This window comes from Misgurnus anguillicaudatus, chromosome 9 (assembly GCF_027580225.2).
Source record: "Misgurnus anguillicaudatus chromosome 9, ASM2758022v2, whole genome shotgun sequence".
Lineage (NCBI taxonomy): Eukaryota > Metazoa > Chordata > Actinopteri > Cypriniformes > Cobitidae > Misgurnus > Misgurnus anguillicaudatus.
Genome location: NC_073345.2, coordinates 14,557,491 through 14,701,669, shown reverse-complemented (window position 1 = coordinate 14,701,669; position 144,179 = coordinate 14,557,491). Strand labels below are relative to the sequence as shown.

General features: G+C 37.4%; 7 protein-coding genes across 15 annotated transcripts; 4 read left to right on the top strand and 3 right to left on the bottom strand.

Annotated features, from left to right (window-relative positions):
• Positions 1 to 1,587: 1,587 nt before the first annotated feature.
• drd1b (dopamine receptor D1b) lies at positions 1,588 to 4,452 on the bottom strand. The gene has a single exon (XM_055180852.2). It carries the CDS (start codon positions 3,188 to 3,190, stop codon positions 1,850 to 1,852), a length of 1,341 nt encoding a protein of 446 aa, XP_055036827.1. The 5' UTR covers positions 3,191 to 4,452; the 3' UTR covers positions 1,588 to 1,849.
• Positions 4,453 to 27,444: 22,992 nt separating this feature from the next.
• rad50 (RAD50 homolog, double strand break repair protein) lies at positions 27,445 to 52,697 on the top strand. Its single transcript, XM_073871163.1, has 26 exons — positions 27,445 to 27,594; positions 27,862 to 28,016; positions 28,226 to 28,313; positions 28,467 to 28,614; positions 29,177 to 29,362; positions 29,617 to 29,821; positions 29,899 to 30,027; positions 30,520 to 30,685; positions 31,196 to 31,389; positions 32,314 to 32,520; positions 32,827 to 33,009; positions 34,018 to 34,175; positions 35,159 to 35,334; positions 37,698 to 37,935; positions 38,057 to 38,246; positions 39,864 to 39,990; positions 42,283 to 42,476; positions 42,717 to 42,827; positions 42,940 to 43,032; positions 43,106 to 43,219; positions 46,087 to 46,214; positions 46,403 to 46,627; positions 48,353 to 48,438; positions 48,630 to 48,772; positions 51,854 to 51,987; positions 52,263 to 52,697. The coding sequence occupies exons 2-26, from the start codon at positions 27,888 to 27,890 to the stop codon at positions 52,447 to 52,449; spliced, it is 3,939 nt and encodes a 1,312-aa protein (XP_073727264.1). The 5' UTR covers positions 27,445 to 27,594; positions 27,862 to 27,887; the 3' UTR covers positions 52,450 to 52,697.
• Positions 52,698 to 52,839: 142 nt separating this feature from the next.
• il13 (interleukin 13) lies at positions 52,840 to 55,206 on the top strand. The gene is made up of 4 exons (XM_055180391.2): positions 52,840 to 53,555; positions 53,641 to 53,685; positions 54,421 to 54,552; positions 54,634 to 55,206. The coding sequence occupies exons 1-4, from the start codon at positions 53,268 to 53,270 to the stop codon at positions 54,739 to 54,741; spliced, it is 573 nt and encodes a 190-aa protein (XP_055036366.2). The 5' UTR covers positions 52,840 to 53,267; the 3' UTR covers positions 54,742 to 55,206.
• Positions 55,207 to 62,091: 6,885 nt separating this feature from the next.
• Positions 62,092 to 64,639, bottom strand: pou4f3 (POU class 4 homeobox 3). The gene is made up of 2 exons (XM_055180753.2): positions 64,284 to 64,639; positions 62,092 to 64,048 (listed from the first exon to the last, which is right to left on the bottom strand). The coding sequence occupies exons 1-2, from the start codon at positions 64,377 to 64,379 to the stop codon at positions 63,155 to 63,157; spliced, it is 990 nt and encodes a 329-aa protein (XP_055036728.2). The 5' UTR covers positions 64,380 to 64,639; the 3' UTR covers positions 62,092 to 63,154.
• A 6,772-nt stretch (positions 64,640 to 71,411) lies between these two features.
• On the bottom strand, positions 71,412 to 95,195 carry rbm27 (RNA binding motif protein 27). Of its 6 annotated transcripts, none has more exons than XM_073871162.1 (21): positions 94,972 to 95,195; positions 94,231 to 94,349; positions 93,939 to 94,057; positions 93,293 to 93,387; positions 91,218 to 91,414; positions 90,638 to 90,934; positions 88,651 to 88,872; positions 88,202 to 88,372; positions 85,922 to 86,068; positions 85,664 to 85,805; positions 83,128 to 83,229; positions 82,653 to 83,010; positions 82,428 to 82,559; positions 82,153 to 82,278; positions 81,959 to 82,033; positions 77,042 to 77,209; positions 76,771 to 76,875; positions 75,190 to 75,387; positions 75,011 to 75,094; positions 73,473 to 73,604; positions 71,412 to 73,279 (listed from the first exon to the last, which is right to left on the bottom strand). In XM_073871162.1, exons 1-21 carry the CDS (start codon positions 95,028 to 95,030, stop codon positions 73,190 to 73,192), a joined length of 3,138 nt encoding a protein of 1,045 aa, XP_073727263.1. In that variant the 5' UTR covers positions 95,031 to 95,195; the 3' UTR covers positions 71,412 to 73,189. The 6 variants fall into 6 exon arrangements, with proteins under 6 accessions (XP_073727263.1, XP_055036092.2, XP_055036093.2 ...); XM_055180117.2 differs by having other exon boundaries at positions 85,664 to 85,808; positions 94,972 to 95,194; XM_055180118.2 differs by having other exon boundaries at positions 85,664 to 85,808; positions 90,638 to 90,931; positions 94,972 to 95,194.
• A 486-nt stretch (positions 95,196 to 95,681) lies between these two features.
• LOC129423771 (leucine--tRNA ligase, cytoplasmic) lies at positions 95,682 to 132,771 on the top strand. The gene is made up of 32 exons (XM_073871161.1): positions 95,682 to 95,817; positions 96,872 to 96,993; positions 97,070 to 97,157; positions 97,460 to 97,540; positions 97,622 to 97,759; positions 97,861 to 98,022; positions 98,104 to 98,216; positions 98,954 to 99,017; positions 99,110 to 99,177; positions 99,519 to 99,744; positions 100,549 to 100,636; positions 101,073 to 101,149; positions 102,170 to 102,223; positions 103,014 to 103,158; positions 103,325 to 103,398; positions 103,494 to 103,579; positions 103,738 to 103,803; positions 103,900 to 103,982; positions 104,267 to 104,405; positions 105,491 to 105,703; positions 106,111 to 106,168; positions 106,506 to 106,569; positions 106,935 to 107,118; positions 116,167 to 116,257; positions 116,452 to 116,592; positions 120,705 to 120,849; positions 123,998 to 124,104; positions 124,604 to 124,714; positions 129,497 to 129,601; positions 129,700 to 129,795; positions 131,499 to 131,631; positions 131,939 to 132,771. Exons 1-32 carry the CDS (start codon positions 95,812 to 95,814, stop codon positions 132,142 to 132,144), a joined length of 3,534 nt encoding a protein of 1,177 aa, XP_073727262.1. The 5' UTR covers positions 95,682 to 95,811; the 3' UTR covers positions 132,145 to 132,771.
• A 2,247-nt stretch (positions 132,772 to 135,018) lies between these two features.
• plac8l1 (PLAC8 like 1) lies at positions 135,019 to 141,630 on the top strand. 4 transcript variants are annotated; one of them, XM_055180232.2, is made up of 4 exons: positions 135,019 to 135,227; positions 135,827 to 136,010; positions 136,776 to 136,912; positions 140,725 to 141,630. In XM_055180232.2, exons 2-4 carry the CDS (start codon positions 135,833 to 135,835, stop codon positions 140,854 to 140,856), a joined length of 447 nt encoding a protein of 148 aa, XP_055036207.1. In that variant the 5' UTR covers positions 135,019 to 135,227; positions 135,827 to 135,832; the 3' UTR covers positions 140,857 to 141,630. The 4 variants fall into 4 exon arrangements, with proteins under 4 accessions (XP_055036207.1, XP_055036209.1, XP_055036206.1 ...); XM_055180234.2 differs by having other exon boundaries at positions 135,177 to 135,244; XM_055180231.2 differs by lacking the exon at positions 135,019 to 135,227 and adding an exon at positions 135,590 to 135,736.
• The last annotated feature ends 2,549 nt before the right edge of the window (positions 141,631 to 144,179 follow it).

The following is a 144,179-nucleotide window of genomic DNA, read 5'->3' as shown; positions in this document are numbered from 1 at the left end:
AATTCTGATGCTGGACACAGATTTCGTGAGAACGGACACTGGATTTAGTCCAAAATATGTCGTCATTTACTCCCCCTTAAGTTGTTACAAACCTGTATCGGTTTCTTTGTTCTGCTGAATGTTTTGAGCAATGTAACAGTTTTGGAGCACCATTGACTTCCATAGTATTTTTCTTCCCTACTATGGAAGTCAATGTTGCTCCTATTTTCTGCTTTATTACGAATATCTTCAAATACATACAAATACATTTATACAGGTTTGAAACAACTTGAGGGTGAGTAAATGATGCCAGTTTTTTTACTTTTGGGTGAACGATCCACTCCAAAGGGCAAAACCTGACAAATTTTGCTCAGTTTTCAGACAGGGAAAATCTGTTGAAAGCTATGTCTCGAAAAATCCATTGTCATTGATTTACAGTAATTACATTGCTTTGCATTTGGCTTGTCAATTCAGTCAAATCCCAATGTTCGTGGGAAGCTCGCGCTGTATGGTAGGCCCAGGAATTAACTTAGATCAAGGGCGGTTGCATAACTTTACAAAACAGCTCAACAAATGACTCTATTAAAAGTAGGACGACGTACGACACAGAATTCGTCTGGGCAAGAAGCGACTGAGTTATATTGGTTCAATTGCTCCATGGAGTCAATGTACCTAAGGATGTGCATATGTTCCTAATGATCCATATGCTCCCATGACAGCTGACATAACAGTTCAGAGACAGAATTATGCAAGATTGTTTTCAAACTAGATATGCTTTGAAGCGCTAAGATGTACTACAGAGCGCTTCCTGTGGTGTCAACTGCTTTCAAAAGGTCACAATATGTCGGCTGCTTTCTGGGTGGTTAGATGAATGTGTACACTAAAGCTATATTAGCAAAACTCATCCACATAGATTTGGCAAAAGAAACTGAAAGATTTCTTGTTTTCGTTTAAATGCACTTGAAATTGCATTTATAGTGGGTGGAATTAATGAGACTGAAATAGCTACAAATCCAAATCTCCAAATCAGGCATTTTTCAAAGACGTAGGAATTGAACCCTGTCACGGACACTAATACGCTGACAGGCCTCTTACGCATGGGGTTTAAACATTTTGTCCTTTTGAAATGCTTTAAATGGGAAAGAATGACCGGTAAGATTACCACTGGGATTATGGGTCGCCCTGTGCTGTCTTGCATTGTGACAAGTGAAGCGTTGACGAAAAGAGAAAGGGTTGGGGAAAGAAACTTTAAAAAATACAAAAAATCACATCCGAATATCATGCCCACTTCCACAGTTGATAAATCAAATGGCAGAAAATCCATTCCCCCGACTGCAATTTCTTCAACATCACACCAAAGCACATAGAAGACTGAATCAAAAATGGCTCTTTGTCACATTATGGGGTGGCTTGCACATGTACATCATGTTGCTGCAATACAATTATACCAACTACTGTAGCAGCGCAAAGAGATGTGGACTTGGCCAACTCTGATAAACGGTGAAAAATATAAACAGTATGTACATTTTGTTGTCGACAGTACAGTAGATGCACCACATAGCTCTACTTGTGAGCCGTAACAAGATATTTCACTACTGAACAAACAGCTCGAACTATGCATACATGGTTTATTCACATTACTTTCTTGCGACAACTGACCTGTTAACGTCAATAATACAAGCTGCTGCGAACATTTTGCAGATAGTTATCCAGCATAAAGTGCCTTCAATTGGAACATTCTTTGATTTCCACGTTTCATTTAATGTTTTTGGTCCAAAAATGTTTTTAAGGTTCTCAGTGAAGCTTTATTTGGATTCCACGCCGCGGTAATACAGGATTCTTTGCAGCTGTCGTTTGTTGCCAGAAATACTCAGCACGGTGCAGATTTGTGCTGCCCATTTTGTGTTATGGGGTTGATCTTTTCCAGGGAAACATCAGCATCACTATCCAAATTGGCCGACATGGATGGAGACAGTTTCTCGAAGGCCTTAACCCCAGAGTCATCCTCAGGTTTTTGTGTTTCTTCTTCCTGGCAAAGTATACTGTGTGGGATCACATAGCTGCTGTTGTTGCTCTCTTTAGGAATGTGACACTTAGGCTGATAGTGAGAAGCCGACGAAGGAGCCCCGTTGTTGTTAATACTCACAATCTCTATAGCGTTGCTCCCAGGGCAGAGTCTGTGGCAGCCCAGCAGGATGGAGAACGCTTTTCGGAAGTCAGCGTTGAAGGCATAGATGATGGGGTTGAGCGAGGAGTTGGCCCATCCGAACCAGACGAAAACATCGAAGGTGGTGGAACTGATGCACGGGAAGTCTCCGCTCTCATTCGGGTTGCAGAAAGGAACCATGCAGTTCAAGATAAAAAAGGGCAACCAGCAGCACACGAAAACGCCCATGATGACCGACAGGGTTTTGAGAACTTTGGTTTCACGCTTGAAGGACATCTTGAAGGAACTTTCCGAATCCATACTGGCGTTGTTACCCATGCTACTGTGACGGTTTTTGGCACTCTCAGCCGCTCGCTCCAGGGCGGAGATCCGGCGTATCTGCTTCTGAGCGATGCGGTATATTCGGGTGTAGGTGACCAGCATAATAGCCACGGGGATGTAAAAACTGATCAACGAAGAAGAGATGGCATACGTCCGATTAAGGCTGGAGTCGCAGTTGTCTGGGGGAAGCTCGCCGAAGGTGCCGTTCAGCTCCGTGTAGCTGGTCGCCTGGGCTTTATGCCAGTTTAGCTGCACGGGAATGAAGGAGATAAGGATGGACAGCGTCCACGCCACGCTGATCATGATGAACGCCACCCGAGGCGTCATTTTGCGCTCGTAGCGAAACGGGCTTGAAATGGCCCAGTAGCGGTCCACGCTGATGACGCACAGGTTTAAGATGGAAGCGGTGGAGCACATGATGTCAAAGGCCACCCAGACATCGCAGAAAGCGCCAAATGGCCAGGAACCCACAATTTCGGTCGCAGCCTTCCACGGCATCACCAAAATGGCCACCAGCAGGTCTGAGATAGCCAGTGATATAACAAAGAAGTTGGTGACTTTGGACCGCAAGTGGCGAAACTTTGTGACCGCAGCGCAGACCAGCGTGTTGCCCAGCAGGGTGGTCAGGATGAGCAGCGAGAGGAAACAACCGGTTAGAACTCGCTTTGAAGAATTGCGCTGTGATACGCTGCTGTCCAGCACTGTGGAGTAGTTCACATCCATGGCTTTTTCATCGAGTAGAATGAGCAGTCACCCCATAATTCCAGATCAGGTCCAAACCGAGAGTGCACACGATGGAAACTAAGCAGCCTTGTACAGCCGAGCAACTGGTTGATGGTTCATCACTCCGCTGACTGTAGACATCATCGTTCAAAACACATGTCATAATTTCAACACTAAAATCTCTTTGAGAGCCAAAAAACTGATGCGTGAGGTTCCACCTATCTGTTCAATAAACATGATTTGGTTACATGCACACAAAAAATCCAAATGTAAATTTGGTTTAATCTTGTACGCAAACATGGATTAATGTCTTATTAAGTCTGTCTGTTTATTCATTCAGTACCTCGTCAGCAGTTTGTCCCACAGCATACTCTCCCACACAGGTTAATCAAACATGGGCAGGCTCGGTCATTAGCCTTATATATGAGCTTTATCGGTACAGTCTATCGATCAGTTTACCGCCGCGTCGGTCCGATTTGTCCTCGTGAATGACAACAGACGCGCGTCCGACCATACTGTGATGATCCAGAATGAGAGAATGCATGATAACCAACAAGAGATCTTACATTGCTGTTGAAGGCAGATGTGAGAATAACATTTTCTTCAGTCCTCATTCTCCTCAAAATTCACTTAATGACATCAAGCAAAGACTTTAAGACGTCCTGTTGAATTTCGATATATTTACACATAAATATCCAGTAGTCGACTCCACTTATCAGAAGCGGCACGCGCTTTAGACTCACTTAATAGAGAAGAGATTCTTGCGCAATTTGGCGTGCTTCTCCCGTTTCAGCCGTCCCGTGCGCGCAGAATAGACATCTTTCCTCATCTTTAAGTTTTCCTTAAAATTGTCCGTAAGTTATTTTAATACGTCTAAATGGGTGCTGTGATGAAAGACTGTCGTCACCCCGTGCGCATCATGTGAAAGTACAGCACTCACACTCACTCGTCCGTGCGCGCAGCATCACATGTGCATGGAGTGTGGCAATGAAGCGTGCATATTCCAAAGAAATGTCAACTTTGCCATTTTTACAGCTTTGCCACCTAAAAATCGGAATAAAACAAAAACAAAAAGTGCGTCTTCATTTCAATAAGTGCTGTTATTCAATAACTCGTGCGCATCAGCAGTTCACTAAGATGTTTGTTTTTTTCTATGCAGTAGTTTTATTAAGTTCTCTCGCGAGTCGCCACACAAAACACGCTTGCTTTCGGTCGTGTATTGGCTGTTTAAGAGCTCTGACAGGTCTGAAGTACCCTTCATAAAGTGACGGAGGTGGTCGTCTCTAAAGATTTCCTTTACAAGCCTGTCGGTTATTAAAATACAGAAATGAAAGCACGTAGTAAAGACACGTTTACTGTGCATTAGATATTTTGTTGCTTTTGAAGATAAACAGATATGCAACAGGGCTTTATGGCAGATATAAAATGTAATACTGGTTATTTTAAATAAGCAGGTTTTGGATGCAGGTTGCGCGTGGCTCAATGTGGCCATCTACTGGATCAGATTTTTTTTATATGAATTAGTGTCATGTCTAGCATTAACATATATTAACAGCATTGTGTTCTGGTTCCCTGAAATCACCCTGACTGTATTTTAGTATATTTAAACACAGTTAATATGCAAATGCAATACAATATCTCCATTGAATTATCTTATATAAAGGTAACATATTATAGGGGTGGCAATACCATACTTTCATATATAACATGCTATTGGTAGATTACCATATTAATACTATGGTATTTACTATGCAGTTCAATGCATACTGTACTACTACCATCACTGCTTGTTTCTCGTTTTTAACATTTTTAATTTGTTTTTCTTAAAACCCTCTAAAATGCTCTGGTTGTGTGGTGCATCAATGCATCATGACATTTACGTGGTACCCCAAGCACCCGCAAACAGCTTTAAAGTATACAACAACATGATCCGTATCCAGGAGTATTTGAAATTCAAACGAAGAAGAGCAGTGCTTAACAAACACAGGACAGCTAATAAATCTCAAGATGTTAATGATGCTGCAAAAAGATATCCTGGGTCTCTATGGTGTCTGGAATGCAAATCGGGCATGTGGGAGAAATTCAGAAGAGCATATTAAAAAGTATGGAGAGCCTGTACACCCATGTATTAAGTAATGTAGACGTATTGTACTTTTCTAAAGAAAAGTCCTGCGTTTTAGTGGTCAACAGAATACATAATGCTTTGTGAATAATAAAAGTGCCAAAGTCAGGTACAGGTGTGTTTGTGTTACTACTAATAATGATGATGGTGTAACAGGACATGTAGATGTTATGGATGTTATAGCTTTGGACATACAAATAAAATGAATGATGTTAATATTGCTATGCACATGCAGAGTTACAGTAGACGTCATGACTGAAATGTTTTACTAATCTACATTTTCTCAATTCTTTGCATTGAAATAATCTTCAAAACTACTAGTCAGACATGTGGACCAGCGTGTCTATTACACGCTTTAGCGTGATACTGGGTTGCATGTGACATGACAGTTGTAAACATGCTTGTAGGGACCCAGCAAGCAATTTTGTATTGACACAGGCCAGACATCTAAAACAAGGAAAAATCTGGGTGAAATTTAGGCAAAATCAGTGAAAATTTTATATATGTCATGCAACCCTAAAATATAAAAAAATGACATCTTTACTTTTTACAGTATGGTAAATATAACATATACACCAATCTAGATGTTTTGTTTCTTTCAGGAGAACGTTAGGTAATTTCCAGTGCCTTGGACAGCGGTCGTAAACGTCCCACCCAGGTTAATAACTCAAATCCAAGGGCTTACCACAAACCCTTTCATTGAACTTGTCTGACTTTGAGTACATGAAGGTTAAGCTTTCTATCAGTGTCAAGTGAAAGATTTGAGTTCGAGGGATTTTAAGCTAGTTTAGCCTTGGTGAAAGAAAGCTACTGACAATCTAGGAAAAGTATCAGGCTATAGCACAAATTAGTAAGACAATTTCTTTTGACTATACTTTCCAAAGGTAAATTTCCTTGTGAAATGGGATAGCAAAGAGACTTTATCTTGAGGTATTGAGCCATAATCTCCTGAAATGTTTGCATGCTGCTGCTGAAGTGCCGTCTGAGAGCTAATAATATGAAAATCAACTGATAAGACTCCATTAGGTTAGGGGAAAGCTCAGACTTTTTGATTGATATCTCTGCATGCTGTTTCCAGCTGAGCGTTTTTCCAAGAAACGAACAAAAAGGGCAAGGGAAAGACAAACACAGAGCTATTGGTGCGTTCAGTCCATTTCTAGTATATCAGAGGTGCAATTATTTTTGATGGGCAATCTTCGCACTGGCATGAGATGGCTGGGCAGCTGTGACTGCCCCTCTTAACTGTGTAAACCCCAAATATAGACTGATGTGGTCTACTGTTATAACCACATATTATTTCCTATAAAGGTATGTAAACCCTTGGGGGTCCATGAGAGTATACTCTCAAATAAAAGGTAAAAAACTGGGGCGGTTCCCCTTTCAAAAAGTACATATTGGTACCAAGGATTGCATATTAGTACCTCAAGGGTAGAGTGCATATTAGTACCTTAAAGCTACATTATATTACTAAGAGGCCGACATTATTTAAATGTGCGCACACACACAGCTTTTGTAAAGAATGAGAAATTTACACAGGTTTTAACATTATTTATTCATGACTAATAATCTACACGCCACGTGGAAGTTGAAACAAAGAAATAAAATAAGTCATCTGTAACATTGTAACATCTCATTCTAAATAGGCTTATGCAATACACTATAAATATGCCAATAAAATTATTATTTCTTAACGAATTAAATTAAGATAATACATTCTGAATTAAGATGGGAATTTGGCAATAACGAAATTAAGAGAAAGGCTCCGCGGGATTTGCGTCGGCACTTCTCTCCATTACTGCCAACATTAGTCTATATCCTCTGTCTAAATTATGTATTTAAGACTCAATTAATATTTAGTTATACATTGAAAAACCTACTCACCAAGATTAGGCTACATGTTTTTGATGAGGAAAATCATTAAATCCACTGTAAATGAATTCACAGCGGTCCTGCGCTACTGATAGTGCATCCAGCAGCATTGAACTTGACTGCTCATTTACCTCACAAAGCCGGAGCGCAAGCCCGAGCCCGGCCCGAGCCCGTGTACAATGTTAGAATTGAAGCCCGAACCCGCCCGAGCCCGTCGGGTCCCGAAGGGTCCCGTCGGGTTCGGGCAAAGATCTTCAGCTCTAGTGCATATTAGTACCTCAAAGCTACATATATTGGTACTAAAAAGTGCATATTAGTACCTCAAAGCTACATATATTGGTACCAAAGAGTACATATTAGTACCTCATGGGTACATATTGGTACCAAAGAGTGCATATTAGTACTTCAAAGGAACTTATATTGGTACCAAAGAGTGCATATTAGTATCAAGGGTACATATTGGTACCAAAGAGTACATATTAGTACCTCAAAGCTACATACATTGGTACCAAAGAGTGCATATTAGTACCTCAAAGCTACATATATTGGTACCAAAGAGTACATATTAGTACCTCAAGGGTACATATTGGTACCAAAGAGTGCATATTAGTACTTCAAAGGAACTTATATTGGTACCAAAGAGTGCATATTAGTATCAAGGGTACATATTGGTACAAAAGAGTACATATCAGTACCTCAAAGGTATACATATTTGTACCAAAGAGTGCCTATTAGTACCTCAGCTGTACATATTAGTACCAAAGAGTGCCTATCAGTACCGCAAAGCTACATATATTGGTACCAAAGTGTGTGTCTAAGTGTGTGTACATTTTTTATCAACATGTGTGTTCCCTGGGTTCAAACCCATTACCTTTTGCGCTATTAACACAATGCTCTACCACTGAACTTTAAAGGGGCAGAAATGCTGTATGATTATAAGAAACAACCTTGTATTTAATCTGATGGATATTTAGTTGAAATTGAACAATGTAGTGACCAATACATGCCAAAAGATGCAATGGGGAGCCAAAAACAACAGCATAGTTGTTGGACAGTCAATCAACACTCACACTTCAAAACAAAAATGTCTTTATCAGGGGATCTCTCGATTGAATGAGAGTCAGGAGTAGGGAGGATAGTTGACAAACCCTTAAACCGTATGGTGTCGGGCACCTAGGCAATCAATCCAGTGTTCCTCCTTGCTTTGCCCTCTGTTTGTTTTGATCACAGTCAGGGATAGAAGAGCTATAGTGTTTTAGACAAAGTTAAAGTAATCTGCCCGCCATTATATTTGTTAGATCTTTTATTTCTCACAGGAGAGAGCAGGAAATTTAACAAGAGATAAAAGGTAAAGAGAGCATGTTAAATTCATTTTTCTTCAGAGGTCTTATCCTAGTAAATACATTTTCTTACTCACTTTATCTGTATAAAAATATTTTCATATTCATATTCTAAATGAATTTGTAAAAAGTGAATTGTACAAATATATACAAATCTTTCAAAAAACAATAATGAAACTCCACCTCTAAATCCAATGTAACTGGGGCGGATGCAAATAGTAGAAAAACGCACAAATGTGGTTGTATGAATTAATACGAATTAGCAACCTTGTAAAATAGTTACGAGATTGCATTGGGTCGTTGCAGTGGATAAATATACCAAATAATCAAGTGGTTCCTGAATTTTTTTCTGACAATTTTCGCAACGATTTGATCCTAAAGTGATTTATGTGTTTTTCAAAGACATACATAAATGCCTCATTGACAGCTTTGGCCCTTTGCTGTGATAGGTCAACAAGTCCACCATATTGGAACAGGCATATGAGCACATACAAGTTGTGCTTTCTCTGAATAAAACGCAAAATGTACATTTCTCAACGATTTTAATGGTTTATGATTTACATGAAACACAAAAACCTTTCTGTCTATAATTACTTATTCATTGTTATAAATGGACATTAGACATTATTTTGCTTTCATCCAAAAAAGTAACTTGTGTGTATTGGGTAGTCTTAACAGGTCCAATATGGCGGCGACATTGATGTGCGATTCAGCAACCAGGTTGGCCAAAATCTCTTTAGGCAAGTTGCGCCACTAGGCGGCCATGTTTGCAATGCCTTGGGTAGTTATTTTAGTCATGCAAGACTAAAGTCCTATCTACTTGAATAGGAAAAGACAGATATCATGTGGTTAAATCACAATGAAACAACATATTTCCGACCAACAATTAAACCTGACATCAACAGTACTATAACTTTTGATTCTTAAGCTCAAATTGCTTTAAAAACACCTTTATTTGAGGTTGTTTAAGTTACTGTGCTTGCACATAGGTTGGCAAGCGCCTCAGGAGACTTTGTATAGACTGTTTCATCGGACGCACGTGATACACGTCTGGATCCGAACTTTACTTCCGTTTTTTTTAATGGTCTGACTAGTTGCTAAATTGATCTCTTGAACAAATGTCTTGTCGAAAATAACAAATGTTTTGGTTTCCTAGGTAATCTATGTGTTGTTTTTTTGCTTTGTTATATAAATAAACTATGTTTAAAGTACTTTGTGGTTATTTATTATTAGCGGAGTTTACCGGAAAATACGTGCGGACAGCCGCTTGTTTATGTTGTTTCTGCTGAAACCGTATATAAATGCCCTCCCCAAGAGAATCATCAGTTTTTTTATTGATGATTGGTTCTTTCAATTGGAAGGCAGGACTTCTATTGCCAGAGCGGCCATGTTGAACGCTGTCACCCTATTCATAGTAATAGCAGTGCCCAATATGGTTAAATCTAATATTTTTGATTTATTGACTGATGATTGGTTCTTTTAAAGGCTCTCTAAGCGAATCTGCGAGAAGGTAGTTATTGTTGACGTTTGAAACTGTTTTCAAACAGACGGAGCGTAGCTAACTCCTCCCCCTCCCCCTCCCTTCCGTGCTTTCATGAACGCGCCCAACCCCCACCCCCAAATCCTTTTTGTAGTTTATTGGCTGGAATACTTTGTTTTGTTATGTGATGCTAGGTTTGGCCACTTGTTGATATTGCCGTTTGTGAAGCCTGGGCTGTCTACAGAGATCGCGTTTTTTTACAGTTTGATCAGCGGACAGGCAGCAAGCAGATAGTGAGGAGATGTTTCCGGTATGTAACAAAAAATGTTTTATGGTCTAAAACGCTTCAATTCGCTTAGAGCGCCTTTAACTGTAAACAAACTAGCACACTTAAATTATATTTCAAATAGTACAATTTCAAAAAATACATTTCTTTGGCCAAAAATATTTTTATGTGAATGCGTTTTTGTAGAAAGTAAAGCTTAATTGAATATATTTTTGAATTTGAAAATATATTTAGTTTTAACCTTCATCTATTTTAAAATGTATTTTATGGGCAAAAAAAATACATTTCTAATTTTACAACCCATACGGCAAAAATTTTTTAAATATAAAAATATAAGTTTGTATAAAATTTATAGGTATAAAATATAAAACTATAAGTATATGTTTGCAATATAAAATATATTTAATTTTAATCTTTTCAAACCTTTATGTTTACAGGTTTGTAACATACAAAGTTTTTCTTCCAATGTGACGTGAATATACAGTAAATGCCTTAAAATATACAAAATATATATTAATATATATATATATATATATATATATTTAAAAATAAACAAAACATGACCAAATATTTGTGAAAAATACTTTTTTGTAAACATATTTCTAAATATATTTTAGTACATATATTTTTTGGCATTTTTTGTATATTTGAAAAATTCTCTTAAATATATTTTTGCTGTATGGGAAGTTATGCATATTAAAGTGTATTTAAATATATTTAAAGGTCACTTTAATATAAATTTAGATTTCAAGAGATGTTTTGACGTTCACACCTGCAGGTTTGCAGTCAATTGCTCTTATGAAAGTTTAAGAGACGTAATTGGCACCCTAAGACACGCTTTCGTACCATTTTTTTCAACCTCTTTATTTTCACCCGCAGTGGCACTGACACAGTCAAAACATTTAAGCCGTCTTGTCAGCGAGATCGCTAATCATTTTACTTGTTTAATGCAGCTTTCAGCTTCCATCAGGAGCCAAGATCTCACTTATATAGGTTAATATGTGTCAACCAGATGTTTCCTCTTATCAAGATCTCCTCTAAGATGTCTTGAAGTAGTAGTGAAACACAATCCAGGGGATTTTTGAAATACAACGATTTTAATTTCATGTTGCCACCCATTGCTAAGAGCAATAACAAGCTTATGACTTGGAACATCAAGCACCTTAAATCCTCTTTGACATCTCGACACATATCTGACTCTGGGTTTCTGGCGGGTATTAGACGAGTTTCAACGTCGAATGTTAATCCTTTTATTGATAGCTGTCATGTTATGACGGTCTGCCAGGCAGCTCACATCGTTCCTTTGATGGTGGGTATCATTAATATGACTGTGTTTTTTATACATTAATAGTTGGGTTTTTAATAATGGGCTGTTTAAAGAGTGCTGAGATTGTGTAAAAGCTGCAAATCAGTTCATATGAGGGCTTTTTTTCCCTTGTAGCTTCCTTAAATTGGAAAAATAGCAGAGCTCACGCGGCACCTGATGCACTTTTCTCTTGTGGTAATAATTCTCTTGAGTGTGTATTGTTTTAAAGAGGATAGATCCTCGGAGAGAGACATTCATTTTCCCCTCAGTGCCTGCTAACAGACGTTTTCTTTTACCTTGGAAATGCACTGTATTTTATTCTGACATTTTTGACATTACCCAACAATTCTATGTTAGATAAAGGTTATAATCACTAAGCTTTAGAGGACCTTAGCTGGTAATTTACCAAGAGTAGGCCTATATGAAGAGCTTGGATGCAAAACCCTTTAGTGCATCTGACATGTTTTCTTGTAAATGAGCATTTTTTTATCAGACTCTTGATGGATTCTGTCAACAAACTGGTATTTGTAAATGCCCTGAGGCTGGGATTAAGCAGATTTGAGGGGAAAGTATTTGATGAAAGTATAAAATGCGTCGAGAGCGTATCTCATTTTTAATAACGAAGGGTGGCGTTTAGCACTTTTTTCATCTGAGCTCCTCATGTTCAGATTTTGCATACAGGTATTTCTTCCTCACTTCCTGTGAAAATAATTTGATGTATACATACCAATATATACCTCTGGGCTACTAAAATGCACTCTTGACAGCCACTCTGGGTTATTTTCAAAAAAGTTCAAAGTTACCCAATGCTGGGTTGTTTTATCTAACCAAGGGTTGTAATCAGGGTGTGATTTGTGAGAAAGTTCCGTGAGAGCGGTTTTGCAAACATGCCGTTGGTGCATATTTCCACAATTGTGATGCGTATCAATCTAGAATGACGTAAAAGTCACATGAATTCCGATATGACCGTTCAGACTTATGTCTCATTGCGGATGCAAACCACATTTGGATGCAATGATTGGGCGACCATAAAATGTTTGCCCAATCATTGCATCCGGTCCAAATGCAATAATAGGACACCCTACTTGCCTGTCAAAGTATGTATTTGCATATTTGTGCACCCTGCTCACGCAGACAATCTCCCGTCATCAGTAGTGTTGTCAAGTCCACAGTTTTCCCTTTTACATGGTTACAAAGAAAAAGCTAAAAGCAAAGTTCATGTGTTTTGGAGAAGGTGTGGTTTTAGAGTATGCTCTGCTTTTAAACCTATAGCTTGCTAAACTTCTACAAAATCACATATCCTGCCTTTAATTTCTAATATTGTGTTTTGGAGAAGGTGTGGTTTTAGAGTATGCTCTGCTTTTAAACCTATAGCTTGCTAAACTTCTACAAAATCACATATCCTGCCTTTAATTTCTAATATTGTGCTTTAGGATCTTGGAAGTACAGTTTCCATTTCCTAGTGCTTCGACATTTGATTCTTGCTTGGCACATATACAAAGAGACAGATGAGACTGCTGTGTGTCCATTCACACATAACCAGACATCCTTTTGTTTCTAGTCCTTCCTTTGTTGTTTGAGATTGATGCTCACATCACATTATCACTGTCATATACTACAATGCACATTTGAAAAGGTTTTTAATAAATCAGCGGTGTAGTTTACGTGATACGCAGGTATACGCCGTATACCCACTAGGAATTGTAAAGGATTTCCGTATACCCACAAAAAATAGCGTGAGGATGCGTAACAGCATGATTCTGTGACATTTCAAACATTTAGTCATAGTGAAGCACTGACCAGCATGCTACACTTGCTACTTGAAATGCATATACATATAAGGCTATATATGTGGTGTGTTTGACTTCCTGCCGAACTGCACTATCCGATCGGCGTATGAAATCAAATTACTATAGCGGCGCGAAAGTGACTGGGGAGCAGACTGGTGTGTCGCCAAAAGAACCTACAGGCGAGTGACAGCAAAGTACCGCGAGAGCGATTCCAGTTATCACATGGACAAATCTGCTTTGAATCGCTCTCGTGGTACTTTGATATCACCGAGAGGTCTGTTTAGCGCCAAATGAAGTTGAACCTGCAGTTGAAGTGAACGAGTGGAATAGTGCTGAAACATAAAATCCGGAAATTAACAACGCACATGTGAGTAAACAACATTTAAATCATCAGTCCAGTTTATTACTTTATATGTGGAGGTAAGGATCCAAATAAGCCCGTGTTTATGTCCTGATGGTTTTTAGCTGCCTTCAGTTCCTCTTTCATCATGTTTGCTTGTGCTTCACAGTGTTAAAGTTCCCTTATGTTATGTATATGATCTTAAACTTCTGTGAGGAAATTCATATCTGCGTTGATGTTCAGTTCAGACTTGCAAATTAAAGATCATTTTCTTCACTTTGGTTTTTGTGTCTAAAGGGCGATTTATAGTCGTGCGTAGGTCCTACGGCGTAGCTACGGCGTAGCCTGTGCATAGCTCTGCGTAGCCTGACGCGCACCTCAAAAATTTTCAAACAGCGCGTCGGCTCTACGCGGACAGTAAGCGCTGTGATTGGTCCACCAGAACCCCTCCCGTCAGGTAAAAAAACTGCGTCATAGGTATTTCCGTTTGAGACGGTGAAAACAAAGATGAGCCAAGTTGAGGAGTGATTTAACTCAAACTAAAACATAAGTCGCTGTTTATTTACTTCCATCATTGCTGGTCTTCTCAAATTATACACAATAAGTTGCTATTTCTTCTTCGTTTGTGGGTTTACTTGCTTAGCTTCTTCTTCTGTGACGACTTCTGCTGCTACTGTGGTTACACGCGTGATTACTGCCAACCAGCGGTTTCGCGTGTGTTTGCACGTCGACGCGGACGGCGACGCACAAGTATAAATGAAAACCGACGCGGAACCTACGCCGTCGCTGCTACGCCGTAGGACCTACGCACGACTATAAATCGCCCTTAATATTAGGCTACATGATGGTCTTGTAATAATAATTAAGTAAAAGCCTATTTTCATTTTTAGACAACGCTTGTATTACATGCAAAAATAAGCTTTTTATATCAATGACTATGCAAATTATAGTTAATTCATGGTCATCTTAAATGTGTATTAATTAAAAACATTTACACCAATAAATTACACATGGTAATGTTATCAATAGTTGTCAGATAATAGCTATTGAAAGAGTGGATATAATGCATGTGTTAAGCACGGATTAAAGATTGTAAACAGTTTATTTAATTTTAATTAACAAGAGTTAATTAAGAGTAAATAAGAGTAACTTTTGGCCCTGAGTTAGATGTTGATTAACACTGAACCAGTCTAAAACTCAGTCCAGTTTCCCCAGCTGTAAACCCATTGGCTGTTAAAGTCTTTTTTTCTTATTATAAACTAGCATGTTGATAACACATTCAGTTTATGTGTTTATGAGTACACTTTCAGAATGCTCTCAATTATATGAAGATCCATACTCCATCTGTTAGTGTGGTGGTGCTTATGGGGTGTCGTGCTGGGACGAGTGGACATAAGGATGAGAGGGAAAAATCACAGTATAGACCGTTTCAGCAGTAACAACATAAACAAGCAGATGTCAGGGTCCGCACGTAACTTCCGGTAAACTCCGCTAAGAATAAATAACAACAAAGTTCTTTAAACATAGTTCATTTATATAGCAAGCAAAAAACAAATAAACACATAGATTACATAGGAAACCAAAACATTTGTTATTTTCGACGAGGCATTTGTTCAAGAGATCAGTTTAGCAACTAGTCAGACCATTAAAAAAACGAAATCGTGCGTCTGATGAAACCGTCTATACTCATTACAAAAATCTAGACTACACCAATGTTAAAAATTTATAGGTTCGCTCAAGAGGGTTATTCAGTTTCACCTCAATACCCATGACAAGTTTCTTTAACCTTGAAAAAGCCTTGTTAAGCACCTCTATTGATTATATTTTGACATTATTTCGATCCTGGATGGATTTCAAAAGCACGCAGGTGCCAAGAATTGTCTGTTTCCTGTCAGCTTATGGTTCTTTATACAGCAGTAAATGGATCAGACAGGTGTATGTGATTACCTATTTCCATTCGCACACACGCACTGAATGAAGACTGAAAAAGTAATTTTACATTCTGTCTCCCTTTGCTGTTGGCAAAGAAACCCACATTAGCTAATTCATCTCTCTCACTGAAAGAAAAGCAGCTTACTCGGTACGAACACCTGGCAACTGATGCATCTTCAGTTTGTGTTTTATAGTGCATTGATATGTACAGAGCAGTATTTTGTAAAACTCAAAGCATAAATTTATGTGACTTGTCCCACAATGAATAATACTTCATAACTGCAAATTTCTCTAATTGGGCAATAAAATGAGAAAATATAGAAAATTATTTCACAAAATCCAAGCTGAATAACAGACATTTAATCTGGAAAGGCAAGTTATTCAACTAAACAATAGCACAGAACAGCAGGCTGAATAGGTGTCCGTACATGTTAAAGTAACATTAACATTTATTTACACGATACACAATAGCATACAGAACATAACTGGGAGTTTGAATAGGCTAAATTAAAGGAATAGTCTACTCATTTTCAATATTAAAATATGTTATTACCTTAACTAAGAATTGTTGATACATCCCTCTATAATCTGTGTGTGTGTGCATGTAAGCGCTGGAGCGCGCTGCAACGCTTCGATAGCATTTAGCTTAGCCCCATTCATTCAATGGTACCATTTAGAGATAAAGTTAGAAGTGACCAAACACATCAACGTTTTTCCTATTTAAGACGAGTAGTTATACGAGCAAGTTTGGTGGTACAAAATAAAACGTAGCGCTTTTCTAAGCGGATTTAAAAGAGGAACTATATTTTATGGCGTAAAAGCACTTTTGGGAGTGCTTCGACTCGCCTGAAAAGTCTGCTCCCCTTCTCACTCTTATAATGGGAGAGGAAGGGTGTTACTGCGCCGGGTCGAAGTACTCCCAAAAGTGCTATTACGCCATAAAATATAGTTTAGAAAAGCGCTACGTTTCATTTTGTACCACCAAACTTGCTCATATAACTACTCGTCTTAAATAGGAAAAACGTTGATGTGTTTGGTCACTTCTAACTTTATCTCTAAATGGTACCACTGAATGAATGGGGCTAAGCTAAATGCTATCAAAGTGTCGCCTTGCGCCACAGCGCCTACGTGCACGCACACAGATGATAGAGGGATGTATCAACAATTCTTAGTTAAGGTAATAACATATTTTAATATTGAAAATGAGTAAACTATTCCTTTAACACGAGAAGCAAAATCAAGTTCAAAAAGGTCCCGAAGTCATTCCGCATCACTGAATCCATTGAATTACATAAATACAGGAGAAGCATAGAGCAGACTCTCGTGGCTGTAGACGGTAATGGTTTCTCTTGGTTTCATATGAAATCATTTTGATGTATAAGTTGCACCTGACTAGAAGTTTCAGGACCCGCCAAACTACGAAAAATTGCAACTTATAGTCCGGAAAATACAGTAGACATTTGGAGGGTGAAGTAAATGCCGCCACACACATAAAGATAATCGGTCTGAATTTGGCCAAATTTTCCCCCATGTATGATCGTGTTTGTGGTTTCTCAGAAACGGAGGTGCTGAGATCTTAAATCGGAAATATTTAACATGATATGTAACATGGACGTCCATCCCTCACAGCCTCGGTTTATCATCACGTTTGTGATTTCCCAAATTTCTCTCAAATCTGGTAAGATTTAAAAATCTTTTCATGTGGCCCTAGCTTAACATCGGAAACCATGCCAGATTATATCTTGTTATAATTACCCTTTTCATTTTCTCGTTGTCTTTGAACTGTTAAAATGCTGTACAGTGGTCATATTCATGTTGCTTCCCATTGTCCAATTAACTCTGACTCGGGACACGTCTCTGACTTTGACAAAGCTGACAAATGTTCATGCTTCACAAATTAGCGAGCATATGATCACAATTTAATGAAAAGAAAATTAGATATGTCATTTGCTTTGAAGAATAACTTTCAATCAGTTTTCCCGTCTAGTCCGACTTGCTTTCCAATCAAAATAAGCGGCATGAGAAGGCCAAAGCTTTAATACTGAGTGTCCCCAATGACTGTAAGGTCATTTCATTTGTCCTCAGGACGGTGATAATTGTCCGTTATGACCTCTGTACTGCAATTAAACCTCTGTCTGCTGATATCTACACACTGCTATGTAGTTGTCAGTATTGATTACCTGCAACGAAAGAGAGGCCGACTCGCAACAAGTTTTCTGGCAACCCGCAATGAGGAGTCGTGTTCAAAGGCAGATACTTTTTCTGCATATGAAATGTTATTACAATAGCAAAGGGATGATGACGGGTCCATTAGCACGCTAAAGGTGCACGGGGGAAAGCATATTAATCAAACTTCTCTCTACCGTTTCGATGTTTGCTAAATTGGAAAGAGGAAAGGACCTGCATTTCAAATAGCAATCAGACTGCTGTTTCGCTTAAGGCTGTTACTGAGCAAGTGACCTTGATTTCACCAAACGTTTCAACTTTGATGTTTTGACTGACTGACATTTGAGCCAATCCAATTTACGCCGACTCATACTTTGTCAGTTGACCCACGCGTGTCTACTTTTAGGCATATTTCCGTTTTGAAAACTTGGATGTATATTGATTTTATTTTACTTTGCCAGCTAATATCGCTCCACTGGCAGCAGAATCAATCTTGTTTAAAAATGAACATGGTGCTTAATATCTCGCTTCGCAGAGCATTTCCAGAAGATCATTTGTAACTTTATTCTAATTTTTAGACATTTTAAGTGGCACTTTGATTGTTTACCTACATAAGCAGCTGATGTTAACGATTTTACCTTTCAAATAGAAACCACAATAGTCTATAGTAAAAACAACATGTTCGTTTGTGACAGAGGTTGGGTGCTATATGTTCTCTATGCATGGTCAAAAATAAAAGATGATAACAGAAGAACGTATTTCTGACAATTAAACCTGAGAACAAGGGAACCATCAATTTCTTAAAGGGGCCATGGCACAAGACTTTTTTAAGATGTCAAATAAATATTTGGTGTCCCCAGAGCACATATGTGAAGTTTTAGTTCATACCATATAAATAATTTATTATAGCATGTTAAAATTGCCACTTTGTAGGTGTATGCAAAAATGTGCCGTTTTGAGAGTGTCCTTTAAAATGCAAATGAGCTGATGAAATTCAAACACTGATCACAATGATGGTGGTTTGTTGCAATTAAAACTCAATTGTGCTTTTCTCTGCACTAAATGTCAGTGCTGTGGTTGGATAGTGCAGATTAAGGGGTGGTATTATTATAGAAAGAGCTCCTTATGACATCATAAGGAGAGCCAAATTTCAACTACCTATTTTTTCATGTGCTTGTAGAGAATGGTTTACCAAAACCAAGTTACTGGGTTGATCTTTTTCACATTTTCTAGGTTGATAAATGCACTGGGGAACCAATCATAGCACTTAAACATGGAAAAACCGAAAAAGATTTTCATGCCATGGCCCCTTTAAAGGGCCCATATTATGCAAAATCCACAAGGTGTTTGGACATGTATGTTTGGCAGTGTGTGAACACAACAACCGTACAATTAAAAAAAATCCACCCTCTTGTTCTTTTTAATCCACATTAAAGCAAAGCAGTCTCATTAGACATGCTGCTTTGATTCTCGTTAATGTGACATCACACAAACAAAGCCTTGCCCACAGCCACTCACTGACTGGCAAACTTTACCCAAAAGCTTTTCTAAATGTGTTTGTTAGCACCCTTATGCAGCTAAAATAGTATTGTCTCAGACTGTATTCACTGGAGTTAGATCTATTTTTAAACAAAAGCGCTCACTCTGCTGTTAAGGGAGTGAAGAGCTGTAGCTCATTGGCATTTAAAGGTACGCATATAGAAACAGCATTTTTGCTCTTGCCCAAATAGGGGCATTTTGGACATACTATACCAAATGTTATGTGGGGTATTTTGAGCTAAAACTTCACAGACACATTCTAGAGACAACTGAGACTTATATTACATCTTGTAAAAATGGGCATAATATGTGCCCTTTAAACATTACATAAATACACAGTACTGTGCAACAAAATTGAGAATAGATAAAAGCCACTAAAAGGAGAAGGATGCTTTTAGGAACCTTAGTGGTCATCTACAGTCAGGGGCTAAATCTGAACAAGCAATAGGTTGTACAGAATGATGAAGAATAACTGCAAAGAATAAAAGCACAGATCAAGAGTCTTGTACTTTGTTGAGGGGACTTTAGAGAAAACTCTGTATATCAAAACATCTGCGGATTCTAGGAAGATGAAAAGTTGTAAGTTAAAAGCTACGGTAGATTTGAAGTCTCTCACGGGTCATTGAAGCCTCCTCCTCTACCCGCTGGAGTTCTGACCTGTGGGATGATATATAGCCTTTGATCCCTTAGCAAGTATGTAACACCTCATGCAAAACGCTTACAGCCATTGAGGTGAAACGTGAGATTTAGCTTGATTCAAAATCAGAACGTGTTCAGAATAGCAGCATGCTGAATCAGTATGCACAGCATATCTACAATGTTAAACTACGCAGACCCATTTACATTTAGTCATTTAGCAGACGCTTTTGTCCAAAGTGACTTACAAATGAGTTAACAATAGAAGCAATTAGAGCAATACAAGAACAGCACTAGATAAGTGCCCTAGAACTAGTCTCATCAAGTCTAACACAGTATGCATAGCCAAGGGTTTTTTGACAGAGAATGTAAAGATAGAATTAAGATAAGATATTAGAAAGTGAGGTGTTGGTGGAAGATATGTTTTTTCCGATTCTTAAAGACTACAGAGTCAGCAGATCTTGTCTCAACCCGCAGATCATTCAACAGATCTGAAACAGATCCAGAGAAGATACGCGATAGTGATTTTTTCCCTTTTTGGGATGGCACCACAAGCCTTTGATCTTTGGCAGAGCGCAGGGATCTAGAACGTACATAAGTCGTTTACAAAGATGTGAAACTCACCGAGTGGTCAGGGGTGTTCACTGATATGCTCACACAAAAATCGCTGCAAAAGATGCTTTCCAACAATTTTATCGTAGTTTTTGTCCAACTCCATTGACTTGTATTAGATGTGCTGTGAGGTACTGTATTACTCCGCCGCCGGGAACTTTGTTTGTATTTTTGCAATTGGCAAAGGCAAAAGGCATGAGCTGGAGTGTCTATTATTCAAGCTCTCAACTGAAGAATGTACGGGTGTAGGCGTTTGGAAAAATAGGTCCACAAGTTAACAACGAATGATAAAACAGCTGTTGGCAAGCATCTTTTGCAGCGATTTTTGTGTGAGCATATCAGTGAACACCCCTGACCACTCGGCGAGTTTCACGTCTTTGTAAACGAAAGTTTAATGCATTTTAGGAAGGATTGTTCCAGTGCACCTATACAACAGTAATACAACAGAAACGGAAAATTCTCGGGCCAGCATCATATGTCCACATTTCAGTCAAAACCGTTCTATTTCATCATAAACAATCTGAAAACAGGGCTTTAAGTGTAAAATACCAAACTTGTCATTTAAAGGCCATGAGCAAAGCTTTAAATTTGATGCGAGCAGCTATGAGAAACCACCTGACACAGAAAGGAGTGACGTGCGCCCTCCATGACTCATTGAAGACCACTCTTGCCGCAGCATTCTGGATCATCTGTAGGAGTTTCACTTGTTAGATGCTTAAAGCTTTTTTTGTTGTTGTCACATAATTGTTAATACATGTGTTTATTTAAGAAGGTGGCATCCAGTTATCATTATGAATGGTAGTTTGTCTTTACACATGACTTAAATAATGAGTCACAAAAGTGGAAATATAACTTCCAGTTTATCACACCCGAAAGTTCATCTTAAACCCAGTGCATTGTGGGATACAGTTATTAGCAGAGGGCTTCGTTAAATACTGGTAATTTGACTAAATCATAGATTATTCAGGAATTTTATGCATAATATTTGATCATGTCTTTGAAATCAGGGTTCCCACACCTTTATTAACTTCATTTTCAGATCCAATACCCTCAAATTCAAGGACGAAATGTGGCGACACATTTCAGGTGAGAGCAAAGTTACATTGGGTTATCTTTTAAGATACATTATGTTACAGTTCCCTTTCGCGGGAACTCGCGCTGAGTCGCTGCAATGAAACTTTGGGGACGCTTCCAGAGGTAAGTGCGTCTGAATGTGTATAACAAATTCAACCAATAGAGAGGCTTAACGACAAAGACGCAGGAGCCAGGAAGTATATCGCTATCTGAAATATTGCCAAAGACAGCGTTACAGGGACGCAGGAAGTATGGCAAAGGAGACGCAGCGCCTCGTTCCCTTCTCAGAGAACAACAGTTACATACGTAACCCGAGACGTTTTCATTTTTTAAACACAACTATGCAAAAAAGCATTTTGGTATGAATCAACATTCGCATACAGAAGATATAAGCATTTAAAGCGAACAGCATAAACCCATCCAGGTTTATGCTGAAAATTAATACTTACAATAAACTGTCTTTTCAAATACCTAACCCTAGTATTGGCAAATAGGTTCATATCAAACACTAATAAAAAGTGCTTCACTACCTTCCAGCTTAAACTTTGCGATCAGCATTTGAATAACTTACCCATGTAGTATGTCATTTCAAACGTTTGAGCAGTTGTTTCCAAATTGGGGGGCTTGAAATGGTGCCAGGAGACCCCTAGTTTTATGACATTTTATAGAATTTACACATTATCATACATTCTCTGTAATCAAACCTCAGAAAAATTTAGCAGCACTACATTGTATAGTTTAATATGTTTTGTTTAATTCAAATTTTAAGTTTGAGATGTCTTGAATTTTCTTTGGGGGGCATGAAGACATGCAACCCACACAAAGGGGGGCACACTCACACACGAAAAGTTTGAGAACCATTGCATTGGTGAATGCATTATTAAAATGTATTTACTTTCAAAGATTTCAATATTCAAAATCAGGACGAAAATAAATGTTTATGTATTTTGAATATCAGGAGAAATATAACCCTCCATGTGAAAACCCAGCTAAAGTCTTTTTCGTGATGTACTACATGATGTAAAGAGCTTCCTGTTTACATAGGGACGGTTTTCCGGACAGGGATTATACTAGTCCTAGACTAAAATAAATGTAAGATCTGTCCAAACTGAAAACAACTTGCAGTGACATATCTTAAAACACTTTGTTTTGGCTTAAAAATGCATACAAGTAATGTTTTGAAGTCATGTTTGTTAAAACTAGTTATATTTCATAATTAAATTTTGTTCTAGTCCTGGCTTTAGATAATCCCTGTCCAGGAAACCACCATTTCATTTTGATTTTTAATACTGACTAAGGTCATGTGAAAGATTAAAATTAAATTCCTAATCTCATCATTAGATTACAGTACGAGACTTTAGCCTGGAATTCACAGAAATAGTTAACTTGAACCTTACATGTGACATCCACATGAGCAACGCAGCCCAAAAAGATGTCCTGAGATTCCAAATAGTAGTCAATGGTATTCACACTAAACTGTACGAAAATAAAACATCAAGGGGTGGTTTCCTGGACCTTATCCTAGTCCCAGACTAAAATGCATGTTTGAGCTGCTTAAAATTAAACAGGACAAGATGTTTTTAAATTAAACATATTTTGATGACATTGTTTTGTCTTGAGATGTGGTATTTTTTGTAGGGTATGTTAGTAAAAATTTCTTAAATTACATAATATTAATAAGGCCTAGTCCTGACTTAAACTAAACCCTGTCCGGGAAACTGCCCCCAAGAGTTTTCAGGTCCTACTGTAGCTTTATATATAATACTTCGATCGGCCTAACGCCTTCAACCCTGCAGCGAGGGCATGGGAAAAGAAACTGTCTCAGTTGAGGCTTGTTAAAGCAACACCATTGAACTGCCTGCTCTCTCTTGACGTGTAGCATCTGCTAGAAAACCCTGGAGTCTGCACCGATGCACCTGACCTGCTTTTCAATTCACCTCAATACCTTCTTGCCCACATACAGTACCTCACTTCATCCTACGCTTTTGTTTTAAGACCCTGAAAGGAAACTTTGTGTGTGTGTGTGTGTGTGTGGGCTACAGGTTTCTTAGAGTCTGTGTATTTTATTCTGTACATTACACTGCATTCTATTAACAGTATGGTATGTAGCAGTGTCTTATTTTTAACCATTACAACATTACTAAACCACACAAAACAAACATTCTTATAAATACCACAAGGCAATGCAATAAATGCAAAAAAGAAACAATGTACATATATATTTTTCATTGTGTTTTCCAAAATCTGCGGAAAGTTTTTGTGTCAGGTTGTTTGTAAAAAAAAAATGTAACCAATGCATGCAAACTATGAAGCAACATTCAGCAGAGATAGAGCACAGAATTACATTTTAATGCATCTTATATTAAAGCTTTAATCATGCTATATTGACCTCATAATTTAATTATAGCAAACCTCGTTTAATTCAACATTGACTTGTCCAACATTGTGTTATAATGATATGAAAGCCAATTCAAGTTTAAGAAGACACTGCCCTCTACTGTCAACTTTACTAAACGATATCTTTGTACCTGTAAATATAAAGCGTTTTAGCATTACAACACATTGACCAATGAGAATGCTTCCTGAGTCAAGATCAAGAGTCATTATTTATTTTTTGCATTATGAAACAAATGAGATCAACAGTTTACATTGTGGGATAAATGGTTTCATTCAAATTTTAAAAAAAAGTAAGTGAATGTTTGATTTACAAGTTAGTAGTGACAGCTGAACAAGAATTGGAATTGATTTTCAGTCAAATGGAAAGCAAAACAAAATAATATGCAAAAATGTTTGTTCTTTCATAATAAATCAAAAGTCGCTGATGATGCATTTGTACATCCAGTCTTGGAAAAACTCGATACACAGACGAATGAAAGTCGACTGTCGATCAGTCCTCAAATTCCTCAAGGGGACCATGACTTTGTCTTTGAGACAATGATCTTTGATCTTTCAAAATAACACAAAGGAAAAAAAATTATCCAAAACTAAATTCAACCTGAGTCTGAATGTGTATATCAAATTTAACCAATGGTGAGGCTTAACGACAAAGACAGGGTGACGCGGGAGCCAGGAAGTAAATCGCTATCTTAAATATTGCCAAAGACAGCATTACAGGGACGCAGGAAGTATGGCAAGGGAGACGCAGCGTCTCGTTCCCTTCTCAGGGAACAACAGTTACATACGTAACCCGAGACGTTTTCATGTGTCAAACACAACTATGCAAAAAGCATTTTGGTATGAATCAACATTCGCATACAAAAGATATAAGCATTTAAAGCAAACAGTTTAGCAAATGTGCTTAAAAAGTCTAGAATTTTTATGATATTATCCTATTTATGTATGTATATTTTCAAAAACTTCCCAGGGCCTTGAATTTTTTTCCCCAGATTCACAAGGATTTCAAGGACCCGTGCGAACCCTGAAAAGATGAACTCTTGCTCACCGAAATCTGAAGGAGAAATCTGATGTTGTGTCGCAGAAGTCGAAGGGCAGCATCAGCGGCGGCATCTTGATCAGTGACTTCTGCTGAAAGAAGTGTCTTCAAAAGCTCCTGAGCAATGAACTCTTTACATCTGCACATCTGAAAGCAAACACATCTAGTGCTCTTTATGTACAGGGCATCTACCCCTGACCTGTTAACTATAATATAAACTCACCTCTCTGCTTTCAGTACGGACATTTGGTATGTATATCGTGTTCACGTCCTTTAAATGAGACATAAAACACCTATTACTGCAACTTTAGACTGGTCCAGGGTCTAATTGCAACCAATTACTGTTTTATAGATCTATAGTTGACATCTTTGACTTTCTAATGCAGATAGAGTGTTACTTACAAATGTGAGGAGGTGGGCATAACCTGTGAGGTCTCTAAGGTGATAAAGTGCCTCGTGTATGGCATCATCCCCCAAACCTTTCTGCTGCAGTGCTATACAGAGAAACAAAAGACATGGGCTAAGCATTTTCTTATACATTCACATATGCTACAACATGTCATGTTGGAACTATAAAGATCTGAATTAGTAAGCATTGCGCTCTTGTTGTGTATGTCATGATTTCAATACTTCACATACAGTATATCTCAAATTTAACTTGGGTACTAGTTTACATTTATGTTGGCCACCTTTCAGAAACAGCACCACCTAAAGGACAGATATGGTATAACAATGGCAAAGCATATTTCATGTAAATATATATATATATATAATATAATATAGTATGTAGTATATATATATTTATATAGTAAATTTAGAAAGAACACGTTTTACACGTTTTACAGAAAAACGTGTCCAAATTCATCACATTTGCAGTAAAATAATTTGCAAAGACAGTTATGTTTATGTTGCAGCATGCTATTAAACTTTTGTTTTCTTAAAAACTCAAACTACTATAATCATTTTAAAAGTCACTTTGTAAAACGTTTTGGTAAAAAAAATGTTTTTTTTTGTGTAACGTTACGTCACATAAAACAACCACGCGCGTCTTACTCACGTGTGGATTTATATCAATTATGATATCATATGCTTTTAATTTGGACAACTACTTACACACCAGAAACAGCATGAGAGGGAAAGTTGTGCAGATGTGAGCGATTGTGGGTGAAAATACCAACAGCTGCTATCAAGTTCTCTTCCACACGCTTGCAATACCCTACAAAACCCTGTCTTTTTTGCTAAAGTGATCTGCAGCTCTAGTGGCATGATGATCAACACAAGTCTCGCCCAATTTGCTCTGTCTCACGCTCTCCTAAATACATTTTAAAACGTGAAGGAAAGGCATTACCAAAAATGTGCTCATATGATATTCTCACTTTGGTGACGGGGCTTAATCGTTGTAACTGGACACACCGCGAGAGCGGGTTGAAATTAGACTTCTTTGTATGGTTTCTCGAATCGCTCTCGCGGTACAGTACTTTGACGTAATCCACCTGTCGTTTCTTGTGGCGCCGCATGAAGTCGAACATTTTAAACAGTGGGTGGCAGTGTAGTGTTATTTATTAGCAGACGCACCATTAACAGAGCCATTCACCAATTTTAGTATAAAAATAATCTAAAAATGGATTAAGTTACATTACAAACATATGAGATAGAATATAAAAAGCTTTGAATGGGGATCAGCGTCACAACTAAATGTTCACATCTTATAATATCTGTACAGAAAAGTAATATTAATTAATGCAAACAAAGAATACTATAAAAGTTAAACATACAGCCACTTATATAATGTTTTATAAAGTTTGTCACTCATTTAATACAAAGATAATATTACATTTACGTATCACATTACGGTGTCTAATTCACATAACATAAATATTGTGTTATTTGTATACATTATGTATACGTTACATGTATAAATAAAATTTATTCTTAACACAAATATGAAAGTTGTGTAGCGTAAAAAAAATTGTGAAGCGTAACATCATACACAGTAAAACAAGTTGCATAGTTTGTGTATTTAGAAATCACAAAAAAAGTGTAATTTGATTTCATTTTTTGATAACCGTTACGTCACCATCAGAAAGGGCATTTTAATTGTTGAGTCAATTTGTAGATTTATTACAATGCTCGTCGCTAGGATGCTTCCGGTAATGCGTTAAGGTAAAAAAATATATAATCTGTAAATTCTGACCCGTTAAACAAAATAAAACATACTGTCAAAAACGCAATTAACACCACACTGCCTGTTATAAGATTATTAACATCAGAGAAAGTTAATATTAATTGATTTCGTTATTTCAAGAACCAACGTACAGCATGTGCATTGTGGGAAATGTAGTTGCTAGAGATTTGTGACGTTTATTTGAATACGGAAGTGCGTCACTGCGCCGACGCGGGAATCAGACGCATGTGCGTGAGCAGTAAAAACATCTGAACTGCTGTTTATACAGGGAAGTTACAACATTATTTACCCTGTGTGAGTTTATTTTATTCTAATGCTAACTTACTTTATATTTATGTCAGAGTACTTCGCAAAGCCTGGTGAATGCAATTGAATAAAAAGCATACTAGTTTACTGTTTTGATAAATGGAGCAGAAACGTTGTAACTGTTACGCATTTTCCGAACTGTGATTTAACGTTACTGTAAACTTTCCGCAATAAATGGCTGTGTTGTCTTATTAGTGTCAGTGTGTTTAAAATGATGCCAATGTGCACTGTTTCACATTACTATTATGTCATAAGGTCACAAGTCAAAGCACTGGTCCAAAATGTCAAAAATAGAGAAGATGAGTATTCTGGGAGTGAGGAGTTTTGGAGTGGAAGATAAAGACAAACAAGTGATATCATTCTTCAGTCCTCTGACTGTACTGGTGGGACCTAATGGAGCTGGAAAGACGGTTTGTAATGTATTCTGCTATTAGGCCGTAAGTGGGTCATATAATACTGTAATAATTATATAATATATATATATATAATATATAATAAATATATTATATATAATAATTATATATATATTGGTGTAGTAATATATAAATCCACAAACCATAAGAGTATGATCATTTATGATAAGCTCTCTAAAAACCTTCCACTGATATTAATTTTGCAGACCATCATTGAGTGTCTCAAGTACATCACTTCAGGAGACTTTCCTCCAGGAAGTAAAGGAAACACATTTGTCCATGATCCAAAAGATGTCGTAACATTCCGTAAATACTAGTATTTTATTGTATTGATGTGCATTTTGTCTAGTGTACATAAATACTTCTGTAAACATGCTTGATTCATGATGTCTATACAGTTTATGTTTTTAAGGGATGTTAGTGATAGTGTTTGTCTGTTCCAGGATGCCCATGAAACGGACGTGCGAGCTCAGATCAGACTTCAGTTTAGAGATGTTAATGGCGAGCCTATGGCTGTCCAGAGATCAATGCAAAGCACACAGAAGGGCAAGAAAACTGAGTTTAAAACCCTTGAAGGTGTCATTACCAGAATCAAGTAGGTCCACATGAGTCATTTAAAAACTAACATTAAATAAAATTAACTTTAACATGTTGTTAATGTTTTAAATGACACCCCAACTGGAAGGGGTGATATAAATGTTAAAGGGACACTCCACTCTTTTTGAAAATATGCTCATTTTCCAGCTCCCCTAGAGTTAAACATTTGATTCTACCGCTCCGGAATCCATTCAGCCGATCTCCGGGTCTGGCGCTTCCCCCTTTTAGCGCATATTTAAGCACAAATTGTTAAATCTGTTTTGGAATTTGCCCATAGTCTGGCATTTTAACTGTGAGCACACATACCAAGTCCTTTCAGCGGTCAGCATTTGGCTAGATCATTAACATACTCAATTTTCTAGACACAATTCCTTACAGCAACTTTGAGTGGAATATGTTGTCTAAAAAGTTCTCTGGTTCCCCATTATTCGAAGGAAAGGTACAAAAACACCAACAACTAGTATACTGAGCTAATATATAGAATCACATTTTTTTCAGCACAAACAATTATTTTGCATTATTTCATTGATTTCTATGTTGATCTTTGTTAATAACATTAGGCATGGAGATAAAATAAGTGTGAGCTCTAAATGTGCTGAGATTGACCGGGAGATGATCTCATCATTGGGTGTATCGAAAGCTGTTCTCAACCACGTCATCTTCTGTCACCAAGAGGAATCCAACTGGCCTCTGAGTGAAGGCAAAGCCCTCAAGCAGAAGTTTGATGAGATCTTCTCAGCCACAAGGTATTCTCATCTGGAACGCGGGTTCCTTGTACCATTAATGCTTTAGTTATTGATTCACTCTTTGTCCTACAGTTTATTTTGGGATTTAACTTTATGGCATGCAAATGTTTCATTTTTGCGAACCATTAGGGAACCTAAGATACACACTTTCCCTTATATTTATATTAACCTGAATCTTTAATTGTTTCTTTATAAGACCATGAAAATTATATGTGTCAGTCAGCTACCCATCACCACAAATATTTTGCTCGAAGGTACATCAAAGTTTTGGAGACACTTCGGCAGCTGAGGTTAAAGCAGGCAAACACAGTTAAAATGTGTCAGGTGGAGCTCAGGTACCTAAAACAGGATAAAGACAAGGCTCAGGAGATCAAAGAGCTGCTGGCAACTAAAGAAGCTCAGCTAGCTTCCTCCAAAGAGACTGTCCAGCGAATCGAAAGCCAAATCGACCCACTAGAGGTAAAAAGACGCAGACAATAAATTCAAAATTGTTCGTTTCGGAGGTTGGTTAATAATTCGAAATGATATATTTTCAGAACCGGCTCAATGACATAGATGACAGCCTCAGTAAAGTGATGAAGTTGGACAATGACATCAAAGCTCTAGAGAGCAGAAAGAAACAGATGGAGGACGATAACCGTGAACTAGAAGAAAAGATGGAGCAGGTAACCCCAAAAACCTGTTTGGAAGTTATCAGTTATGTAACCATTTCAGTTATTAGTCAAATATACCAGATAACAATCGTCTGACAGCCAGGAAATGTTTTGCAATGAATGCATCTACAGGATGTTTAGCAAGAGATGCTTTTGGGTATTTTGTAGCTAATGACATGTTCTGCTGTTGACAAAACAGAGAGATTGATTGTGTTTGGTTTATGCCTTTACTTAAAGGTTTACTTTGAATTTTGTTGTTTTTTCTTATCATCATCAAAACTCATTTAATAAACTTTTTCATAAAAAGTTATTCTAGACTGCCATACATCCAAAAAAGTTATCTGATTACTTATTAATTTATAGTGAGAAAATTGTATCAGGAAAACAACAGGGCCAAAGACCGAGCCTTGTGGCACACCATACTTATTGCTGGTTAAATAGACAGCTGTTTATTAACTCATGAGTAATTTACTTGGTTGCATATGTACTTGTTTTGTATAACAGGTTTTTCAGGGCTCAGATGAACAGTTACAGGAGATGTATCAGAACCACCAGCATACTGTAAAGGAGAAAGAGCGGAGGCTCACCGAGTGCCAGCGTGAGCTCGAGCGAGCCAGACGAGAATGCGAGAGAACAAACCGAATCAAATCCGACCTGCTCGTTGAGCAAGGTAGTCAGGCATCCTATCCTGTTTAGTTATCATTTGGTGTTAAAGGCTGAGCCCACGATGTTTGAAAGCCAATGTTGATATGTGAAATCACCTAAACAAACACGCCCCTACCCCAATAGAATCTGGACCTTCTGTTGATAGACCCGCCCCACACATACGCAACCCGGAAAGGATGTCGGTTAGTAGACACGCTCCTTACTGCTGATTGGCTATAAGTGCGTTTTGGTAGTCGGCCCGTCTCCTTTTCCAAAGCGTTTTTCAAACATCGTGGACTCCGCCTTTAATTTGCATGTTTATAAACCCTCAAACATGAAATCAATTGCGGTTGCAGTTATTTGGTAATAAGGGAGTCACTGTATTTATGATATTTGTATGTTTTGTATATTTATATCTGTGAGTGTGTTTAGAAAGTTTTAAAGTATGTAGTGATTTCTTTTTTAAGCCAAAGTGAAGCAAAATAAATGTTTATTCTTCATCAGAAGTTTTACTTCACCTTTTTGTTTATTTTAGGTCGCCTGCAGTTGGAGGCAGATAGGCACACACAGAACATAAAAAAGAGGGACACCCAGGTGAAGAATTTGGCATCTGTTCTGGAGTTGGAGGGCTATGATCGGACCCCTCTCAGTGAGAGACAGCTCCAGAGTTTTCACAGACAGGTCAAAGAAAGATTGGACCAGGACACAGATGCCCTCAACCAAAGCATGGTAGATAGCTAATCTCTAGGATGCTGTGCTCACCTCTCTGGATATGTCACAATAGTAACATTTTCACAAAAGATTTGCGCAAACTTGCGAAATTACCCAGTTTCCATTAACGATGTTATGCGACTAAAACGTAATTTTGTTGTATTGCGGTAAGACATAAGATTTGATGTAATGCTTGTTCTTTTTACTCCACATGAATTCGAACACACCTCTTCTGTATTGTCCTCAAACCAAACATACCACAGCATGTATAAAGAATGATCATGTGACTTTTGTGCATGTCAGATGACCTGTAAATGCCATTTCCATTGCAGTTTTGCGATATATTCCTTTTTCAAAAAGCCTAAAAAACACCTTATCCGAGCATAAAAACTTTTTGTTATATATATGTAGGAGTTTATGCTAAATTGTTGACTTACCAATGGCCGCATTCTCAATTTGTGCAATTTGAAGGGTAAAGGAAAAGCATTTTTTTCAATATTATATAATAATGTTTTCAGAAAGATCCAATGCATCTTACTGTAGTTGATTTTAAGCCAAATTCAAAATGGGTGAAAATGTGACGTAATGATGAAAAATAAAGTTCTTAAAACGATTCCGAAGCTGTACTGTTGCATCGTTCTCGTGATACTTTGTACTGAAGCTGTTGTTGCTTTTATCAAGCCACACTGTGGGCTTGCATTATAATGTAACAGTTATAAAACTTTAATTACGCCATCCATAAATATGATTTGTGAATCCTGTCAGAGTGATTCCTATCGACCGTGAAAGTAAAGACTACAACTCCCATCATTCCACACTCTTTTACCACATCATCAAGCTGCTGCAAATATTGTTTCCAAAAATGTAGCAGCAAAAATCACATATTGTGCCTTTGAGTGTTGCCATTGTGTGTTTATTGAACAAATTTTAATTTTCTTTAAGCGTGATATGCAAGAGAAAGAGGTGCAAAAGCAGCAAAACATTGATGATCTTCGCGATAAGAAGACTGGCCTGGAGAGAACTATTGAGCTGAAAAGAGACATGCAGGCGAAGAAGCAGCAGGAACTGAAGAACATGAAGTCTGATCTGCAGAGATTAGAGGGCTCATCTAGTAGACTGCAGGAGCTGGAGACTGAACTTCAGAAAGCGGTCAGACCTGCAGCATTCCTGACTTAATATCAGCTTTAGATGTTTTTCTTTGCATCTCTATAGTGTGCACCTATAAAAAACAGCTGTAAATGTATATATAATGTGAACTTCAATGACACAGTAAACACAGATTGGATCTTAACCAAACTATCTGACTGTGATTCTGTAATAGGCCTGTGCAAAATATAAAACATAAATAGGTTGTATGCCAATGTGATGTAATCTGTTATAATACACCAGTTATGATTTTAAAGGATGCCCTGTGACATCAATAATCTCATTCATTCAAAATGTTTTTGTTTATAGGAGCGTGAGCTTGATAACGCCATGCAGGCGTGTACAGTGGACAGTCTGAAGGCTGAAGTTATTGAACTGCAGAAGGAAAAATCTGGACTGGATCAGGCCCAGCGTAAACTGGACCAGGAGATGGAAGCACTTAACACGCACACCACGGCACGTACACAGATGGACATGCTGAAGAAGGATAAGGTGAGATCATAACCTCGTCAGATTCACCTCTACAGTATGAGTTTACTTCTACTATACTGTGACAGCACTATGCTTGCAGTATATTACTTCAGCACCTAGATGTCAGCACGTCTTTAAATCATTTCTTATCTTGACTTATCTTCGAGGGTGTCACGATTTCGATTTTAAATCGAAATCGATCGAAATTAAGTCATAACCTCGAACTTCGAATTAAAAAATGTAATAGTTGATAACTTGTTTCATTTTCACAGTTTTACTGGCTTTTTGGTTGACCAAAGGTTTAGGTTTTTGTGGGGAAAAAATTAGGTCAAATTAATTAATTAATATGTATAGGTGCTGGGTGTCGACCAATTTGATGATTTGATTTGATTTTTTTTATATGGTTTGTTTTGATTTCAATTCAATCTGGTATTTTTTAGTTATTAATATTTCCTTAAAATGTAATCGAATCGAGGATTTGGAGAATCGTGATACCCCTATGAGGGGATAAAACATGATACACGTGAGATTAAACGAGTATCTGGCAAACGCGAGCGTTGTGAATCCAGTATTTGCTTGCTGTCTGACATCTTGAGATTCTGCTTTCCAGAAACGTGCATTTAGATCTGTCTCGCATCTTTTGCTTAAATATTTAAATTCGCAAGGCCTAAACACGTGCAAATGATAAACCTTTAGATCACTCGGATCATTTACAATAGAGACGTGGAGTTATAAGGTTTTACCAACAGTTTGAGGATCAAGTGGAGATAAAAGGTTTAGTCACAATCTTTTCTTTCACATACTTTACACTGGTTATTGCAAATTGAAAAACCCACAGACAGACCAGTAGTAATAATTGATGCAAATGACTGAAAAATGACAAAATATGGAGATCATTTATAAGCCAGTGGTGTGTAAAAATTGCTTTTGGATTTTTATTTACTATAATTGAAGCCACAATATAACAGTGTTGCATGCTATGCATGTTTAAATGATACTTTTAATGTTAAACTGTTTTCTTGATTGCAGATGGATAAAGAGGAACAGGTGAGAAAGATCAAGTCAAGACACAATGAAGATCTTACGTCTCTGATAGGACACTTTCCAAACAAGAGACAACTGGAGGACTGGATCTACTCAAAATCCAAAGAGATCAACTCTACGAGAGATCGGCTCAGTAAGCTCAAGTGAGTGACACACTTCGTGAAGCCTTTTAACTTTTATATAATAGTAGATTTAATATAATATACTAGAAAATGATGTGCGAATATTCAGTATAAGGGTGTAGTTTCATACGTAAAGCAGAGAGTCTGTTTGAGGAGACATGCACACACAACATTGACCTTTGCACAACCTCCCTCCCACATACTGGAAAAATGCTGTTTTAATAATGCAGAGTTATTGGGGTTCATAAGGAAAGTGTCATCTGGAAGTCAAAGCAACAGTTGACTTTTAGTATATGAGTGATTCAGAGGTCGCGTTAACAGAAAATAATCCTTCTGGGATGACTAATTCTTGTTGTGGGGAGAATTTATACCCGTATTTTACAAACTATAGGATATCGCCCATCCTAATACATAGATCCACTACATATACTAAATGAGGCACGGGTGTAGAGTTACATTTAAGCTGTTTTAAAGCATGTTGCTTAAAGATAAGTTTTAAGTGATAAAATTGTTGACTACAGAGGGACCATAACAATTTATTAAACAACTTCCGAATGCTTGATTCTGATTTTTTTCCTCTTCATTACGCATTTTTGACTTATAGTCCGGAAAATATGGTACATGTTTTTATATACTTAAATAAAGTTTACACCTTTGAGTCTACTCCAGGTATGACATACCTGATTCACTCGGTCCTTTAAAGCCCAACATGTGGTCATTTAAACCTCCTTTTACACTTACAAATACTAAATCCTATTCAAGTACAAAACAAACTGCTGTAAAATGTACTCAGCACTGTTTCTGCACTAAAGTCATGGGTTCAGTTAATCAGGGAATGCATAAAATGTACACATGAACTAAGCAAATATATACAAATTCAAAGTCATTCAAAATACCTACAGGTCATTTGCAATATTAATACTGTAACTTGTTAATGTGGCTGATAAAATGAACATGAAACAGGCTTTAACAGGGTTGAAACTCATTTAATGTTTTGTCTGTAGCAAAGAGCTGGCATCTGGTGAGCAGAAGAAGAGCCACCTCACAGCAGAGATCAAGCGTAAGGAAGAGCAGCTGAGCAACTATGAGGAGAAGCTGTTTAATGTGTGTGGAAGTCAAGACTTTCAGTCAGACCTCAGCAGACTGCAGGATGAGTTAGAGAAATGCAACAAACAGAGAGGTACGTCATCACTGTTACGCCCACATAGAGGCTAAACTGGTGGGTGACCAACACAAAATTTGCAGTTGTAATTATGGTGTTCCTGTAGCTCAATTGTTAGACTGTTGCATTAGCAGTGTAAAGGTCATGGGTTTAATTCCAGGGGGAACGCACATAATTACTTTGGATAAAAGTGTTTGACAGATGCGTAAATGTAGGGCTGGGCAAAAAACAAAAAGATTTTTTTAGATTAATAGTTTTTTAAAATGTGGTCAATTGACAATCGATTCTCAAAGGGAACTAATCGATTTTTTTATTTCATATTTATTTCCGCAAACATTGGACGTAAGATTAACGTTAACGTAATCTTCTCCACTAGATGTCACCCTCTTTTTTGCCTTGCGTGATGTTACCAGGCAAGCCTGTCATTCATTTATTCAGTGCTTAAAATGGCGGTTTCAGGTGCTTTATCGATGTTGATGCCACCTTCACATAAAAAGTCAGAGATATGAAGCATTTTGTATTTTCGCAAGCAAGATGACGATGATGTTGTGAACAAGAACAAAGCTATATGCGTGATTTGTAATGCAGAGGTGAAATGCTATAGTAATATTAAATCTATATTCATTGAGTTGAATTGAGAATCGAGAATAAAAATCTATCCGAGAATCAGAATTGAAAATTGAATCGAGAATCAAATCGATTTGATAGCTTGTGAATCGAAATCGAATCAATCTGGAACATCTGAATCGATACCCAGCCGTACATAAATGCAATGAAAAAAATGAATACGGTTTACAAGGGGTTGACATATACAGAATTTTGTAAATAGTCGCACGGTGAGATAAGGTTGGTCACAGTTAGTCAATTGTTTGTTGCGGTGAATGACAGTTTAGTCCAATTAATGACTAGTAATGACAAAGATTTTGATATGATATTCCATAAGGTATTTTGGTAATGCAATTTATAGCTTTTATATGACATAGAGATAGATTATACCTTTTTAAGTGGGTTGCAAAAAAGAAAGTTTGGGAAGCCCTGGTCTAATGCATGTAAAAATTATGTAAAAAGCTATGACTATGTCATGAAATCAAAAAGTCAATACTACGTCACCTGTTATCAGGCATTCCCAAACTGGGGTTTCCAGATTTTTTCAGGCGTTGACTTTCTGATTTCATATAGGGGGGATTACGGGGGGTTCGTGAGTTTTTAAAAAAGAATGACAATTAATTCATAATAAATAAATAAATAAATAAAGCACAAACAAAATATATATTTTATTTGTTTAATCTGTGTGTCATGTGACCATTAAACAGCACAACAATATAACTGAGAACTCATGCAAAATGGACAGATACGTATTATTACCTGATAAAGGTACAATAGTCAGTAATAATAACTACGGTATGTAAGATACTACTAGTAAAAACTTTAAAATTGATCAAATTTTGTCTGGACAATAATGACAAAAATCATAATTGTCAGTTATTCACCTTGATATTGTAATTGCGGTAATTATTGCTGATTAATAGACTTTACACTAAAGTTTTAAAATGTTTTATAACTTTCTGTGAAACAGCTGCATGGTAAATTTTTAACATTCACTAAACTAAATAATATAATGTAAATAACAAATAATTATAGGAGTTATGTTGTTATTAAAAGAGTTCAAAATTAATAGCGGAAGTACACTTCAACTTATCAATTATAAAATCTCTGATCTCTACTTGGTCCCCAAACATATTGCCGAAATGCACAGAATTTGGCACAAATAGACTGTTATTGAGGCTTTTGGCGATTTATGTAATTGTTTCATCCTTAATATATTTCTATATTATTTTAAATATACCAAGCTGAGATTTCAAATAACAGTCAATGTTAAGCTGCCCACATGGTTGACTTAATGCTGTCATGATAGTTTAACAGGGAAAATCCACTATGATTAGACCTCCGGTTTGGTCTAAAAATAACTGCATGACTAAACTGCACGCACATACTTTTCACTTTTCCGTAGTGATAGCAGCATGATCCTTATTGACGTCTTCTGCCCCCATTTCCAGTAACGTTCATGCCATTTAATTAAATTTTAGTCGTATTGTAGGCTGATTTTAAACAGATATTGGATGGACCTGTCATACCTAAATCAGTTCCTTTGTCATTATGTTTTTGCAACTTTTTATAAAAAGAAACATATTTTGATAACGCAGCAACACAAGCACAAATTAAGACAGTGTTTACATATTGAATGTTAGTTTCAGAAATGTCAACATGCATATTATTAAAATAATGAAATGATTGGAATGAGTAAATACAGCCACATTGTTGTATTAAATCTGTTATTGTAATCTTATAGTAATTGTCTTCCTAATTCTCATCCCTCACAGCCATGCTGGCAGGTGCCACAGCCGTGTACAGTCAGTTTATCAGCCAACTGACGGAGGATGGCGAGCCATGCTGTCCCGTGTGTCAGCGCGTCTTCCCATCAGAGGCCGAGCTCCAGGACGTCATCAACGACATGCAGTCCAAACTGCGCCTCGTCCCGGATAAACTGAAGAACACTGAGCAAGACCTAAAGAGGAAAGAGCGGAAGCGGGATGACATGATGGCTCTTAAGCCCATCAGGTATAAGCCCATGACTTCTTTATAATATCACTCCATCCATTCACCTGTTTGTTCAGCTATCACTCCATATATTACTACCATTTTGTTTATTAAAACGTCATGTTAAACATTTCATTTTCAGACAGTCCATAGTGGAGCTTCAAGAGAAAGAGCTGCCAGAGCTCAGGAACAAACTTCAGAGTTCCAATCGAGACATCGAGAGGCTAAAGGGAGACATAGAGGACCAAGAGACACGGCTGTCCACCCTTATGTCCGAGGAGGACACAGCTAAGGCCTGTCTGCAGGACATCTCCCTCATGGACCGCTACCAGGTCATTATTAACACAGACATTTAAATACAAAATATCACTAATACAACATGCTTGTGTGATCATTTTAAAGCTGCCGTCGGCAAATCTGGAGGATTGAGCAGTTTCTAAATGTTTACAATTTCATGTCCCTCCCCCACTTACTCCGAGCAACCTCCCCTTGAGCTCGTTCTCGTCAGCGCGTGTGCACCAGTATTATTGTGAACGCACTTAGCAAGAATACTTAGATTACTTACATAACACTCCGAAATACAATCAATGGTTGGTAAAGCACAATTACCTGTCGAGAAGAAATGTGGCAAGCTCTGCATCCAGCTTGAACCCTTTAAAATCTCGTAGATTCCTCCACCTTTCAAATGCTGGTCCGATATTGATCCTAGTTTTATTACGGTCACAGTCGCTTTCTATCTTTGTTTCCTTCTTTTGATTTGTTGTTTTCCTGACTCTGGTTGTTAACCGAGTAATCGGAAGTTTGTTAGTGAATGTTCTCTCCGCCATCACGCTGCGTTCAATCCAACACGCTTGTGAACTTCAAGCGGATGCACGTGATATTGTAACGCGTGAGGGGGATCTGTGGCGCGTGCAGGTACTGTGATTGACAGGCAGATTTTGCACAGCCCTGCGCTGATTGGACCAAATGAACTGGGAGCGGTGGATTTTTGCAAAACAAATAACAAGCTCTAGGTGGAGCTAGAAGCGCGGTGTTTATTCTTAAACAGTCTAATTTATGTTGTTCTATCGGAGCATAGTGTTGGTTTCAGTGAATATGATAAAAAAATACGATCAAATAAGTTGCCGACCGCAGCTTTAATGAGACAAATTAAGATCGAAGTATGGTCCACTTTTAAGAAAACGTGAAGGTCTTCGGAAAAAGTGTGCGCGTACTGTGTGAACATCGGCAGGTTTTTTAAACCCTGCGTACTTTGTAAGTGTAGTTCGCATATGCGACTACAGGAGAATGTAGTGTGTAGCCCAGGAGATGCATTGCATGTTGTCATAATACGCATGCGTCGACATACGTGTACACATACGAGTCAAATAAACTATACTTTGGCTCTGCGTTCGACCTTGTGCGTATGTAAAAAAAAGACTATACTCCAGGCTTAAGGCAGAATTACACTAAAGCTAACAATCAAATATGAACAATCTGAACAGAATAAAAAATTGACTTTTTAAGTTGTTTCAAACATGCCTAAGTTACACAGAGAAACATAACAAACAGGTTGCTATGCTTTATGATCCCACATACTCAATTTCCATTGGCAAATGACTTCAGATTTGAGTCACGGACCATCGTACACTGTAAGATTTCCACTGTAGTCGAATTTAAATGCCAAGCGTTTTGTTATCTCAGCTAGTCTGAATCATTTTCTCAGGGTAAAACACTGGTCTTTTTTACTAGTTCTGCAATATTGTTTGCGATAATGATGTGCAAAATCAAATGATCACGGTCAAGAGTAAAATTGTGTGCATGGCATGCATATACATAAATAAATGCATACATACAACATGTATTTTCACTTACTTAAGTGCATAATGTTTAAAGACACCTAATATAGGTTGGGTCAGTAGGTGTTATCCAGAGTGCAATAAAAATCTTTTGGTTTGTGTGTTTCCCAGCTTGACCTGAAGGATGTGGAGAGGAAGATCGCTCAGCATGCAGCCAAACTGCAGGGAGTCGATCTCAGTCGCAGCATGCAGCAGGTCAGCCAGGAGAAACAAGAGACCCAACACCGTCTGGACACCAGTACGTTTACCACCGTAACACTGCTGTAGTCAAATCAACTGCTTATTCCTATAAGCACACATAAGTCACATAACGCACAGTTTCTGCCAATCTCATGTAAATTTTGGGTACCTATAAAGAGCGTAACGATAAATCGTGCGATTTGCTTGCTAAGCTTATCCATGAATTATAGCGAAATGCCACTACATTCAAAAGCCAGAGGGCGCTCTCGTGCAGAAACTCAATATGCACCGCAGAAGAAGTACCATTTGCATAGGCAGCTCTAGGAAATGGCTATAAGCATATTTATATCGCTGCTCTTTTCAATTATTTTCATGATAATAAAGAATATGTATAATGATTATGTTTGACAAGTGTTGCTTTTTTAAATGCATGTTATAAATGACTCAAACTCACAGTGATTTTAGATTGATAAGGACTTCCTACTGATCAAAGAGCCGGAGTACATGAAAGAGCTGTGCATAATATCATCTCCGTGTTTCAGAATCGATACCGTCCAGGCATTATTAGTGTGTATCGTGATTTATTGTCATACCCCCTACTGCTATTGCATCTTTCATTTTGCCAAAGATTCTTTAATCTTGTCAGATTTATAAAAGAAAGATCAGCTATACCGTTTCTTTCCGAAAAGGAGGTGTACAGTGGGCGGAGCAAGTCACAAGCATTAGGGGTGGCACGGTTCATGAAAAAAATCCGAACCGTTCGGTTCGCTTGTCTCGGTTCGGAGCGCGTGTGTGTCGTACGGTTCAACGGTTCATGGCATGCGCAATGTATGTAGCCTCGTGCCCTGTATGTGACCTCAGATAGCGTGTTCCCCTTTCGCGAATAGCGCGAAAGAAGAGGTGACTGGTGTGGAGAGTGAGTGCTGCCGGTCATGTTACGTGTAGAAATGGCAAGAGGGAGAGAAAAAGAAGTCTGCACGCAGTTGGAGGATGCGCCAGTGTCGTATAAGTTTGGTGTGTGGAAACATTTTTTATTTCATGTTACCTATGATGACAGCGGAAATAAAACAATAGATACAGCCACACGCGACAGCCTTCTCTCCGACCATTTATCTAATCTGAGGTAATGAACACTGTTTTACGTCTTTTCGTATTCAGCGCTATTTTTAGCCTTTCGTTGATAAAACGAAAGCGGCTGATTTCCGCGTGGTTTCATTTTGCTAGCGTGTGAAAGTTGCGCGATCTTTTTTCATAAACTGCCCCTTAAAGTAACAGTTAATCAGGACAGAAATGGTCAAAAGTGGACAAAAGAGACGGATTTAAATATTACAGGTGTAAACGTTGTTTCTCTCTCGTTCACATATACTCTCTGCAGTATTTAAGCAGCCTCTCAGTGATAAATCTTAAAGCTACACTGAAGTTGGGATTTTGATAAATGCAAGTTATCTTTGTGTGCTAAAAATGCACACAAAGTTCATGTAGATGGCAATACACATTCTCTTTTTTGCCAAATAAATGAAAAGCATGTTGAAATCATCAATGTCTTCCCTCTCGCTGTGTCAAAATCTCGCCTGGCTTTCCTCAGGGATGTTCCCAATAATGTGCTTAAAGTCAAATTCAGTTTGTGCATGATTACATGATATAACTTATTTTAATACTGTATCCTAAATTATGGATAATTAATACATTAATAAGATAATACATTTCTGGAGTGTTAAAAAAATAACAACAAGAACCGTACCGAACCGAGAACCGTGACCATAGAACCGTGATACGAACCCGAACCGAGGGTTTTGTGAACCGTGCCACCCCTAACAAGCATGCAACATACACAATACATCATTGCATTATCCTTGGATAAATTTTGATGAACTATTGCCAACAAAACACGGACATTTTTTGCATTTTTTTACTTACCGCCTGCAGTTCTGACGTTGATGGGTGTGCACTTCTTCTCACTCTGATTGGCACTTTTCGGTGGTGATGCCCATACAAGGACTTCCACTGTACCTCCACGAGTTGTGACGTCACAGATTTAGTAGTCGAAAGAAACTTAACAAACTTTGTAGGAACCCTGACAAAGATTATTCGGCACAAAAAATACTCAGTCATACCTCTAACTTTGCCTATGTTGTTGATTGTAGGTTTGATTGCAGGGAACAGGAATACTGATAAAAATGTATAGATTAATGTGCAATGCAAGTTGCTTTGCCACATGCATAAATGTAAATGTAATAATATATAAGCACCATAATGATTTCTGAAAAGTTGTAAACATTGGACATCATTATCATTCCATGATTACATATCAATTCAAGCGTTCATCATTTTGCGGCAATGTAATGTTCAGTTTGCAGTAAGATCGACCTAAAGAGGAAACTGATCCAGGACCAGCAGGAGCAGATCCAGGTCTTGAGGAGCAACATGAATGAGATCCGCGGAGAAAAGCTGCAGATCTCCAGTGACATGCAGAAACGTCAGCAGCTGGAAGAGCAGTGTGTTGAGTTTTCCACCGAGATCCAGACACTCCATCGAGACATTCGGGTGAGGGACAACCCTGTCTATGATTATCAAATACCGGTTTAGCTGATGTCAAGAGGCAAATACAAGTGGTAATTTGTTTAACTGTGTTTACTGCCTTTTTGTTTACTCATTTTCGTTCTTCTGTATTATTTACCTTCCTGGAATATTCAAAAATAATGGTGATGATAGGGTTTTACACTAAGTAACAGTTCATGTTGATCATAGTCTTATTGTGGTGTGTTTGGTTTGTGTGTTTATCAGGAGGCAAAGGAGCAGCTGTCTCCACTAGCTGTGACTCTGGAGAAACTCCAGCAGGAAAAACAGGAGCTGGGGGAGCGCAGGAGACAGAAACAAGAGGAAGGACAGGAGAAGGTGTTCAATAAACTTCCTTATATTCATGAGCTTATGCTCAGTGCAATGAAAGACAGGTTTGTTTATCTGCTATATTCATCTGCCAACTAATGTTGTTTAAACTTCCTTTCAGATAAATGCGATCAAGGAGAAAGTTAGAAACCTGGCTCTAATCGAAAGAGAGATCACTCGGTACATTGAAGAGGGCAAAGACGGCTATAAAGAGGTACAGCAACTTTTTCTCTTCTCTTTCTGTATGGTATTTTTGTGTCTGATGTATTTTCCTTTTTCTTACATAGCAAAAAGAAACCGAGCTACAGGAGGTGGAAAAACAGCTACATGAGGCTGAAAAACAACGAGAGAAGATCAATAAGGACATGGGCAACCTTCGGCAAGACATTGACACTCAGAAGGTGCTAACCAAAACTTTCCTGTCTTCTGAATTGATGTGGTTCATGTGGCATAAAATAGTATTTTACATTAAATTTGTGGCACATAGTATAAAAAAACATAATTTCATACTAGTTTATCTTTATAAATGTATTTATTAAATGCTTTATTTAAAGCTGCAGTCCGGCACTTATTTGGGTTTAAAAATAGCCAAAAAAATTTTTTTTTTTGAGAAAATACATGACCACCCAGTGTTCCAAACTATCTGCTTGCCTTAGCTCGATTCAAAACTGTAAGCTTGTAATAAAGATTTTAATTCCAGTGGTACTGGTGGATTTTCGTGGGAAGTTCGAGCACGTCTTTGTGTCATTACGTCACTTCAGCACACATAAAGAAGGAGACCCGGCTAATAGATTATATTGCGTGTGAGAATGATGGAGGTGGATATTTATAGCCTTTCTCACAGCATTTGGTGAACATCTGCAGTGCTTAGTTATATAAAAAGCTGTTTTCAGATGCACAGCGACTGATTGGTTAGCTGCTGTTTTTAGTAATGTTTTAATGCGTGTGTTTCTGTAAACGCATATAAACTGACTGGCATCGCGTCACGTGCAAACAGCAACACAATGTATGGAATCATATTACAGCACACACTTAAAATATCCTGTAGTGCATCCTTACTATTAAGATAACATAATAGCGAATGTAATACACGACACATAGAGAAATACACGCCACACGAGTAACGCATCCTCGTTTGTAAACAATACATACGTGGCCGCGTCTAACTTATGTGACGTCTAATAAGAATATTAAATGACAGCAAATATAAATGAAAATAAATGACTTCAGGAATATTATCTTCCTCCAGTCGATATTCCGTTAATCTGTAAATTTCCCACCGGGATAAAGTATCTAACTAAGATGAACGCTTCTTGACTTTTCCTCATTGCACAACTGAAGATCTTACTCACGTGTGTATATAAAGTTTATCATCCAAATACGCAGTATTTAGTCTTTGAATCAGATAAAAAAATCAGATAATGAAGTTAGTCAGGATGACAGTATCCACAGTGACGCAGAATAATTTTAAAATAAATTGAACTTTTGCTTTTTGTGATTAGCATTTAACTCTTTCGCCACCAGTGTTTTTTAAAAAAGTTGCCAGCCAGCGCTAGCGTTTTTCATGATTTTCACAAAAGTTAAATGCCTTTCAGAAAATGTTCTTCTTTAAATATATAAACATACAATAAACCAAATGAAAGAACAGACCCTCTGCTTTCAAAAAAAAAAAAAAAAACATTTCATCCTACCTTCAGTAGTTCTTTTGTAATCAGCTTTTGAATATGGGTAGGATTCTGCAAAAACACCACATTTTGAGCAAAATGCAGAGATAATTCCATTTTTATGACGGACTTTTCATAGAGATCCCATTCAGAGCGATCTTTAAAACAGACACCGACATGCAGCCGCTTGGCATAGGGCAATACTTCCGGGTTTAAAAAGTTGCGGAAGGGCCTGGTGGATAATAGCGGTATTGCGGAAAGCCGGAAATACTCGTCATTGGCAGGGAAGTGTTTTCTCTTGATTGGCGAGATATCTCGTCAATGGCGGCGAAAGAGTTAACAGCTGTGATTTAATTTAATAATAATTTAAAATGGTGGAGTTTGCATGTTCTCCTTGTGTCAGTGTGGGTTTACTCCAGGTATTCTGGTTTCCTCCCACAGACCAAAAATTTTCAAGTTAGGTGAATTGGAGATACCAAATTGCCCCACCCCCAACTTGTGTATGCCTTAACCAGTTCTCACCATGAATATAGCCAAAGAAGCTGGAATGGTGTAAAGAATAACAGAAAGAAAAAAAGAAAATGGTTGTTGCATCATTTTTTATGGCAATGTACTGTAAAAGAATTTCACAGTATAAATCATGAAAAAAAACAGTTGATTGCTGGCGTCTGTATTGCCAGTATCTTCCTGTAAACTAAAGAAAATACAGGAATATACTGTGTTTAAGTTTACAGTAATAAACCTTATTGTAATTTCACAGTATGAATAATGTAAAAATAAATTGATTGCTGGCATCTGTGCTGCCAGTATCTTACTGTAAAGAAAATACAGAAATATGCTGTATTTATGTTTATAGTATACAGTAGATTGCTGTGCTGCCAGTATATTACCATTATTTTACAGGAAAAAATGATAGTGTATATGTTTTTGAAAGTAGTGTAATTACTTTAAACTTTTATAATTTAATAGAGTTTATAGTGAACAGAGACTTTTTTGAACAAAGTTTAACTTATTTTAAATATGCATTTATGGTTTTCAGAGTAGTGTGTCCAGAATTTTCAGCCAAGTATCGCCCTTTTGGTTTGCCATGCATTTTGCAAGTTACATTGAGTTATAAGGGTGTGACGAGATCTCGTGAACCCAATCTAGTGTCTCGCCTCGTCTAGTAGATTAAGTGTCTCGTCACACCCCTTTGAGTTACATTGAAGTGAAAGTCCGGTAATTGCTTTATGACCTAATGTTGTCATAAAAAATATTTTTTGATATTGTTAGATCATCTTTGTTCCTGTGACTCGGTGATAGAGCATTGTGTTAGCAGGTTGTGGGTTCAATCCCAGGGAACACACATAGTGATTTAATGTATATGTTGTAATGTAAGTAGCTTTGGGTAACAGTACTGTCAAATGCATAAATGTAATGTAATGTAATGTAAATGATATATGCAATTTAATAACTATTTCCCATAGCGTTAGTTAGCTGGGATGATATGTGACTGAACGTCTGATCTGTTATTGCTTACGTGATCTGTCTTACTTAAAATGAAGAACATTTTCACCTGTTTTCCAATATATTTGTGGATACATGATTGCAATTTGTTTTGATAGGTTCAGGAGCGCTGGCTCCAGGATAACCTGACCTTACGGAAGCGCGTGGAAGAGCTAAAGGAGGTGTCCCGGAAACGCGAGGTGTTGCTGAAAGAGATGGGAAACATGCAGGTCTTGCAATTGCGCAAGTACGTGATCACGTATAACTTCTGCTCATATATATAGATAGATGTTTGCCCAAGATAGGAAGTCCTGACACAGTTTCAGAAGTTCAAAAGGTTACAGCATACATTTAGATTTCTCCCTAAAGTCAACTAGATCATGCAGGCCTAAAAGAAGTGTAACGTTAATTTTCGCCTGTATTCTCTGATCTCAGTGAGCGTCGAGAAGTGGAGAGAAAGTTGGAGGATCTCAAAAAGACCCGCAGCGTGGCTCTCGGCCGGCAGAGGGGCTACGAGGACGAGATCATGCGTTTCCGTAAGGAGCTCAGTGAGGATAAGTACTGTCGGGCTGAGGATAGCTACAGAGACAAAATGATTGTCATGAGAACCACAGAGTTGGCCAATAAGGACCTGGATATATACTACAAAGCCCTAGACCAGTAAGTTTGTCATTGGGGGCTTTTCTGTTGTGAATTTTCAGGTAACAGTTGTGTGTGGGTTTGGTTTGATGTGGTTTAGCAGACCGTCAGAAGCAACAAAACATTTTTCGTCTTAACTCGAGGAAATCAAACTCAGACGTCAGGAGGCTGAATCAGTGGATGGTTAGCCAAAATAACCCTTTGTAATCATAGGGACTACACTGAAAATTCAAGAATTAGCATAGCAATGGTTGGGCAATTAAGATTATGGAAGTGTACAAGTTATGGAAGTAGTTTAAGTTTCTCAAATACTTAACACTAGAAATTAAACTTTACAGAAATAAACATTTTTTGTCTGTTTTCCACATAAATTCATCATGCATAATGTAAAAATTATAACCTTGATATTGTTAAAATTGACTGAGTAAGATCATGTCAAAGATTGAAATCAGTGATTAAAATCTTTTCATTAAATTCATTTCATTATTACATTATGAGACTTCAGTCTGGATTTCACAGTGTCACATATTATCTTTATATCATAGTATACACACATTATATCATCAATGCACATTGAGGTGCTTTGCCCTCATTTTAGCTTTTAGGATGCATTTCTCTTTATGCAATTCTTTCTGTTTTGCACGTATTGACCTTAAAATCTAATCAGTATCAATTAATGAAGTCAGCATTAACGATGGTAGTCAAAATGCTGTCGCTCTTTTTTATGAGGGATACACAGAGGAAGTCCTAGGTCATGATGGTTTGTTTAGATCAATATCAATCCTTCACAGAACTGACATCAGCAGGCCTTTATGTGGGTGTCTGAACCGCTCTGCCGTCATGCATGCCTGCAGTGCAATGAAATTTCCTAAATTTTCAAGTGCTCATTAATGTTGATTTTATCATTTTCCATATATAAGTGAGATTAAAATTAATGCTTAATAGTCAGTTTTGGTTTGTTTGTTTAATTTACAGTTTAAATGTATGCTTTTGAAACAGTACATAGCAGTACATCAGTGATACTGTAGGTACAGTAGTAAAGCATGGTCAACTATGTGACCAACACAACCAAACCGAAAGTTTTTAGTGTTTCTGAAGTAACAGAGGATGCAGCTATGCTATTTTTTCAATTGCACAAAAGTTGTGGACAACTCATTTGTGATTGTGATAGATTGTGGAGTAACATAAAAGAATGTTACCCCATAATCTATCACGATCACCATATCTTCACCTTTCCCTCATTTTCTTCATTAGCCAATAATAACCCCAAACCTTCGTAAATGTGTAAAGAATTGTGCTTGCATCACTTAAAGATATCATGTTTTAGTATTTGCAATGCACACTATAGCTGTTCAATCGGGCATCATAAACAGACAGCTGTCCAGCCTGGTTAAGTAGTTTACAGGTAATGAAATATTAACGCGTTACCCATCAAGCTTGGTTCTTCTTGCATGATAGCATCAATGCTGTCTGCGCAGACTGAAGGAGATGTGGCCGTTTGATAGGCCTTACCATACTAAAAAAACATTTCCTCTAATATCATTTCTAATAAATAGTATTTAAAAAAAGCTTATGGTCATGGTTAAAATGAAACTCAATATTTGGCACAGTACAAAGTTTTGTCAAATGCTTAATGTTTTTATTTGACCAAAATTGTACATTTTATAAACTGTATATCTTTTTAAAAGTCCTAGATGTATGTATAGGACTAGAGAAAGTGTGTTATTATGTTCTTTTTTATTACAGAACAATTATGAAGTTTCACAGCATGAAGATGGAGGAGATTAATAAAATCATTAGAGATTTGTGGAGGAGCACATACAGAGGACAAGGTTTATCTTTATAATGTATCTTATGAAGCACAATAATATCTGTATATACTGTACATCTTGTATAAACAGCTCATTTTTTATTCAAAACATTTGTACTAATTTAAACTTTTTTTAAGTCCTACATGATAATATGCAAATGTTTGCTTGATTGTTCAAATCCATTGTTTGTGAATAGACTTTAATATTTTCAGACATCGAGTATGTGGAGATACGCTCAGACGTGGATGAGAACGCCTCTGCCGGTGTAAAAAGAAGGACATATAACTATAGAGTGGTAATGGTGAAAGGAGACGCAGCTTTGGACATGCGGGGACGCTGCAGTGCGGGACAAAAGGTTTTATTATGCATAATTTTTTAAATCAATATAATGACCATATGTTTACTTTCACAGTAACACATAAGGGGCACAAATACGTTGTTTTCGATGTAGATGCGCTGCAAGCACAATTTTTTAGGTGCGCCGGTGTAGCAGCCGATCCTGTTCCCCTCGGAAAGTCTGTTCCCTCTCCAGTTGATAAAGCGTTTCTGGTGACAGCGAATGCGCAGGCATCGCAGATTAGCTGGGTGTTTTTTTATTTATTTTATTTTTTTAGTATGGTATGCATATGCAGTTTGTATAAACTAATATAGCTCACAACAATTAAAAATATAAAATAAATATTAAGAAAAAACAGCTGGGTGTACAGAAAGCGAGAAGGGGAACAGACATTCTGAGGGGAACAGGATCAGCTGCTACACCAGCACGACAGCAAGTTGAAAATAGGCTTGTTTAACTTCATGCTGGGCCGCTAGAACTGACAAGGCGGATGACGTCAAAGTACCGCGAGAGCGAGTCGAAATTAGACTTCTCCATATGATTTCTCGAATCGCGCTCGTGGTACTTTTACGTCATTCGCCTGTCGGTTTTTTCGGCGCTGCATGAAGTCAAACAAGCCTTGAACAGTTTGAGTGCAACGGAAAAGCAAGCATTTGATGCACATCAGAGGCAAAATCCGCTTCTTGTGGGAGGGGCAAGTGCTATGCGGTTGTCTGTTTGCAAGATGGCTGATGTTGATTGTGCATTTATCGAGAGTTACCGGTTTCTATTTGGTCACCTTACTCTAGGGGGAAAATAAACGGCACGGGGCGATAAACGTCATATGACTCAAAAGTGAAATGTGTATTACAACTTACCAGGTTGCCCGATGTCCTCACCGACACTCTTCCAAGCGAGGTCCTTTTTATTCCTGTCTCTATAGAAATAAGAACGGACAATACCAAGCATTTCTTCATGTTGAATAAGTGACTCCGGGCGGGGCTGTCGCCACAGCTGCCAGTATACTCCTGATTGGTTAACGCGGCGCGAAAATCCGCCAAAGTTCAAATTTTTCAACTCTGGCGTCAGCCGCATGAGGTGGAATCGCGTCTACCGCGCCGAACGCCTCATTCGCGCTGTGAGACCTCCAGACGCACGTCAACACATCTTTACATTGACTTAACATTGAAATCACTCACGCTTGACTCTACCGCAGCTGGTGTAAACGCAGCATAACGCTTCCGTCACATGTGAATGTACCGTTATGTATCAACATTGGATCATTTCTTATTAACTTAAGATGGAGGAACAGCTGATCATGATTTTGACACAAATACAAAACAATGCATGGAGACAGATTACTAAATCTGTGGGAAAGGTGGCCAAAGGCAAAATATTGCTTAGCAACGGCACACGCTTAGCGGATTGTAACAGCCACCGCGCATTGGATAGGGGGAAAGCGGTGCGGTTTTAGACGCAAAATGTAAATCTCCCCTTATGCTACGAACACACCAGAAGCGAAGCATTATGTTCTTTGCTCTAGATTACTATCGGGAATTAACTTCACATCATGCATATTTTCCTCCTCAGTTGAATATATTCAACTTATGCGGAAGCGCGTTTAAAGCTGACATAACACAAGACGTTTTTGCCAATCTAATGTTAATCTTGCTTATATATAGAGTAGTATTTCATCATTCATATGTCCAAAGAGTCTTTCATTTAGTCAGATTTATAAAAGAAAAAACAGCCTTTCCGATTTTTGGCGTAAAAGGTCGAACACTTGATGGCGTGCAGTACGCGCAGCTTCGGATACTAGTTTTGGATTTACAGCCGACATAGATGGAAATCAAACTAAAAATTTTTTTTTTTTTTTAAATAACCAGCCTTATATTATAAATATGATCCAGAATCGGATACTTAGTCAGTAATGGACGAACAGGAACAATAGCAGCAACGATTACAGCAGGACGTCTCTATCAGGTAATTAATCCTAGCTTGTTTATCCGCTATTTTAATAAAAAAGCAACATAATCCAGGTTTTAACTGCATTTGCCCGTTTTAAAAGGTGTAAATGTTGTAAATGCAGTACAAAGTGCTGTTGTTGGTGTTGTTTACATTACATGCACGTATGCGTGATTACAATCAAAACATGTGAGATTTTGAATTACTTACGCCTGTGGTTGTGACTCCTAAACGGAGTCTTTTAAAGTTTTGACCGCTCCAATAGTTGTAAAAATTTGGAAAATCCAGCGTCAAACTGAACCTTATTTGTAAAGCAGTCCTCTCCGAAATGCAGCCAGGAAACAAACACTCATTCGCAATTACGTTGCTGTCCGGTAAAGACGAACTGCACACACTGTTGTCTTACGACAGGGAAAGTTAAATAAGGTTTTCTTCTCCTTACATCCAAAAACACACTTCTTTTGTCGAACTATCTTGCTAAAACAAAGTTGTCGCGTGCTGTGCAATGAAACCGGTAACTTCTACTCGACGGAGCAATGCTAATGCGCGTTCTCGCTCTCACTTGACGTGCAGGGCGGGCGGGCGTGCTTTTCTGGGGGTAAAGGCCCATAAAAGGAATATGGGGTCAGTCAGTCGTAATGGATACCCCCATTTGAAAAAAACTTTCCGAAACTTGTAGGAAAAAGGAGGCGTGAGTTTGGCTCAGAAATACTCTGTTACAAGCTCAACAGCTTTTTTGACACTTCGCTTATGTTAAGCATGAGGACTACAACTCTTAAACTGTGTTAATAACTCAGAATGCATGAAATAGCATTAAACCTCCCCTTTAAGGTAAGTAAGTTAGCGCGTGTGTGTGTGTGTGTGTGTGTGTGTTTTTTTTTTTTTGCGGCAATCACGCTGCCCAATTCGAATAATTCGTATCACCTAGTGTCTATTCGCGTTCATGCGTGTACAATGCGCACGGCTGCATGCAGGTATTACCAGGTTTGTCACACGCTGATTAACTCACCTCCACATCCCTATTGAATATTAAACTAAAGTGTGACCAACTTTGTTAAAGTCTCATGAGTAACTGCATAAAGCACAGTTTTAATTTTTTTTAAACCTACGAAACTTTATGTTTGAAAATATGTTTCTGTATTTTTTTCTTCCAAGGTTCTTGCCTCTCTCATAATACGACTGGCTCTGGCTGAGACTTTCTGTCTGAACTGTGGGATCCTGGCACTGGATGAGCCCACCACCAATTTAGACAGAGAGAATATAGAGTCTTTGGCACACGCCCTGGTGGAGTAAGTCTTTGTTTAGTTATTTTATAGGAAAATCTGTCAATTCACATATAAAGAGTCAAAGCACACCACTATGCTTTTAAAACTCAATTGTGCAGTTACTTCAATAATTCATTTGTTTCTGTGTCACATTATTTGTTGTTTGTAATTCATGAGCTTGGATTATGTTGATTTTGGAATCTCTTGTAGAAACCCCTTTAGAGTTGAACTTTGACACCTGAGCACCTACACCATCCAGTGTCAAACCTATACAAATGTACAAAATTTCCTATTCATAGGATAATCAAGAGTCGCTCTCGTCAGCGCAACTTCCAGCTGCTGGTCATCACCCATGATGAAGATTTTGTGGAGCTCTTGGGACGATCCAACTATGTGGAGCATTTCTACAGGATCAAGAAGAACAAGGACCAGTGTTCAGAGATCATAAAGTGCAGCATCTCCACTCTTAACACATACCTGCACTAAAAACCCATTACAAATAAGTAACAATCAGAAAATGGTATGTTTGGCTGTGCCTGATTTATGATCAGTTTTTCAATTTTGGAGTGAAGTCTTAATTAAAGGCATCTCAGATTCGCCCCCGTGATTCCCAGAGCAAAAGTGCAATGAATATTAAAACAAATGCTAGCTAATATTTGCATTCTTGTTGTACAGTTTGTACACGTGTTTGTTCAGCTAAAATTGTGAATAAAAAATAGATTCTGGTTCTGAAACGATTTGGCATGCTAATACTTTACAGTAAGGTGGTATTTGCTAACATTTATTAATCTTTGCTAATGTTAGTTTATGCCAATACAATTGTTCAATTGTGCATTAACTAATGTTATCGGTTACAATAATTTTTTTAATAAATGCTAAAATTACCACAAACTAAGATAAATAACTGCTGTAGTATTGCCTTCAAAACAGTCATCATCTTACAATTACATTTCAAAGGTACTTTCATACTGTTGTTATTAGTCATCAGCCATGCATTTATCCGTGTATCTCAATTTCAGTTTACCAACATGACTTTAGTCAGTTATCCATTTTAGGGTTTAAAAAAACAGTTTGATAACAAAAGCACACGTTTTGCAGCAAAAGCTATCAGTATTGATCATTAAGAGTCTGCAGTAATGAAACTAGTTTGCACAACCAAACACGGTCAGCGCGCAGCCCAGCTATTCAAAATCATTAAAAAATCTTCTTTCTCGATTCCGCTCTTCGACGAAATCAGGGCAATATGACAGACGTGAAGCCACAAGTTATCAACCCCATCTCAACCATCAACCTATGAGTTTGCAATGAGCACTGTTAGTGCTTACCGTGCACAATGGAAATTTCACGAGAGTATATATATGCAGCGTACAGCTGAAGACGAATCATTCACTTTCGGGATTCGAAAAACTAAAGCTAAGGAAACCAATCTCTTGAAGCAGACAGACAAAATGATGACTTCTGTGACTACCACGCTACTGCTGGCTATTGTAGCTATGTGCGTCTCGGCCGCTCCTACAGAAAAGAAGACTTTGTTTAATGAGCTTTTCGATGAATTGAATACCACAATGAAAGAGCTTTCCAAGCATTCCATGGTAAGACTAAACTTTCTCACATGATCGTAGCAATAGCTGATCTGATCACGTATTTATTCCAGTATTCTTTAATCTGTTTTTTTAGGATGACATCTTTGTGAGTGATCTGAAACACCATAAGGATTGTAAGGTGAGCTGCTGCACATGTAAACAGTTGCATATCATTTATATTACTTGAGTTTTGCATATGATCAGAGATTTTTTGTTTAAATTCTGTCTAGACACCCACCTTTAAGTCTCGGCTGTGAAGCTCGTTTTGTTCTGTTTAATAGTCATTGTGAAGCATGTTGTCACAATGGATGCCTGCTTATCATAGGTTATTAAAGGGTGTTTTAACCTAAAATGCAATGATTATGATAAACAGAAATGTTCAGCTTAAGCCATTGTTTTGGCCAACAGAGATTTAATATAACATGACATATGAAAGTATGTTTATAAAAATTACCATTTTTGTACCCATGGACAACATTTAAAAGTCAAACTTGACATTAGTGCAACATATCATTGTTCCCCTTGCTTTAATGCAGTGTGTTCTCAAACTGGGGGGCCCCATTTTTCATTTTATTTTACAAATAAAATTTTGTGTAAATTCTGTGTAATTAAACCTCAAAAATATAATAGCTAGTACCAACAGTACTGCATCATTGTATCATTCAATATGTTTTGTTTAATTCAAATTATAAGTTTGAAATTGTGTTATGTTATGAATTTTCTTTGGGCAGTCGCGAAGGGATGTACCCCACACAGGGTGAGAAAAGTTTGAGGACCACTGCTCAGTATGCCAGCAGTGTTTACCAGTATTTGTTTATCAAAGAGCTATTACACTAATATGATTTAACCCTGTTCTTGTCACTTTTATTATCAGGATGTGTTTTTCTGCCAGGCTGAGGATCAACTGATAAAAAAGGTTTCCGGACGCTCTGGGTCCAAGTTTGAACGTTTCCGCTCAGACAAGAAGCTAATGAGGACTTTGAAAATGATAAATGAAAATAATATGGTAAGTTTAACAGACTAGAATGTTAATTTCTAACCGTACCTTCATCCTACCAGAGATAAATGTCATGTTGCTGTCTTTCAGAAAACGTGTAAACCTGCAGATGACCAGGTCGAAATCCAACTGTCTGAGTTTCTGAAGAATCTGAAACAATGTGTCCAATTGAGAAATGCCAACAAAATCAAGGAATGAAGCTGTGCTGTATTAACTTATGAAGCAGTGTTAATTTATAGGATATTTATATTGTCTATTAAATAAAGACTTACATGGACTTGTTTCTGTGTAACATTAAAATGCATTTGTTGCTGAAGAGAAATAAATAAATATATTTTTCACGATCAAATACTGTTTTATAGTTCATTTTTGATACTTACATTATTTTATGCACTCTGATAATACGTTTCAATAATCTCATAAACACACATTCTACTGGGTTATTTTTAACCCAATGATAGGTAAATATTGGAGAGAAAAGGTGTTGGGTTATTAAAGAGCACCTATTGTCCAGTTCACGTTTTTAAATTTCCTTTGGTGTGTAAGTGTGTATTAGTACATGTTAATGATATGCAAAATGTACAAACCCCAAAGTAAACAATGACGCAAATGACGTAAATCTCTTTTCTTGGACTACAACAAACACACGGATTGTAGGCAACTGTTTACTTCCTGATATTGGTGATTTAAATAATAAAAATAATGCTGGGTTGTTGTTTGGGTAAAACATTTACATTATTTAAATGGACCTATGCTAGGATGTTGTTACCTAACTATGGGATAAAACAGCATAGGTTTTCCAGGAATTCAAAACCACATTCACACAGCACTTTGGTCCCAGAAAATTTCTGAAACTTGTCAGAGAGGCTTCTGTGCCGACTCAAACACATCCCATAAATGTTCTGGGATCACTCCCTTAAAGATGAACTAGTAACATTTCTGTAACATTCACGGAAAGCATTCTGTGTGAACAAGAGGCAGAAACAATGCCGTAAGGGGCGTGCTGTGGTGAGGACGCGTGTCTCATTGCAACAAGAAGTTATGGTTCAGCTATTTGAAAAAAAGGGATTTAAATGCAGATCAACATTCACAACAGTGGCGGCTCGTGACTGCTCATCCGAGGAGGCGCTAATTCAAAATAAGTGTTTGGATTGTCACGTGTGTGGTTCCCTTTTCCAGAGTGTGTTTTCTGTGTGTGGATAGATCCTGTGTGCATCACGTGTTTTGTCAAAATAAGTGCCACACGCGTCGAAACAGTTTATGATAAAAGAGACGCTCACAAAATACACGGTAGACACTCCCTTAACAGTAAACTCTGATTACACATGAGATTATGCGAGTATCTGGCAATCGCGAGCGTCTCTTTTATCATAAACCCTTTGGACACATCTGCAGCAGCCACTTATTTTGACAAGACACATTATGCACATAGGATCACTCGATGTGCAGAACACATATTTTGAAAAGAGGAACCACACACATGACGGCCTACATACTTCACATCGAGCGTCCTCGAAAAAAGAAGTCACCGGCCGCCACTGATTCACATCTAAAGAAATGTTGTCAAACTGGCCTGAAGCAGAGATCAGAGAGCTCGTCACTATCTGCTCTGAAGCGGAGATCATTCACCAGCATGACAAAACAGCGCATCACGCACTCCTTATGATCTTGTCATAAACTAAAATGCATGTGCATGGTTTCTCAAGACAGAAATTACAGATAATTAGCAAACTTCAGATGCTGTGGAAAAAACCTACCACGTGCAGGACTTTAAATACGTAATGGGTCTTTATGGGATATTAACTGTATATGAAGAGTTTCGTTGCAAAACCAGATAACCACCGTTTTTTTAATTGTTCAGAAGTCGCGTTTTTTTTGTTGTACATTCCAATTAATTTCAATGCAACTGCAGTTGGTTTGTTTTGATTCAAAACCTTCATAACTTAAAAAATACAGCTAAGTAGCACCATAAAACAAAATAATAACATGATAACATAATAATAAACACGTTTTGACAAAAATGTTAAAAGATGGATTTATCTCGTTTTGCAACGAAACTCTTCATGTGTGTAAATGCACTCACAGATCTGGACGCATTTTCTGTGTATTTTCCCTAATCTCTGTGTGAAAAGGGCTTAAGTTGCTGTCGTGTTCTTCCAGGTCGTCCATCTGCCAGTTAGCCCTGCTCCTGTTGTCTCTTCTTTTGCATTTGCATTGTCTTACCAATTTTTGCATTGTCTTACCTTAAGTGCATGGGATGTCCACTAATTGTTTTGCACTTAAGTTGTGAATGATCTTCCTCACTGTAGAATGATGCCCTTCAGATTCAAGATAGAAGAAATTGCTATATATCACTTTCCAGATTAAAGGGCAACAATTGCTTCTGTGTGCTGTCTGTTACCATATGGGCCATTATTTAGTGCAGGGGTGGGCATTCCTGGTCCTGGAGGGCCACTGTCCTGCAAAGTTTAGCTCCAACCCTAATCAAACACACCTGAATGTAATTTCCAAGTCATACTTAAGCCTTTGATTAAGATTTTCAGGTGTGTTTGATTAGGGTTGGAGATAAACTTTGCAGGAAAGTGGCCCTCCAGGACCATGCCCACCCCTGATTTAGTGCATTTATTTAATCCAAAAATACACTGCAAAAGCGATCTAAAAATACCCATAATGCACATTGAGGCTCACACTGACTTCTTGTGACTCTTTAAGATGTGGCAGTACTTCTGACTCATTCATTGTTTAAATTTGCTTAGCTGTGTTCATTTACTCTTTCAAGTGTACTATAGGAAATAATTGATGAGGGTATTGTGAGCCTTTCCAAATAAATTCATAGTCTTTTACAGTTTTGTGTGCAATTAACAGGGTTGGTGAACAGACTTTGGACAATAACAGTCAGCATGAATGCTATAATCTGTTAATATGAATGGCAAATTAAAAATTAATATCTCAAAATTTTTCTAAATCCACAAAAAGCGGATATATAAATATTCATAAGTATGTCGATTAAACTGTATATTCTGTTACTGTTTATGGTAGCACTGAAGTGCCCCATAGTGGATGTTCATGATAACATGTCGAGTGATAAAAGCACACCGCATGCATAATGCAGAGGCAGTTCAAGAGCCAAGCGTGCACACATCCCACAATTTAGCAAGCCTTTAGAGGGGTGCGAATGATCAGATACCTGTGTTTATCAGCTACAGGGACAACACTATTACAATTTTATAGTGGCATGCAGCCTAAATCATTTTTGCTTCACTTGTAATCCATGGGGACTTTTTCTATTGACTGGTCCATTTTGATGGGTAATCGTTCTAAAAACGTCAGATAACAGCAGTAAGTTATGATAAAAAGAGGTCTAAGTCCTTTATGCTATGTGTGGCATTGTACAGACTGTGTATATCATAATCTTGTTTTTATCTGCATTAAATTTATTATTGAATAAACTGATTGTTGCAGTTTCTGCACGTCTTTTTTGCATGTCTAATTTTGGTCCCCTGAATGTGGAGACTGTGATGCCAGATGACGCCTTTTTCAATGTACTGAACGTCCAGTATTAACGTTCAATGGACCTCTGTATCAACAAATTACAAATCCTAAACAGGACTCCCATGCACTGCAGTGTGAATAAATTAACTTTTTTACTATTTTCTTTGACACCATTGTTGAGATTCATGCTCTCGTTCTTGATGTTTGTTTTCGAAATGGCACAACAATTTCTTTTAATGTGGAAATTGTCTTAAAATCTGTCAGAATTAAAAACTGCTTTGTGTGCTGGATCTCCTGTAGTATCTCATCATTAACAAAAAAATATACTTTCAGTTGATCAAACAGTGAATTAATAAATCACTCACTACACTGTCAGAAAATAAAGTACATAGTTGTACCTTCAGGGGTACAATGACTTGTCACTGGGGCAGAACCCTCAAGGGTACAGCTTTTGTACTCTTGGCTTAGAAAACAAATTTGTACCCTTGTGATTTGTACCTTAAGAGAACAGTTTTGTACCTGTGATGACAATTTTGCACCTTTATTTAACAGTAAAAATGGACCGGTACAAAAAGAAAGAGGTCCAATAATAAGCCCTATGGGGTATGTTAGTGTAGATTGTACCTTGGGGGACAGAAATTGATTCCTACTGTACCCCAATGTCTAACAATGTAGATGATGATCTTAAGCATCACCGCCACTGTGATTGTAACATTATTGTCTGCTTTTTACCACAAGAGTCATGTTTTAAACACAAAATTGTAGCAACCAGAGGAAAAGCTAAAGAGTCAAGAGCCCAGCTAAAACAGACACTGATCACTATAACGGTGACTTTAAATGAAAAAAATTAAACCTAATAAGTGAATAGTGTTTTCTATAGCAATATTTACAAAACATTTATAAAAATGATGTTTTATAACAGTTTGAAAATAATGAAAACTAGCATTCCTCTAACATTTGCATTCTTTATAAAAATAAAGAAAGATATACCTCTTGCCAGGTTTTTATAGATGTAAAAAATATTGTTTAGGGCAAGATTTTTCATTGGCTCAAGTTATAAAATATAGATGTGAACTATTACCCTAAACTTTTTTTTTTGAATGAAGGAAAACATTTCTTTTGTGAGATTTTTTTGTAGTTGAGACAGTAAAACGTTTAAAATTTTTAAGAATGAACAAATTCAGAAATTGCAAGTTGTGTCAACTTAAGAAAATTTAGTTGACGCAGCAACCAAAAAATCCTTTTTACAGCATCCGATGTTTAAATGTTAAACTGCATAATGACATCCAAGTGGGGTCATGGTTAGATGTCCAAATAGCGGACCTAGTTTACATGTCTGCGTCCATCAGACGTCTAATGTTTAGTGGGTTGTACATTTATAGCATCCGCATGTCATTTTGACCCGATCCCTAAATCCACGCCTAAACCTAAACAACACGCATGTACACAATATGTAGGATACATTAAATGTTGTCTTTTAAGTAGCATTAGTTAAAGACACCAAATTTAAAGTGGGACCAAAGAAACTTGGTTTTAACTTTCTTGTGTTTATTTTTCAAGTTTTTAAATCTCACATTTATAGTCAGCAGCATTTAAAATCTTACAGACAACGTTAATTCCATTATCATGCGTGTTTTTAATAAATTGGTCTTTCTTTTATTAATTTATAGCCGACGTCATTTACTGCAAGTTTCTTAGAAACGGAAGAAAACTATTTACACGGAAATAAAGCCTAAAGCACTGGTACCTTTATGGAAATGCAAATCTATCGTCTTCATTTTATTTCATAGGCTAAAAACTCTTTAAATAGCCCAAACAGAAACGTGACATTGAATCGGACTACAAACAGACAAAGCGCAACCGAAAGTCTGGTGGAGTCGCCCAAAATTGACCTCTAAAGAGAACGGACTCAGGTTTTCCAGTAACAGTATCCCCTTGGATAACCCGTGAGTTATCTCTCTGAGACACCGCAGGCAAATGCCTAAGGTGCTTTGGCGTGTGATGATGATGGGAAACGACTAATAAACGCACACCGGGCGCGCTCTCCGCCGCCGCATTGGCTGCTGTCTCATGTGTTGCTGCTGGCGCTGTATGAATTATTAAAGCGCATGCGTCCTGACTACTATTCTCGTGCGCAGACCCGGCGCAAGAACGAGCGCTAGTGCCGCAAAGGGAGCTTGGGCTCGCCGCATCTCTCTAAAGACATTCCTGCATAGCCTCCATCCTCATTCTGTCACATCTTCTTAACTGTGAAATGAAAGCATATATTCACTCTTTCTCACACACACATGTCGCTTCCAGTACTCAAGACCTGAAAGCCACACTCATATCTTAAACGTTCTTCAATGTTTTACAGATTAATATGAGTCTTAATTTTCTTTGGATATAAAACTCTTTCCAGTACAATTATTAAGGCTATAAAGAATTAAATAAATTGTTCTAAGGCATTAAAAAATGGTATTGATAAAAAGCTTAATGTAGGTTACGCATTCCATCAGGATTTTTCAGTTTGTTTTTTTGCGTTGTTTTTTATACTGTAAATCTACTTCGCAATACAAAATTTAAGACTCAACAGAAATTTTTTTAAATTCAAATGAATATGGTTTAAAAGTGAGTAATAATAAAAATAAATTAAGCCGATAAAATATACAGTCGCAGTTTTAAAAAACCATAGCACATGAGTTGCTGTCTAGGCCTCTACCTTTCAATAGTTTATCAATAATTTAGTCTTCAGCATTGGCCACATGCCCCTGCTCTGTGCTCAACTTAGATTGGTTTACACCATTGTTTGAGGATTATGATGTACAAAAAAGTTAAATTACTGCTCTTAATTATTCATAAAGCTCTTTCTTACATCAAAATTCAACCCCCATCCTCATCACTAGTCTGGTTTACTACAATTTAGGCTACTCTTATTTACTCCTGTTGGCCATTATTATAATTTATTTCTCATTGAAAACACGCAGTTATGTTCCTGAGACCCATTATGTATATTTAGATCTTTGATTGTAAAACGGCTAAAAATTGTCGTACGTTAAACTTCGGAGAAATATTAATGTTGAATATTGTTGAATATTATTATTACGCTGTAATTAATATAATAAAATATATAATTAAAAAAAAGTATGCGAGAATACCACAAAATAGCTACAAAAAGTAAATAATAAATAAACAGCTAAAGTTATTATAAAATAAATTATTTTAAAATAAAACCATAGAGAACAACTGAAAAATAGTTAAAATAATACAATAAAACAGCTTTAAATATTATTGAATTTTTGTTTTAAAACACTTGTTAAATACTCGGAATTATCTTCATACAATATAGGAAATATCAATGTTTTTTTCTTTATGATCGCGTGAACTAATTATATTTGACTAGCCTATATATATAACCAATAACTCTCTATCAATAATTTTCAAAATAACAAAACACTTATAAATTAAAATGACGTCGTCTTTTTGTGCGCCTTGCAGAAACTGAGTAAAAACATGAGCGTGAGCATTATTATCATCATTATGATCTTACCTGAAGAGCTTCTCTTCATCCCCTGAGCCTGTAAGACTAACAACTCTCCCTTCAGCTCTCTGCCTGTTTTATACCAATATACAATTAATATTGCATCGCCATTACTTAATAATTTCAAATCCCTTTGCACAAAGCCGTGGCAGACATTTATTATTCAACGGGGTCTGTTTAAAGAGGTTGTCAACTTAAATTAGAAAAGAGGAAAAAGATGATGGTTTTGATTCTCGCTTGGACTGTCCATTCTTACAGGATCTAAATATTATTGCATACATTATGTTGTGAAGTCTATTTTATTTCATAAATATTTAATCGATTGAGCATTTGGGCTTATTAATAAAACAACACGTCTTAACAATTTAGGATATTAAAATTATTTCTGTCGTCAGAGATAATTTATGTAAAATGGAGAATTTATGCAACGTGCGTAAGTGTATCTGTTGGATTAATTTTCCTTGATCATTGGAATTTCAACTATGACCATTTCTAGACTGTATTTAGTTAATATTAAATTATCATTTTAATTCTGGAGAACCCAAGAACCCTTCTCTTAGCATTATTTAACAATGGCCAAATTTGACCCGTGGGTTCTCCAGGGTTAAACTGAAATCGTAAAAATAGGACGTAGTCAATATAAAGGCGTCAAAATCTGCCCGTTCTGCATTTATAGACCTGAAGTATGTTTGCAAACACATTTACATAAAACTCAAGAAGGCTTTGAAAAAATCAACAGTTTATTAAATAACATTCAAAGTCACACATTTTGTAAAGTGAAGATTACGCGTAGAGTGATTGTAGTGGCTACATTAATGCAAATGAAATAGCAGCATTCTTCATTACACCATCAGTTTTTGCATATTATTATCACCACTAACTGATGATCATTCACGAAAAAAAGAAATTCGTGAGAGTTTGAGAATATGTGATGTCCATCATATATGCATTCACTTACAACAAGACATTCAAAACAATATTACAAACGTTAAAACAACTTTCAAATAACATTTCATGTGATGCCCTATCAACATAAGGTAGACCTTGTGCGTAATTTGTATTGTTATATAAATAATTATTTAAATACCAAAAACACTATTACACACTTTAGAATATAATTTCACGTGTGATAATACTGAAACAAAGTTGTATAAAGTTATAGTAGCCTTTCATTTAATTTAGTGGACATTTTATTCTGAGTTTGGTGATTTAAATTAAAACCTTTAAGAGAGTCATTTGTATTGCTTTAAATATAGGCTATCTATTCATCTTAACTAAAAGAATAGGCAACAATTTACATTACTATGTCCATGATTAATTTAGTAATAATAACAGTGTGTAATCACAATTAGATCGATAAAATAATTACACATTTAGTGCTACATGTTGTTAATTTTACTGCACACTAACATGAACAGTGTATTGTAAATGGCGGCCAAAGTTTGATCAAATTTACTGTGTAAAATCGTTTGCTACACCAAGTGAAGGCCATATGAAAAGAAATTTGAGTCTTTAAAGGCTTATATAGGCTACGTTTTAAAATAAGATATTTTAGATCCCTGTGGTATTCCTAAAAAGTCCATCTTTGCGATCACGACACTAGTGCACCGCTGCATATTTCATTCTTTTCTGTTTTTGCCGCTGATTGCAGAACCAAACCCGAACCACGTTCTTCTTCAGATCCAACTTCTCCGCGATAGCCGCGATTTTCTCCGACGACGGTCGCGGCTGGATGGCGAAATACGCCTCGAGCGATCGTTTCTCCGGAGCGGCGATAGACGTGCGCTTACGCTTCCTCTCGTTGCCGTTAAAAGGATCCGGTTTGCCATTTTTCTCCCTGTATGCCGCTTCAGCCTCCTCCAGCCAGGCTTGGAGGACGGGTTTGAGGGCGATCATGTTGTTATGGGAAAGTGTCAGGGACTCAAACCTGCAGATGGTGCTCTGGCTAAGCGACCCGACGCCCGGTGTCTTAAGGTTCGCGAGGGCCGAACCCACGTCCGCCTGGGTCACTCCGAGCTTTATTCTGCGCTGCTTGAATCTTTCCGCAAATGCCTCCAGTTCTCGGGGATCGGATTCAACGTCGCTGATGCACGCCATGCCGTTATGGACCGACAGGGTGTGAGGGTGGCCCATAGCCATGGCTTGATGCAGGTGACCCATTTGCAGGTGGTGGTGCTGGTGAGCTTGGGCGGTCGGGTCCTGTGGCGCGCCCATGCCGCTGACCGATAAACTAGAGGAAATGTGGTCGAGCAGATCTCCTTCTAAGGTCTGGTGGCTCAGGTGATGGTGATGGTGCGAGGGTAAGTTGCTTGACGGGTGTGATATGGGCACCGTGGGCGACGAGGAGGAGCAGGGCACGCTGCTCATTGTATGGTAGGTGACGTCCGTCTTGAATGGGTGATTCTTGGCGTGAGACGCGATGTCAGCCGCCGCCAAAGCTTCAGCGCGGGCCAGGAGACTCTCATCAAAGCCGCTGAATATATTGCCCTGGAGCTGGAGACGAGAGCGCGCATGTGGAAGTCAGTAGGGAATTGTGTCAACTCCCGGATTAAAGAACATTCCCATGTCAGGAACATTAATATGAAAGCAGCAGCTTTGCTTGGATAGGCATGTGGAAGAGAGAGGGAGAGTGGTAGAGGATAGGAAAGGTTGGGGTGGGAGAGGGAGTGAGGGATGTTGGAGCGACTGTAAAGTTACAGAGTGGTGAACAGTTAAGTGCGAGACGTACCTGCGGGGCAGGTAGGCACACCCGCCGCATGCTCTCGTTGCTCGGGTGTAGCGCATGGTGCATGTTGAAGTGCTGCTTGCCGTTCATGGCCATCATCTTCGTTGCGCACCTGGCAGGTGAGTGGAGCTGACATGAAGGCGAAGCGGCGCACTGGCTCGAAGCTCCTCGTGTCGGCCGTTTCCATTGGCAGCGACGCCTGGTGAACTCACACCCACCTCCACCCAGACACGACACCCTCCCTCCCGCCTTAACCTGATCCTGTGTTCAACTACTTACAAAACTACTATTTACTAGTAGAAAAAAAACTTTACAGTAGCCTATTCGTGTCTATATAAATAACATTAATTACATAATAATAACAGACGTGTATTTGTTCTTAATGATAATAATAAATAATTTATGGGCAAGTAGGCTATTATTTATTATGAATTCAATTGTGAACGTTTATTTTATAAACATAGCTAAATTATATGTAACTGTAAAATATTGTTTGAAGATGTTTAAAAAATTTAATTTAATAACAGAGTAGTTAATATTAGGTAGGTGTTTTTAGATTTCTTGGAAATTAAGGCAATTGCGGTATATATTTTCATACCAATGGCTAAAAGGAACGTATACAAAATATTTGTTTTATTGGCTGTGACTGCTATAAACCATTATTTTAAATTGAGTATTATTTAAATACTCAACAATGGTGAAATTAATTTGCTCATGGTTTGAAAAAAACACATAGACATTTAAACAATAAAAACTTGTTGTTTTTAAGATTTACATTTTAACATATTAGATATTAAGATATACGACTTTAAGATGTACATTTCTTTCATCAGTATGGGAAAGTACTAGCAAAAAATAAAATTATGAGAATTTAACTACCAAAAATAAAACAATCTCCAATTGTATATCATATTTATAATAAAATAATTTTGAAATCAAAATCTAAAGCAAATATGTTGTTGTTCCCCAAAGTGTTTATTGTGCTTATAGCCTATATAACTCTAGGCAAAATATAAATATAGGCCTGGTTTCACAGACAAGACTTTAGTCTGATTAGGTCTTGGTTAAATTAAGATCTTTAAGCATCTTTTACGACCATGCCTTAGAAAAAGACATTACTGGTTTTATCTTGAGACAAACCAATGTTTTAAGATTGACCAGTGCAAGTTATTTTCAGTTCAAACACGTGTCTTAGACTAGGCTTTATAGATTAACCATAATATCCTAAAGGACTGACATTAACTTTTACCTTGGCTGATCTTATTTTATTTTTTGTAGAGTTTGACAGTGTTGTTCTCACCTGTATTTATAAAACGTCACGCATACAACAGAAACTCACAAATCTGTTTTAGGCCTGTACAGTTCACAAGATTTGCCAGAAGAAGAATATAAAAATCATAATATGGCATAATAATAACAATAAGTAAGTAAATAGGTAAATCAACTCTCTTTATGGTATATATTTGTATATGTAGCCTACAGTGATTAAACTATGTATAATATGGGTAAGAACTATTCTGCAAGAACAGAGGAAGTGTAACAAACCTTTTAACTTTTAAAAAAAATCTTTGTATATGTATATACCGAAGCAGTGGTGAAGTAAATAAATAAGTATATAAAGCATTGAATTGATCATCAGTGTGGATATGACTGGGTTAAAGGTAAACACCTGTTATCACTTCATGGCTGGTTGACGTGGTGACCATGCCGGTGACTGCAGAATAGGAAGCCAGGTAGTGCTGTGACACAGATGTACCATCCGATCCCATCCACCTCTCCTGTTCCCCCAGACTCTGAATTATTCATCTGCTATGTGGCTGGCATCCATTACCTCTCTGGCATTTTCTCATTCATTACGCAGATTAACAGCACACACCTTTATAAGTCTTGGCAGAAAAAATAAATAGTCACACTGAGCCAACTATGTCATGATATTCCCCATCTTGTTTATGATACCTTTTATGATAATGTCATGTGACCCTATCCTCTCTCAAGATAAAGTTTCAGTTCATGAATATTTTAACAGCATAACCCAAAAATGCCCCATTCATAGCTCATCGCTTCATCTTGATTTACATGGACACTTTTCCATACTATGGATGTTATGGTGTGAGCAACTGTGCCTTTGAAATTGGTAAATGAGACTATTATTATTATTATTATTATTATTATTATTATAAATTCTTGACCTGTAGGAGTTGAAGGTTTAATCATTTTTTTCTTTCGAGACAATCAAGAGCTTTTTTAGTAGTAAAACAATGCGCATCATCTTTTAATGTTAAATATAATTAATTGTTAAATATAGTTAAACATGTATGTAAAATGTGTGTATAAATTATATATATTCATATACTGATGCATAATGTCTATAACTGATGCATTTTTAGCAGCAACAACATAAGCAAATTACTTTTGTGGACTAAACGCAACTTCCTGTACAACTGCGTTTAGATACAGCGGGGAAAATAAGTATTTGACACATCAGCATTTTTATTTTTTTATCAGTAAGGGGATTTCTAAGTGGGCTATTGACACAAAATTTCCACCAGATGTAGCCATGAAGCCAAATATTAAATTCATACAAAGAAATCATAACATTTAAGTATACAAGTTGAGTCATAATAAATAAAGTGAAATGAGTCTATTCTGGAATGTAGGTTACACCAACAAAGGCCATGGTTTAGGATGATTTCATGTTTACAACCTTTTGAAACAACAGAAATGTCCCCTTTATGTATGCATTTCCCAAAAAATGAAACAAACCGTTGCTTTTGAATTAACATGATGATCAGTCAAAGCCATTGATGAACAACTGCAGATGAACTAAACAAACAAACACATTCTCAGAAGTGAGAAAATCTCAAGGTGATGTTGTTTCTTGGCCCTGACAGCCAAACCGCCAGATTGATGTTGTGTAGCATCATGTCTCACATTGCAAGCATGGAAAGAGAAGTCTCATCGTGACTTCACCAGCCTACTGCTCTGTTCGTCTTAAAAACTCCCATTGTCATCTGAAAACAAATGCATTATTTAAAGTTTGTGATGGTATTTGTGGACTTGTCATTGGTGGGCAACAACATGGCACTGATTTCACATGACATGTTTTATTGATTTGGTTATGGCGAGATATGACAGGACTCTGCTCGTCCACAGGCAATTTAACTCTGTCCCACAGAATGACCCTGCAAGTTGTCGTTGACACACGTGCTCCACGTATTTCCGCATCCCAGGCTGCAAACTCTGCGTCCAGCTCTGAGTGCCTGTAGCAGCAGGGACAGAGATAGAGACACAGAGAAAGAGAGAGAGAGATGGTGGTTGACGTGCTCTCCCGCTGGGCAATCAACACTGCTTGCATTAAATCAAATAGACTCTGAGTGTTTTTCACTTGGCCTCCCAAAGTAAAGGATGGCTGTGCATTATAGATGAGCATTTGAATATGTCAAAGCCACTGAAGCCGAATTGAGTTTTACACTGGGTTGGAAGTTTGGGTTGGATTGGTGTGAGATGTGTCATACTCATCAAAAGGTTTTTAAATGTTTACATTTTTTGTCTGTTGATCAACTAAATCGTACATATGACCGGTAAGCAGGCCCATGCACTTACTGCGCACATATTTTGGTCATGTCCATCTTTACACAAATATTGCTCCCAGATCTTTAAAACATTATCTTAAGTTCTTAAAACTTACTGAATCTCTGGCTTTCACAGCTTTAATTGCTACCCTTTCCCAATCTCTTGACATGCCAAACATAAGTGATTTTGTAGCATTTGTTAAACATAAAGGAATGAACATGGTCAGCAACAATACTAGGTTGCCCAAAAGATGCTCAATTAGTACTGTGCCAAGAAAATATCCCCCCACATCATTACACCACCACCACTGAACCGTTGATACAATGCAGGATGCATCTACGCTTTCATGTTGCCAAGTTCTGAGCCTACCATTTGAATATGGCAGCTGAAATTGAGACTCATCAAATCAGGCAAAGTTTTTCCAATCTTCTATTGTCCAGATTATGGTGAGCCTGTGCAATTCTTTTTCTTAGCTGACAGGTGTGGCACCCGGTGTGGTCTTCTGCTGCTGTAGCCCATATACTTCAAGGTTCAACGTGTTCAGAGATGCTATTCTGCATGCCCTGATTGTAACGAGTGGTTATTTGAGTTATTATCCGAAGAGTTCCAGGTAAGGTGTGGGGTAAAACAGGGATGTGTCCTTGCTCCTACCCTCTTTGGAATTTTCTTCTCTTCCTTACTACGCCGTGCCTTCCCTGATGACTCTGGTATCCTGCTACACACCCGCAGCTCAGGAAAACTGTTCAATCTGGCCAGGCTGCGGGGAAGAGTAAAGTTTGCCATGTTATGTGAGCTGCTTTATGCTAATGAAGCTACATTTGTTGCCCACTCAGAAGCAGATCTACAACTACTCTACTCATCTATTGCCCCTGCATGTCTAGAGTTTGGTTTGCAGATTAGTCTTACAAAAACAGATATCCTTTCCCAACCTGCAACCTTGAACCCTACAGTATACATTAACAACATAGGTGTATCTGTGGTAGACAAATTCATCTACCTGTGTTCCACAGTATCAAACAACAATAACCTTGATGCAGAGCTTGACATGTGCATTGGGAGGGCCTCATCAATGTTTGGAAAATTGAGCAAGCGTGTCTGGCCCAACAAGTACCTCTCATTGCTCCTCAAAGTCCGTGTTTACCATGCATGCGTGTACTTAGTACCTTACTATATGCAAGTGAGACATGGACAACATATAGGAGGCACAAACATCGCCTCAACTCCTTCCATTTTTGCTGCCTTTGCTCCAAACTGGGTGTATGCTGGAAGGACTATGTGCCAAACTCTGTCATACTGTAGAAATCTGGTTCCAGTGACCTGTACACCATCCTTCGTGTACGCCACCTCTGTCAGGCCCCTAAGATTTTGCTCATCGGCAAAACATTGGCCCCTTAGAGCTGGCCCTGCACGGGCAGCCTTCACTTAGCCCCCAGAAAGCATTTACCAGGCCCACACAGGCCCAGCACAGGCAGCCATTACTCCAAAACACCTGCCTCTAATTTTTAGGTAGCCCTAAACAAGTTTATTATCAGTTTTATATGACCTTCATTAGCTTAATCAGGTGTGTTAAATTAGGGCTGCAAAACTCTGCAGAGACGGTCCTCCGGGAGTAAAATTGGACAACCATGTCCTAGTAGCAAATTGGGTTTTACACCCATCAATGGTTCCTGGATAGGCAGTCTAACAGGAAGGAAAATTCCAAAAAATTACAAAATGTCACATTTAAAATTATTCTGATTTTTTGAGAAGTAAACTGTACTCTTCTTGTAACATTTATGAACTATATAAAATGATCTTAATATATTTTGCCCTATATCTAAATGCATTTGAATAGACTGACTTATGCAGTGAAAGAACGCACTCTTGTTGGTGACACAAAACCTGCACGGGCCCAAAGGTCCAAAAGTTGCTCTTGGCCTGAATGGGCTGGCCCACTCGGGCCATCATGGGATTAATGAGGGCAGTCCACTAGTGTGGGCTGCTCACAGAAAGCCAGAGTTGAGCCCAAAGCTGAGGGCTTTACCAAGCCCACACTAGGTCTGTTTACGTTTGGTGTGGGCTGGCCCTAGCCCAATGTACTCACAAAAAGCCAGAATGGGCCCTGCAGTGGCATGTTTGCAGCGTAACTGGCACACAGCAATTAAAAATGGCCGCAGGGTTTCTCAGGAGGCCTACAAATCATTTCTGGAAGAGAGATGCTCAAAACGGGAAGCAGTTCGTTGTACTCGACATGAACGGTCATAGTAGTAGTAGTAGTTGCCTTTTTATCACCTTCAACCATTCTCCTCTGACATCAATAAGGCATTTTCGTCAACTCAACTGCCACTCACTGGATATTTTCTTTTTTCCATTCTCTGTAAAGCATAGAAATGGTTGTGCATGAAATACTCTGCAGGTCAGAAGTTTTTGAAATACCGCCTGGCACCAACAACCACGGCACTTTCAAAGGCACTTGAATCGCCTTTCTTTAGCATTCTGATGCTTGGTTTGAACTTCAGCAAGTCATCTTTACCACGTCTAAATGGATCGAGTTACTACCAATTGATTGGCTGATTAGCAGTTTATGTTAACAAGCAATTGAACGGGCGTACCTAAATAAAGTGGCCTGTAAGTGTATAGGATTGTTCGATTCATGCAGCACTGCAAGAACCATCAGGCGACCGATGTCAAAGTACCCCAAGAGCTATCCGAGAAATCATGGGAAAGTCTAATTTCGAATCACTCTTGCAGTACTTTGATGTCATCTGCCTGTCAGTTTTTGCAGTAACGCATGAAGTCAAACTTTATATCTCTTCCGGCAGTAACCCTTTCCTTCCCCCAATAGGTATATTTTGGCTTTTTTTATCAAGTTTAGCATCTTTTTGCACTTGTTATATTACCATGAACATTGTTGTTTTTGTGTGGTTGTTATTCCGGTGTGTTGCCTACTAGCATTACAGGTATTAGCTGCCAGAAATGTTAACTAAGGTCAGACGTAACATTACATTTTCCAATAAGCTTGCATGTTGTACAGCTGTATATTTTCACATTTTTTGTCTTTTGAGTGTGACATCTCACATGAAGCTTAGACTTGCGTGTAAACGTGCATCACACTTTGTGGAAAATACAGAGATATTTATCGAATATCGACATTCATCCAATTTTTTTAATTTTGCAATTGTATGCTGTTTTTATGGAGAACATTTGAATAAAGTGAGGAAATAATTTATTTCCTATTTCAAAAGTATTTTTAATGAGTGTTAATAAACAGCAGATTCCCTTTGTAACAACACGCACTGCTATAATTTCAGTTTGTTTCTTTTGTAGTGGTTATAATTGAAATTACTTCATGACCACGTGACTATATGAGCCTTAATAGGTCTGAAGTATATATAATTTTTCTTAAGAAGTATAAGAAAAAGAGAATAGATAAAGATCGCTTCTCGGTTGAACAAGGAGTTAAACTTCCAGTCTCCTTAAAAGTGGGAAAAACTATTTCTTCTATAAAGAAATGTGATATTTCAAGTTTAACTGTTATATCTCCAAACACGCACACACGAAGAAAAAACAGGACAACTGTTTCAGAAGGGATTAATTCTTGGAATGGATCATGGATATTTTTTTTTCTCTCTCTCTTGATATTTCTATATTTTTCTTTGCATTTTGTTGCAAACTGTTAGGCCAATTGAACTTAAATCTTTTGTTTTTTTTTCTCTTGATGTTCTTTTAGCTCCTGCCCATTCCATTATCTTTATTAATTAGCAAACATGCGACTGTTAGAAATCCATTTTACAAACAGAGAACTCAAAAATACATACATACATCTTTAAATTTATAAACAGTAAGTCAAAAATCTATTTATGCTAAGTGTATGACATTATACTAATGTGTTGTGTAGTAAAAGGGTTGTAGAAATGATGAAAAATCCATCACATTAGTTTTTCCATGACTCTATCATGTACAAAACCAACACGAATACCAGCCAGACCTTTTATGAGCGACTGAGTTATTGAAAAAGAGAAAATGCCATCTGGAAGGTTTACAAGAACACATTATGTACAAGTGACGTGAAAGTATGGGGCGTACAGATTTATCACCGAATGTTTGGATTCAAACAGCATAAGAACATGCTATTAAATATCACATCGAATGTTTTACTCCGGTCCTTCTTTAAAGGAACTATAAACTTATATCTTAACAGTTTTAGCAAAGTACGTAAATATGGTCATTAAAAAAATATATATGCATACATACATATTATATTTTTATGTTTCAATTAAACCCACTCATACAGATGCCAGCATGCTACAAGATATTTAAGTTTACAGAAATGGACACATTTTTGACCCATTTCTGGCTTCAGAAAAAAGTGGACTGGCAAAACTAAGAATATAAACCGAACCAAATTCTTTAAACTTCAAAAGTAAGTTTCCTTGTCAACCAAAAAACACATTGTTAGGTTTTAGTTGCAAAGAGCCCGTACTAGTTATGAATGTGAACAACAGCAGCTTCATTCATTCCAATGGCTAAAACAAAACAGAAGTCATTTACAAAATTTACATAAAAAAGACAAAAAAAAACAGTCACAGATCTCTTAAAAAGTCAGCTGGACAACCGACAATAAGGCGCAAATGAAGTGTGAATTAATTTAGAAGACATTCAAAACACCTTAGATCATATTTTACCGAAATTATTTTTTACTTTTGGTTTTGAAACATCAGATGTGAAAAATAAATATGAATGGTCAGACATATTGACCACTACGAAGCGTGCCACGTTTATCTTTACCATATTTACACAAAGTGGCACGTAATCTTGAGAAGAAATAATAATTGAGGGTATTTGCCAAAACTTTAGAGGCCAGATACGTGTTTCGACATCTAGACAGCGTATCAGAGATGCTTTTAAGAAATGTCAAGCGAGTGCATCCAATAGTAGAGACTTGCCATTGACGCCAAGTGCAGATGAATTTTCACATCAAATTATATAGTGGACATTATGAACATTATAATATCATGGGCCAAGAGAAAATCATCTAGACATAAAAAAATTACAGTAGTCACAAATGTTGTGAGTTACTGACATCTGGTCATGCACAGTTAAACAGAACGTTTCCTCATTGAAATATTTCGCATTCAATCTCAGCAAAAATGAGAGTTTGATTATATAAACGCAGAGAGACTGCAATCCCTACAGACTTCTCAAATTCCTTTACGGAGACAGCTTCTCCAAATACTGAAAACCGTCTAGAAAAAAAGACCTTTTGTCTTTCCATCACACGTTAATTAGACTATTCAAAAACTAAATAAAAATGAAAGTCCTTTTCCAAAGAAAAGTGTGACGCCATTTCCTATTCCTCATCGTCTCCACGAGCGACTCTCGTAATCGTCGTCTTCATCATCCTCCTCCTCCTCTTCCTCTGGAAGCAGGAAAGGGCTGAGTGGCTCCTGGAAATGTAACAAAAACGATTGATGAAAACTATTCTCTTCCTCTTTAGTCTTCAGCATGTTGCCAATATAACACAAATACATTCCCTGAATCTACAGATAGCAGATTTTAAAATATTAAAGCAAAGATCTCTATAAAGAGCAATATAAATAGTAATGTTTTATATAGTAAGTCATGTTTTCGTGTCATTACATGTAATCCTGAAGTGTTGACATCCTCTTTTGACTCCTCTTCTTCTGGTTCAGTAGACACAGATGGAGTTTTAGGTTTGTACCATGAGATCTGCAGGATTCGACCTTTGAACGTCGCTCCTTGATTTGCAGCCTGGAAAAGATAATTGTTTCAATAACCCATGGATACAAGGTGCCAAAGTATACTTCAAAAAATGTGTTAAAGGTGCCAAAGAATGCATTGAAATAATATGCAAAATTGTTCTCTGATATCTACATAGAAGGTATGTGACTTTATTAAGTGCAAAAATGATCCAAAACTGGTTTTAATGTCCATTTCTCCTAGAATTAAATATTTTAGCATTCCCTTATTTGGAAGGGTCATGAATATTAAATGTTGAGCTCTGCTCTGATTGGTTGCTTTACAGTGCGGCTCAAGTCAGTAGCTCGTATTAAGCCTTTATCAGATGAAGATACAGATTTTGAGGAATAATCAAATATTTAAAGATTGGAAATGGATATTTCTGAGTGGTAAGTTTGTGTAACGCTAGCATATAGCATAAACTAGCATGTAGCGCTAACTCAGCAGTCACAACTTTGTTTTTAGCATTGTAACAATATTGTAACTGAATGTGTTTCCTATGTTTAACGTTGGGGTCATATATTATGACTGTATCGTCACAGTTGATGTTACGATATGTTGAGGTTGGCTGGTCTTTTGCACGCACAAGGTTTACATCAGGAGTAAGGGTGTCACGATTTCGATTTTAAATCGAAATCTATCAAAATTAAGTCACAACCTCGAACTTCAAATTAAAAAATGGAATCGTCGATGCTGCCACGCCCCCATGTCACGTCCGGTCAGCTTGCCAACCCGGAAAAAAAACACGTGTTGAGTGCTGTGAGTCAACCTTCTCTAACTTAGCTAGCTACAGCCAGTCAAAAGATAGCATGACAGATGCAGGAGACACCACGCGAGCTGCTCTTTACATGGGAAACAAAAAACAGCACACGTGCACAGCGTCTGTTTAAGTTTCACAACAACTTCTTATTAATTGCTTAAGAGTTATGAAAACAGCATTTAAACATGACTTATTGGGGTATAGTCTCACAATCTCGTCTGACGGTAATAAAAGCATGTTTTTAAGGTGCAAAGAACTGACAGAAATGTTCATCTGACTGAAAGTTTCGTTTTATCAGGTATGTGCGTGTACCATATTTTTCCACTGGGAGCACGACTAACATGGCAGGGCATCTCCGGGTTTAAGGTCAGATATTATATTTCATAAAAGTCTATAAAAATGGCATAGCACTTTTTGTGCTTTAAAAAAAAAGTAAAAACCGAGAATCGAATCGTGACCTTAGAATCGAAATGTAATCGAATCGAGGATTTGGAGAACCGTGACACCCTTAATAAGGAGGAGAAGGAAACAATTTGTTCATGATTTGTCATTACATGTACAGAGTTCGTATTATTCATCTATGCCTAGGTAAATACAGTTTTACATTTTACAGCACCTTTAAACTTCAGATGAAAATGAATTACAAAAACATTTTTACGTTTTCAGCTTCACTACGGGTTTTGAAGGTCATCACGACGCTAGTAGCATCATGGTCGCGGAGTTCTTCGATCTCACCAAATTTCTAAAAAAACAACAACAAGAAACTAGGTGATAAGTTATACGTTTACTAAGGCCTGTTGTACACCACGTCTGCACTGAATATAAAACAAATCTTACCACAAAATGTGGCATAAGCTCCTCTTTCTCTTCCTGTGTCAAGCCAAAAATGGTGAGGGCTCGAGGTCGGTGATCCACCACCATGTGATTGCCTCCGCCACGTCCCCTCAGGCTCCGCCCTCTGCCCCTTCCTCTGCCTCGAGTTAGGGCTGCCGGTGGCTTGCCGCGCCCAGCTGGTATGAGTCCCAGCCGAGTTGCCTGGATATAGAACATAGTTATATAAATAAAACAACGTTGGTGAATGTGCACTGCAAATAAAGCGATCTGTTGGATCTAGGACTGTAGATCTAGTCGTATAGCTCAGTAGTGATGGTAGAGCAATGAGTTAGTAGCATAAAAGGTCATGGGTTTGATACCAGGGAACACACTTAATGATGCTTTTACACAAGAAAATATTTAACAACCTTGACAGCATATGATTTAAAAAACTTAAAATATGTTTTAATTATAAAATTATTAGTGGAACATTTTATGCACATTTTTATGGTATTATTTGAGCTCAAAGTATTTTGGATCTTAAATGGTTCACACATTAATTTGCTGTGACACTTTGGGGACACCTGCAGAGGTAAGTGCGTCTGAATGTGTATATCAAATTCAACCAATGGTGAGGCTTAACGACAAAGACAGGGTGACGCGGGAGCCAGGAAGTATGTCGCTATCTGAAATATTATCTAAGATGGCATTACAGGGATGCAGGAAGAATGGCAAGAGTGACGCAGCGTCTCGTTCCCTTCTCAGGGAACAACAGTTACATACGTAACCCGAGATGTTTTCATGTGTCAAACACAACTATACAAAAAAGCATTTTGGTATGAATCAACATTCGGATACAGAAGATAGAAGCATTTAAAGTGAAGAGTTTAGCATGTGTGCATAAAAAGACTAGAAATTGAATGATATTATCCTACACTACACAGGGAATAATATGGATTTTTTCCAGAAAACTTGCATAAAATAGATTCAAGGACTTTCAATGATCTGTATCTATGTATGTATATTTTGAAAAACTTTTTTTCCCACCAGATTCACAAACTTTCAAGGATTTCAAGGAGCTGTTGGAACCCTGGCTATATATATCAAGTCTGTATGAGCAAAACATGCAAAATGTATCATGGCCAAAGTGCGACACAAAAGAGTGCCGCCCCAGTTCTGGGATCAGCTTCTGAACTTCTAAATCACTTTTAGAAACACAAAAATCTTTTTAATCTTTATTCTGCCTCCAAAGTGAGATTAAAAAAGCCGCACCACTGTTTCTCTTTTCTGCCTTGACTGAACACAACCTTTCAGCTGATGCATTTCCTTCTTTGCTTTCTCTTCCCTAAATCTCGCTCTCATTTCTTATATAAAGGCTGATCAAAGTTTAATAGAAGGAAAAGCATAAGCGTGATGAGAGGGATGCAAGTGCTTACGGTTTAATGTGAACGAAACACAGAGTAATGACATGCATATTTCACACATACTAGTTTAAGCCCAGAACCAGATGTGATGTCACTCTCTCGTTTCAGGGATGTTAAAACATCTAAAGCCATTGATCTTTCTCTAGATATCTGCATGCGTCAGACATACGAGCGTGCTCACCTCCACCTGCAGCTGACCCAACCTCCTCTTCAGGTCTGTTGTGTCCTCTCCTGACGTTAGCTTCTTATGGAAGTCCAACTCCGCGTCTAACAACTCTTTCTGTGCCTATGTGTAGAGTTTCACGGTTTAATTTACAAACCAATGATGATATGTATGACATAAACCTAGCTCTCAAATAAACACCAGCAGCACATAACCTTATGATAAACACGCTTCAGTTTCACAAAAACATGCATGCGCCGATAATATGATGATGAGTGTGTGGTCTTACATCTGTTTTTGTTTTTTCACGAGTGGTGTTGGCAGTGACGTGCGAGGCCGGGCTGATCTCGTTCTTCACTTGAGAGATCTTGTCCGTCAGCTCTTTGAGAGTCTTCATGATGTTTGCCCTCTCTTCTGGCTTCATCCCTCTGTTCTTCTCCAGACGGTTTATCAGGACCTTCAGACAACAGCTCAGGTTTAGCTTCATATTAACTCTTTCCCCGCCATTGAAGAGTTATCTCGTCAATTAAGAAAAACATTTGCATAAAAAATGTGTTTCTGAAGAATTTTTATGTTAATCTGCAATAACGCAATTATCCACTAGATTGTGCACTTACCTAATTTATGAAAAAAAAAATTATTTACCAATTTTAAAGTCTGTGTATGTTTTGATAATCGTTCTGAATCTGATCTCTAACAAAATTCCTTCCCAAAAATGCAATTATTTCAGCTTTTTGCTAAAAAATTCCCATATTTAAGAGTTTAAAAGCTAAGAAAAAAATATAGATAGGATTAAAAAGTTTCCCCCGTTTTGTTTGTTTGTTTGAAAGCAGAGGGTATGTTCTTTCATTTGACATATTTTTAGAAGAAAATTTCCTGAAAGGAATTTTGTGAAAAATCACAAAAAAATGCTGACAGGCAACTTTTTAAAAATTGGATGTCGCAGAATGAGTAAAACTTTATTTCAAAATCAAATATGGTGGTGCGTCAGAAACATTAAAGCTCATTGGTTCTTGTGTGCCATGAGAGAAAATTTGACCAGTCTTAAGTCGCGCAGGTATAGACTGTTTCAGCAGTAAAAACATAAACAAGCGGCTGCCGTGGTCCGCACGTAACTTCCGGTAAACTCCGCTAGGAATAAATAACAACAGACTTCTTTAAACCTAGTTTATTTATATAACAAGCAAAAAAACAACACGTAGATTACCTAGGAAACCAAAGCATTTGTTATTTTCGATGAGGCATTTGTTCAAGAGATCAGTTTAGCAACTAGTCAGGCCTTAAAAAAAACGAATCCGGAATTAAAGTTCGGATCCAGGGCCCGTATCTCTAAAGATTCTGAGAACCCTCTCAGAGAGCTCCTAACTTAACCTAAAAATTCCTTGCCAGGAGTTTTAGCTTAGAAGTGATTCCAGAAAATTTTCAGTGAACTCTGAGCATGGAATGGATGGAAAATCCTATCTTAGTGAGGAGGTGTGGTTGACCCCGTTGCTACGTGTGACACTATCTTTTGAAGACTGTGATTGGTTGGTTGTCCAAGAAGGAAGAAAAAGAGTAATAATACGATCTATTATTAGCAATCAATTTGAAATTGCAGGTATACTTTTACCTATAATTATTTATAATTATATATATATATATATATATATATATATATATATATATATATATATATATATATATATATATATATATATATATATATATATATATATATATATATATATATATATATAAGGGCTGTGAATCGATTAAAATTTTTTATCTAATTAATTACATACTCTGTCATTAATTAATCTAAATTAATCGCCTACATAATTTTTGCTGTGAAAGTATTAAATATTTCTTTTTAAATAAATCAGTGAATAATCAGCATTAGTGACAATGAAGCTCAAAAACTCTTTTATTATTACAGTATTTTCACTGTTCAAATAATGGCCATAACAATCAACAAAAATAACCTAAAGTAATATGCTAAGGAAATAAAGTGCTTCAGGAAGATTATTTACCAAAAGTTTAACAGTGCAATATCAATTGCAGGGCTTTTTTGTGCAATTGAACATAAACCTTAAATAAAGAACCCGACAGGTGGATGACATCAAAGTACCGCGAGAGCATTTAGGAAGCAGTCTTCTGTTATGATTTCTCGAACTGCTCTCACGGGATTTGGATGTCATCTGCTTCTTGGTTCTTGTGGCGCCACATAAAGTGTACTCACTAGTTTAACAACCCCGTTTTATCAGCCACTGGTTAGATCAACGTAGCAGTCAAAAACGGGACGCGAGTAATCACGTACGAGAGAAATCATTTACCCACAAAATACAGGACACCTATACTGTGCTATATTTGGTTTTCTGATCCCAATCTTCATCATTCCGCTAAGCCAAGTCAATCTCCATTGGTCTTTACACCTTTATCGATCTCCAAAACTTCGGAGCCTTCCAGCATTATAAGTATGTCCATGCTAGCTGAAATAAAGTTTTACCTCATCAGCTACAGCCAGAAAACCCAGAGTGGATCCGGTGCGTAGTGATTACAGAAAGCTTACAGTGGAGAGAGGAACGTGATTTTGCTCCACTCCAGGCTTTGATCACATCCCACTTAAAAAGCTGAATACACGTCGTATTTATGAAAAGTTAATTTAATAATTTTGCAATTGACGGAAATCCGTGTAACGACGGAGAACTTTACTCCATGTGCTTTGTATGATGTGGTACTTTAGAGTGGACGAACTCTATGATATGCAAATTCTTTGCTGCAGACGTTGCATACTTTATTTTTATCATCACTTCCATCAGGCCGTTTTTTTATAAGTAAATGTTCCAGTCAATGATCCAGTCACCGCCAGCGCGTTCTCGTCTACCTCCTTTATTTTACAGTCAAATGGTGGCTAGAATGTATCCAGGTTCAATACGGAATGGATTAATCTGCGTTATTTTTTTTAACGCGTTATTTTTTCTCAGATTAATTAATCGAATTAATGCGTTATTTTCACAGCCCTAATATATATATATATATATATATATATATATATGTGTTATAAACGTACATATATGCTGTTAATGTCATACTTAACGTATTAGATAGGAAATAAACAGCAACACAATGTTTTGTAAGTTTGTGTGATTACTTTGTTTTATAGACGTCTATAACAGACCTAAATCATCTTTGCTGCATAGTTGCATTTTTTTTAGTTACAGAATCTGTTACTGTAGTTAATGTAGTGATTACTTTTATTTCTGGCGCTATATTATATAATTATGTCTCTAATAAGACCGGTCACAAACATGATTCCCTGCACGATCTACTGTGTTGCATTTTAACTTACTGTCATTCATTGTGTGCAACATTTTTTGTCTTCCTCTTCGTGTTTTGTCCACTTTCCCGGTTGCTAAAAAACTCTTAAGCCTCTTAAAAGTCCTCGTCCGTGCTTCTAACAATTTTGACCTTAAGACCTCTTTTAAGGGTTAAGATGCTTTCTGATTACTTTTTCTTTAATTGTAAGAGTAAACGCCCACATTTCTAAGAATTTTCTTAAAATTGTGTCACTAGGAGCTACTTTTTGCATTAAGATTCTTTAGGGATACGGGCCCAGACGTGTATTGCGTCAGCGCACGTGCGTCCGATGAAACCGTCTATATTTGCAACAATAGCCAACAAAACGTGTGGGTCAAAATTTAAAAAATTAAATGCCAAAAATCATTAGGATATTTAAGATAATGTTCCATGAAGGTATTTTGTAAATTTCCTACTCGTAAATATATCAATTTATTTATCAATATTTATATGTGTTGCTTAAGACTTCATTTGGACAACTTTAAAGGCGATTTTCTCAATATTTTTATTTTTAAATAGTTGCATCTCGGCTAAATATTGTCCTATCCTAACGAACCATGCAATTCAATGGAAAGCTTCTTTATTCAACTTTCAGATGATGTATGAATCTTAAAGGATTACTCCATTTTCTTAAAAAAAATCCAGATAATTTACTCACCACCATGTCATCCAAACTGTTGATGTCTTTCTTTGTTCAGTCGAGAAGAAATTATGTTTTTTGAGGAAAACATTCCAGGATTTCTCATTTTAGTGGAATTAAATGGACCCCAACACTTAACACTTAACTCAACACTTAACAGTTTTTTCAGCAGAGTTTCAAAGGACTCTAAACGATCCCAAACGAGGCATGAAATTCTCTTCCTCCTCCAGCTGTGTGACGAGCCAGCGTGACCTCACGTAATTGCGTAGTGACGTCGAAAGGTCATGTGTTACATATATGAAACACACATTTGTGGATAAACTGACTCAAAGACATTAATTATTGTCATTCCACATACAACAACGTCGGAACGGTTCTCTTTCTCCATACTTGTAAATACTGGGGCGGAGTTTCGCATACATCATCCGTGTCCTCTTGACGTGATGATGTATTGCGTGAGGTCGCACTGGCGCATCACAGGACCGGAGATAGAAAAAGAACTTGTTGTTTTAAAGTTTTTTTTTTTTTCGTGTCAAAAATGACAATCAAACGATAGGTTAAGATAAGACCCTTATGCCTCGTTTGAAATCGTTTAGAGTCAAGTGTTGAGTTAAGTGCTACGTGCTGGTGTCCATTAAAGTGAGAAAAATCCTGTAATGTTTTCCTCAAAAAACATAATTTCTTCTCAACTGAACAAAGAAAGACACCAACATTTTGGATGACATGGTGGTAAGTAAATTATCCATTTTTTTTTTAAGAAAATGGACTAATCCTTTAATTTAAAAACATTTACCCATATGACTGTTTTTGTGGTCCAGTAGTGCGGCCATATTTTAATTTAGTACTGGTAAACATTTGGTTTGGTTTCAAAATCGCTAAATAAGCTTAAAATTGTAATAATTTTCTCTCATTAATGTTTCATTTGACGTCAGAAGATATTTATCAACCTTTTAGGACCTGCTTTTAGGACCTTTGACATGTTAAGTCTTTGTGTTCAATGTTTTCGATTGAAAATCGAATGTTTTTCGAAGATTGTGGTCTTCTTGACCCCAGGGAACTTAATAATGATCTAATTTATACCTTGTTGCTTTGGCTAACAGGGTCTCTCAAATCCATAAATGTAAATGAGGATAAATAAATTAAAAATATTTATTTTTTATTTTTGGGTGTCCTATTCCTTTAACACACTGCACTTATCTCCAAGCATTTGTTCGTTCAAAGCTGCCATACCTTTTGACACTCGATCTGTTTCTCCAGCATTTCTTGTTTCTTTTTCCTCATGTCCTGCTGCAGTTTCAGTGCCTCCTGAGGGTCAAAGGTCACGTAAGCTCACTCATAAGTACATTCCAGACAGTGCAATCTAATCGAGATGAACTGCTGCTATCAGTTTACAGAGGTGACACATGGAGAAAGGAAATACTCACCTGCTTCTTTTTCAGAACCTCCTGAGCTTCTAGCGCCTTGGCCGTCTTGCCCAGCGATTTCGATGCAGGTTTCAATACCGTACGCGAGAATGGACCCTTTTGTAAATTGGAGGGTGGCATCAAACCCTTGTTTAACAGAACCAAAAAGGCAATTATCGATTAGTGCGCGCACAATGTTATTTTTTTGTCTTGAGCATCTACCAAGCATTTTACAGACTAGATGACTTTACAGACAATGCATAGCTATATTGTATTAACATAAGTGTGTTCCTTACTATTGAGGGCTCTTGGCTCGGGCTGGAGGGTTCAGCACTGCCAGTGGTGCCCAAAACTCCTGTGGCTGCCTGGTGTTTTGGGAAGGTCTTATTCAGCACGTAAGCTCCTGCAGGGTGCTGCTTATTGACAACCTGCGGACACAACTTGGCACGATCAAAATATGTCAATAGACAAAAAGATTGCAGTCAGCTTTGAAAATACATTAAGTATAGACGGCATCTGACCTTGTGTGCTGTAGGATGCTGTTGGCTAGGGTTTGAGCTTTGACCGGGTCCCTGCTCCTGTGCGTAGGGCGTGGCCTCTCTATGCCAGTGGACTCTGATGAAGCGGTTGTTAAGTACGGCTTCAGTACTAGAGATGGCCCTCCGAGCCTCATCGTTGACTGTGTACTGGATCAGCGCCGCCTCCGGGTCACCCCCGTACACCACCTGAATGTTGACGATGGTTCCAAACTTGCTGAAGTGTTCGTTGAGTTTGGTGATGTTGTTTAGGTCTCGTGGGATTTTGCGCACCTCTAGTTTGGTGTTTACATAATGAGTCTTCTTCGGGAAGGTGGGTTTATTCTGGTTATTAAAATTTTGCCTGGTAAAATGAAAACACCTTGGTGTGTTACGATAAATACAGTGATAGCAAGAAAAAGACAAATAAAATTATCAATCAAATTAATTAAACAGATAGTTCACCTCATATTTTACTCACCCATTTAATCCATAGTTATTAAATGTCTCCTGAGGTGAAGCAACGGGTTGTTGTAAGGTAGCCTTCCGCCAGACGTCAGCTCTCTCGGGAACATGCGTACGGCTGTGGTTTATAAAGTTTAAAATATAAAGTATGAAATATAAAGTTTCCTTAAGAAACCCATCACCTCAGAATGCATTTAATAACCACATGGATTCATTTTTGATGAATGGATATACTTTATAGCTTTTAAAATGGGGAACTATCTGATGCTATTATAAAGCTGAAGGATATTGGGGCAGTTTCCCAGACAAGGTTTAGATTGATCCAAGACTGGGCCTTAGTTCTATTAGGACAATGAAGTAATTTTTACAAGCATACCTTACAAAAAACAACACTGGTGTGCATCTTGAGACAAAACAATGGCACTGATACATGTTATGATGTGTCAATGCAAGTTGTTTTTAAAATGAAGGAAGACGCCGACTTTTTGGGACATAAACCTATTCATCGTATTCCCAGAGTAAGATAAGTCCATACATACCATTTTGATCTCCGTGCATTCCGTAACTCTGTCAGACGCACAGACCGCTAAGCTAGCTTAGCACAAAGACTGGAAGTGAATGGCTCCAGCTAGCATATTATTCCCTATAGGTGACAAATTAACACCAACATTTTCCTATTTATGTGTTGTGATTTGTATAGTCACAGCGTGTACAAGTAACAAGGTGATATGAGACACAGCCATCTTTTAACAGTATACATACTGGGAACTATATTCTCAAAAGATGAAGCGCTGTTACATGGGCGGAGTGATTAGCACAACTCTGACCGAACTCTCTGCTCCTCACCAGGGGGGTTCTCGGGTGCTGCGAGCAAATCACTCCCAAGTAGAAGTGCTTCGCCTTTTGAGAATATAGTTCCCAGTATGTATACTGTTAAAAGATGGCTGTGTCTCATATGACCTTGTTATTTGTACACGCTGTGACTTTACAAATCACAACACATAAATAGGAAAATGTTGGCGTTATTTTGTCACCTATTGGGAATAATATGCTAGCTGGAGCCATTCACTTCCAGTCTTTGTGCTAAGCTAGCTTAGCGGTGGGTGCGTCTGACAGAGTTATGGAATGCACGGAGATGAAAATGGTAAGTATGGACTTATCTAACTCTGGGGGATACGGTGAATAAGCTAAAGTCCCAAAAAGTCAGTGTGTTCCTTTAAGGCAGCTCAAACATGGATTTGAGTCTGAGACAAGGATAAGCCCTGCTTGGGAAACCGCTCCATTATTTAATATAACTCTGACTGTGTTTGACAGAAAGAAAAGGTGATGTGGGTCAATGACAAAAAAGGTGACTAAAAAGTATTTTAAAAATCCTTGTAAATGAATGTAATGCATATTTTAAGTCTGAAAAAAATGTGTTTAGACAAGGTTAGTATTTCAAAATATCTACAAACATTTCAAATGCATGTAGATAGATTTTTCGACTTCCCCATTCCAAAAATTTCAGGTGGTACAACCAAATTACTACATCACTTCCTGATGGCACCACCTGACCTTTTTTAACTAATTCACATTGAAGAGCCTTCTACATGGATGCCTGTATTAACTTTTGCCTGTGTTACCAAATTCATAAATATAGTTTTTAGTTTATATTAACTCTTTCCCCGCCAGCGTTTTTAAAAAAAGTTGCCAGCATTTTTCATAATTTTCACAAAAGTTTAATGCCTTCCAGAAAATGTGTTTCCTAAAATATATAAAAATACAATATATCAATTAATCAAATAAAGAACAGATCATCTGCTTTAAAAAACTGTTTCATCCTACCTTCATTAGTTCTCTTTTTATAACCTCTCAATAATGGGTAGGTTTCTTCAAAAACACCAAATTTTGAGTAAAAACGTGAGAATTCAATTTTTGTGAAGGACTTTTGATAGAGATCAGATTCAGAGCGATCCTCAAAACATATATGGACATGCAACTGTTCGCCCTAGGGCGATACTTCCGGAATTAATAAGTTGGTACCTGGTGGATAATAGCGGTATTGCGGAAAGCCAGAAATACTGTCATTAGCAGGGAATGACGAATGGCAGAGAAAGATTTAAAAGATGTTTAATGAAATAGCGGTTTCCTTGTTATACATTGGTTGTACCAACTGACATAAAAAGTGTACCTGCCTACCCATTACATGAAAGTAGCTATTTTTCAGTATTTTTCATGCATCAAGCTATTTTTAAACAAAATAATGCTCCTGGACACCAAAATGTCATGTCATGTCATTGACCCACATGATGGCTTGAGGGCGAGTAAAATATTGGTTAATTTTCATTATTGGGTGAACTATTCCTTCATGCAAAACAAAATTTGACTTATTAGACTACATTCATCATTTAAATAATCAAATAAGTCCATAGGTCCTCATTGCACAAGCCAAATTTTTTTTTAAGCCTGAGGAAACTGATGCCTAATATATTTATCTGTAAACACACAGTAAGCTACAAAATCTAAAAGCAAGTACCTTTGGAAAACAAAAAGCAAACTTTGATTTCACTCACTTGTCCATCATCCAGGGTTTTTTAGCTTGAGGTCCATCTCCAGCATTCAGAGATCTCTTCCTGTTCTCCTGCTCCGAGCTATACTTCATCTCACTGTTCGACACGCTTGTGACCGACGGCTCCGTCTGGATAACAATATTAGCTGCTAAAAACACAAATAAACCACAGTTACATTCATTCAACAGGCCATTTTTCCAGTCTAAAAGGTTGATTATCATCAGACACAGCGCAAGAGTGATTATCTTTCCCATCTAATACCTCGCGAAGCTGGTCCATCTCCAGATGTGAGGCCGATGAGGTTGGATCTCTGGGTCTGGATGCGGGGAATGAAATGTCGGTATGGAGCTCGGCCTGGCCCGGTCAGTCCCGGGGCCTCTGGGTTATAACCCTCAGGATCATAGCTGTCTGTATATACAAGCCAACAGAAATAATATTATGCAGTTATTTCTTGAAATGTACTTTCTGATTCAAATGTGTGCACTGTGCAGTTAACATCCTATTGTAAAATGTCGCAAGATCACCACTACATGGTTAGAGTTGGTCATTGCAGGCTACAAAAATTGACATTACATACATTAATGTATATGGCAAGGTGTATACATTAGGTGCATTACAAGATATACATTTTTCATTAGTATGTGTGTTTCCTGGATTCAAACCCATGACCTTTAGCGCTGCTAATGCAATACTCTACTACTGAGCTATACAGGAGCAAAAAGATCTATGAACAATAACAGATTTATACAAAATCACTATCACAAGTGATTAACTTCACCAGAATGTACGTTTATTATTCACTTTCTTTAAAGAAACAGTTCACCCAAAAATAAAAATTATCACCATAACACCATTCTATGTAACTAAATTAAAACAAAAACTTAATCAAAGTTGATTATTGCATATATCTAGTCAGAAGTAACCATTTATGAATTTAGCACTAATCTGTCCATTCTCGTTTCAATTTCGCTAAATACATTCAATGCTTCAAAAAAAGTGTACTTTAATAAAATGTTTTGCTGAAGAGGACATCTTGAATGGCATGAGAGCAAGAAAATGTTAATTGGAGGGAAACTACTCCGAATATCCACCTTTTTCTCGAACGCAAAGTAAGTGATGTGACGTATTTCCTTTCCGGTCCGAGACTTCCGGTTCAATAGCCAGCCAGTAGAAAACAGTGAAGTGGGAGCACGCATAAAACATGATTTAAACAGTTAATATTTACTACACCTGCCATGTATGAACCAGGGTGAGGATTAATTAAGTAGTGTAGTAATTAAGTAGTGGCTTGATATATGAAGATATATTTAATCATTTCGTGCTGTTGATCGGAGGTGAAAGGTCTTCAATGCGCAAATATAAAAGCACAAACCAGTATCTTTACAATGGGAAAGTCAGTCGAGTGTTTGTACATGGATTTTACAAAGACCTCATGTTTTTAACTTTTCAGGGTTGGTTTGAAATGTCACAACTGTCCCTCTGGTGTGAGTTTTTTTAACAGCAATTTTTAATGGACTTGTTTATGGCGACACGTCGAGCCTCACGCAGTCCGACACAGTCAGCAGTATCATTCAACACATTTTAAGTTATTTGAACAAACCATAAAACATAAACTACTCTATGTACTGAGTATTGTTTTCGTTTTATGAAAATATTATTACATCGCTTCTTATGCACTAACGTTATGTGGAGACATGAGCTTATGCAATTATTTGCTCATTTTGGAATTTTTTTTTCAAGTATTGGCTTTTCATTTAAAACATAACAAAAGTACGCGTAAAAACATTACGAACTATTATAAACATTTAACTAAGCAGATTATGTCATACATATTCTGTACTGTAATCACATTTTTGTATTAATATATAGTAGCAGAATAAATAAATCCGCTAAATCACCATATTTTTATCAGCATAATATTAGTAGTTTTTAAACAGTTATTGTATTTATTGTTTAGTTTCTATGAAAAGTTTTACTGGATGGATGTGTGGAAACAGACCACATACAGGCCACATATACACATTCAGTTCTTATGCAAAATACTGCGTTTGTATTAGCCATTATGGCAACCCCTAACTGGACAAAATATGTTGTTCTTCCTGGATTTCATAATAAACATTAAGCAGCCAGTAAAAACGGCACACATGTGTCCTTCGCAATAGACTACAATTAGCTTTAGTGGCTCACCGGAAGTCAAAAAGATGGCTGCGCCCACATTTACGTCAAGAAACAGGTGGACCACTGTTATGATTGGCTAATGGCTAACGTCCTTATGGTGGGGTTGGTCGAATACTGAACAAGTGTAGACATGTACTGACCAACTTAGTCAGTCGTGTTAATGACCTTATGGTTGTGATATCATTTATAACCATGATGTGTTTAATAAGGGCACTGAGTGGGAAAAGCTTTGAATTGCAAACATCAAAGTGACACCTTATATGGGCCCATTACGAGACAAACACATATATAGAGAGAGTGAGTTAGCATGCTTTAGAAACAGCACAGGTTATGCAGAAAAGGAAAGAGCAGTGGCAGTCTTACATTCAGACAGACTGTACTGAGGGTGTAGAGAGGCAGAGGAGGAGGAAGAGGAGGAAGAAGGAGGAGGTGGTGGAGGAGGTGGTCCTACTCCAGGCAGGGCCAAAGGAGAAGAATTACTGCTCCTAGAGTGAGGTTGAGTGACTATCCCAGTGGCTGGGATGAGAGGAGGTCCTAAAACAAGACAAGAGCAGACTGATGCATGCCGGACACTACAGTACACGCGGATCCGGCTAAAGTTTGAAACACTCGTCTATGTAAAAGGGATTTGATTATTCGCTATTTTAGTTTGACATTGATTGGTTTGCATAATTCCCATCACTTAAAAGAATTTTCCCTAAACCGTACTGCTGCATAACACAGTATCATTTTGCTTTACATGAAAAGACAAAAAAAATATTTGTAAAACATAATTAACTGGATTCAGCATACAAAATCAAAATGACACCTACCTGGCATGGGATAGATGCCTGGAGGTGGAGGCTGCCCGTGAGGGGGCATGGGGGGCATAGGCATGCCCGGGGGAGGCTCTGTCATGGGTGGCATGGGCATCCGGGGCAGGCCGGGCGGAGGTGGAAACGGGATCATGGTAGGAAGCGTGACGTCATCCACGATCAGAGGGTCATTACCGTGGTCAAACGGACAGAGATCGCCTCGTATACAAAATCCTTTCTCTGCTCAGACACAACAATCACAACAATAAGACAATAAACTCAGATGATACATATCTTAGTAAATATGATTGAAGATACGGTCATGTTCATTTGTATTACTCGTACAACAATCACGGCTTAAGTAAGATCATTACACAACCAATCTATCCATTCATCCCTGAAGATGTTTAACTCCCATCAGTGTGAAAGATACCCCAGGTCCAGAGAGACAAGTTTGTAAATATAAACACGACTCCCAAAGGCCATACAAAGTCATTAGTGATCCTTTAAAACGAGACACCCTGATGGCCAAAATGTGCCCTTGGAGAACTTAAAAGACACTTCAGTGGTTGTTTGATTTTCTGTATCCATGAGAAGCTTTAACTTGTATAACTGATCACTGCTGTTATTTAAAGTGATGGGGTCATGGATAGCAGAGTGTAAAAGATGCCAAATAGCAACAATAAAAAATGAAAATACCTATATAATGTTTCAGAGTTAAAAATGCGCTATTAATGCAAAGACTACAAAAAAACTGAACTATACTTCTAGCTTAAAGGAGACACATAAGTTCTATAATTGGGACCCCAGTGCTTTTATCAACCTACAGAATGTGAAAAAGATCAACCCAGTAACTAGTTTGGTAAACTATTCTCTGCAAGCATGTGAAAAAATAGGTCATTGAAATTTGGCTCCCCCTGTGATGTCAGAAGGGGATAATAACTCCCCTTAATCTGCACCATCCAACAACAACACTGCCATTTAGTGCAGAGATCAGCTCATTTGCATTCTCTTCAAGCATCAACAAAACTGTCTATCTTTTACAGGCATATAAAAACATAACATGCAATTACTGTTGATTGTAAAATTTAGCCTCAGTTGAGAGACTCAACTTTTTTAATAAAGCTCACTAGTTGCATTTCCATTAGCCTTTAAAGGCGGAGTCCACGATGTTTGAAAGACAATATTGATATTTGAAATCACCTAAACAAACACGCCCCTACCCCAATAGAATCTGGACCTTCTGTTGATAGACTCGCCCCACACATACACAACAAGGATGTCGGTTAGTAGACACGCTCCTTACTGCTGATTGGCTATAAGTGTGTTTTGGTAGTCGGCCCGTCTCCTTTTCCAAAGCGTTTTTCAAACATCGTGGACTCCGCCTTTAAACTCCGCAAATGGAATCAACAGAATTTTTTCACCACATTTGCAGATGATTGTCATGTGATCATTCACGTGAAATTATACTATACACTCCCAGAAACCCCTGCATCACCTATTAAATAATGGCTAGTGTTAAACTATATGGGTTATGCTAATAATGGCTGTGATATACGTAAACCTTCCAACATATTTCCCAATGACTTTTGGAATGTCTTATCGCAAGAGGAAAAATTAGGTTTTAGTCGCATAACATCAGTTAATGGAAGAGCCATCATTTCGCAAGTTTTTTTATCGACATTTAAAAAATATTACAAAGTTTTGTGCAAATCTGTAATAGAAAACCATTATGCTATTATTGCCAAATTTATTCTGGGTTAAACTAATGTCTAGGTATTAAAAAATATATGTTAGGACACCTATGTAAATGTCTGTATACAAAATTAAATCATCCCAATTTAATGTTCTCATCTAATTTAATGCATCTAATGCAACTGCGGTCATAAAAGCACCATCACAACAAAGATGTTTACAAAAGCGAATAACTATATTTAATTTGACCTTTCTGTGACTAAAATCTGGTTCAATGCAATTCCCAAAAAATTTTTATAATTCTTCTTACCGTCGTAGTCCCTGCAACGATGTTTGACAGCACTGCTCTTGTTGAACGTTTTGCCGTCTGTGTGGTTGTTGTAGTATGTGGACCAGCTCTCTGTGGTGCTGTCAGGCAGGTGAGCCGGCGCTACCACGGTTACGGCATTGGGGATGCCAGTGCTCCCCGAGGTGGGGAACTGGTGCTGGGAAAGCAGCAGAGGGGGCGGATGGGTCTGCTGGTGATGTGGGTTAGTCATATGGGCAGAAGAGGGGTTATAAGGCTCTGTCTCTTTCCTCTCCGGTTCGAATTTGGATCTGTGTTCTGCTGAAAGATGGTAGATTTAAACTTATTAAGAATAGCTTTTTCTAAAAACAGCAAATACACACATTATTCAATTTTCTGTTTATACTTTCAAATTTTAAATGGTGGTCCTCAGTGTATTTAAACAATCATTAGTGGGCCATAAGTTGCAAAAGGTTAAGAACCCCTGCTATGTAGTACACTAATGTGGCTCATTTACTGCTTAAAAAACAAAACAAAACCGAAGTTTCAAGTGATATATCTAAAGTCAACATATAGTCTGTAGTTAATTTGATATGGTTATCACCTCTCCTCTGGTTGTGCTCTCTTTCTTTGCTCTTTCCACGGCTGCCGCTCCGGCTACGACTTCTGCTGCGACTGTAGCTCCGCCCCCGCGAGCTGCCTCCGTGACGCTCGTGGCGATCCCGATACGACTCTCCGCTCTTTCCGTGGCGTTCCGCTTCCCAGCGCTTACGGTCGTCTCTTCTGCGATCATCCCTTGCCCTGTGGTAAAACATAAAGAGGGTCAAAAACATTAACAGCGGTTAGAGTGATGTGAGGGTCTTTTGAAATAAAGTAATGTTACTAGATAACTAATATCAAAAAACTACTCTATTCAAAAGTAACTCAATTCTAAAAATAAATTTAGATTGTCGAACACACAAAGGAAGATGTCAGAGTTAGAAAGTTAACAGTGACGTTTTACCATAGCCCCCAAGCTGTCCGAGACGCATATGTCCATTGTTTTTCAGACAAACACATTATCAGTTATTTTAGAAAATGTTTTAGATCTTTCAGTTAATTAAATGTGAAGTTACGGGGTCCACGACCTTCAAGTCCAAAAAATGTGCATCCATCCTTCACAAAATAAATCCAAAGGCTCCAGGATGATAAATAAAGGTCTTCTGAAGGTAATCCGCGCGATGCTGTTGTAGAAATATCCATATTTCAAACTTTATAAACCAAAATAACTACCTTCTGGTAGCGCCGCCATCTTAGACTCCTCTGTATTCATGGGAGGGTATTAGCTTAGTGTACGCACTTTTCTTAGTGACGTATGATAAATTCGGAGGGCGGGGGCACAGAGCAGCAGCAGAGTAACCTCCGTATGCTGCGTAAAGTCTGATCTTGAATGCGGATGCGACTAAGATGGCGGCACTACCGGATGCGAGTCATTTTGGTTTATAACGTTTCAAATGTGGATATTTCTACAACGAAAATGCACAGATCCTCAGAAGGACTTTGTTTATCATCGTTAGGGGTGGCACGATTCACAAAACCCTCGGTTCGGTTTGTATTGCGGATTTATGGTCACGGTTCTCGGTTCTGTACGGTTCTTGTTCTTAATTTTTCTTTTGATTTTTAACACTCCAGAAATGTTTTATCTTATTAATGTATTAATTATCCATGATTTAAGATACAGTATTAAAAAAAGTTATATCATCTAATCATGCACAAACTGAACTCGCCTGAAAAGTCCGCTCCTCTTCTCACTCTCATAATGGGAGAGGGAGGGTGTTACTGCGCTGTGTCGAAGTACTCCCAAAAGTGCTATTACGCCATAAAATATAGTTCCTCTTTTAAATCCGCTTAGAAAAGCGCTACGTTTTATTTTGTACCACCAAACTTGCTCGTAAAACTACTTGTCTTAAATAGGAAAAACGTTGATGTGTTTGGTCACTTCTAACTTCATCTCTAAATGGTAGCATTGAATGAATGGGGCTAAGCTAAATGCTATCGAAGCGTCGCAGCGCGCTCCAGCGCTTACGTGCACGCACACAGATGATAGAGGGATGTATCAACAATTCTTAGTTAAGGTAATAACATAATTTAATATTGAAAATGAGTAGACTATTCCTTTAATTGAAAGATCTATAACATTTTGTTAAATAACTGAAAATGTCATCGTCTGAAAAATGATGGACATATGCATCTCGGACGGCTTCGGGTGAGTAAATCATGGGTTTAATATCTTTTTTGGCCGAACTATCCCTTTAAAGGCCCGAATATACTTGTTTTGTACGCATGTGGCATTCGCAAGTATAGCTGCATAAATGAATGCACAGCCTTGCAGAGTGTACTTCATTTGACTTTCAAATGTATACACAGGCATTTGACACATGCGCATTGCAAAAAATTACAATACCTATATACTAGTCTTGCAAAAAGTACAGGTGGTTACAAAAATCTGGTGTTGGGTGTACAGTACAAACATACTATACTGATGACGAAATTCGTACTGTATGCTGACTCTGGTTTCTTGCGCAATGATATTCGTAGCTTACACTAAGCTTAAATTTTGGCCAAATAATAATTTGACGTTACAGCAAGGCTCGTCTTAAACACTTCACGAAACAAAAATAGACTGTTTCCCACACTTACCGTTCCAGGACCAACCTAGATTCATTCAAGTCTGAACGATTCCTTAATGGACTTCGTCTTCTTCGGTTATCTCTGTCATCTTCAACATGACCAGTCTGAAAATAAACGTTACTATTTAGTATCCACAACAAAGCATTACTTATTTAATACAAAAAAATCACATGTGCACAGTAACATTTTTCAGCTCATACAAAGCACTATCATTGAAAATGCCTGAGAAGAAAGTTTTGCACTAGTTTAACTTAAAAGAATGTGCAAATGAAGCAATCTCAGATTAAATACTGTATGTCATTTATAAAACACAGCTAGCAGATGCAAATAATTTTGTTTTTAAACTAAAGTTTTGACAGTAAGGCCCAGACATTCTGTATTAAGGCCAGTTCACACTGGTCAGACAACTACCAACTCCAACAGACACCAACAGACCCAACAGACACCAACAGACAACCACATTCTAAAGTCTCATTGACTTTGATCCAACAACTGCCAACAGGGGTTTCACACTGGTCAGACAGACTCCAACAGACGCGTCTGTTGTAGTCTGTCTGACCAGTGTGAAGTGGCCTTTACGCAGCCAAGAAAGTGCTTCAATTTCCATCTTATACTGTTATTCTTGTAGTTTAAGAGGAAAAAAAATGATGTTTACCTCTTCCTTCTCCTCAACCTTTGGCACTGGGATTTTAGTCTCCTCTTTAGTAGGTGGATTTCCCAAATAATTTTTAGTGCTTAGACACTCAAAGAGTTTATCCACAAACCCTGTAGTCTCTGTGAAAGTAAAAACCATCAATCATATTAGTGACTGCCATTGCACAATCATAAAGCATGTAACAACCTCTGTTTGAACGAGGAAGACATAAATATTTTATGGACTTTCGTTTACACATCAGATATATGCAAATATTTAAAAGATTATGTAAACACCAATAAAGTGATGATACCTTTCTGGAGGAAAACGTCCAACTGATCTGCACACAATGCTCTTAGTTCTTTCTCGGGTTTATCCTTCTTCACTAAAGCCACGACGTAATTCGCCAGTGCAGTTGGATCAGCATCACATCTGCAAAAAATCTCACATTAGTGCCACATACGCTCCATGTGTTTGGGGCAACAGACCTGCAATATACATGTATATGGGAGCTATTTGTTCCAGTGAGAAGTCAAGTATCTACATGCAGGCTCTTGTAAGTTTCTGGTGATGTACCAGGACTTCTGTAACGTTAAAAGTGTAACTTACTCATGACAAGTTGGCTGCTAATGTAGCAACCACCTAGTTAACTCAGATACAGATTTCTGAAATAAATCAAGCTGCCTCCTGATAGCACCCTGAGCTAACATGCCAAGATAGTAAATTTAAAATAGCTTGTGTCTTGATACTGTTATAGCCCAGTCTGTGAAAACTATCAGACTGTTTTGATATCCACACCACACACAGCAAGTAAAGCTGCTTAGCTTAGCCTCCTCAAACATGCCATCAAACTGGGACGCTTTTTAAGATTACTAAACAAACAGACTTAACAAAATGATAAATCAAAGCATTTAAATCCCGTATCAGACACGGGGCAGATCTTGAACGAGTGTTTTTAGTGCATGTACATGATTAGAAAGCCATCTAACGTGTTAGCATGTTAGCAGCGCTAGTTAGCTGCAACAGTTCAAATGTCACTTTGATCATCACTTACATGGGTTCAAGAAGTTTAGCCAGCCAAGATTTCAAAGCGTCAACATTATCTATAATCATTCTGACACACAGGTGTTTAATACTGATAAAAGGCTGGGCGTTTATGCGAAATTCCTACTAGCATCGTCTAAAAAAAACACACACACGGAGCCTTCTGTAGTCACTGAGCGGAGGACGGGCTGCTGGAAGTTCAGTGCAACGACACACGGCAGCGTCACAAGACAACAGCCAATCACAGAGCAGCTTTCACAGCAACGTCTAAAACAAATATTTTTTAATAAAACTGCATCCTGTTAGTTTACAATTTTTTTATTTTTTTTTATTCCAAATTACAAACAACTAACAAGATATGAATTTGTTTTAATATTTAAAAACATCAGTTCGATGTTATTGGTTGTTGGTAATGCTTTACAATGGAACTGCACCATTAGAGTCAGGAATGTTTGGCACACATAGTAATAATAACACTGGTAACGTTACATAAGAGTTCATTCAATTCAAATGCTGAGATTATTTATTGTGTTTTAATTTATTGTCGTCCCTGTTTTATTCATAAAACAATGCATACATTGTTATAAGGAAAATATACCTGTATAAAATATATATCTGTAGCTATAAAGCTGGAACAATAGAATAAGAATATTTGAATAATAAACTATGTAGTTTAAACGTTTAACCAACATGGACCAACATTTTTGCACTTGCTAAGGGCGCAAGTCCCGTTTAAAACTACACTACCCATAATGCAATGCGCGTTTTCCTCCGGTGTCATCAGCCGGTAGAGCAGCGTGGATCTCCACCTTCACAGAAATACTGCTGAAGTTTTTGCCACTAAAGCAGCATGACGGTACATTTTATTTATATTAAGCTAATTGTGTGTATCGATTTGTTGCTTTTTGTACTTATGTAAAGTACTTCTTGCTTTATGATACGCATTTACACTGATCACTTTAGTAGCATTGGTTATCTTTAGCAACTAGCCACATGTGCATGTAGTGCATAATGTACATAAGTGCATTACAGTACAGATCACATATTCTGATCCACACAAAAAATGTCATGTATATCACCTTTTGATCTTAATATCGTGTAGATTGGTGTAGATTGTTGGTAGAGTAACAGAGGTGACGGCTGTCAATAGGGCTGCTAATGTTTCTTTGTTTTACAGAATTAAATAATATGTTCAGTATTGTCTTGTGTTTTATAATACATTGTTTAACAAAGTAACCTGGTGGCAAACATGCTATGCTGTAAGGATTAACATTGGTTAATGTACAGTAAAATATGAGTTTGCATATTAGATAATTGATCATTTTAAAGCAGAAATAACATTTTCTCATTATATTTCATAACATTTCTATTTAATTTTAACATACTTTTGTCAATTGTTAGTTATGTCAAGTGTTAAGCGTGAAATTGATTAGAAAATAGTAATAATTTGTCATTTAAAATTTTATTTTGCAAACGGTAGGATTTTAGTTCACTAAAAATAAAAATTCTGTCATAATTTACTTTCCCTCACATTATTTTAAATATGTATACATTTCTGCAGAACAAAAAAAGAAGATATAAGAAATGTTTGTAACCAAACAGATCAGGGGCACCATTCACTTCCATAGTATTCTTTTTCCTTCAATGGAAGTAAATGGTGCCACAGATTTTCTTGATTACAACCGTTTTTCAAAATATCTCCCATTGTGTTCAACAGAACAAAGACATTTATATAGGTTTGAAACAACTTGAGGGTAAATGATGACAGAATTGTATTTTTTCCAGTGAACTATGCCTTTAATAATGATAGTATTTATTTATAACAATTTTAGGTTTTAGGTTTTAGGGGTTTTTTTCTGTATGAAAGTGATTATTTTAACACGTTCTGCTGATGTTATGTGTCATTTCAGGAACGTAAAGGAACGGCGAAGCTCGACTTCTTGAGGAAGATCGAAGAGGAGGTCCAGCTGAAATGGGAGAAAGAGAAAGTTTTTGAGATTGATGCTCCGGATGCCACTGGCAAAAATACTGAGTACGTTTGTTATCTTAAAGAACTGAAGTTAGACCTAATTATTTGGATGTCTAATTATTATTTTCTGTTTACCCAGTAAGAACAAATACTTTGTTACATTTCCCTACCCCTACATGAATGGGAGACTTCATCTTGGACACACGTTCTGTCTGTCAAAGTGTGAGGTAAGTTGTAAGAAAATATTCATGTTTTGTAATGTTTTTTTTTTTATCTTGAAATGTATATTACACACAAAATAAAAAATGTTGGTGCTGAGTCAGTTAAAGTAGAAATGTTTTGGTATCAACTCATTTTATAAAGTGCTTTATAAAACACAAAAAATTGTTTAGATACAACTAAGTAGTACACATACGATATATGCAGTTTAAACAGGATTAAAAAAGTTTTTTTATGAAGATTAGACATAAAAATAGAAACTACATGATTTATTTATGTGCACATTATAACTTCTTATTATGCCTTGCAGTTTGCAGTGGGTTACCAGCGTTTGAGAGGAAAACAATGTCTTTTTCCATTTGGTCTGCACTGTACTGGAATGCCCATCAAAGTGAGTCATTCAAACTCTTCCTACTTTACAATCAAATCCATAATCAACATCAATCATTAATGTCTCTGTGTATGTCTTTAGGCATGTGCAGACAAGCTGAAGAGAGAAATGGAGCTCTACGGGTTCCCACCTCAGTTCCCTGATGAAGAAGAGGAGGAGGAAGACAAGTCGAAGACCACCGATGAGGTCATCATCAAGGACAAGTCAAAGGGCAAGAAGGTATATCTACATTTATCTATCTATTGCCCAGATTATATTAGCACATTACAGCACATCACAAAGTTCGGTCAAACTTCTGTTTTATGTCATGCCATTTTTAGAGCAAAGCTGTAGCAAAGTCTGGAAGCTCCAAGTTTCAGTGGGACATCATGAGATCTCTGGGGCTTAGTGACGATGAGATCGTGAAGTTTGCCGATGCCGAACATTGGCTGGATTATTTCCCTCCTCTTGCTGTGGACGACCTGAAGAAAATGGGTCTTAAGGTATGAGCAGACATTTTATATAAGCCACTATTTTATAATGCATATGTTGTAAATTTGACATTGTGTCCATTGATGTTGTAGGTCGATTGGCGTCGTTCTTTTATCACGACGGATGTGAACCCCTTTTATGACTCATTTGTAAGGTGGCAATTTGTCACTCTGAAAGAGAGGAATAAAATCAAGTTTGGCAAGAGGTACATATTTAAACAATTTGAACAGGACTTTAACTCTTTCGCCGCCAGCGTTTTAAAAAAATTGCCAGCCAGCGCCTGCGTTTTTCATGATTTTCACAAAAGTTTAATGCCTCCCAGAAAATGTTCTTCTTTAAATGTATAAACATACAATATACCAAATGAAAGAACAGACCCTCTGCTTTCAAACAATAAAAACTTTTCATCCAACCTTCAGTAGTTCTTTTTGTAATCAGCTTTTGAATATGGGGGTAGGTTTCTGCAAAAACACCACATTTTGAGCAAAAAGCAGAGATAATTCCATTTTTGTGACGGACTTTTCATAGAGATCCCATTCAGAGCGATATTTAAAACAGACACGGACATGCAGCCGCTTGCCATAGGGCAATACTTTGGGGTTTAAAAAGTTGCGAAAGGGCACCTAGTGGATGATAGCGGTATTGCGGAAAGCCGGAAATACTCGTCATTGGCAGGGAAGCGTTTTCTCTTGATTGACGAGATATCTCATCAATGGCGGCGAAAGAGTTAAAAAGGCTCAGATTTGTGACTTTATGTATGGCAGTTGGTTAATTGCAAAAATGGCCAAAAAATAAAAATCATCTCAAGTCTATCATCATTTGCCTTCTTGTGTCCTATTTAATACACTTTTTAATGTCTTTGTGGGCTCTGTATGTTTTAAAAAAAGTTAAATGCTCATTAGGATTTTAGAATTAAAACTCCTCTCTTTTGGTTTATTACAGATACACAATATACTCTCCCAAAGATGGGCAGCCCTGCATGGATCATGATAGACAGACAGGAGAGGTGGCCATTGGTTTTCATCTAATAAGTCCTTTAATTATCATAAAATAACTAGTTTTTATCTTTCCTATGGAGTAAAACTCTTTCTGTGACAGGGAGTCGCCCCGCAAGAATACACCCTCATCAAGATGAAGATCAATGAACCTTATCCATCTAAACTGAGGTAAGGTACCATAACAGAACAGTATTTTTATTATTCCTTTAAAACAATGGTGGGGCAGCTCAGTGGGTAGCACCTTCAAAGTAAGAAGGTCCCTGGTTCAAACCCCCGGCTAGGTCAGGTGGAGTTTGCAAGTTCTTTCTGTGTCAGCGTGGGTTTACTCCGGGTACTCGGGTTTCCTCCCACAGGCCAAAAACATGCAGGTTAGGTAAATTGGAGATGCCAAATTGCCCCTCCCCCAACATTGATTATGATTAATTTATATGTATGTATGAATTAACTAGTTCTTGGTTACTAAAGTTTTCACGCTGAATGTTTTTTATTTTTTTTTGGAACGTTCTCAGTGGTCTTAAAGGCAAGAAGATCTTTCTGGTAGCTGCAACTCTGAGACCCGAAACCATGTTCGGTCAGACGAACTGCTGGGTTCGTCCGGATATGAAGTACATAGTGTTTGAGACAGCCAGCGGTGAACTGTTCATCTGTACCCAGCGTTCGGCCAGGAACATGTCCTATCAGGGCTTCACCAAAGACAACGGCCAGATTCCTGTTATCATGCAGATTATGGGCCAGGTTTGTTTCTCACACACATCAGCTTTACTTTAAAACCAAAGAAAGGAATGTAAGGAGGGAAAAAACATTTCTATAATACAGTTAAAATAGTTAGTTAGTTAGTTAGTTAGTTAGTTAGTTAGTTAGTTAGTTAGTTGTGTTGTCTTAAGTTTCAACAGATTTTTTGTCTGTTGTTAACATTAATCTGTACATTTAATTGTAATGAAAATGTAAAATATGCAGATTTTACATGCAGAATATCTTGATTTAGAAAAGCTTATTTTGTGTGGGTGCAAAATTTCAATTTCTTATTTTTCCTCCTATATTTGGGTGACCTTGATATGATCAACCTATTTCAAATGCCTATTTTTACAAGATGTTATATAAGGCTCAGGTGTGCCTACAATGTGTCTGTGAAGTTTCAGCTCAAAATACCTGTCCAAAATGCCCCTATCAGTTAAAATAGATCTGATTCATGTGAATACATGGGTAAAATGATCCAGTCAGTGGCTATGGACGGGGCTTTTTTGTGTGATGTCACAAGAGAATCAGAAAGGCATGTCTAATGTGACTGCTTTGGTTTAACAGGGTTTGAAAAAGAAGAAGAGGGTGGATTTTTTTGATTGAAAACACATTTAGGTCCAAACACCATGTAAAAGTGACATTTGACATTACCGACGGTTTCATTTTGTTGACATCTCTATGCAGAATCAAGGCATTTACACTTGTATACCAACCTCATGACAAGCAAATAATTGTATAAATATCTATAATTTCTCAGTACCCTCATTGTTTTCCTCACATACGCTCACTTTACTTTCCTAGGACATCCTTGGTTGTGCACTGAGCGCTCCTCTTACTTCCTACAAGACCATCTATGCCCTGCCGATGCTCACTATCAAAGAAGACAAAGGTATCTGACTCCACCCCATAATATCACCTCATCACATTACATTACCCCTTGCTGACAAGATGCATCCGTAACGGCATTTACGTTATGTTTTGAAAGGCAAAAATGAAAGTGGTATAGAAATGGAATATGGAAATGACTCTTAATGGATGAAGCCTTCAGGCGGTGATGGCCACATTACTCCAAACACAGGCTGCTCCATGCCTGAGAATTATTCAGTTTTTTTTGTTTTGTTTTTTTGCCTTGGGCTCTCGTTGTTACCCTGAAAAAGGCCTTCCTTGAAATTGAAATGTCAAATGTTAATATAGATTGTTGTTGTTTGCCTGTGATTCTGAGACAAGTGGGCTGAAAAGTAGTTTTTTTGTGTAAGTGTGACATCAATAGTTTGGAGTGCGTTCATTCATTATAAAAGATGCTGAAATCTTATTTGTCAACGCAGGTACTGGAGTTGTCACCAGTGTGCCATCAGACGCGCCGGATGATATCGCCGCTCTGAGGGACATCAAAAAGAAACAGGTGTTGTGTTCGGTTTAGACCATTTCATTTTTTTGTTCATTCACTTTTAACGTTTTTTATTTGGTTGGTTTTAAAGTTAAGTTCCCAGAGAGACGGACGATGTTTCTTATAAGTTGCGCTGTGCACAGATGGAAAAAGATGGGCGAAAGCTAGGGATTTCTTAAATTGAAATATAACTGGGTGTAAATGTTCATTTGATGTTTTAAGTTTTTCATTAGATTACATGAGAAGTTCATACTGTAGCTCTGCTTGTATGCATTATTATTTTTAAGTTAATATAAAAATGCATGTTTTTTTTTTTTGTTGTTGTTGAGGAAACATAGTATTGTTTCAATACTATATTCAGATTTTTACATTTCATTCATTGATTAATTATGATCATCATTGTTTAAGAGGAACTGTATATCAGAAATTGTATATTTCATAGGGGATAATGTATAGACGTCAGATTGTTATCGCAGAAATGAGCCCTGATCAAGACCCGATGCGAAGCAGTGCTCTTGTTTTACACTGAAGGGGCTTATTTCACAAAAATAACCAACGGCCTGTACATATTCCCGCTTATTACACGGCTGTTTACCTAATAAGTAATATAAGGAACATAAAATATTGATTTGATATATTTTATTTGCTAATATTTAACAAATGCAGACCTTCCGTGAGGAAAAACCTGTTTACTTTTGGTGATAAGACAAGATGTTTAAACGTCACGGACACACTATTTGATTTTATTATTTGTAAATTTAATGTCATACATGTTATAAAAACACAATTTATATTTAATTTTGTGTAAAGTTAAACTGTACCTGTCAAAATTATTTGCAGCATCCGGGTTACCGTTATTCATTTTAAGCGGTTGTTATCTGGGAAAAACAAACCTGCAAATGTTGTGACTGGCCAATCAGAATTAAGCATTCCAACGAGCCGTGTAATAAACAAAGATAAATACAAAACATGCAAATGCTATATATATTATTACAAAAATGGCTGATCCTTGTGTGACAAATCTTGTTTTTTTAGGCTTTAAGAGAGAAGTATGGCATTCAGGATTATATGGTTCTACCCTTTGACCCGGTAAGAATACTAAAAACTCCTCACAATCCCCATGAAATCAAAACTAGAAGTAGTTTGTCTTAGTTTTAAAACTGTTTATATACTAATGTACTTGATAAGATAAACTTTTTAACAGATACTCATCTTGCACCTCTCAAATGTTTGTCCAATAAAGTCTTCTCTAGAAGGAAAGTGTGCCCTCCCCTTAAATTATAAAATAGTACCTGCCTTCGACTGGCAATATGGGTAGCAAATCATGGTTTGTGTCTGTGGTTGTCAGTGCTGGGCAAATATCAATCACGATAATTGCATACAAAATAAAAGTGATGTTTTGCATAATTTATGAGTGTGTGTTGTCTGTAATTATTATGCATATATAAATACACACACACCCATTATGTATGTATTTAAGAAACATTTACATGTGTGTGTGTGTGTGTGTGTGTGTGTGTGTATATATATATATATATATATATATATATATACATTTTTTAAAATTATATATAAATAAAACATTTCTGAAATAAATATATGAATGTGTGTGTGGTTAAATATACATAATAATTACACACGGTACACACACACATATATATTGCAAAAAAATCACTTTTATTTTGTATGCGATTAATCGCGATTAATCTTTGCCCGGCACTCATTTTTTTCTCAGCTTTTAATTTTTTTGTTTTTGCTGGCTACATTGCAAACTTAAAGGCTTGCCACTACTTCCTGTTTCCACAGGATATGCATTTTCATGAAGTCTTTGGGTAATCTTTCTAGATTTGGTGAATCTAATGATCCGTGTTCCCATCAGGTTCCCATCATTGAGATTCCTGGATATGGAAACCTGTCGGCTCCTCTGGTTTGTGATGAGCTAAAGATTCAAAGCCAAAATGACAGAGAAAAGCTTGCCGAAGCCAAAGAGAAAGTCTACCTCAAAGGCTTTTACGAAGGGATCAGGTCATCTGTACACCAACATCTCTCAAATAGATTATGAATATGGAATAAGTCACTTATTTTTAAATTTTTATTTTTAGGGGTGGGTACTGGTTCAAGTCCACTTTTGTAAGGGATGGACACTTATTAGATCTAATTGCTCTTACCATATTTTGTTTTGCCAGATCATGTTAGTTGAGGGTTTCAAGGGGCAGAAGGTCCAGGATGTGAAGAAACCCATTCAGAAGATGATGGTGGAAAAAGTTGGTTTGATCTTTTTCACCATTAGTCCTATATTTAGCATTATTATGATGCCAAAGTGGTTGATGTATGTCCCATCATGTTGTTGTGTTGTCAGGGTGAAGCTTTGATCTACATGGAGCCAGAGAAGCAAGTGTTGTCTCGCTCTGCAGATGAATGCGTGGTGGCGCTATGCGATCAATGGTTAGTGGTTAGCTCATATAGTACGTGTATTATGTTACATCCTCTCTTACGTTACATCCTTTGAGGTTAGAGTCTGGCTGTTATCATAGTGACTTGACATCAGGGATACCTTGACTGAATTGGTTTCTCAGACAGTGACTGGTGACTTTATCTCTCAGGTATCTGGATTACGGCAATGTGGAATGGAAAAAACAAGCTACGGACCTTCTGGCATCTCTGGAGACGTGAGTGTGTCTTACACGCACTGTTTGTCTGTCTTATAGATACTCGGAGATTGTTGTTGTTGTGAATGTGGAAATATGGAATGCTTTGGTCTTCAGGTTCTGCGATGAAACCAGGAAGAACTTTGAAGCAACTTTGGATTGGCTTCAGGACCACGCCTGCTCCAGAACATATGGATTAGGTAAAGATCTGCTTATCTGTTTTGTTAGCAAGCAAATTCTTCTAATGTTTGATTGTATTCAGACATCAATAACTATTTTCAGATGGCCACCTTTGTATGCAGCCCATATTAATCAAAGTCTTTTCATAAGGACAAGGCCCATCTGTAGTTCTTTTTTAATGCGCTCATTTCTTTGCTCTTGTGCCCCCAAACCACTCAGCGATAGCATCAGCAATTTTCTTGCTGTTCCTCTGAGAGAGAGCTCTCTTGATTTTTGAGATCTTTTATGCGTTTGGTTCCCATAGGAACCCGGGTGCCATGGGATGAACAATGGCTCATTGAGTCCCTGTCGGACTCCACCATCTACATGGCCTTCTACACTGTGGCACATCTTCTCCAAGGAGGGGTCCTCAACGGACAAGGACCCTCACCGCTGGGAATAAGGTATTATTAGCTTCGGATCCACTTAAGGAGAACGGCTAAAAAGTTTATTGCTACATTTTTACAAAGAAACCGTACACTACAGATTTTGTAAATCCAAACATAGAAGTGATCTTTAAAATAGTTAATAATTCAGTTCAGTTCAAATTTATTATTAATTTGACTAAAAAATAAATAAAAAAATTAAACACAGAAACTGTGCAAATGAGAACAATACATGGTAAAAAAAATCTCATAAAATGTATATTCGTAATACAAATTTGTGATGGAAGGATTGTAAATTGCTAATAATATTTTTTATACATTTTATTAAGCTATTATTAAATTAATAATGCACTATTAATACATTTTGATATTGTTTGATTTACTTGTAATAGTAGACATGACAATTATTCTTATAAAATCATATATATGTAGCACTTTACAATAAGGTTGTACTTGTTAACATTAGTAAATGCATTAGTTAACATTAACTAACAATGAAAAACCATCTACAGCATTTATTATTCTTAGTTCATGTTAATTTTAGCATTTACTAATACATTTTTAAAATCGAAAGTTGTAACTGTTAGCATTAGTTAAAACACAATGAACTAACATGTATAACTATTAGCATTAACAAAGATTAATAAATGCTGAAAAACTATATTGCTTATTGTTAGTTCATGTTAGCTAATCTAATCCATTTACTAATGTTAACAAGTGGAACCATATTGTAAAGATTGTTCAAGCTTTACTTCATGGCAAATAAATTGTTTTGGTGATACAACTTTTATATATTTGTGTCTAGATAAACTATTTTAGGTTTATCTTTATATGCATTAACATTGTCTGTGAAGTTTGTTTGTTCTGGTTTAAAAATAAAATAAACAAACCAGCAAATAAATATACTTAAGCAAAGCATGCAAAATTTAGCTTGAGTAAAATAAAAAATAATCATACTGTTGATGAATCAAATATAAGCAAAAATAAAATAGAAATTGTTGTGGTTTATGACCACCATAATTTTTTGATACATTGTACAGTGTTACAAGGATAAAAATAGTAATTTACAAAATGCTAGAGATAAACACTGTTTCTCCCCATAGACCCGAGCAGATGACGAGGGAAGTGTGGGATTACATCTTCTTTAAAACCGCACTCTTTCCAAAGACAGACATCCCGAAAGACCGCCTGCAGAAGCTCAGGAGAGAGTTTGAATACTGGTATCCTGTAGATGTGAGGGTGTCAGGAAAAGACCTGGTGCCCAATCACCTCTCCTATTATCTGTACAACCATGTAGCCATGTGGCCTAATGACAGGTACACGACTCTTATCTGAGTATTTTGTGTGTGGAGTATACACAGACTGTAGATTTCATTTATATATATTTTACATATGTGCAAGGGTGGTAAAGCATACAGCGGGGAAAATAAGTATTTGACACATCATTTTTAACAGTAAGGGGATTTCTACGTGGGCTATTGACACAAATTTCACCTGAAAATGAAAAGAGGATGGACAAACACAAGGCCAAGGAAACAATGAAGTGTATTTAAAGAAAGAAAATCCCCTTACTGATAAAAATGCTGGTGTGTCAAATACTTATTTTCCCCGGTGTATCTTGAATTCACTGTAATTTGCTTTTAATAAAACAGTTGCTAAATGCTTTAATACAAAGAGGGGCACTTTGTATATTTATTGTTGATGTTTTTTTCTGCCCCTATAGTGGAAAATGGCCACAAGCGGTACGAGCCAATGGTCATCTTTTGCTAAACTCTGAAAAGGTGAGTAAAAGTTTCTTTATTATCTTGTAAGATACATTTTTTTCTGCCCTTCCTTTGATCTTCACTTTGTCTGTCTCATGAAATTTTGTTTGTGTAATAAAGTATGTGTGTTTGTTTTTAGTTATACATTTGTGATAATGGCATCACAAATATTGACAATCCTCCTTAATCTGCTTTGTAAAAACGGTTGTTAATAGCATAATAAAAGTTTATAGGAAAGGTTTTTGCAAAAGTAAAAAAAACAAAGTAAAAAAAAGTTGACACAAAGAGAGAAAGAGAGAGGCAGAGAAGTAGGGAGAGAGAGCAGCCATGTTTATCCATGTTTTTTGTCCACCAGATGTCCAAATCCACTGGCAACTTCCTCACTTTAAGTCAAGCTATTGCCAAGTTTTCTGCAGATGGTAAGCGCTCCATGTATATTCATACTATAATATCCAATAATATTCATATTATTGTGCAAAATAGGATTGTGCGATACTGTTATTTTCAATCTATTGTCCACCTGAAATGATCACACTTTGATCTATTGATCATCTGTTGGTCACACGCCTTCATATACAAATTCATATGAGGTTGTGTTTCTAATCTAATGCATTTGCATGTGTATTAAAAGTGCAGTGTGACCACACCCTTACTCAAATGAACCGCACTGGCTGACCAATTGCAGTAGAGTTTATTTTATTCAAACCAAATCTGCCAGAGAGATTTATTTTTTATTTTGTTGGCATAATTTGACTTTCACTTCTGTTTCACTAACATATCTCAGGCATGCGTCTGGCTCTGGCTGATGCAGGAGACACAGTTGAGGATGCTAACTTTGTCGAGGCCATGGCGGATGCTGGAATCCTGCGACTTTATGCATGGGTGGATTGGGTGAAAGAGATGATCGCCAACCAAAATAACCTGAGGACCGGACCAGCAGACACCTTTAATGACCGAGTATTCGTTAGGTAACACTGGAGCTAGGGCTGGGCGGTATAAAGATGTATTCCGTTATCATGAAATAAAATATCAGGCTTAACACGTTTTTCTATTCCATGAATACCGTGAAATGTAAATAGAGGCGTGGTTAACTCTGCACTCCCACATGTTAGACTGAGTGTGACAGAGAAACATAATCCACTCATAACAAATTAACAAGTAATTTCTGTAATTTCATAATAAGTGCCAGTGAATACACAGCAGGTCTCTCTTACGTGCGCGCTCTCTCTCTCTCTCTGTCTGTCGCACTCTCTCTCTCTCTGTCTGTCGCTAGCGCGCTCTATGCTCATGCAGCAGAGGTCTCTCGAGGCTTGCACGAGGAGCTGCATTGCCAAATAAAGAAAGCTCTTCTCGCACATAATGCTAATAGTTGTAAAGTTTTCTGAACTTGAAGCAAGCTATGACAAAACTCGCATTTATATACAGTCTTGTTCAAAATAATAGCAGTACAATGTGACTAACCAGAATAATCAAGGTTTTTAGTATATTTTTTATTGATACGTAGCAAACAAGTTACCAGTAGGTTCAGTAGATTCTCAGAAAACAAACAAGACCCAGCACCCACGACATGCACGCCCCCAAGGCCGTGCAATTGGGCAATTAGTTGAAAGGGGTGTGTTCAAAAAAACAGCAGTGTCTACCTTTGACTGTACAAACTCAAAACTATTTTGTACAAACATTTTTTGGGGGGGATTTAGCAATCCTGTGAATCACTAAACTAATATTTAGTTGTATGACCACAGTTTTTTAAAACTCTTGACATCTGTGTGGCATGGACTCAACCAACTTGTGGCACCTCTCAGCTGTTATTCCACTCCATGATTCTTTAACAACATTCCACAATTCATTCACATTTCTTGGTTTTGCTTCAGAAACAGCATTTTTGATATCACCCCACAAGTTCTCAATTGGATTAAGGTCTGGAGATTGGGCTGGCCACTCCATAACATTAATTTTGTTTGTTTAGAACCAAGACTTTGCCCGTTTACTAGTGTGTTTTGGGTCATTGTCTTGTTGAAACAACCATTTCAAGGGCATGTCCTCTTCAGCATAGGGCAACATGACCTCTTCAAGTATTTTAACATATGCAAACTGATCCATGATCCCTGGTATGCAATAAATAGGCCCAACACCATAGTAGGAGAAACATGCCCATATCATGATGCTTGCACCAGACTCATAGCCTGTGGCAAATAATGAGGGGACACAACTACAGGTATAGGCCACAAGGTATTTTCTTTATTATAAACAAAACTTATAAACTTAACACAAAAGAATGAAATGTGAAAATGTCATAATATAGGATGTATGTAAAGTGCATGGATGCATAAGTCTGTATGTGTAAACATGACTGAGTGAAAACTAAGTAAAAACTACAAAAGAACAAACAAACAGGATCATACCTGGAGGAGCAGAGAGAGAGAGAAAAATGGTTAGTGTGGCAGTTTAAATACACTGAGCCCAGGTGGCTCCAATTACCAACAACCCTCTGCTGCCTGCAGTAAGAACCACGCCTGCAAGACAGGGGAGGAGCCGTGACACCCCCCTCCTTAAAATGAGGGTCCCACCCTCAGCCCAAAAAAAAAAAAAAAAAAAAAAAAACAAACAAGTCCCAGCTCCTAGTGGTTTCCCTGTGTCCCCCAACTGAGTGTCCACTCCTCCAACTCAGCAGCCCTGGCACCTAGGGAGCAATTCAAGAGAAAGGAAAAGACAGCAAGCAGGGGTCAACAGAGGGAAGAGATACAAACTAGGTTAAAGGAGCTCGAGACAAGGCATCTGCAATGATATTATCCTTACCACTAATGTGTCTAATATCAAGGTTAAATGGTTGTAAGAACAAAGCCCACCGCATCAAGCGCTGGTTGGGATTTTGCAGGGACTTCAGAAAAATGAGTGGGTTATGATCAGTAAACACCGTTAAAGGAGTCAAACCTGAACCAACATAGACTTCAAAGTGCTGTAGAGCCCAAATGAGTCCTAACGCCTCCTTTTCTATTACAGAGTAGTTTTTCTGGTACTTATTAAATTTCCTGGAAAAGAAACTAACTGGACACTCAACATTGTCCTCATTTTCCTGGAAAAGCACAGCCCCAGCACCTATTTGACTGGCGTCTACCTGCAATTTGAAAGGTTTCCCAAAATGTGGTGCTGCCAACACGGGTGCCGAACACAAAAGAACCTTAACTGCATCAAATGCCTCTTGACACTGGGTGGACCAGATAAATTCAGCCTTGGCCTTTAATAGATTGGTCAATGGGGCCACTACTACAGAAAAATTCTTACAAAAAGCACGGTAGTACCCCACCATTCCCAGGAAGCGCATCAATTCTTTCTTTGAAGAAGGCTGTGGAAACTGCTTCACAGCCTGAACCTTGGCTTCCACAGGACAAACAAAACCCTGGCCAACAACCTTGCCTAGGTATGTAACAGTAGCTTTGGCAAACTCACACTTTGCAAAATTAACAGTTAACCTGGACCACACCAGTCTTTCAAACAGGGCTTGAACTCTCTGGACATGGTCCTCCCAGGAGTCTGAGTAGACGACCACATCATCCAGATACACAGCACACCCTTCCAGACCTGAGACCACCTGATTCATCAGCCTCTGGAAAGTGGCTGGAGCTTTTCGTAAGCCGAAAGGCATCACTGTGTAAGATAACACTCCAGATGGATTGATAAAGGCAGCAATCTCACGAGCCATTTTGGTAAGGGGTACTTGCCAATATCCCTTTAAAAGATCAAATTTGCTAACATACTTTGCTGCCCCGACTTGATCAATACAGTCCTCCATCCTTGGAAGAGGGTAAAGGTCTGCCTTAGTGACATTATTTACCTTTCTATAATCAGTGCAGGGTCTAAAAGTGGAATCAGACTTTTTGACCAGAATACAGGGTGAAGCCCAATTTGAAGAACTTGGCTCAGCAATACCATTGTCCAACATATACCGCACCTCGGTTTCCAATTGCTTTCTCTTCTCCTCAGATACTCGATAGAATCTCTGTTTGATAGGCTTAGCATCTCCAATGTCTATGTCATGCTCAATTAAATGGGTTTGAGATGGAGTGTCAGAAAACAAAACGGGGTAGCTTCTAATAAGAGATAACAATTCCTCACGTTTCTCAGAGTCTAAATGGTCTATCAAAACATCAAGGTTTTGCAAAGTCTGGGAGTTTTTCAACCGACCCTGTAAGACCTCATCCGAAACCCTAACTACCTCTTCTTCTCCACCCTCCACAAAGTTAATGCCATAAGATGCAGTGACTGAAACAGCAGTCAACGCTGACCTCACTGCTAGAGTACCTTCCACTTTGCTCAAATCACGGGAATAATAACATTTTAGCAAGTTCACATGGCACAATTTAGAGGACTTCCTATGACCAGGGGTTTCAATAAGATAGTTCAAATCTGAAACTTTGCGCAACACTGTAAAAGGACCATAGTACTTTGCCTGAAAAGGTGAACTTACCAGAGGCAAAAGAGCAAGTACACGATCACCAGGACTAAACTCACGCAGCTCAGCCTGTCTGTCATATTTCTGTTTCATTTTCTTCTGAGCACATTGTAGTTTTTCTTTCGCCAGTTCACCAGCCTTATACAACTTCATCCTAAAACCATTTACATAGTCAATAAGGCTCCGAGGTGGTTCCTCAGGCAAACCACCATCCTGTAGTACCGCTAACGGCCCACGAACCTTGTGACCAAACACCAAGTCATTAGGGCTAAACCCTGTGCTTTCCTGCACCACCTCACGAGCAGCCAGTAGCAGCCAGGGTAACCCCTCCTCCCAATCTGCAGACAGTTCTGTACAGTATGCACGAAGCAAGGACTTTAACGTTTGATGAAAACGTTCCAAAGCTCCCTGGCTCTGGGCATGGAATGCAGTAGACTTGTTGTGTTTAACCTTAAGCTGTTTGAGAACCTGAGCAAATAAATGAGATGTAAAGTTAGACCCTCGATCTGACTTAATGATTTTTGGAATCACAAATGTTGAAATAAATTGAGTTAATGCTTTAACTACTGATTTTGAAGTTATGTTACGCAGGGGAAAAGCTGCTGGATATCTAGTTGCTTGACACATAACAGTTAACAAGTAGCTATGGCCTAACTTGGACCGTGGTAAAGGCCCAACACAATCAATAAGAAGATGCTCAAAAGGTTGCCCTATGGCTGGGATTGGATATAAAGGTGCTGGCTTTACAACCTGGTTTGGCTTGCTTGTGCACTGACACGTATGACAAGTTCTAATAAACTGAGCTACATCCCGCTTCAAACGTGGCCAAAAGAAGTAACGGAGTATGCGATCATAAGTTTTACAAACACCCATATGACCTGCCACATCACCATGTGACGTTTGCAACACTTTATTTCGTAAAGTAGTAGGTACAACTACTTGAAAAACTGGTTCTCCTAGACCCTGATTACAGTATGGAACCCATTTTCTGACCAACAGCCCATCCAAAAGAAAATAACACTGAGCACTATTCCTCACCATTAAATCAGGAACCACTTTATCAAACAGGTCAGTCAAAGTAATATCTGCCTTTTGCTCAGCTACCAATGAATCTCTAGAACTAATCAATTGTTCTATCTGGAGTTTAACTGGCAACTCAAGACTTTCTGGCTTACTCTCAACCTCCTTACAAGAGGCAGAGCGGGTAACAACACAAACTGGAAATACCTCAGGAGACGCACTGCTGCAATCAGGAGCTACACTTGCACAGGACACTGAAGGTAGCTTCTTGAAGATGTTTGGTTTACCAACTGCCCACACCTTACTACCTGCCAAATCATTCCCCAAAATCATATGGATGCCCTCTACTGGCAGCTGGGGTCTAACCCCCACAGTTATATTACCCTCTATCAGACCACATTTTAGGGTTATTTTATGTAAAGGAGAAGAGAATGGAGTTAAACCCATGCCACATACCATTACACAACTGCCAGTATCAGATTCCTTAGAGAATGGCAAAACAGATTCTAAAATAAAAGAATCTAAAGCCCCCGTGTCTCTTAAGATTTTAATTGGAACATCTTGGCTGCCATCTACCAGGGACACTACACCATCTGAAATAAAGGCAGAAAAATCACCATGAGAAGACCGAGAACCAAACTGAACTAGTGGCTGAAAAAGCTCACATTGGTAGTCAGAAGCTGTAACGGGAGCTGCAATCACTGCAGGTTTAATTTGACCTGACTGCTTTGATTTAAGTAGAGGACAATCTTTCTTCCAGTGTCCTTCAACTAAACAGTAGCGACAAATATCATCAACTGAAGGTTTATATCCCCCAGAACCAACCTTCTGCTGCGGCCTTTGGAAAGAAGCTCCAGAAAAAGAGGACCTACTATTCCTAGGAATAAAATTATTTTTATGGTACATGGCACTATTTGACTCAAAATAGCTTTTATGTGTTAACCTGTACTCATCTGCAAGAACTGCTGCATCACTTGGAGACTTAACTTTACGTTCATTAATATATGTAGCAACCTGGTCCGACACAGAATCTTTAAACTGTTCCAACACAATTAAGTTAGCTAGATCCTCAAAAGTGCTAACTTCAGAAGCTGTATACCACCGATTAAATGCAGAAATTAAATCACGAACAAACTCAGAATAGGTTTGTGAATCTAACTTTTTCCTATAACGAAAACGTTGACGATATGCCTCCGGCACAAGCTCGTAGACCTTCAGAACTACTGATTTAACTTTAGCATAAACTTTACTGTCAGCCACACTCAGTGCTAAAAAAACCTCACGTGCTTTACCTGTAAGTACACATTGCAACAACATAGTCCTGTCCAAATCTGACCAAGCTCTAGCTTCTGCAATACGCTCAAATCAAATAAAGTATGTATCTGGATCTGACTCATCAAATGTAGGCAACAAGCGAAGATTCTGTGAAACATCAAACTGTGGTACTGCTGGTCTATTAGCATTATGCAATCGTGCTAACTCCAACTGCATTAGCAACAGCTCTTTCTGCTGCTCAAAAGTTAATGAAGGGCTACCCTGAAAACTTGCACCCTCACCACTAGCAGACTGATCAAAATGAACACCTACTTCCTTAAGACCTTGCTTTAATGCAACTTTAACAGTGTCTTTAAGTTTTTTATCAACAATTTCAATGTGATAATGTTCAGCTATCTAATTAACTGCTCCTTAGTACACAAATCTAAGGCTAACTCTGAAGGAGCCTGAACAAAACTACTCAAAAAGGAAGACATTTTCCTCAATCAATACAACTCATTACAAATGCCAAAAACAAAACTCAACTCACCTGTTGCCAGTCTGGGTTTAAGGACAGGAGCCACTCCCCACTATCCTCCAAAAACAACTAACTGACCCCTAGTCTTCGTGCAGTCACATGTGGTGGGGTTTTATGCACACAAAACCAGTGGAGTGGAAAAGACGACCAGAAACTGGCAGCCCCCCCACTTCCACGGAGGTGCTCCCGAGCCGATGTAGGGAAATAAGGGAAAGGGAAGCTCTACCCACGTTCACTGCCACCTAAAAAAAAAAACACCACGAGCCTCCTATTGACACTCGCTGATAAACCTCAACAGGAGAGGACTCCTACCTGGACAACAAACCCAGAAAAGGCCCAGAGTGAGTTGTTAACCAAATTAGCTACAAAGCTAACTAAACAAAAAATACATGGCTCTCCCTGCTCTCTCCAAAACTAATGGCCTAACCCAAGCATCCCCTTAAACAAAAAAATTGGCAATCTGAACTTAATAAAACTACTAACCCAAATTACTACAAAACAGTAGTCAAATAAGCCAAACTAATGCCAAAATACAAATAAACAAATCTACAAATAATAAACCAAAGACAAACTAGAACTTCAATCCTACTATAAAAAAAAATATGTTAACCTAAATATACTAAAGTACAATTAACTTTAACTTAGGCTATGGACGAGCCCCCACTTGTCACAGGCCGACTCATAGCCTGTGGCAAATAATGAGGGGACACAACTACAGGTATAGGCCACAAGGTATTTTCTTTATTATAAACAAAACTTATAAACTTAACACAAAAGAATGAAATGTGAAAATGTCATAATATAGGATGTATGTAAAGTGCATGGATGCATAAGTCTGTATGTGTAAACATGACTGAGTGAAAACTAAGTAAAAACTACAAAAGAACAAACAAACAGGATCATACCTGGAGGAGCAGAGAGAGAGAGAAAAATGGTTAGTGTGGCAGTTTAAATACACTGAGCCCAGGTGGCTCCAATTACCAACAACCCTCTGCTGCCTGCAGTAAGAACCACGCCTGCAAGACAGGGGAGGAGCCGTGACACTTCACTGTCTTCACTGTGTACTGTGGCTTGAATTCAGAGTTTGGGGGTCGTCTCACAAACTGCCTGTGGCCCTTGGACCCAAAAAGAACAATTTTACTCTCATCAGTCCACAAAATGTTCCTCCATTTCTCTTTAGGCCAGTTGATGTGTTGTTTGGCAAATTGTAACCTCTTCTGCACATGCCTTTTTTTTAACAAAGGGACTTTGCGGGGGATTCTTGAAAATAGATTAGCTTCACACAGACGTCTTCTAACTGTCACAGTACTTACAGGTAACTCCAGACTGTCTTTGATCATCCTGGAGGTGATCATTGGCTGAGCCTTTGCCATTCTGGTTATTCTTCTATCCATTTTGATGGTTGTCTTCCACGTCTCCCTGGTTTTGCTCTCCATTTTAAGGCATTGGAGATCATTTTAGCTGAACAGCCTATCATTTTTTGCACCTCTTTATAGGTTTTCCCCTCTCCAATCAACTTTTTAATTAAAGTACGCTGTTCTTCTGAACAATGTCTTGAACGACCCATTTTCCTCAGCTTTCAAATGCATGTTCAACAAGTGTTGGCTTCATCCTTAAATAGGGGCCACCTGATTCACACCTGTTTCTTCACAAAATTGATGACCTCAGTGATTGAATGCCACACTGCTATTTTTTTGAACACACCCCTTTCAACTAATTCAACTAATTGCCCAATTGCACAGCCTTAAGAGCGTGCATATCATGAATGCTGGGTCTCATTTGTTTTCTGAGAATCTACTGAACCTACTGGTAACTTGTTTGCCATGTAGCAATAAAAAATATACTAAAAACCTTGATTATTCTGGTTAGTCACATTGTACTGCTATTATTTTGAACAATACTGTAAGTGACACATGCGCTGCTGGAGCAATGTAGTTTGACTCACCATTTGCTCATAGTACAAACATTTTTTTTTTAGAAAGATGAGAAAGGACACAACGGTTAATGTCTAATAGAAAGCAAATAGCGTCAAGACCTTAAAACAGACTCCATGGTCATCGCCTCATAGCACCTGTCATATTAATAATATCTAGAGATCCATCTCTCATATGCAGGAATTTATCCTGCCTGTAGGATTGTGCATATATTCATACTTTTAATTTTACATATTGCCTATTTTTACAGCACCGAATTTATAAAACATGACATGTTAAGTTTATTTTGTTGTTGTTTTCAACTGTGTTGTGAATAAGTTGCGTGAGATTACATTGGTTTATAGCATGGGTCTTCAACAGGGGTTCCAGGGCCTGGTATTACTAGGAGTCCTTTAAATATTTTTTTATGAATTAATTATTTTTTTAATTAGGCATCATACAAAAATGCATTAATAGGCTAATAACAGAAATTATAAAAAAGTGAACTGAAATCCAGTTATATTATAAAATAAAACTTAATTAAAATTAAGGTTCCCCTATTAAAATCTATAAAATAAACATTAATTCTTGTATGTTAACAGTATGTATATGTGTATACAAAAAACCATGATAATTGTATATATTTGTAAAGTAACCATCATAACAAAGAATGTTAATCTAGTCTTAATTTGATACATGTACTGGGGGTACATTGCTCCTCCTCTCTCTTCATGCCTTTAAAAATGGTTGTAGACCTCTGTTTTATAGTTCTGTCAAACATTTACTTTTTGTGAATGTCTTTTTTATAACTTTTTGAAATCCTGACTTCTTCTATGTGCAGTGAAATGTACTCCAGCATTATTAAAACAGAGCAGCATTACGAGAGGATGATGTATAAAGAGGCATTGAAGAGCGGCTTCTTCGAGTTCCAGGTAACACATGGACTGATAAATCAATAGCTTGTCTGTCTGAATCAACATCTGTTAGGTTAAGTAAAGAGATATAAAGCAATTTTAGTTATTTTGGAGAGACTTTAGTAGCATTCATTTGATGTTTATAAATTACAGTCAGTAGTATATATAGAGACTGTTCTGTTTTTACAACACAAGTTTGTGTTTTTTCATAGGCTGCGAAGGATAAGTACCGTGAGCTAGCCATCGAGGGCATGCACCGAGATCTTGTGTTCCGCTTTATTGAGTACCAGACACTCCTGCTGGCTCCCATCTGCCCCCACCTGTGTGAACACACCTGGACCCTGCTGGGGAAGGTGAGACCCCCTTTATGCTGTTTTCACAAGGAATTTACCACAACATTTTACTGTGAGCGGTCCTGTTTAGGCATTGCAGTGAATATCACTTCCTCTGGGCTCATGTTGGTCAATTATGACCTACTTGCTCTTTCTGATGTTAGGACATCATCGAAGATTGAGAATAAAAAACTAAACAAATCGAGCATTGTAGGGCTGCATAAAGATCAATCGCGACTAATCGTTTGCAGAATAAACGATTTTGTTTACATCATAAACGTGTGTGTACTGTGTATAATAATTATGTATATATAAATAAATACACACACATTCACACATCATTTTAAAGGAATACTCTATTTTAAAGGAATTTAAAAAAAATCCAGATATATACTTACCCCCATGTCATCCAAAATGTTGACTTCAGTCAAGCAGAAATTAAGTTTTTTGAGGAAAACATTCCAGGATTTTTTATTTATTGGACCTCAACAGTTTCAATGCAGTTTAAAAATTTAGTTTCAACGCAGCTTTAAAGAGCTCTAAACTATCCCAAACGAGGCATGAGGGTCTTATTTAGCAAAACAATTGTCATTTAGAAAAAGTCCTGGAATGTTTTCCTCAAAAAACTTAATTTCTTTTTGACTGAACAAAGAAAGACATCAACATTCTGGGTGACATGGGGGTGTGTTATCATCTCAGTCCTTCTAGGAGAGTTTTTTTGTGATTGTTGCTGGCAAAAATCCTTGATCTTGCGGCACGTTTTCTTAAAAAATGTGATGGAATATGCGGGATATTTATGCGATGAAACTGCGTGAACTTGCAAAAACTGCATGAACTTCCAAAAACTGTTTGCAGCTTTTGGAGCTTTTCATTGATGTTCACATCGCGTAATTATGTCACTTCTCAACATTCCTATTGCTACGAAAATGCGGGGATTATGAAATCATGCAAGCCCCGCATATTTTGCATGCAGAAATCTGCAATTTATGTGGCAAAAAAAGCGCCGTATTTAAAAAAGTAATCCTTTAAGAAAAAATATCTATACAGTATTGTTCATAATAATAGCAGTACAATGTGACTAACCAGAATAATCAAGGTTTTTAGTATATTTTTTTATTGTTACGTGGCAAACAAGTTACCAGTAGGTTCAGTAGATTCTCAGAAAACAAATGAGACCCAGCATTCATGATATGCACGCTCATAAGGCTGTGCAATTGGGCAATTAGTTGAATTAGTTGAAAGGGGTGTGTTCAAAAAAATAGCAGTGTGGCATTCAATCACTGAGGTCATCAATTTTGTGAAGAAACAGGTGTGAATCAGGTGGCCCCTATTTAAGGATGAAGCCAACACTTGTTGAACATGCATTTGAAAGCTGAGGAAAATGGGTCGTTCAAGACATTGTTCAGAAGAACAGCGTACTTTGATTAAAAAGTTGATTGGAGAGGGGAAAACCTATAAAGAGGTGCAAAAAATGATAGGCTGTTCAGCTAAAATGTCCTCCAATGCCTTAAAATGGAGAGCAAAACCAAAGAGACGTGGAAGAAAACGGAAGACAACCATCAAAATGGATAGAAGAATAACCAGAATGGCAAAGGCTCAGCCAATGATTACCTCCAGGATGATCAAAGACAGTCTGGAGTTACCTGTAAGTACTGTGACAGTTAGAAGACGTCTGTGTGAAGCTAATCTATTTTCAAGAATCCCCCGCAAAGTCCCTCTGTTAAAAAAAAGGCATGTGCAGAAGAGGTTACAATTTGCCAAAGAACACATCAACTGGCCTAAAGAGAAATTGAGGAACATTTTGTGGACTGATGAGAGTAAAATTGTTCTTTTTGGGTCCAAGGGCCACAGGCAGTTTGTGAGACGACCCCCAAACTCTGAATTCAAGCCACAGTACACAGTGAAGACAGTGAAGCATGGAGGTGCAAGCATCATGATATGGGCATGTTTCTCCTACTATGGTGTTGGGCCTATTTATCGCATACCAGGGATCATGGATCAGTTTGCATATGTTAAAATACTTGAAGAGGTCATGTTGCCCTATGCTGAAGAGGACATGCCCTTGAAATGGTTGTTTCAACAAGACAATTACCCAAAACACACTAGTAAATGGGCAAAGTCTTGGTTCCAAACCAACAAAATGAATGTTATGGAGTGGCCAGCCCAATCTCCAGACCTTAATCCAATTGAGAACTTGTGGGGTGATATCAAAAATGCTGTTTCTGAAGCAAAACCAAGAAATGTGAATGAATTGTGGAATGTTGTTAAAGAATCATGGAGTGGAATAACAGCTGAGAGGTGCCACAACTTGGTTGACTCCATGCCACACAGATGTCAAGGAGTTTTAAAAAACTGTGGTCATACAACTAAATATTAGTTTAGTGATTCACAGGATTGCTAAATCCCCCCCAAAAAATGTTTGTACAAAATAGTTTTGAGTTTGTACAGTCAAAGGTAGACACTGCTGTTTTTTTGAACACACCCCTTTCAACTAATTGCCCAATTGCACAGCCTTAAGAGCGCGCACACGATGAATGCTGGGTCTTGTTTGTTTTCTGAGAATCTACTGAACCTACTGGTAACTTGTTTGTCACGTAGCAATAAAAAATATACTAAAAACCTTGATTATTCTGGTTAGTCACATTGTACTGCTATTATTTTGAACAATACTGTATATGAAGTATTTATATACAATATAAATTATATATAAATATAAACATTTATATTCACATGTGAATATTTGTTTATTATTTACATGCATCTGTGTGTATTTACATATATGCATAATTATGAAACAAAGTACACACACACTCATACACACACTCATACACACACTCATACACACACACACACACACACACACACACACACATATATGATGTAAACAAAATTGTTTATTCTGCAAACGATTAATCATGATTAATCGTTATGCAGCCCTGGAGAATTGATGTAAAGTAATTTGTATTTGGAGTTTTCATTTTGCTTAAATCTTTAGTAGAAAAGGTGTTTTCTTAGCACCATTGTGAGGCTTTCAAGTAAAAGTATGCAAGCTTACCTTAAAGGTATAGCGGAAGATTTTCCCGAATTATTTAAAAGAACCGCCCCTCCGTATTTTTTTAAAAATGCACACGAAACTCTCTACCTCCTCCCGAGAGGGAACGCCTGTTAAACGCGTGCACGAGAGAGAGAGAGAGAGAGAGAGAGAACATGCAGGAGCCTAGTTCTTCTATTCGCTCTGTTTACAAGTTGCTGTCGGCATGTTTACCGTGTCTGTGCGGTTCGTGACTCGTGCCAGGGCTAGCATCGCTAATCATAGCTTACATCAACTTTTACTAGCAGTGATTTTAAATGGATTTCTCCAAATAGCATGACAAAATGTACCTTTCCTGTAGAAACTTCGCGTGGGAAGCCCAACCTGTCCTTTTAGCTCACACCAGCAGCCAGCGTGTGAAATAGTCTCCCATAAACAGTCTGGTCTTGTTTCTTTCTTTATAGTCCTTTCTCTTCTTGTCATACAATTCGTAGACACTTTTCCTCTTGCGACCCTCAGACATTTTGAAAAAAAAACACAGCGAGAACGCGAGCTTCAATGAATGGTTGAAACCGTAGCACAACACACATACACGTGAAAGTGCGCATGTGCAGAAAGCGAACCGAGAGGCGAGCACGTACGACGGTTATACGTCAACATATAATCAGAATGATTGACATCTGGGATGACCAATAACAGAGGTGATCCACCCGGAAAACGAAAATCTTCCGCTATACCTTTAACAAGTTATATTTCACAGGCAGGATTTTTTTAAGCATGTATCTTAAATGTAAACAAAGATTGTCTTGTTCCATTGTGGGGAGCTTTTCATAATCCAAAATAGGAATGCCCTAAACAAAAGGTAAAAACAAGGGATGCAGACCGATTAAAAATAAATAAATAAACAGCTATTTTTTTAAAATTTTGTTTATGTTAGCTAATGTATTTACCAATTTTAACAATTAAAACCTGTTACTAAAATATCTAAATGACCTCTAAAGATGAAGAGGATTCTGCAGCTTACACAGTTAACCTCTTCAGGATAGACCATCCTTTTGAAACCCCCTAAAAACGTCATGCCGTGTGTTTTCTCTTTATATAGACTAGTTCTGTAATGAAGGCTAGCTGGCCCACTGCTGGTCCGGTGGACGAGATATTGATCCGATCCTCGCAGTATCTGATGGACACAGCCCACGACCTCCGTCTGCGTCTGAAGGCTTACATGCAGCCAGCCAAAAGCAAGAAAGATTATTTACTCACATTACATCATGCTAAAATAGCTGCTTTAGCTGGTTACACTGATGGTTGAATAGTGTATCCCACAATGCAATGGGGTTGTTTGGACCTTTCCATTACCAAATTAGCATATGTTTTTTTTAGTGATGCACCGAAATGAAAATTCTTGGCCGAAACCGAAAACCGAAAAAAGGAAACAAAGGCCGAAAAACCGAAACCGAAACACCGAAATAAATTATTATGCCAATTATTAGTACAATTGCATTTATGGCTATCACTGTGTGCTAACTTTACTAGGGGTGTGTGACACATAAAAAAAACTCACAGTTCGGATCACATTACAGTTTTTGAGGCACAGATCAGATTATTTTTCGGATCAGCAAAAAGCAGGTGGGAAAAATCTAATAAACAATAAAGAAATTGCAAACATTTATAAAAGAAAACAAAGTTGTACATTAATAAGGTCTGAAATTAGCTTTAGGTACAGAAATCAAATTAAATTAATCATAACACAATATATTAAATATATTATTATTTTTTAGAGCTATTTGTCTCTTTGTCATGGGTTGTTTGATAAACATTAATGACACAGACTTAAGTAGGTTAATCTGACTGTAATCTATACGGACATAAACAAATGTTTTTATTAGAAAAAGAATACTGTGGAGAGAATTTTGTTTATATGTGCCCTGTCAATAACAGAGAGAATTTATGTTTGCTTGTTTTTTTTTAAACGCGTCTCTATTCAAATTATTACTCTAGTGCAGCACTGATTTGGAGACATTTACAGTACATTAAAACATTAGGATAGGTGAAGAAAAGAAACCGATCCTCCATTGCAAACACAGTTTAGAACAAACAAGAAGACAACAAAGAACAGGAATCAAACAATATGGTAACAAACATGCTCCACAGCTTTCTGTTTATGGATGAAATAAAATTAAAGAAGAAAAACGATAGTATGTGTGCAAATGCTGTCTATTTCCTTTGTATAATTGTTTGTAGTGGAGTGTCCTGTCTAAATATTTTCACGCGCATGCGATGTTGTACGTGGACTGTACGCGCACTGTCCGTGCGGTCTCAAATTTTGGGCTGCAGGACCCTCCTGATGACGAAAATGATGGCGCGCATACGCGGACGTCCCTAGTATAATTTCGGCTTTAAGGGCACTTAAACGCATGCATATACAGAGACTGATGGTGAATCCCAAACAGCGCAACAGTCGCTCCACATAAAAACGTTACGTTGTGTTTCATTGCTTTATTCGCCAAATGTACGTTAATGGATTACAGTAAGAGACACATAGCGCGACTTTCTCTAAAGTTTACACATCAAGACATGCTTAATCTTTGCAGACGCGTGCAAACAGCTGGACCCTGAGTGAAACCTGCTTGAGCACGAAGGGGAGGGGTGGGAGACTGATCACCGTGAGGCTGAGTGAAACCCAAGCGCTAGCGCACAGATGAAAGGGGCGCGGTTGACATTCATTTTCGGTTTACATTTTCGGCTGGATTTTTTATTTCGGCCCGAAACCGATAATGCCATTTTCGGCCGAAATTTTCGGCGACCGAAATTTCGGTGCACCCCTGGTTTTTTTATGAGATCGCAATTAAATATTCATTTGACAACCCTGTTAAAACGACATCATTACATCATAAATAACGTTTGGGAAAAGCCCAGCAATGTATATTAGGAAACTGTACAGTATTTAGTAAAAAAGACAAGTTTCACCTCAACGTTCAGTTGTTATTGAAGTGATACCTGCACCTACAGACCCCAAAGGTCCTGCATGCAAAGCAAATCCCACCAAAAGAGAACTCGCTTTAGGGCTGAATCAAGTCTACAGCTGTCATTTTGAATGATTTCAGCTCTGTCACCTGACATGAGAGCAGTGCATTATCCCTAACTGACCGCTGTGACTCCAGGCTTTTCTCGGTTATGTTTCTGTGGCCTTGTGTTAATGGACGTCACTTTGAATAAAGAGTTATCCAAAGGAGTTGTGCTGATGGGGTTTAGGCCCTGAAGGAAAAATATCCTGCCAGTGGCTTGAAACAAAAACAGATAAACATTGTTGAGGCTTTAGTTATATTTGTTACATTTTAAAGTTCTCCAAATATAAATGATAAAATCACAGAACTTGTAACTACAGTGTTAGCAACCCATTTCAAAGGGACACAAGATCGTTTTTACAACTATATTACATATTTATAATACATATTTTTACACTTTATATGATTGTTTGGAGGTCTTATGCACACCAGAAGCAAATGTTATCATTTGTGTAAGTAGATTTCATACAAAGTCAATGCAAAGATGCAAACAGACAAAAATTCGCACAGGACGATGTGAATGAGGCGAATTGGGTTACGCGATTGCTGCGAACATGCACTAGTCGCCTTAAACGTGTCTTCCACGCAATTTGAAAATATGAAACTCAACACAAAATTAACATGATGTGAATTTAAATCCTGCAACTTATCTAGACCGAGGAATGCAATGCTTTGCTTTTGGTGTGCATACACAGCAATAGTGGGGCCTACCAAAAAATTATGTTTCAGAGGCGTTCCAAGTTAAACATTGTCTTTTGCATGCACTCTTAAGGCTTGAGTATAGTCTGTTTTTTACGTGTATGCCAATGTACACGCATGGTTGAACGCACAGCATTGCAAAGCATAGTTTATTTCACTGGTACGTGTACGCAGACATTTAACACATGTGCATTGCGACAAAATGCAATGCGTCTCCTGATCTACATACTACATTCTCCTTTACGCACGTGCTGCACTTACAATGTAAGCAGGGTTTAAAAAATCCGGCAGTAGGCGTACAAACGCAAGCACTTTTCTGATGACGAAAATTGCGTCACGCACACTTCGATGTTTTATTTTATTTAATCATTTAGCTGACGCTATCCAAAGCGACTTACAATTGCTATATATGTCAGAGGTCGCACCCCTCTGGAGGAACTAGAGGTTAAGTGTCTTGCTCAGGGACACAATGGTGTGTCACACTGGATTCGAACCCGAGTCTTTCACACCGAAGGCGTTTGTCTTCTCCACTGCGCCATCACCATCCCAGTGTTTTGTGTAGTGCATGATGTTGTCTTCTCAGTTTTCTTGTATTTTGTTAACTCTTTTTCTCTTTGACAACTACAGAAAGGGGACAATAAACCTCCAGCCAAACCCACCCACTGTAGCATCTACGTGGCAAAGACCTACCCACCCTGGCAGCACAGCGCCCTCTCTCTGCTGGGCAAACATTACAAGGTACTCTTTCATTCATTAACTACAGAAGATTTTCATTTCGAAGGACATGTCATTCAAAGCTTGCATTTGTTTCTTTTCCTAAAATGGGACAACATTGATGATGTATGTGACCTCCAGAGAACACAGCCTTTCAAGTGAGATGTAGCTTGTCTTATTTAAAAGAGTGTCTTTACATATTTAAAATACACATTTGTTAAAGTAAAGAATGAAATAAAGTCAATATTATTCCCATTTTTACAAGATGTAATATAAATATATTTTGCATTGTATTAGCCCTTTTATATCATACCTGATGGTCGAAACGTTGCACTATTCAATTATATCTGGAGCATAAAGTGTGTGGCAGTTAAAGTATATTGAAGCAAATGGAAATGGAACATTTTATGTAACATTTATGTTTCTGTACAATACTCTGTTGCTATTTCAGTAGTGAACGCAGAGGGTTGAATCTGAAAAAATCCACAAATATCTGTTTTCAAACTTCTTCTGTCATTTGCAGAGCAACAATGGAGCTCTGCCTGACAATAAAGTCATTGCCATGGAGCTGGGAGCCATGCCAGAGCTGAAGAAATACATGAAGAGAGTGATGCCATTTGTAGCTATGATAAAGGTATTTTAAGGTGTTTGGTACTTTAAGAGAACAGTCAAACTGGACTTACAAAGCAAACAACCGTACTATTTATGCAGTGTTAACTGTATATGGAGCGCATTTTGCAAGTTTTCTCTGTGTGAATTTTTTGTATGGTCTTATATTTTATTAATATGCCCAATTAGGCAGAATGATTCATCCCGCAATGCATGTGTTTGTTTAGCGTACCCATTTATCCTCTTCTAACATCTCTTTCTTGAATAATTTTTTAACACAAATATTGAATGAAATGTTACTTTGTTTACACATTAATATTATTTTGGTAACACTTTACAATAAAGTTCATTGGTTAACATTAGTTGATTACAGTAGTTAACATGAACTAATAATGAACTGCACTTATACAGCATTTATTAATCTTTGTTAATGTTAATTTCAACAGTTACAAACACTTTATTAAAATCTTGTGAACGTTAGTTAATGCACTGTGAACTAACATGAACAAACAATTAAAAGCTTTCTAACATTAACAAAGATTAATAAATACTGTAACAAATGTATTGCTCATGGTTTGTTCATGTTAGTTAATACATTAACTAATGTTAACTAATGAACCTTATTGTAAAGTGTTACCATTGTTTTTAACATGTTACATTTAAAGGTTCACTGTGTACATTTTTAGCAGCATCTAGCGGTAAGATTTTAAACGGTAAATTGCAACCAAAGACATAGTCCACCACTCACCCCTCTCTTTCGAAACGCATGGTGAAACTACGGTAGCCACCACAGGACAAACTCATCGTCAGAGACGACGCAATGACGAAATGCGCTCTGTAGAGCAGTTTGTCAGTTTAGGGCTACTGTAGAAACATGACAGCGTCTTGAAGATACAGACGTGTATGTAGATAAAAACGGCTCATTTTAAGATAATACAGTTCTATTTGTAAGATTTTTATACACCTCAGATAATATTAGGGATGCACCGAATATTCGGCCACCGAAAATTTTCGGCCGAAAATGGCCCAAAAGTGGATTTTCGGTTTTCGGCCGAAAGACTTTTATCACCGAAAAAATACGGCCGAAATAATGTGATGACGCAAACAGAAACCGCGACCTGCACGTGCTTGTCTGAAGTAACATATCTGCGGTGTGGACTAGATTTCTCTCAAACCCGCGTCCGCCGAATTTCTGACCAGGACCTCCGCAACCTCCGCAATGCCTTTTCTCTGGGCATTTGTGTACTGTTTTCACAAGCTCCGACTAAACATTCGTTCAGATTAACATCCAGAATAACAGACATTTAACATGATTGCTTTTAAAATTAGGGATGTGCACGAATGGTCAAACATTCGATCTGCAATAATAATTAGAATGGGGAAAAAATGATATTCAAATGTTTTTAATCCGCCACCGCAGCATTACGGCTACTGCTCATTTAATCCTTTTTCACTTCACCTCTACGGTCTTTTACAGACTTAAAATATACATGAAAATTAATATGTTTGTATTTCTGATTGTTTTTGTAATTCAGATTGCAGACTCATTTAAGTGTTTAGAGTTTAATGCCGGGTGTTAAACGTGCTTCTCCGCCGCCGCAGCCGTGTGCATCATGAGAGATTTGTTCGCTTCCTTATATAGCCTTGTTTATTTTGTCATTAATACGACACGAGACACACATGGAAAGCGAAACGGAGAACATTAATTTTATCTGTGGATATGGTTATAACGAACCCGAAAACTGCAAATGCCGTAACAGCAAACATAGCTCCGTTTTGTGAAGTGTTGTTAAATTAAGCTCGTAACTTTGCACCCTCAGCAATAATGTATCAAGCCAGCTTGCGTTATTTGTAACATAATATTAAATTCAGATATATTTGTTAGATCCGTTTTTTGTTCTCACTGGATAACAACAGAGCAGAGTTTTTTCTGCAGCTGGCATTAATGAGAAAAACGGGTTTCAGCGGAGAAGGTAGGCTAAATATGACTTTCTATCTAAACAAAAACATGTCAGACTAAATAACGAAGATATTCACATTTGACTGAGCCTTCGACCCATTCAGGGTTTTAACGTGCATTAAAATGTCATCATTTTTATCAGCATTATGTAACATTAATGTTAAACAAAACCACAACTAGCACATCTCAGTTTTTTAATTGTATACTGCATGGCAAACAAGCACCAAAGGATTAATTAAACAAACAGTTTAACTTTTAACAACCTGATGTGTCACTAGTAGCCTACTCATCAGTTTTTCCAGACGTGAGGCAGATAGCCTAAATCAGTGGTTCCCAAACTTTTTCAGCGTGCGGCCCCCCTTGTGTAAGGTACATTCCTTCGCGGCCCCCCAAAGAAAATTTGTGACAAAAAACTGTTCTACAACTCAAAATTTTAATAAAAAAAAATTAAATTATACAAAAAAGTAGTGCTTTTGGTTAGTAGCCTTATTTTTTTTATTTAATTACACAGAATTCATGATAAATTAATGTATTTCATAAAATGTCATAAAACTGGGGCCCCCCTGGCACCATCTCGCGGCCCCCAGTTTGAAAACCACTGGCCTAAATAACTGAAGTTGGGTTTGTTTATGCCATATGCTGTTTGGCTTAATTTTCTTCTCAAATTGTGTGTGTTGACTCCATTTCTATTACACGCAAAAATACCATAAGTGCAATGGTAGTACTAATAATTGGCATAATTTCTTTCGGTGTTTCGGCTTTCGGTTTTCGGCCTTGATTTCCTCTTTTTCGGTTTTCGGTTTCGGCCAAGAATTTTCATTTCGGTGCATCCCTAGATAATATAGTTATGTATATAATATTAAAGGGGACAGAGAATGAAAAACCATTTTTACCTTGTCTTTGTTGAATAATGGTAGTCTACCCACATTCACAAACATACAAAAAGTGCTAGACATGCTAAACATCTCAGTCTCATAGAAATTCCTCTTTTAGAAATGTCAGCCAGAAAACAGCCCAATCTAAAAAACTGATGCTTATGACATCACAGGCATCTAACTGCCCCTCCACTTTAAAATAATTGGCTACATTTTTTGAGTGGCAGCAAAGTCAGCCAATCAGTAATGAGATTGCAAGTTAAGCCAGTAGGGGGAGCCAAATAGGTGCAAAACCACTTGTTTAAATTCCACTACCCTAATAGAGCTATCTGAGAGAGGTTTTTAGGAAGCTTCTAAGGCATTACAGACCCAAACTAAAAACATTTTGTCTACATGTCACATCACAGAACAAGGATAAATACTCCGTTCAATCATTCTATGTCACCTTTAAGTTTCTGTCAGGGGATCCTCTTAAAAGTTACACAATGCACCTTTAAAGGGATAGTTCGGCCAAAAACGATATTAAACCCATGATTTACTCACCCCCAAGCTGTCCGAGTTGCATATGTCCATCGTTTTTCAGACAAACACATTTTCGGATATTTTAGAAAATATTTTAGATATTTCTGTTCATTAAATGTAATGTTGCGGGGTCCAGCAATAGTCCACGACCTTCAAGTCCAAAAAAGTGCGTCCATCCTTCACAAATTAAATCCAAACGGCTCCAGGATGATAAACAAAGGTCTTCTGTGGGTGGTCCGTGCGGTGTTGTTGTAGAAATATCCATATTTAGGATGTTGTTGACTTTGTAAGCTGCCTTCCGGTAGCGCCGCCATCTTGGACTCAGGAGAGAGGATTAGCGTAGTGTACGCACTTTTCTTAGTGACGTATGACAAATTCGGAGGGCGGGGGCACAGAGCAGCAGCAGAGAAACTCTGTACGCTGCGTAAGCTCTCATCCTGAATGCGCATCACTCCAAAATGGCGGCGCCACCGGAAGGCAGTTCAAAACGTCAACAACATTTTAAATATGGATATTTCTACAACAACACCGCACGGATTACCCACAGAAGACCTTTGTTTATCATCCTGGAGCCGTGTGGATTTAGTTTGTGAAGGGTGGATGCGGTTTTTTGGGCGTGAGGGTCGTGGACTATTGCTGGACCCCGCAACACAACACCCAATGAACAGAAAGATCCAAAACATTCTCCAAAACATCCGAAAATGTGCCTGTCTGAAAAACGATGGACACACGCAACTCGGACAGCCCGGGGGCGAGCAAACCATGGGTTCAACATCGCCCTTGGCCGAACTATCCCTTTAATGCTTAAATTTACTTAAACCTTGGGATGGGTTAAGAATATAGATTGTAATTATATAACTATATAAATAGGAATTGGATTGTCAAATTGGCCTTAATACTCAGCCATGCTTACAACTTACAGTAGCTTAAGTTGTTTTTGTTAAAAAAAGCTTAGTGAATTATTTTACACACTTCAGTATCATTCAAATTTATTTCTATAGCACTATTTAATTATGTTTAGCAAAATTGATTCTTTCAGTGCAAAACCCTCTAAGTGCATGCAAAAATCTTCACTGTCCTTTCTGATTAAAGTTAAAAGGCTCAAAAAATCAGTCAATATCCTAATATATTCAGTAAACTATCTTTAATTCAGTTAAACTTCAGTTTATCCGATTCTTCTTTAGTGCGCTTAGAGGACTTTGCTGAAAAATCATTGTGATGTTAAGTGGATTCTGCCAAACAAAGTATTTCTGAATGGCCTGAGGCCAAGATTGAGTAGTTTTGAAGTGAAAGTGTTTGATGAACTTTTAATATGTGCCGATAGCTATCGGATAAAATCATTATCTAATGATGGTGGCGTTTTTTGCATGTCATACAGTCATTTTTACATTTTATGTGAGATTGTCAAGTGTTCTGGTTAAAAAAATACAAAGTCCTTGTTTGTTTTCAGGACAGCCTTGAGAAGAAAGGACCCCGGGTTCTTGATCTAGAACTGGAGTTCGATGAGCGTGCTGTACTGCTGGACAACATTGTTTATCTGACCAATTCACTCGAGGTAGCAGCAATAAAACTGAAAGACTGAAACAAGTCGCAAGTGATGCTCTAACCCTGCGATTTTGACCGATTGTGTCTCTCTATCTCCCTACTCAATAGATGGATCAGATTGAGGTGGTGTTCGCCTCTGAAGCCGATGACAAAGTAAAGGAGGACTGTTGCCCTGGGAAACCATTCTGTGTCTTTAGATCTGAGGTGATGATGATGGCCTATTGTCATAGCCTCCACACTCTCTATTGTTTCTCAGTTTGTTCTAACGGTTGATCTGCCCTGCACCACTGTACATGCGGGGAGAGGGTGGCTATTTTTAGAAGCGCTTTGTGCATGTCATGCTCCTTTGGTGCATCTCATATTACTACAGTGTAGGCGTACAAGCATTCATTCAGACATAAAACCTCCTTTTTGATTGTTGCCTTGCTTTTGGTTGCTTGTAAATTCATTTTAGTAAATAATTGCTTAAAGCACTACCAAAAAAAATGAGAAAGCTCCTGTTTATTTACTCATGCTTGTGTTTCAGATGAGTGGAGTGCACAGACTACTAATCTGCATATAAGTTTTTTTTTAAGATCAGAAATGAGAAAACATTTTTTTTAAGTGGTCTCCCAGTCATAGCTGGTCATGTGACCAGGGTTGGGTACAGGCACCTGAGAACTCAAATGTGACCTTGATGATCGATCACAAAAAAATATTTTAAATGGGCCATGGCATGAAAATCATTTTCCATGTTTAAGTGCTATGATTGGGTCCCCAGTGCTTCTATCAACCTAGAAAATGTGAAACAGATCAACCCAGTAACTTAGTTTTGGTAAACCATTCTCTACAAGCACATGAAAAAATAGGTCGTTGAAATTTGGCTCTCTTCATGATGTCATAAGGAGCTCTTATTATAATAATACCACCCCTTAATCGACACTATCCAACCACAGCACTGCCATTTAGTGCAGAGAAAAGCACAATTGAGTTTTAATTGCAACAAACCACCATCATTGTGATCAGTGTTTGAATTTTATCAGCTCATTTGCATTTTAAAGGACACACCCAAAACGGCACGTTTTTGCACACCTACAAAGTGGCAATTTTAACATGCTATAATAAATTATTTATATGGTGTTTTGAGCTAAAACTTCTCATATGTGCTCTGGGGACACAAAAGATTTATTTGACATCTTAAAGCTTGTGCCATGGCCCCTTTAATATTTTTTTTTGTTGGGTTTCATGTGGTTCACATTTGAGACTGAGGGTGTGAGTTATGTATGTATATAAGTTTTTAATTTTAGAGTTTGACTGACGTAAGTGGCATGGGTATATTTGTAGCATTAGCCAACAATACATTGCATAAGTCAAAATAAATAAATAAAAATGCCAAAAGCATTTGGATATTATGTAGATATTATGTTCCATTAAGATATTTTGTATATTTCCTAACATAAATATATAAAAAAAATTAGTTTCGTGAGTGGATGCAGCAAAATCGCGAACACAATTTTCTGGGGATTTCCAGTTTGTTTTTTATGTAAAAGCTTCATTACAGCGGCAAGCCAGTCGAGATCGCTATAACAAACATTTTCCTTAAGATTTGCATTTCTTGAGCCTTCATTTGGATTTTAAATGCGATTTTTCTCCGCCTTTTGATTTGTTTCACCATCAGATTCAAACTTTTTAAATCGTTGCATTTCGTCATATCCTAACAAACTATACAATGGAAAGCCTAGTTATTTAGCTTTCGGGTGATATATAAATCTAAATTCCAAGAAATTGTCCATTACGACTTGTTTTGTGGTCCAGGGTCACATATATTTCACTAAAGAGTTTTAATGGGGCCTTTAAACTGTCACATTTTAGATGCAAAATCCATAAATCCATCATCATGTGCTGTAACCTCTGTCTCTCTCCATTAGCCGGGAGTATCAGTGTCAATGGTGAACCCACAGCCGGCCAATGGTCTCTTCTCTACAAAGATTGAAATTCGACAGGGAGATAGCAAAGACTCCATCATTCGCAGACTATCCCGAGTTAACCGAGGGATCAAGGGTGAGATTAAAATCTTTATAACATTCCTCTTTCTAAGAAATACTGTAATGTATTTTTTGTTTGGGAAAATGTCATTAAAGAAAGACAGCCCAAGTACACTTATTAAACAAAATGTTTTCAAAAATAAAGTTTGGTAGTCTTTTAAAGGTCATTGAATAAATATCTCAGAAAAGTAAATTGGTTTATTTTTATATCTTTGTGTAACGTTCAAACATAAGGCACGACTCGAGTCTCTAAATAGTTTTGATGCCAATTCTTGTTATTTCATTTTGGTGATTCAAGACTAATGCTTTTATAAAACTTTCAGATATATCCAAAGTGAAGCTGATGCGTTTTGAGGACCCTCTGCTTGGTCCCCGAAGAATCCCTGTTCTGGGAAAAGAAGAAGAGGGTAAACTCGCCATCTCAAAAAATTCAGTCTTTAACATCAGCCTGGAAGAACACAAAGTTCACATTACTGATAATGGCCTGAAAATAGACATCGGAGACACTTTAGCCTATCTGGTCCAGTAAGATGAGGGACTCCAACTGTTATTTTATTTACTAGAGGTTTCTTTGTCTAAATAAAACAACCAGCTGCTGAGACTAAAGTTGCATCGAGGCAAACATCAGCAAATGATTCACAAGTCTCAGTATTTAAATCAGTACAACACTTTCATATGACATTTTCCATAATAAAAGCCCAGGGGATTGTTTTGCTCTGCAAGATGTTTGTTTGAGAGATCATAAAATGACACTTTTATGTTCCTTGGATATTATAAACAGGATAATTGATCTCTATTAATCATTTTTGTCACTTATGGATTATATCATTCAGCTTGTTCAGAGTAATACTACTACAACGAAATCAAAACTATAGTTTTATGATCACTACTATTTTTAGAAGCTCCAAACGTGAGAAAAGAGGATGTGTAAGCCCCTATGGATGCTTCAAAGATATTTCTGTGAGTTCTTACTGTTTATACATGTATGAATTTCCATTTATAACTTGTACATCTGTCCTGTATTTTACAGCCAGACCTGTACTTACAAACTATAAGTTTGTGTCAAGGATTTGTCTGTGTTGTCTGATATTTTGTTGGTCCTCAATCTGTCAAATTTCAGTGAACATTTAATAAATAATTGCTAATAAAATCTAAATCTATCTCTTTAAATTTCTCTGACTATGACACCACCTTAGGTTATATTGTGGATGTGGTCTGCACATTCTTGGGTAATGATGTCATTTTTGTTTCACCTGCTGTAACTAATTGAAACATTTTTAAGATGTTTGTTTTTAATTGGAATATCAGGAAATTTGAAATTCACGATTCGTCACTATTCACATTAAGTAAGGAATAATTGGCAACTGGCCATTGAATTAGCCTATTTATAAATAAAGCAGGTGTGGATTATTTCTGAATAATACAACGGACCGGAGTCAATTATTTTGCTTATACCACATGTACCACACCATAAGACATAGTTCAGGTGTTTTATTTGAAGACTGACAGGTTTTTTTTGCTTAAAATGCTATTGTGAGTTGGACTTTTTTTGCGCATGTCACCTAAAGCCTCCATTTCTAATTCGAAAAGATCATTTTACAGTGTGAGAGAGAGATGCACTTGTGTTCACAATAATGAGAACAATTTGAAGAAATTGACCTTTAATTTTGACCTTTATTACACCACTCGTTTGAATGCTTGATTCTGATTGGCCATTTGTGACATTTGCAGGTGTGTATTCTCAGATAACAACCACTCAAAACTAATAACACACAGTTACCTGGATGCTGCAAATCATTTTGTACAGTTTAATATTACACAAAATTAAAAATTAATTTCTTTTAATAACATATGTGACATCATATTTACAAATGATTAAACCAAATAGCATGTTTGTGACATTTAAACGTGTTATCTTAAAGGGACACTCCACTTTTTTTGAAAATATGCTCATTTTCCAGCTCCCCTAGAGTTTAAGATTTGATTTTTACCATTTTAGAATTGATTCCGTCAATCTCCGGGTCTGGCGCTACCACTTTTAGCATAGCTTAGCACAATCCATTGAATCTGATTAGACCATTAGCTTCGCGCTAAAAAATAAGACAGACAGAAAATTAAAAGTTGGTATTTTCTAACAATGATATTACGGACTGCCTTAGTAACTTTTAATGGCAGGGGACTATTTTCGGGCACTGCGTAGTATCATTGCGCCTCCTGCAGTCATGTTACAGCAGCAAAGTCCTTGATTATTACGCCAGAATGAGAGTATAGTTCCTAACCATATCGGCCTAGAAAAGGACTTTTAATTTTCTGTCAGTCTTAGTACACGATGTAACTACAGAAGAGTCAAGTTTTAAATAGAGACAATGTCGAAACTCTTTGGTTGTTTTTTGGCGTGATGCTGATGGTCTAATCAGATTCAATAGATTATGCTAAGCTATGCTAAAGGTGGTAGCGCCAGACCCGGAGATCACGTGAATGGATTCCAAAAAGGTAAAAAATCAAATGTTTAACTCTGGGGTAGCTGAAAAATGAGCATATTTAAAGAAAAGTGGAGTGTCCCTTTAAAACCGAAATTAAAAATGTATTTTTCTCGGGGAAGGTCTGCATTTGTTAATTATGAGCAAATAAAATATTTCAAATCAATACTCGATGTTCCTTATCTTACTTAAGAGGTAAATAGCCGGGTAATAAACAAGATAATGTACAGGCAGTAGGTTGTTATCACAAAATAAGCGCCTTTAGTGTGATACAAGACCTGATCAAAGTGTCTGGCATATTTCTACGTTAAAACAACTGGCTGCCTACATTATCCTTTACATAATGTTTATATATGTATTTACATTGTTCTAGTTGTATATTAACAGGAATTAAGCAAAAACCGAGCAATGTGTTTTTTCCATTTTCTTCTTTTTTTAATTATTTTATTTATTCATTCTTTTCTTTTTTTGGCTCCACACATATATTTATGCTTATTTGTTGAAATGAAAACTGTTATTTCTGTTAAATTTGGCGTAGGTATCTGGAACTGTAATGCCATCAACAGACCTGGAACAACTTCAGAGGTCTGTGTTTACTGAAAAAAAAATGCACATCCTTTGTCAGCCAATCAGAATGAAGCATTTAACAGCCCTGTGGTATAATAACATTTTATGGTTTCTATAGTCAAATTGTCCTTTTATATGAAAACATTGTGCTTTAAAATGTAAAAAAAAATGGTTTGACTCTTATTCTGGTTTGACATCTTTCCATTTTAAAACAATGCTTTGGTATTTCTGACATTTTCATATGAATGACATAATTCAAATCTTTTTGATGTCACATTTTCAATCTAAACAATACACTGCCGGTTTTCTGAGAAAGGCCTATTAAAGAAAAGCTCATATACATCGTTGGATAAAGGCGAGGTTATCTACACATTAGCACGTTGAAAGAGACACACACTTGAACAGACTTCATTTCCAAACATATAAGCGAGTCGTCCCATATAACCCAGTTTGATACGTGTTAGCTGTGTTGTAAAAAGGAAGTGATGTGAGACATTAACCTCAAGTGAACGTGCTATTCTGCATTGTCTCATTTGTGAAGCATCACATACAGTCTGAATCAGCGGTAAGCTTGTCTCGCATGTGTGTGTCTTTTTGATTTTTTATAATTTTATTATTTCACTGTATGATATTTTGCATTATAATTGTATGTGTGTATTTGGGTCATAAGTACTAGTGGTATATTTATATGTTGCCCTGCAGGTCCCATTGGTGCATGATGATGTGTTGCTTCTTGTGATGCTCAAGCTATTGTTCGTTTTACAATATTATGACTTGTGAGATATAAACCAGTTGCATTTGTGTCAGAGTTTGAGCCTATTGTGGGTTTGTGTGTGAATTTTGTGTATATTAAGACGGCTGGGGTCTTATCAGCTCAAAGCAGCTCTCTCAGCCAGCTGGCTATCAGAAGCGACACTGTCACTACGGGAAACTCTGCCCTTTTTTCGGCAGTATGTTGTCATTGTTGGGGACTGTCAGCCAAGTTGACATCCACTACTTTGTACTTGTTGACCCTCATTATTATACATTTAATTACGGGACGTAATGCTCTCACAGAACTGTCAAAACTTTCAGGTCAGGTCAGAATTAGTCATTTATTATTTTATTTAAAGACTTGCACATCCATATTCTTGATTAAGAAGAGGTTTCGTGTGTCCTTTTCAGCATCTAATGGACTCCCCAGGTGGAAGCGATGTGGAAGAGAATGTAACAGGAAGTGAGAAGGTTGAACTTCCTGTTCTCACTCAACCTGGGCTTGGCGTGACCACGACCACAATGACCACCATCACTCAGACAGGAGGAGGATGGAGCACGGGACTTTTTAACGTGTGTAGCGACAGCAGCACATGTAAGAGAAACATATCAAATATACTTTTGGGGGTTATAAATATGAACATTTTTGGGTTAATTTAACCCAGCGGCTGGGTTTGGCCCTATTTGAAACAATGCTTGGAAATAAACCAGGATTTTGCGTACATGCAATTTAACAAGAATATGTGACTATAATATATAACAATCTTCACCCCTCTTGGGTTCATGCATGACTTGGTTTGTTTGTTTTCTCACATTTAATCATATTTAATGACTGTTCCTTAATTAGTATAAATTGGTAATGATTTTCCATTAAACTATCCAAGGAGATTAGTTTTCCAATTAAAGAGACAGTTCACCCAAAAAATGAAAATTAGTGAACTTTCTTAGTGAAAGTTCTTAACCTGTATGAATTTATTTTTTCTGATGAACACATAAGAAGATATTTTGATAAATGATGGTAAGCACACAGCTGATTGTAACCATTGACTTCCATAGTAGGAAAAACAAATACCATGGAATTCAATGGGTACCGTCAACTGTGTTCATCATCATTTATCAAATTCTTCCATAATATCTGTTTTCCTACTATGGATGTCAATGGTTAATCAGATCATATAAAATATCTTCTTTTGTGTTCATTAAAATAAAAGAAACTTATACAGGTTTAGAACAACATGAGAATGAGAAAATTATGACAGAATTTTCATTTTTGGGTGAATCTCTTTAATCCTATTTTTTGCAGTGGATCAAATATAATATCATGTACATTTTTTTTATAAATCCCCTCTCCTCTGTACAGTTTTGATGGGTGCATTTGTGCCATGCTGTCTGGACCTGAGTCTTGCTCATCAGTATGGAGAATGTCTGTGTTTACCTTTGCTGCCCGGCTCTACGTTTGCCATGAGAGTGGGCATCAGAGAGCGCTTTAAAATCAGGGTAAGGATTCAATGTTAATATATCTGTAGTGTTTTCATGATACAGTTAATACAGCTGGGTTATTATTATCAGGATATACACATATGTGACCCTGGACCATAAGGGTAATTTGATAATATGTAAAAATGTATACATCCTCTTAAAAAATTGCCTTTAAAGTGAGATTTTCCAGCTTTCCTAATGTTAAACATTTGATTTTTACCGTTTTGGAATCCATTCAGCTGATCTCCGAGTCTGGCGCTACCCCTTTTAGCATAGCTTAGCATAATCCATTGAATCTGATTAGACCTTTAGCATTGTGCTAAAAAAATAGCCGAAGAGTTTCGATATTTTTCCTATTTAAAACTTGACTCTTCTGTACATTGTGTAACTAAGACTGACAGAAAATTAAAAGTTGTGATTTTCTAGGCCGATATGGTTAGGAATTATACTCTCATTCTGGCATAATAATCAAGGACTTTTTGCTGTAACATGGCTGCAGGAGGCACAATGATATTACACACTGCCCGAAAATAGTCCCCTGCTATTGAAAGTAACCAAGGGGACTATTTTCGTAATATGACTACGCCTGTGCAGCCATGTTACAGCAGCAAAGTCCTTGATTATTACGCCAGAATGAGAGTATAGTTCCTAGACATATCGGCCTACAAAATCACAACTTTTAATTTTATGTCAGTCTTAGTTACACAATGTACGGAAGAGTCAAGTTTTAAATAGGAAAAATATCCAAACTCTTTGGTTATTTTTTAGTGTGATGCTAATGGTCTAATCAGATTTAATGGATTGTGCTAAGCTATGCTAAAAGTGGTACTACCAGACCCGGAAATCAGCTCAATGGATTCAAAAATGGTAAAAATCAAATGTTTAACTCTTGGAGAGCTGGAAAATGAGCATATTTTGAAAAAAAGTAGTATGTCCCTTTAAAGTTGCCTAAATTAATCCCTATAGCAACACATAAAAATAAAGATAAATAAATTTTTTATATATTTATGGTAGGAAATTTACAAAGTATCTTCATGGAACATGACCTTTACTTTAATATCCTTATTGACATAAACGTAAAACCGATCATTTAAAGCCACACAATCTATTGTTGGCTATTGCTACAAATATAACCGTGCTACACCCTGTTTTTGTGGTCCAGGGTCACATGTTAGATACATTTTATCCAAACCATTTATTTACTGGGAATCAAAGCTACAACATCATGCCTATCGGACAAATGATCTGCTCACACCACTGCTATGCTGATGAAATTCAGATCTATACTGCCTGCCAACCAGACTCCATTAACCAGATCACACATCACTCTCAGCAGGTGTCACTGAGCTAAAGACCTGGCTAACTTCCAACTTTCTGAGTCTAAAATCTGAAATCTTAATTACCTGTCCCCAACCGTTAAAAAAGTCTCTCCTAGCTTAAACCTCGGTGCTACATTTATTATCCCATCTGCCACTATCAAAAATCTAGGTATTACAATAGACTGCTCACAGTCCTTAGATTTTCCGTAAAAAGCAGCATTTTTTCAACTCTCTGTGTCAGTACAAAAAGTGCTGAAAAACTGGTACATGCTTTTGTCACATCATCACACATTGATAATTGCAACTCACTATTTTATGAATTAACATAGCAGTTTTTTTCCATTTGCAATATATTCAAAACTCTGCTGCGAGAATGCTAACATCCACTAAACACTCTACTAGTCTCACCCATGCCCTTTATTATCTTCACTTAGCTGTCTCGTTTTACCTTCAAAGTCCTTCTGTTTACCTTTAAAACACTCAATGGTCTTGCTCCCTCTTATCTTTTCGACTTACTCTCTCCCTATATTCCTTCTGGTTCACTTCGATCTCTGCAACCCTCTGTGTGTACCCGTCTATAGATAGCAGGTCTGTCTCTGTTATTGCTCCTAAGCTATGGACCTCACTGCCCCTTGCTCTAAACTTTAAAAGTCTAAACTAAAATTTATCTGTTTAATCAGTACTATTGATCATATTGTATCTCTTCTTTACTCTTTGTAAGTTTGGTCTCAATTCTTCTGCTTTTTATATGTATACAAATATTTGAACTCTTGCCAAATGCAACTGCAGTAGCTTATATCTTGGACTATGGCAAATGTCCTCTGCCCATTTCTGTTCTCTTTATTTGTAATTGTTTGATTTATTATTATAACTATATTCTTGAGCATAATAAAGGTGCTATAGAAATTTCACATTATTAGTATTATTATTATTATTATAATCCTTGCACTGCCAACACAATGCCTTATACCTGTTGAGCTATTTGTGTCCTCAATAACTTCTTATGATTGCATAGTTATTTTATTCACCATCTGATAACTTGGCTTAGTATGTATTGCAAAAAAAAGTTTTGCTGCAAAGCATTTGTTTATGTGTTCATAATGTGTTTTATTATCATGTTATAACATTAATGGGTTGTATATGAAAATCACAATCTACATAATTTAATAAAAAAATGTATTAAAATAATTCAAACATTTTATGCATTTTCTAAGAAGATGCGCATTTTGTTTCTGCCCCTGAATCACCTCTACATTATGTTTAAAGGAAAACACCACCATTTTTCAATTTTTTACTATGTTCTTACCTCAACTTAGATGAATTAATATATCCATGTCTTTTTTCAATGCGTGCACTTGGTCTTTGTGCAGTGCATTGTGGGTGTGTTGGCATTTAGCCTAGCCCCATTCATGCCTATGGCTCCAAACAGGGATGAATTTAGAAGCCACCAAACACTTGCATGTTTTCTCTATTTAAATGAGTAGTTACATGAGTAAGTATATTGGCACAAAATTTTGTTTGGAGCCATAGGAATGAATGGGGCTAGGCTAAATGCTAACACATTCACAATGCGCTGTACAAAGATTAAAAGTGCATGCATTGAAAAAATATAGGTATGTATTAATTCATCTAAGTTGAGAAAACACACAATAAAAAAAACAAATATTGAAAAATGGTTGTGTTTTCCTTTCAGGAAGTGTCATGTTTATAGTAAACTGTAAAAATTATTTGCTGCCTTATTTTTAGTCATTTCAACTAGTTATTATTTATCTTGACTGAAGATGAGTTGTTATAACTACAGATGAGTTGTTTGAACTTATAAAATATAGTTGAAAAAAGTCAACTTCATTCTATAAGCTGCAGCAACTCATCTCTTGTCAAGATAAATAATAGTAAGTTGACATGAATTTTTTAAAATTTAAGGCAGCAAATATTTTTATAGTGTATGTTTATAGTACATTTATAGTTTTATCTGTATTTTATTGTCAAATTTGATTCCTAGTAGTACATTATTATTCTTGGCTTAAAGTACAGGAATTGTAAATAGGAACAGTGAATAATGTGTAAAGATATCGACTATAAAACATTCATGCACCAATCTTCAACTCTAACATGGGTTGTTTTAAAAGAAAAATATCCTATGGTAATACTATTACAGATTTGATACATTTGTGATTTTTTTAGCAAGAAATATTGAGATAATAATTTATATATATATGAGCCAGCTTTTGATAATATAAATGTTAAAAATAGCAACTACTGTAAACTGTAATCTAAAATTTCAACCCAACAATGTTGACTGTACGGAAAAAATATAATAAAAATTGAGGTAGAACTGTTAAATCTGTCGGAGGACAAACATCTTTATTTTCCAGCTAAAGCCTAATTTGCCCAAAATAATATCTAGTAAAAATACATTAAAGTGCATCTACTCTGTGTGTGTGTGTGTGTGTGTGTGTGTGTGTGTGTGTGTGTGTGTGTGTGTGTGTGTGTGTGTGTGTGTGTGTGTAGGGCAGCGTGTGTGAAGACTGGACTGCGGTATATTGCTGCTACCCCCTGGCCCTCTGTCAGATGATCAGAGAGATGAAGAAGAGACTGAAGACACAGACCTACACTGTTTCAACAATGCTGGACAACTCCTGAGACACGGTGTACGTGCGTGTGTGTATGTGTGTGTGTGCGTTTGTGTGTGTGCGTGCCTGCGAGCAGACATGCATTTTAAACATTTTCCTCTTGAATGTTTTTGGTGACGGTAAAATACTGAGGGGTCTGTCAGCTGTCAGCATGTTTATTACCCGGGGTCCTGAACTTCACGCAGGGTTAGACATATCAACACCCTCTGCTTGAAGATTGATGTACCTGACATTTCAAACTGATGGAGAGATGGAGGAACAGATGGGTGGATATGGATGAGAGGAGGCCTATGATGTGTTCTGGGTATCATATTAAATCGATTACAATTTTACATTTACATTAAAGATTTGGTTTTACATTTAAAGGTGAACCGTGTAATTTATGCGGCAATAGGGTCACCAAACATACACGCCTCTCACATCTGCCACTGGTCGGATAGCCCCAAATTCAAGGTATTGGTTGAGTAAATGTTACGGTGTTGAGTTGGTCTCGATTCTCAGACTAACAGAGCAATGTTTTGAAAGCCCTGCTGACAAGACACCATGAAATTACAAACCAGTTTACACTGGATAATGCATCGGATAAGTAAACCCATGAATAATTTAGCTATACAGGATTTTAATCTTAAAAATATTTCACACATGACCTCATAAAGTTATATTTACAATTATGGTTTTTGAAAGTATTTCATAAAAAATATGTATGTATGAAAGTATGCAAGGGACATTTTATAAACTGGTCTGTTTGATAAAATGCTTATTAAACTGAATCTGACAACACAAACTAACTGTATGACACTTTTTCATTGTTCTCATTGTTGGGTAAAATATGCACAAACCCAACCGTTGGGTTAAAATGAACTGGGTTTTTTAACCCATGGCTGGATCAAATATGGACATTTTTTAGCTTAATTTCAACCAATGGTTAGGTTTGTCTATTATTACTCAAAAACAACCCTACATTGCATATTGTGTGGGATGTGTGGACAGTTTGTCACTAGAACGATATCTCAAAAAAGTGTTTTTTCATTATTATTACATTATACATACACCCACATATATAGTTGAGAGCATAGATATGTATATAAAGGCTAGATGGCTCAAGGCGGAGTCCCTAACGGCATCACCTGGCGGCCATCTTACGACGCTCGCTCACTCGTAGCATTGAGTTTAATGTTGCAGGTACTTTTAAATGACCATAACTTGCTGAATTTTTTACCGATTTTCAAACGGTTTGGGTTTTTACACACGTTATTAACGTGGCTATAATTCTGGATGCTTTAACATGTTTCATTAATTTATTTTTTATTTTTAGTATAGGTATGCAGTGTCATATGTACATCTTTGACGTTTATAACAATCCAAACCGTTTGAAAATCGGTAAAAAATTAAGCAAGTTATGGTCATTTAAAAGTACCTGCATCATTAAAACTCAATGCTACGAGTGAGCGAGCGCCCTGTCGTAAGATGGCCGCGAAAATGCGGACGTTGTACTCAATTGGCCAGCAGCGCGGACGAGCCATCTAGCCTTTATATACATATCTATGGTTGAGAGCATAAGTTTACACACCCACTGCAAAACCTGCATATTAAACAGCATCAGGTAACATTATACAGTATTAAGAATCCAGGTTTGGTTGTAGGACGGCACTCAATTAAAAACAAACTGCAATTTGTGTGATCCATTGAATTGTTTGCTAAATAACATTTTGCAAGGGGTAACTATGAACTGCACAGTAATCTAAAAAGTGGGAACTCTGTTTTAAAAACTGCTTTGTGTGCGTGCGTTTATGTCTGTAGAGGGCACTGTTGTCTTGTGAAATAAATAAAGTGTATCTCGGTATAAAAGGGCATGTAGGCTATGTACTGTATTGCTGCTGTCAAGGTTTTTTTGTGAGCCCCTTGGGGGACACGAGACCGCTGGAGCCTTAAGCTCTGCAGATAAAAAATCAGATAGGGAGAAATGAGGACAGGGCAACTGAAGAAAGATCACAGAAAGTTTTAATGTTCTTCTCTTCGTATTACATGTACTGAGTATTAACAAACACTGTAAAAAATGTCTGTAGAAATTACAGTATTATTTGGTATTACTGGCAACTAGCTGCCAGTAACTTACTGTAGATTTTACATTTATGTTATTTACTGGCAACAGTTTGTTCAAAGTTAAATGAAAATGAAAAAATTTTAGTCTTTATCTTCTACAGTAAGTTACTGGCAACCAGCTGCATAATTAGCTAATTTTTTACAGTGAACGATTGTGTGATCATAATAAATGTCTAAAGATATACATTCATATCACAATAATAGCATTTACAAGTAGTTATACACCAGAATGTTATGGATCAATAGAAAACTCACATATTTATATTATTAGTTTAATAAAAATCAAGCTATTTGGTAAACTTTGTTAATATTAACTGATGAATTTTTAGTACTGTTAAAGGGAAAATACCACCGTTTTTCAATATTTTACTATGTTCTTTTGTCTACTTAGACAAATTAATACATACCTATATTTTTTCAATGCGTATACTTAATCTTTGTACAGCGCATTGTGATTAGCATTTAGCATAGCCCTATTTATTCCTTAGGATCCAAACAGGGATGAATTTAGAAGCACTTAGGCCTGGGTAGACATGGGTATGTTTGTAACCAGAGTTTTCTCCAAAAAATCCCGTCCACACATGCTCGGTTTAAAAGAAATCTCCGTCCTAATGAAAAAGCAAAAACACTATCAAGCGGTGTCAAGAGCATGCCACACCAGCAGGCGGCAAAATAACTCCAATCGTAAAGCTACCTTGGCCAATTAGAAGCCAAAAAGTGATGTAGCAAGTTGCGACAAAAGTGATGTTGCAAGGCAATAACCCCTGTCTATACGACAACCAGTGGCGGATGCAGAACGTGACATATGGGTGGGCATGGATTAAGTCCGGGTGGGCCTGAATCTATGGGTGTCACTTTTGAATAAGAAACTATAACAAGTCTATAAAATTCGTCAAAACTTCAGAACACTAATTTAAACAGCATACACACACACCCGAACTGCACGTCACATTTTTGACATTATTGATACTTTAAATTGTAATGCAACGTGATTAAGCCTTTTTGGTAAAAAAAAAATTGGGCTCTCATAGCCTACAAAAAAGAACCTGCACACAGTGACAGGAAATATAAATGAACCCAAAAAAACCTTATACTTTTTTAAATAACCTATTAAAGTGTTTAAATAAATACGGCTACTAAATGCTTAAAATGAAGCTTCTAACATCATATTCTCTTCATGGAAATCACTAAAAATATATTTTCGTTCTCACATATTTAAGTTAACTTACT

Coding starts and splice junctions, on each gene's coding strand:
- drd1b (XM_055180852.2), bottom strand. CDS start 3,190: ATGGATGTGAACTACTCCACAGTGCTGGACAGCAGCGTATCACAGCGC.
- rad50 (XM_073871163.1), top strand. CDS start 27,888: ATGTCAAAAATAGAGAAGATGAGTATTCTGGGAGTGAGGAGTTTTGGA. Junction 42,828..42,939: donor AAGAGGAAGGACAGGAGAAG/GTGTTCAATAAA, acceptor ACTTCCTTTCAG/ATAAATGCGATCAAGGAGAA. Junction 43,220..46,086: donor AAGACATTGACACTCAGAAG/GTGCTAACCAAA, acceptor TTGTTTTGATAG/GTTCAGGAGCGCTGGCTCCA.
- il13 (XM_055180391.2), top strand. CDS start 53,268: ATGAGCACTGTTAGTGCTTACCGTGCACAATGGAAATTTCACGAGAGT. Junction 53,686..54,420: donor AACACCATAAGGATTGTAAG/GTGAGCTGCTGC, acceptor TTTTATTATCAG/GATGTGTTTTTCTGCCAGGC. Junction 54,553..54,633: donor TGATAAATGAAAATAATATG/GTAAGTTTAACA, acceptor GCTGTCTTTCAG/AAAACGTGTAAACCTGCAGA.
- pou4f3 (XM_055180753.2), bottom strand. CDS start 64,379: ATGATGGCCATGAACGGCAAGCAGCACTTCAACATGCACCATGCGCTA. Junction 64,049..64,283: donor TGTGCCTACCTGCCCCGCAG/GTACGTCTCGCA, acceptor TCTCGTCTCCAG/CTCCAGGGCAATATATTCAG.
- rbm27 (XM_055180117.2), bottom strand. CDS start 95,030: ATGATTATAGATAATGTTGACGCTTTGAAATCTTGGCTGGCTAAACTT. Junction 93,388..93,938: donor AGGTTGAGGAGAAGGAAGAG/GTAAACATCATT, acceptor GTTTATTTTCAG/ACTGGTCATGTTGAAGATGA. Junction 75,388..76,770: donor TGGGTCAGCTGCAGGTGGAG/GTGAGCACGCTC, acceptor TTCTATATCCAG/GCAACTCGGCTGGGACTCAT.
- LOC129423771 (XM_073871161.1), top strand. Junction 99,018..99,109: donor ATGATAGACAGACAGGAGAG/GTGGCCATTGGT, acceptor TTTCTGTGACAG/GGAGTCGCCCCGCAAGAATA. Junction 124,715..129,496: donor CATTTGTAGCTATGATAAAG/GTATTTTAAGGT, acceptor GTTTGTTTTCAG/GACAGCCTTGAGAAGAAAGG.
- plac8l1 (XM_055180231.2), top strand. CDS start 135,707: ATGCTCTCACAGAACTGTCAAAACTTTCAG. Junction 135,737..135,826: donor AGAACTGTCAAAACTTTCAG/GTCAGGTCAGAA, acceptor TGTCCTTTTCAG/CATCTAATGGACTCCCCAGG. Junction 136,011..136,775: donor GTGTAGCGACAGCAGCACAT/GTAAGAGAAACA, acceptor TCCTCTGTACAG/TTTTGATGGGTGCATTTGTG.